Source organism: Carcharodon carcharias, chromosome 16 (assembly GCF_017639515.1).
Source record: "Carcharodon carcharias isolate sCarCar2 chromosome 16, sCarCar2.pri, whole genome shotgun sequence".
Classification (NCBI taxonomy): domain Eukaryota; kingdom Metazoa; phylum Chordata; class Chondrichthyes; order Lamniformes; family Lamnidae; genus Carcharodon; species Carcharodon carcharias.
The window spans coordinates 30,952,875-31,097,053 of NC_054482.1; the positions used below are offsets into that span (position 1 = coordinate 30,952,875).

Sequence of the window (144,179 nt, forward strand, 5' to 3'; positions counted from 1 at the left end):
CTTTCTTGAATAGTAGAGCTATGTTTGCTACTTTCTACTCCATGGGGATTGTTCTCAAACCTAGGGAACTCGGGAAGATCAAAACCCACAATTACCACTTTTAAAACCCTAGGACATAGGCCATCAGGTCCAGGGGATTTGTTGATTTTTAGTTCCATTAATTTCTCCAGTACTATTTATTTACTAATGCTAATTACTTTAAGCTCCTCAATCTCACTGGACACTTGTTTCCCCATTATTTCCAATCTGTTTTGTGCCTTCTATGATGAACAATACAAAGTATTTAAGATAAAAGCAAAATACTGCAGATGCTGGAAATCTGAAATAAAAACAGAAAATGCTGTAAGAACTCAGCAGGTCTGGCAGCATTTGTGGAGGAGAAAGAGTTAACATTTCAACTCTGTATGACTCTCCTTCAGAGCTCTGAAGAGTCATATGGACTCGAAACGGTAACTCTACTCTCGAAACGTTAACTCCGTTTCTCTCTCCACAGATGCTGCCAGACCTGCTGAGTTTTTCCAGCATTTTCTGTTTTTATTACAAAATATTTGTTTAATGTCTCTGCCATTTCCTTATTCCCCATTATAACTTCTCCTGTCTCCCCCTCTAAGGGACCCATGTTTACTTCTGCTAATCTCTTCCTTTATATGTACCTATTGAAATGTTTACTCCCTTCATTTTAACTCTTTAAGGGAAAGTATTATTGTTGTGAATTATGAATTATTTCTTTAAATGTTTCCCATTGCTTATCATATTGTCACAGCTCTTAATCTTAGCCAACTCCTGCCCTTATACTTACGCAGTTTGCTTTTTTCAGATTTAAGACCGTAGTTTCGAACTTAACTGAATCACTCTCAAATTCAAAATGAAATTCCATCATGTTAGGATCACTGTTCCCCAGAGGCTTGTTTACAATGAGGATATTAATCATGCATGTCACATTGCCCATTATTAGATCTAAAATAACCTGTTCCATGGTTGGTAACTTGACGTAGTGAACTAGAATACGCATTCCATGTACTCGTCTCCCAAACGCAAATTTGGTTTACCCCGTCTATGTGAAGATTAAAGTTATTATTGTTTTCCCCTTGTCTCTATTTTCTTGATTTATACTCTGTCCTACACTACAACTGTTGTTATGGGGTCTATAAACTACTATTACTATTATTTTCTGTCCCTTGTTGTTTCTTAGCTCCACCCAAATTGATTGTACACCTTGACCTTCTGAGTTAAGATCCTTTCTCACCATAATCTTTCTCTCATCCTTTATCAGGGCTATCCTTCTCATCTCCCCATCTCACCTCCCCAGCCCTCATTACCAACTCTTTTTCCATCTTACCTTATATCTTCAAAAAATCAAGTATCCTGGAACATTTAATTCCCAAGTGTGGCCAGTCTGCAACATGTCATTATAATAGCTATTCGATTAGGCACATCTACTTCCATCTGTGCTATTCAATTATGTTGTTGTGAATGGTCCATGGGTTCGGATATGGTGGAGATAAATTGGCAGGAAAGCTGGGACAGGGATTGCAATGGTCTATTAATCTGTCTTTCCTGACCCCTGATTTAAATGATAGTGGTGGGCAGCCCAGAGCCAAATGTGAGTGACTGCATGCGTCAGCTGAGGCCCAGGTTTATGCAAGCCTCACACCACTTGAAGTTAGCCTGCACTTCATAAAGCCAGCTTGCTCCTGTTAAATGCAAGTTGCATTCTAGCTGCTGCAGGGCTGGAACTGGTTACAGAAGGATCTTTGAGAGGAAATGGTGTAACAGGCCAGAGACCAGCGCCCCCCTCCCCCCCCACCCCCACCAGGTTCTCAGACGCAGCATGGCACGGGTAGGGTGCCTGGTGCAAGAGGTGGGCAGGAGAGGAGAGAGAGGTCCACTATCCACAGAGGGCCAGGAGGCCTTCCAGACTGAAACTGAAAAGACACTGGGAGAAGCTAACCATTGCAGTCAATGGCAACAGTGTAAACCCAAGGAGCTTGATGCAGTGCCGCATGAACCTAGTGAGCTCGCACTAGTGGTCAAGATCAGGGAGTTTACCTTCAAATGCAGTAACCTTACAAGTAAAGCACTAGCCCCGCACACTGCCTAATCCCCCATCATTCACTTGCCATCAGCTTCCATCAAGCAGAACTAAGCCTCACATTCATAATCTTGCCTCGCCCACACACACATTTAACCTTCTGCTCTGCTTGCTAATGTAGGTCAGTGAGCACAGAAGTGAGAGGTGAACAGGACTTGATGCGAGTTAGGATATGGGCAGCAGAGTAGGGTACAAGTTGGTGACTTCAGGAGAGGTGGGCAAGGGAGGGGAACAGCACTTACACCTCTGCCATTAATAGAGAATACCAGGGGAGTTCACAAGCTTCCTCACACAAGGACCAGCATTGCCCCTGGAAGGGACCCTAATTCACCATCACAGGTTAAAGCTCTTGGATTCTGCTGTGTGCTTGGACTCAACCAAAGGATTAGACATAAAAACAAAAAAAAAAACACCCTGACACCTCCTCCTCCCTCCCAGAAACATGATAGGGTCCCCCTTGTCCTCACTTATCACCCCACCAGCCTCCACATTCAAAGGATCATCCTACGCCATTTCTGCTAACTCCAGCATGATGCCACCACCAAACACATCTTCCCTTTACCCCGCCTGGCAGCATTCCATAGGGATCGTTCCCTCCGTGACACCCTGGTCCACTCCTCCATCACACCCTACTCCTCAACCTCCACCTACGGCACCTCCCCATGCATACACAAAATATGCAACACCTGCCCCTTCACTTCCTCTGTCCTCACCGTCCAAGGGCCCAAACACTTCTTTCAAGTGAAGCAGCATTTCACTTGCATTTCCCCCAACTTAGTCTACTGCATTCGTTGCTCCTAAAGCGGTCTCCTCTACATTGGAGAGACCAAACGTAAACTGGGCGACCGCTTTGCAGAACACCTTCGGTCTGTCCGCAAGAATGACCCAAACCTCCCTGTCACTTGCCATTTTAACACTCCACCCTGCTCTCTTACCCACATGTCTGTCCTTGGCTTGCTGCATTGTTCCAGTGAAGCTCAACACAAACTGGAGGAACAGTACCTCATCTTCCGACTAGGCACTTTACAGCCTTCTGTACTGAATATTGAATTCAACAACTTTAGATCTTGAACTCCCTCCTCCATCCCCATCCCCTTTCCGTTTCTTCCCCCTCCCTTTTGTTTTTTCCAATAATTTATATAGATTTTTCCATTATTTTTAAATCTATACCTTTTATGCCCTTTTAGTCTTATTTCACCCCGCCCCCACTAGAGCTATCTGTACCTTGCGTGTCCTGCCATACATTCTTAATTAGCACATTCTTTTAGATAATATCACCATCTTCAACACCTCTTTGTTCTTTTGTCTATGACATCTTTTGATTGTCTGCTCCTATCACTGCTTGCTTGTCCCTACAACCACCCCCATCCCTATTTCTCTCCCCCCACCGCCCCCCCCCACCTTAAACCAGCTTATATTTCACCCCTCTCCTATTTTTACTTAGTTCTGTTGAAGGATCATGAGGACTCGAAACATCAACTTTGTTCATCTCCGCCGATGCTGCCAGACCTGCTGAGTTTTTTCATGTATTTCTGTTTTTGCAAAGGATTAGGCAGTCGATGCCAGACCTGGTCAAAGTCCGTCAGTGTAGTGTGGAGTGCGCAACATCTGCTCTCCTCCTATCAATACAATACCATCAGGTCAGAAAGCTTCCTCTTAGTCATCTCTCCTGATTCCCCCCGTCTTTGGCTCAGTGTCAACTATTCTCTGATTAGTACCTGTGAAGGGTCTTAGGATGTTTCACTGCTATACAGGAGCTTTATGAGTAGTGTTTGTGTACCCAACTTAACAGGGAGTTCATTTGACCAGGAGTAAAAGCCCGCCATTTACAGAGTTTCCCCACCTGTTTCTGGCTATTTGAAATGCTGCAGCAAGCAAAGGGTTAACCATGAAATAAGTAACCGTGGCCTCTGCCAAGGACATCAGTGCCTGAAATGAAAGTTCCTCTGACAGCAGGTGAGGGTGGATTTGCAAAGCATCAGGACCCTTTAATCACCCTGGGCGAGATCGACAGTCAGCAGCTGGGGCCCAGGCAACACCCCCACCCCCCATCCCAACGTCCAGCCCCCCTCCCCGATCTCCTGAGACAGCAGGACAAGCTGTCAAGCCAGCTGGGTTCATTAGCATTGTAATGTAGCCGGAGGGGGGAAGGCTCAGAGTGACTGCATGGGATTAGCTGAGAGGCCTTTCACTGACACTCAAGCCTCTGACCCTGGGATGTTATCAGTGTCTCTTCACTCTCAGCACCTCGGGCTCCCACACATCTGTCACCTACTACCTTCCCTTGATGGGGTATCACAATATGTGGACCATGTTACCTTTAATTATAGAATAACATAGAATTAACAGTGCAGAACCAGACCATTAGCCCAATTCCATTCTGGTCTTTACAATGCACACGAGACTCCACCCACCCCGCTTCGTCTCATACCCTTCAATTCCTTTCTCCCTCAACTACCAATTTAGCTTCCTCTTAAATGCTATTCACCCCAACTGCTCTCTGTGGTCGTGAGTCCCACCTTCTGACCACTCTCTGAGTAAAGATGTTTCTTCTGAATTCCCTATTGGATTTATTAGTGGGCATCTTATATTTACTGTGCCTAGTTTTGGGCTCCCCACAAATAGGAGCACCTTCCCTACATCTACTCTATCGAACTGCATTATAATTTAAAAAAGATTCAATCTCATCTAGGCTCTTTTAATTCTTTCTAAATTTACACTATTTTCCAGAGATTCACAGCTTGCATGTTCCTGCGACTGTAGAGTCAAATCAGAGAATGTGTACATCCAGCCCGCATACTTTATATTCATTCTGTGGATGTGGGAATTTCTGGTATTTACAGCCCACGCCTAATTGCCATTGAGAAGGTGGTGGTGAGATGCCTTCTTGAACTGCTGCAGTCCTTGTGGTGTAGGTGCAGCCACAGTGCTGTTAGGAAGGGAGTTTGACCCAACGACAGTGAAGGAACAGCGATATATTTCCAAGTTGGGATGGTGAGTGGCTTGGAGGGGAATTTACAGGTGGTGGTGTTCCCATGTGTCTGTTGCCCTTGTCCTTCTAGATGGTAAGAGATCACAGGTTGGAAGGTGCTGCCTAAGGAGCCTTGGTGAATTGCTGCAGTGCATCTTGTAGTTGGTACACACTGCTGCTACTGTGCATCAGAGGTGGAGGGAGCGAATGTTTAAGATGATGGATTAGGTACAATACAAACAATGTTTTATTTCACTGTACGTACCTCTATTATCTGACATTGTGGTTTGAGAGATACTGCTGTAATTTTCCATTTGCTTGTCCGATTTGCTCTATAGTATATCCTGATTGTCTTACTGCTCAAACATTGTGTTATGTTTCAGAACATAGGGACAGGATTTGGCCATTCAGCCCCTTGGAGCCTGTTCTGCCATTCAATAAGATCGTGGCTGATCTGCAACCTAACTCTGTATACTCGCCTTTCCCCTGTATCCCTTAGTTAACAATCTCAGTTTCAAAATTAACAATCGACCCAACATCAATTGTCAGTTGTAGAAGCGAGTTCCAAACCTTCACCACACCTTGTGTGTCTCGGTGTTTCCTGATTACATTCATTTCACTAGCTCACACTACATTTCAGCATTGTCTTGACTTCAAAAATACTTCGCTGGCTGTAAAGCGCTTTGAGGTGCCCAGTGGTCATGAAAGCACCACATAAATGCAAATCTCTCTTTTACTCCTGGGAGACATGACTCAAATTCTTAGACTATGCTCCAAATCTCTCTGTCTGCCTCGTCATTTCCTCTTCCTATCTTGGAAACTTTGCACTAACTTGTGTAATCTCTTCTCAAACTTGTGTAATCTCTTCTCATAATTTAAACCTTGGAGTCCAGGTTATCATTATGGTACAACCTTCCTCACAAGGCCAATCTATCCTTCCTAAAGCATGGTGCCCAAAGATGAACACATGGCCTAAGCAGGGATTTGAATAATTGAATGCCCCCTTTTATACGCGCTTGTATTCCAGTTCTCGAGATATAAAAACAGAATTACCTGGAAAAACTCAGCAGGTCTGGCAGCATCGGCGGAGAAGAAAAGAGTTGACGTTTCGAGTCCTCATGACCCTTCGACAGAACTTGAGTTCGAGTCCAGGAAAGAGCTGAAATATAAGCTGGTTTAAGGTGTGTGTGTGGAGGGCGGAGAGATAGAGAGACAGAGAGGTGGAGGGGGTTGGTGTGGTTGTAGCGACAAACAAGCAGTGATAGAAGCAGATCATCAAAAGATGTCAACAACAATAGTACAATAGAACACATAGGTGTTAAAGTTAAAGTTGGTGATATTATCTAAACGAATGTGCTAATTAAGAATGGATGGTAGGGCACTCAAGGTATAGCTCTAGTGGGTTTTTTTTTTTATTTTATATAATGGAAATAGGTGGGAAAAGGAAAATCTTTATAATTTATTGGGAAAAAAAAAAGGGGGGAAACAGAAAGGGGGTGGGGATGGGGGAGGGGACTCACGACCTAAAGTTGTTGAATTCAATATTCAGTCCGGAAGGCTGTAAAGTCCCTAGTCGGAAGATGAGGTGTTGTTCCTCCAGTTTGCGTTGGGCTTCACTGGAACAATGCAGCAAGCCAAGGACAGACATGTGGGCAAGAGAGCAGGGTGGAGTGTTAAAATGGCAAGCGACAGGGAGGTTTGGGTCATTCTTGCGGACAGACCGCAGGTGTTCTGCAAAGCGGTCGCCCAGTTTACGTTTGGTCTCTCCAATGTAGAGGAGACCACATTGGGAGCAACGAATGCAGTAGACTAAGTTGGGGGAAATGCAAGTGAAATGCTGCTTCACTTGAAAGGAGTGTTTGGGTCCTTGGACGGTGAGGAGAGAGGAAGTGAAGGGGCAGGTGTTGCATCTTTTGCGTGGGCAAGGGGTTGTGCCATAGGAGGGGGTTGAGGAGTAGGGGGTGATGGAGGAGTGGACCAGGGTGTCCCGGAGGGAGCGATCCCTACGGAATGCCGATAAGGGGGGTGAAGGGAAGATGTGTTTGGTAGTGGCATCATGCTGGAGTTGGCGGAAATGGCGGAGGATGATCCTCCTCCGCCATTTCCGCCAACTCCAGCATGATGCCACTACCAAACACATCTTCCCTTCACCCCCCTTATCGGCATTCCGTAGGGATCGCTCCCTCCGGGACACCCTGGTCCACTCCTCCATCACCCCCTACTCCTCAACCCCCTCCTATGGCACAACCCCTTGCCCATGCAAAAGATGCAACACCTGCCCCTTCACTTCCTCTCTCCTCACTGTCCAAGGACCCAAACACTCCTTTCAAGTGAAGCAGCATTTCACTTGCATTTCCCCCAACTTAGTCTACTGCATTCGTTGCTCCCAATGTGGTCTCCTCTACATTGGAGAGACCAAACGTAAACTGGGCGACCGCTTTGCAGAACACCTGCGGTCTGTCCGCAAGAATGACCCAAACCTCCCTGTCGCTTGCCATTTTAACACTCCACCCTGCTCTCTTGCCCACATGTCTGTCCTTGGCTTGCTGCATTGTTCCAGTGAAGCCCAACGCAAACTGGAGGAACAACACCTCATCTTCCGACTAGGGACTTTACAGCCTTCCGGACTGAATATTGAATTCAACAACTTTAGGTCGTGAGTCCCCTCCCCCATCCCCACCCCCTTTCTGTTTCCCCCTTTTTTTTTTCCCAATAAATTATAAAGATTTTCCTTTTCCCACCTATTTCCATTATATAAAATAAAAAAAAAACCACTAGAGCTATACCTTGAGTGCCCTACCATCCATTCTTAATTAGCACATTCGTTTAGATAATATCACCAACTTTAACTTTAACACCTATGTGTTCTATTGTACTATTGTTGTTGACATCTTTTGATGATCTGCTTCTATCACTGCTTGTTTGTCGCTACAACCACACCAACCCCCTCCACCTCTCTGTCTCTCCATCTCTCCGCCCCCCACACACACACCTTAAACCAGCTTATATTTCAGCTCTTTCCTGGACTCGAACTCAAGTTCTGTCGAAGGGTCATGAGGACTCGAAACGTCAACTCTTTTCTTCTCCGCCGATGCTGCCAGACCTGCTGAGTTTTTCCAGGTAATTCTGTTTTTGTTTTGGATTTCCAGCATCCGCAGTTTTTTTGTTTTTTTCTCGAGATATAAAGACCAGTATGCCATTATCCTCTTTTATTGTTTTATGTGTATGTTCATAACATTTAAATAATCTATTTTAGGTTTTTTGTACTATTTTGAGAGTCCCCTAATCTATCCTTTTGAAGTCCACAGCGGATGACTTAATACTTGCCTACATCGAAATCCATTTGCCACAGATTTGTCCACTTAATCAACCTATCTACGTTTCTTTCCAATGTTATGCTTCCATCTACACTGTTTAAAATGCAGTGCATCTTTGTGACACCGGCAACCTTGAGCATACGGCTCTCTATCCCATCATCCAAGTTGTTAATCAATACAAGGAATAGTTGAGGCTCCAACATGACCCTTGCAGGACAGGCTTATGGGAATGATCAGGAGGTTGAGAGAGAGAGATTGGAGGCCGAGTCGAAGAAACGATTGCAAAGGGATTGAAGAGATTGGAAGGGGGTCCATGGAGTGGTCAGGAAGTTGAGGAAGAAATATGGGGCCCGAGGGAGAGATGAGGAGGGACTGGGGAGGCAAGGAATTGATTTGGCCAGGTGTGCAAGGGAGAGGTTGAGACGGGGGGTGGGCACAGGGAGGGCAGGCTAGTGGCAGTGTGAGGACCGGGTTAGACGAGAGATTGGGGCCAAGAGAGTCCTCGAGTGGGCTGAGAGAGAGATTGATGGGGTTAAGGGTGGTCTGAGTGAATGACCACCAGAGCTGTTTGAGAGAGTGATTGGGCTGCGGGCTAAGTGATGTGGATGATTGGGAGGGATGGTTGAGAAAGTGACTGGTTGCAGAGTCATACACCCCAGCTCTTCCCGTTTTCTCATTTAACTAAGCATTTTTGGAAAACTTACCTTGCTGACCACAGCCTGCTGCAGTCCCGCGAAAGACCTGGGACGGAGTTTTACAGCTGCGGTGCGAGCAGGACCGTAAAATGAAGCAAGTCGTTCAAAAGCCCGTTGACTTCAACGAGACTGTAAAATCCCACTGGCCTAAAATTCCGTTGGTTTTCTTGTAGATAGCCAGCCCTAAAACAATATTGTGTGAGCCACACAACCAGCTCAGATTGCGTGTGCAGGCTGCCCCTGCCACATTGGATGCTTTGGCATCAGTTTCACCTCAATGAATCGTCAAATTTCTACCGTATGTTTCCAAAAGTTCGCTTTTCTTATCCAATGGGAGTTGGGAGTCAGGCTGAGTGGGTGAGCTATGGAGACAGGGAGGGGCATCAGCATCCCCCCTCCCTAATCTGCAATAAGTTAAGCTTTTCACACGCAGATCAGATGGATTCACTTCAATGCTCCAAAACATTGCTATATATGTGAAAAGCTGGGGCCCAAGCACTGATCCCTGCGGTACCCCGCTAGTCATTGTCTGCCACTCCACAAAAGAGCTGTTTATTCCTACCCACTGTTTCCTGCCTGCTAACTAATTCTCAATCCATGCCAATATATTACCTCCAATCCCATGTGCTTTAATTTTACATACTAACCTCTCATGTGGGACTTTAGCAAAAGCTTTCTGAAAATCCAAATATATCAGATCTACTGGTTCTCCCTTACCTATTTTGCTAGTTACATCCTCAAAAAACTCCAGTGGGTTTGTCAAACATGAATTCCCTCTAACAAATTCACGTTGACTTTGTCTAATCCCGTTGATATTTTCGAATTGTCCTGTTATCACATTCTTTATAATGGACCCTAGCATTTTCCCTACTACCAACGTTAGGCTGACCAGCCTATAATTCGCTGTTTTCTCCCTCCCTCCTTTTTTAAATAGTGGGGTTACTTTTCTCACCCTCCAATCTGCCGGGTTGTTCCAGAATCTACAAAATTTTGGAAGATGACAACCAATCCATCCACTGTTTCCTTGGCCACCTCCTTTAGTACCCTGGGGTGTAGATTATCAGGCACTGGGGATTTATCGGCTTTCAGTCCCATTAATTTCCCCAGCGCTATTGTTTTCGTAATGTCCTTCAATTCCTCCTTCTCACTAGACCCTTGGTTCCCTAGTATTTTTGGGAAGTTATTTGTGTCTTCCTCCGTGAAGACAGAACTAAAGTAGTTGTTTAATTGCTCTGCCATTTCCTTGTTCTCTATTATAAATCCTCCCATTTCAGACTATAAGGGTTAGAAACATAGAAATATAGAAACTAGGAGCAGGAGTAGGCCATTCGGTCCTTCGAGCGTGCTCCGCCATTCATTATGATCATGGCTGATCATCCAACTAAATAGCCTGCTCCCGCTTTCTCCCCACACCCTTTGATCCCTTACGCCCCAAGAGCTTTATCTAACTCGTTCTTGAAAGCATACAATGTTTTGGTTTTAACTACTTTCTGTGGTAATGAATTCCACAGGCTCACCACTCTCTGGGTGAAGAAATTTCTCCTAAATGGTCTACCCCATATCCACAGACTGTGAGCTCTGGTTCTGGACTCCCCCACCATCGGGAACATCCTTCCTGCATCTACCCTGTCTAATCCTGTTAGAATTTTATAGGTTTCTATGAGATCCCCCTTCATTCTTCTGAACTCCAGCAAATATAATCCTAATCGACTCAATCTCTCCTCATTGACATTGACTGACATGTCCCGCCATCCCAGGAATCAGTCGGGTAAACCTTTGCTGCACTCCCTCTGTAGCAAGAACATCCTTCCTCAGATAAGGAGACCAAAACTGCACACACTATTCCTGGTGTGGTCTCACCAAGGCCCTGTACAATTGCAGCAAGACATCCCTGTTCCTGTACTCGAATCCTCTGGCTATGAAGGCCAACATACCATTTGCCTTCTTTACCGCCTGCTGCACCTGCATGCTTACCTTCAGCGACTGGTGTACGAGGACATCCAGGTCTCATTGCACATTCTCCTCTCAATTTATAGCCTTTCAGATAATAATCTGTCTTCCTGTTTTTGCTACCAAAATGGATAACTTCACATTTATCCACATTATACTGCATCTGCCATGCATTTGCCAACTCACTCAGCTTGTCCAAATCACACTGAAGTATCTCTGCATCCTCCTCACAGTTCACCCTCCCACCCAGCTTTGTGTCATCTGAAAATTTGGAGATATTATATTTAATTCCCTCATCTAAATCATAAATATATATTGTGAATAGCTGGGGTCCCAGCGCTGAATCCCTGCGGTAGCCCACTAGTCACTACCTGCCAATCGGAAAAAGACCTGTTTATTCCTACTGTTTGTTTCCTGTCAACCAACCAGTTTTCTATCCATCTCAATACACTGCCACCAATCCCATGCGCTTTAATTTTACACGCTAATCTTTTATGTGGGACTTTGTCAAAAGCCTTCTGAAAGTCCAAATAAACCACATCCACTGCCTCCCCCTCATCAACTCTACTGGTTACATCCTCGAAAAATTCCAGTAGATTTGTCAAGCGTGATTTCCCTTTCATAAATCCATACTGACTCTGTTTGATTCTGCCACTATTTTCCACATGCTCAGCTATTAAATCTTTTATAATAGACTCTAGAATTTTCCCCACTACCGACGTCAGGCTGACTGGTCTATAATTCCTTGTTTACTCTCTGCCTCCCTTTTGAAATAGGGTTAGGGTTAGGGTTAGGATCATATCCAGCCAATTGTCCTGCCACCCCCTCCTTTAACCACCCACCCACCACCACGCCCCCCACCCCACCGCGCCGCCCCCCCCCCCCCCCCCGCCCCCCCACTCGCCACATTGGTCACTCAGCATGTCCATCCTTGTGATGCAAATGATTTCTTTAAACCTTTAATGGATTTTCTCATGAGTTTTTGCTTACAACAATGTTCTGGAGATTAATTTTCAACTGCTTGAGACACCAGAACCCGTCCCCACGCCTGAGTGACAGTTCTAAATGGATGACCCCTTTGTCACTGACTCCTCCAACCAGAGGAAATAGCCCTTCCCTATTCACTTCACCGGAAGCCTCCATAACATTTAAACCTGCGTCAAATCTCCTCTTAACCTTCTCTGCTCCAGTCCCATTATCTCAAGCCTTCTTCCTCATAACTATAGTTTAATACTCCTGGCACAATCCTGGTATGCTCTCTGAGGCTTTAGTGAAACATCAAAAACTGGACACAATACTCTAATTTCTGCCTAACCCCACTGCGCCACAAAGTCAGTGTTACGTCTTGGTGGTGAAAAATTATTTTCCATTGGCTTCAATAGAATAGAGAATCAGGCAACAAAAAACAGTCTCACAGTTCCCTTTCACCAGTTCCACCCCTGGTACTCTATGGCCCATTTTCTAAAACACTGAACACTCTTGGTCTTTATTCACCAAGCTGTACTCAAACTGTCAATGGGTTGGGAACACCAGGTCTCTCTCTTCATCCATCCACTTCATCGATTTCCTCATCCCATTCCTTGTTCTTTTCTTCCCAAAATGCATTGCCTCACGCATTTTAAACTGCATTTGACACCTGTCTGCCCATTACCTGTCCGACTCCTCCTGAAGTCTTCTGCAGTGCTCCCCACTGCTTTTCAAATCTCCTACTCTTGTGTTGTTGACAGGTTTGGTTATTGTGTCTCATACGCCCATGTCTGAATTGTCTACATGTACCAAGAGTGCGGGGAATGCCTGACCTGCTGAGGATTTGCAGCATTTCCTGTTTTTATTTCAGGTTTCCAACATCTGCAGTATTTTACTGTTGTATAAATGCAACTCATTCTTTCCTGGCATTAAATAAGAGGCTGTCACCACTGGCGTTAAATAAATAGCAATTTTATTTCATGAGTGTTATATCTGTGATGGAGTTGTATTATATATTACTGGGAAGGATCAGGCAGTTTCGATAATGAAACCACTCCCAATTGTGGCTGCTGCTGGCATAAGGGAGCAAAGTTTGAAGGTAAATGTATGAAGATCTCTTACTGTATAATTTTCAAAAGGATAGTACAACGATGGTTCACCAGTAACTCGATGCCCTTTTCTGACAAGGCGAGAGCTCAGAGCCTTGGTCCGGCTGTCAGTCCCCAATTCGTTTAGTCGTTAGCGTTGAGTTTCCTGCAGTTTATGAGGAAGGTACAAATCCCGGTCCATTCTATGTTTGGGGTCCTCAGTACACTGGTTCATCAAACTCCTCAACGTCAGAACAACAGAAAGTGTGCTTGGGAAATAACAGGATCTGTCTGAACGGGGAGTAAAAAAGCCCCAGTTTCTACTGAATTACAAATCAATGTTCAATACTGAGAACTGTCCATCCAATTGGACATCGAGGAGGGCTCCAGCCAATCAGGGGTTAAAGAAAGGAGGTGCTTCAGTTGCCTGCGTAAATGAACTCAGTGCCACTGTGATTGGGTCGCAGTTGGAGGTTGGCTAACAAACAAAGTTGTACATGACAAGGACGCTCAACATCGATGCTACTCAGGGCCCTGGCCTTCGATATGGCACCCAGAATGGCAACTGTTACTGTCCCTTGCCCATGTTCCAGGTCTGAGAATTAATGCAAATAAATATTGGATTTAGAAGCACCATCGTGCCTGGCCTGGTTGGAGGTGATATTTACCCCAGGTGCATCTGAGTGTGGTAAACACTGAAAGTACTTTGAGTGAACAGCTTGCGGTGGCTGTGAATCTAAGCCATGGGCCGTGACTGTTAGTGTTCCTGCTGCCGGCTGGTTCCATTATGTCTTCTGATCCGAATGGACACCGTGCTGCCCTGTAGCATCAGACTGTTCACCTCATTGAAGCTGAGATCTTCAACACATTCCCCGTTGACCTCCAGAATTTCATCCCCCAGTTCCAGCAATCCAACGTACAGTTTCTCAGCATTCTGGTCTGCCATTTGGTGAATAAATAAACCTAGAAGCAGGGGGGAAAATAGTACACAAATTAACTTCATAAAAATGGTGCAGTCAAATGCCCAGATTTTTGCTGAGTCATGGTGATTCCATGGACCTTTAAAAACGGCAGGTGGGACCCGGATCCGGAGGTCCCAGCCCCATTTCTGATAGGTGCCATTTTCACCGTTAGTGGAAAGGAGGTTTCCCTCATATGTGACTCATATGGGCCATTTGAATTTAATGCTGAGTTCAAACAGACCTCATTTTCGCTGGAGCGAGGGGCTTATCCCAGAGCATGGGAGTTGTGAATTTATGGAGCAGACGTAAATACTCCTGAAGGGTGGATAAAATCTATAGAACTGTCAGGCTGTAAAGTTATTTAAATCCCCAGCCCTTTAAAAAAATTGTCAGTGACAGTTGAAAAAAAATCTGTTCCAGCAGTTAAAATAATTGTTTGTTGACATTACCCCAAAGGTTATCATTATGTCATTATTAATGCTTTGCTACTTTTCACATTATCTCTTTCATTATCTCAGTAGAGGATTCTAAGTTCACAGTTTGATTGACAGCTCAAAGTGGTTGTTAAAGGATTAACCGTATTTGATTTGGGATTGTGAATACAAGTCTGTTTGTTTTTGTAAAGAATTAAGTACTTGAGGGAAGTTAAATGTTTTGATTATTTTTAATATAGTAAAGGCTACAATAGATATTTAGAACTTTATTTTATTTCATCTCAAGGTCACCTGATGTCTGTCTACAGTGGACACTGAGTGAGTTGGCACGGGGGGGAGGGGGGGGTGCAGCTGAACAGCAAAGGATTGTGGGTGGATTGGCATGAGTTAGCATTACGTTGGTTATAAGGGGCTATGGGCTTGAGTGTGAGGCATGAATGGGTATGAAGGATATGAGGGGCCATTGAGGGTGGTTGGGGGCATGAGTTGGCATGGATGGGGCATAGGGAGTGGGTGGAAGGGTGAGGGGGTGTAGCAGGTGAGAGCTAGGGGACATAATATTTAACAAAATAGCTGTGAAGAAGACCCAGAGAACTGAGGCAGGCCTTTTAAGCAGCTCCCCTCAGCACTCAGAAACCTATATAGCCTCCTCTGATCTGCGTCCAGGGGCAGCAGGCCTGACTCCTTCCCGCCTCCTGCCCCTTCCCCCAGAGCAAAGGTCCCACTATTCGGGTGAGCTTTCCATCTTGGGAGCAAAGGTCCATGCCAATGTTTGTTTGTCACTCTGTGCCTGTATGAAGCCTGCAGTGGGTGTTATTTGGTATACATGTTTGTAGCGGAGATAGAAGACATAAAATAACCAGCAGTGTGGAGCGGAGAGGGTCTGGAGACATCAGCTCAGAATTTCATCAGCATGTTCTCTCTCAGAAACATGCTTACAATTTGAGTATGCATGTTCTAATTGAATGGCAGAACAGGCTTGAGGAGCTGAATGGCCTACTCCTGTGCCCCGTTCGTGCTTAAACAGGATTTCCACTGCACTTCCCGGTGAGATTACTGTGGTGAAATGACCAGTGCCTAGAAAACATCAGGCCATTCATAGCTTATAGCTGGTCCAAGAGCGAGGCAGTAAATGAAAGAAAACCTTAGATCCTTAACAGAGACCAAGCTCCACATCCAGTACTCACGTCCGCATGACCTAGAGATGAGAAATCCAAAAGGACCATGGGCCGGCTTGGACAGTTCAAGCATGAAGCTGGCATCAGCGAACGTCTGGGTCACCTGACCAATAACCCTTGGGTGATTGGGCGACCCAATGTCTTCCGTGCTGAAGGATGTGATTGGCCTACGACCAGAAGGCTTGGCCTTGCTGTCAACAATGAAAGGAAGACATTTGCACAAAACGTACACATCACAACACAACTCAAGCAAGCCCCCGGTGCCCTATGGTGACCCTCCTGACTGAATATTACCTTGTTGTTAGAGGGACCCACCCAAAGGTGCTGGTGCCTGTCACACGGACGTAGACCCACATTAGCACAGTTACATCATTTCCTCTCACACTTCAGACCTGCCTTTGGAATCCCAAGGGAACAATGTGGAAGAGCTGACGGATGACCAGCTTCTCCCTGTGCAATTCCCCAGTAACGCTAACGGACAGCGGCTGACCGAACAGATCAGCAGAAGGGCTGAGGATGGAAACCCAACTGTGAAGCCATGTCGCCCGTGGCTTCAGTTTCCTCTCCAAAGACTTGGGGGAGAATTTTTCCTATGGCGGGCGGGCTAAGTGGGAGCAGGCGAGGGAGGATCACCGCCCACGATCGGCTGCGCTCCCCCCTATTTTACACGGGCGGGCCAATTAAGGCCGGCCCAGCGTAATGCGTGGCTGGTAGCGTTCAGCGCTACCTGTGCGGGCAGGGGGAGGAGGGAGAATCGGGGCCTGCATTCTGTGGCCTGCACGGAGCTGCCTTGCGGAGACTGAATGGATTTGGAAACTTTTAAATAAATAGAGTAAAAATGTATTTGAACATGTCCCCTGTTACATGAGCTGGGCCATGTTTGTGAAGTTAGGAAAATTTATTTATTTACTTTATGAAAACCTTCAGGAAACCTCATCCCGCCCGTGGATGAGGTTTCCCGAAAAACGCGAAGGCCGCTTGGACTCTTCACCTGCCCGCCAGCGTTCTTAACAGCTTTATGTACTTTCTTAATGGCCTTAATGGGCCGTTGGCAGTTTGGCGGGCGTGCAGCTGCCTCAGGAGGGCCCCCATCGAACGGAATGTCGAAAGGATCCGCGATGACATCGGGACGCACGCCGGACATCATCCCACGTCACTCTACGTGTCGGTGTGTCGGGCCCAAACCCGCATGCCAACGGCAAAGTTCTGCCCTTGAGCATGTGACCCAGGTTGAGACTCCAGTGCAGTACTGCGGGAGTGCTGCATTGTCAGAGGTGCCACCTTTCAGGTTAAATGATGAAACAAGGATCCCTCTGGCCCCTCAGATGGATGTAAAATACCCACATATGAGCATACAAATTAGAGCAGGAGTACGGCACTCGGCCCCTCAAGTCTTCTCCACCGTTCAATAAGATCACGACTGATCTGATTTTAACCTCATATTCCTGCCTCCCTCTGATAACCTTTCACCCCCTTGCTCATCAAGAACCTACCTAACTCTGCCATAAAGATATCCCATGGCACTATTGGAGGAAATGCTGGGGACAAATATTCCCTGTCGAATATTTATCCCTCACTAACATCACTGAAAGATTACCTGGCCATTATTGCATTGTTGTTTATGGAAGCTTGCTGTGCATAAACTACCTGTCACATTTCCCATATCTTAAACCCCCCAATTAGATTGCCCTGCTCAATCTTCTAAACTGGTGGAAAAACATCTACGCAGCCTGTCTTTAGAGATTGTCTAAACCTGGTGATATTTTTAAAGCTTCATTCTTTGGGATGTAAGCATCGCTGGTATTTGTTGCCCGTTCTCTGAACCCCTGGAGGAGGTGGTGGTGGGTCTTTTGAACTGCTTGCATATCCAGAGGAATCAGCACTCTCAAGAGAGGAATTAAAAGAGAATAATAATTAAAATAAACACTCACAGTGAGCTTGATCAAGCCTATCATGCACCTCCCTTTCATTAAATAAGTAGATTTGTTAGGTACTAGTCCTAGTAGGGGAGGTCTCGTGGCGCAGTGGGTAGTGTCCCTGCCTCTTAGCTAGAAGCTCGGGTTCAAGTCCCACTCCAGTACTTCATGGCTAAGGATGGTGTGTTCATAACACAGCCAAGCAGGTTAATCCTTCCACTGGCAGCTGGTTAGAGTGGGAGAGGTTCCTGGTCAGCCATGTGATGCAAAGGAAGTTTGTGCATCTCCCATCACTATCTGTAGCTACAGGCTAAAAATGTATGTTGCCACAGCAACTTGGACCCCCTTGGGGTTGGAGAGGTGAATGGTTGCTATGGACCAGATTGGTGTCAACAGCATAGGGTTCAGCCCTGGCTGGGGTGGGATTTGGGAGCTGCTTCCTTGTCCTGCCCCTGGTGGAGGTCACAGGGCTGTGGGTCAGACCTGCCTTTTGGGTCGAGAACAGAAGTCCTAGCTGAGTTCAGTGGCTATTCTCAGTGACAGAATGGGAGGAAGCGCCCATTGTTTAAGGTTATGTAGAGACCAAACAGCAATGTGATAATGACCCGCTTTCCCCTGACGTTGTTTGAGGGTGGATCCTGGCTGGGTCACCCAGGAGACCTCCCCTTGCTCCTCTTCAGAGCTGTAACACAGGAGCTTTTACGTTCATGTGAGATATTTAACGCCTGTCAAGAAAAAACAGCACTACCAACGATGCAGCACTCCTGTGGTACTACACTGCAGCCTGGATTCTACAGTGTGGGAATGGAGCCTACAACCTTCTGACCAAGAGTGCTTTCGCTAAACCACACCAATACCACAGATGACTCGAAGAGGAAATATCAACCGACCAGAGCCAGGTGCAGGTGGAGGAAAGGCCCCCTCAGAAAATATTGACCTCATGGACAGATACAGCTGGGAAATCTCCCTCGGGAATATATTCTAGTCAGGTTCAAAAAAACTTCTCCAGCCATTGATAACTCTCGCCATCTTGACTCAAACCTGCAAGAGAGGCACCAGGTAAAACTGCAGCCCTTCACTGCCCCACTGGGGCTCTGAGAGGCAGTGAGCAGGGTGGGGGGGAAGCATTGGAATTGGTGGCAATGGGGTGATGCCAGGGGAGGGGTGGGAGGTGGGGGGAAGAACAGTAAAAGAAGTGATTGGTTGTTAAATTAAAGGTGTGTAAACAAGGCCAATGGAGGTGATTCCACCCCCCACCCTCCAGCCACCAAATCCAACCCCTTCGTATTGCAGCTTGGCTGGGTAATGCCAACTTTGTGGGTGTACCTACACCACACGGGCTGTTAGCGGTTCAAGAAGGTTCACCACCACCACCACCACCCTCTCAGGGCATTGAGGGATGGGCAACAAATGCCAGCAACACCTGCCTCTCTAGAATGGCACTTTTAAAATGCCACGAGGTTCAGGGAGCTAAATTATGAGGATCTGCATGGACTAGACTTGCTGTCCCTTGAGATTGGAAGGTTTGAGCACTGATTTCATTGAGGTATTAGAGATGATTAATGGATTGTGACGGGGGTTAGATGGAAAGACACTATTTCCTCTGGTTGAGGGAGTCCAGAACAAGGGGGCACGAAATTGAAATTAAAATTGGGGAAGTGGGAGAATTAGAGGAGGTCAGAGACCTCGGAGGGTTGTCAGGCTTTAGTGGGTCACAGAGACAGAGGCGTTTACAGAGGCCGTGGAGGGATTCGAAAAGTAGGTTGAAATCCTCCTCGGCTCCTATTTCATCCTTGACTCTCCCTCGCCCTCGCCATTACTGAACCTTGACTGCCATCACCAGCCTACCTGTGCCCCAGGCCAGTCTCTGTTGCCTCCCCCACCAAGTAAGAATTGTATCGACTCTTCTTCTGGGAGTGAAGGGATTGAAAAGACGCGGCTTTCCTCAACTGAACCAACGGGGACACCTAGTGGGAGATAACACAACTGCACTTATCCAACCACTCCGTGCATTTTCAATGTTGACATTAAAATTTACTTTTCAGCATCGGGCTCATTAATGCTAATTAACCATTCGTCAGTGAAACCTCCTCCAAGCCCCCAGTCCCAATGTCACTGGCAATGCTAATTCTGCAGAGCAAAGAAAAATTCAATGTTAAATTCAGGACAAGCTCTGGAAATTCTTTCCTAGCTCCTTGATGCCATCAAGCAAGACTCCTGGAGGCTGTAGTTACCCATTCCAGATCACAATAGGTACGTGAACTAACATCCCTCCCTCCCATCCCTGCCATAAATTCCCATTTTCTTTGGAATCAGGGACTGTACATTAATATTGAACAGTGTAGTCTATTGAAAATTACTTTGTCCATTCTGTCCACTTGAGGCTTCCATACACACATATGCCAGCGGTGTGAGTCTGCTAGGAAAAGATAATAAAGGATCGTGTTTAACAGTTCATGCGGTTCTAATGCTAAATGCCCCTGGCTGAATATATAACTGTTCCTGTCCCAAAGAACTTCACTGACATGATGATGTGATTTGTGCATGAGTGATATTAATCTGTAATTTTATTGGCTGATCAAACATTTATTGAACTGTTTACAAAGGACTTTTAAAAAACAAAGGCACTGACTTAGGATGGCTGCCACGAGTCACCTGATGTCAGGTATCACCAGTTGACCAGCTTTCTGTAAGGTTCCATTGTGGAATACAATTAAGACATGCCCCAAGATCCTCATGGAATTTCACACCTGCTGATGTCAAGAACCACTTCAAAAGATTTACTGAAATGACACTGGACCTCACATTTGCATTTCTATAAAGCTACCTGTCAACCAGAGACAGAAAGCCCACTAGGACAATAGATATATGGAAAGGTGTTTTTCCTATCTCATCATGATGGATAATGAATCATGCAGAAGTTAAAGGCTGGGAGATTATAGACCACAGGGCAATAGTCTCAGTCTGTTCAGACATCAGCTAAGCTAATACCTTCTGAAATAATTATGGGGAGAGTGGTCATGTGGCTAGAATAACAATTTTTGAAATCTGCCGCGAGATGCTAAAACAGTAGGAGCCTGGGAAAACCTGCCAAATTGCTGTAATACTCCCCCTTTTCCCCCACTCTCCCAAGTTAAGACCCTAACTCTGTTACAGTTTAATATCGAATTTCTACCGAGAGGAACCTCAAGTGCAAAAATCATTGACTCCTGGAAAAGCCAGATTACGTTTTTAAAAACAAATTGTCTCCAGCAATTGCTGTTTTACACGGGCTTCCACTCCTAGAATCTCAAGACCACCATGGATAAAAATGTACCACAGCTACAGATACCAGCAAAGGACTCAGAAACAGTGAACTCTCTATTTTTGGCCTCTTAGCATTTTAATTTGCCTAAGAATGCAATTACCTATTATATAACTTGTAATTTTGCAGGTATATGTGTGTTGTGAAGATCAGGCATGGATTTCCCTTCTTAAATATTTTGATGTTTTTACCTGGGTGGGTTTTTAACACAATAAAAACTAACCCCTTTTGTTTAAATTCAAGAAAGCCTGCCCAGCTAGTTTCTTTGTAATCAGCATGTAAATGGTTAAGCACAGACAGTAAGTAAGTACTTTCATCCTTACAAGTTCACAAAAAAAAACCCTGTCACGGTCAGACTTGGAGTGGGAGGACAGGGCAATCATTTTTTCCACTCCTCACAAGACCAAGTTGAACAATACCTCTAACCTCCCTCCAGTCTGAATTTGCTCCTGGTTAAACATCCCCAGCAACCCTTAGCCTTTCCACCTAGCTCCAGTGCCCAATTTTATTTGAACCATGGAACCGTATAGCACAGAAAGGGACCATTCGGCCCATTGTGCTTGTGCTGGCCCTTTGATCAACATTTCCGATTGGTCCTGTTCACTTTGCTCTGTCCCTGTAGCCCTGCAAAGTCTGTCTCTTCAAATATTTTCAAATTTCCATTTGGAAGTTATTATTCAATCTGCCTCTACCATCCTGTCAGGCAGCACCTTCAAAATCATAACAACTTGCAACCTAAACAAATTTTCATCTCCCTTCTGGTTCTTTTTACCAATTATGCTACATCAGTGTCCCTCTGGTTAGTGACCCTCCTCCTACTGAAAATAGTTTCTCCCTATTTACTCTTACCGAAATCACTCATAATTTGGAAAATTTCTATTAATTCTCCCTTAAGGAGATTCTTCCCTGCTGGAGGTTACACCTTCCAAATGAGATCTAGAATTACTTGGATAGCGCAATACAGAAATAGGACGTTCAGCCTAATTGGCCTGTTATCAGTGTTTATACACTACACTAGCCTCCTCTCCTTACAATGATCTCTTCCCACCCTGCTCCATGTACCCCTCTGTTCTCAGTCACGTTTGAATCAAGTCTTCCCTGAAGCAGCTCGATGGTATCTGCAAAAAACACTCTTTGTTTGATCGGCTACTCTTAATACTTACGCCCCCTTGTTCTGAACTCCTTCAAAAGTGGAAAGTTACTCCACACCTACCCTGCCAAAGCCCTTCATCATTTTAAAGGCCTCGATCAGACTTCTCAGCCTCCTCCTTTCTAGAAAGAACACCCCACCACCCTGTCCACTGTTCAATCTTTCCTGAGAGTCGCATTCACTTATTCTGGGATCGTCCTTGTCAAGTTTTTTTTCTGCCCTCTTTCCAACGCTTTTCCAATGTTGGGAAAGAGGGGATGTCCTTGAGCGGGTATGTTTTAAGCCCAATTAGAAAGGAGGCATTGCGAGATCTGGTGCTGGGAATGAGGTGGACCAAATGGGGCAATTGTCTGTGGGGGAGCATTTGGGTGAGAGTGATCATTGTATCATCAGGTTTGGATTAGTAATGGAGAAAAGCAAGGAACATTCTAATACAGACTGTTAAATTGGAAGGGAGCTCATTTCAATGCAATAAGGAGGGATCTATTCAGGGTAAAATGGAACCAGGGACTGACAGAAAAATAGTCAAGGATTAATGAGTGATCATTAAGGAAGGGATGCTTCAGGTACAGGCTAGGTACATTGCAACAAGGGCAAAAGGCAAGGGAGCCAAAAATTGGCTGCCTTGGATGATAAGGGAGATAGAGTTTATGAATAAATAAAAAAGGTGAATTCTTCAAGTGAAACCAGGTTAAATGCAATGTGTTAAGAGGGGATGTGAAGAGGAAAGTAAGACAGACAAAGAGAGAGTCTGAGAATAGAATGGCAGTCAGGGAATCCTCTACCAGCATGTAAATAGTATTTGGAGCTGCGGTGCATCCTATTCAGGACAAAGAGGGAAGCTGTATGCTTAGAGGCTTAGGGCAAGGCTGAAATACGTAATAAGTTCTTTGTATCAGTGTTTACTGAGGAAGACGGAGCTGACAAAATATCTGTAGAAGTGGAGATAGTGGAGGCAATGGATTGTGTGAAAATTGAAAAGGAGGTGGTACTGGAAAGGCTGTCTAAGCTTAGGATAGATAAGATGGTCTGGATGGCTTGCAACTCAAGTTACTAAAGGAAGTGGGGGTGGAGATAGCAGATGGGTTTGCCTTAATTGTTCAATCTTCCCTATATGAGCAGGTGCCAAAGGTTGGAGAGTGGCAAATCTGACATCCGTATTCAAGAAAGGGCATAAGGACAGTCCTAGCAACTGCAGGCCGGTCAGTTTAGCATCAGTGATGGGTAAGGTTTTGAAAACCATAATCGGGGGAAAAAAATCAACAGGCACTTGGAGAGGTTTAAGTTAATTAAGGAGAACCAACATGGATTTCTAAAAGGCAGACCATGCTTGACTAATCTAGTTGAATTTTTTGATAAAGTAACAGAGAATTGATTCAACTCCATAGCATAACTATGGATAATCATTGAGTGACATTTCTAAAATTGAAACCTAATTAATTAAGTAAAACACAATAAAGATGGTAGGACAGCTGTAGAATGTGGCAGCTGTAGAATGTGGGAGCTGGTGGGCACCAGTATGACCCACAGCGACCACGTCTGCAGTAAGTGCCTGCAGCTCGAGGAGCCTCGGCTCAGAGTTGATGAGCTGGAGTCCCAGCTTCGGTCACTGTGATGTATCAGAGAGGGGGTAGCTACCTGGACGCTTTGTTCCTGGAGGCAGTCACACCCCTTCGGCAAGGTACTTCAGATATGGTCAAGGGTCAGGGACAGGAGGTGAGACTAAGAGTGAGGCAGGTATGGTGACCCAGAAGGTTGCAATGGAGGATACGCAGCCCTTGCTATTTGAGTAACAGGTTTGATGTCCTTACGACTCTTAATGAATGAGAGCAGCGGCTTCAGGGAGGCTGAGCAAACTGACCATGGCACTGTGGTTCAGGGGGCCGGTCAAGTGGGAGGAGTAAAAAGAAATGTAGTTATAGTAGGGGACAGTATAGTTAGGGGGATCAATACTGATCTCTACGGCTGAGAGGGAGCCCTGAAGGCTGTGTTGCCTGCCCAGTGCCAGGTCTAAGGGCATCTCCTCAGGGTTGGAGAGGAACTTGGATTGGGAAAGGGAGGAATCAATTGTCATGGTCCACGTGGATACCAGTGTCATAGGTAGGACTGAGAAAGAGGTTCTATTGAGAGAATCTTAGCAGCTAGGAGCTTTATTAGAAGGCAGGGCCACAAAGGTAATAATCTCTGAGCCATGCACAAATTGGTGTAGGGTAAATAAGATTAGAGTGTTGGATGCTTGGATCATAAATTGGCGATAGATTGGTGTGGGAGAAATGGGTTTTGATTCGTTGGGCACTAGCACCAGTACTGAGGAAAGAGGGAGCTATACCACTGGGATGGTTTTCACCTGGACTGTGCTGGGATCAGTGTTCTGGTGAACCTTATAGCTGGGGATGTAGAGAAGGCTTTAAGTTAAATAGTTGGGGAGTGGGGGGGCGGGTGGGGATGGGGCAGTTCACATGAGGGGAGGTTTGGAAAGTTAAAGAGAAAGGACAGGGCAATAGTGCAGGATAATGACACAGTTAATGGTAACCAGAGTGTGACAGGTAGGGACAGAGTGTACAAACAGAAGAATGTACCAGAAAATAAAGTCAAAATAGGGAAAAATAGTAAAAAGAAAGCATTAAAGGCTCTTTACTTGAATGCGTGTAAGCATTCATAACAAGATGGATGAATTGATAGCTCAAATAGAAATAAATGTGTACAGCATGATAAACATTACAGAGTTGCGGTTGCAAGGTGACCATGGCCAGAACCTGAATATTCAAGGGTATTCGACATTTTGGAAAGAAAAGAAGAAAGAAAAAGGAGAAATGGTGGCTCTGTTAATTAGGGATGAGATCAGTTCAAGAGTGAGAAATGATCTTGGTTCAGAAAGGCAAGATGTAGAATCACTTTGAGTGGACATAAGAAATAACAAAGGAGTCACTGGTGGAAGTTGGTTTACAGCCCCCCCACCCTTCCAGCAGCTACACTGCATGACAGAGTGTATATCAAGAAATAATGGGGGCTTGCTAGAAAGGTATTGCAATAATTGTGGGAGATTTTAATCTTCATGTAAATTGAACAAATCAAATTGGTAAAGGTAGCCTGGAGGATGAGTTTATAGAGCATATTTGGGATATTTTCATAGAAAGTACATTCTGGAACCAACCAGGGAAACAGGAAATTTTAGCCTTGGCCATGTATAAGAAGACAGGATTAATTAATGACCTTATAGTAATGGATCAACTAGGCAAGAGTGATCATAACATGATGGAATTTCACATTCAATTTGAAAGTGAGAAATGTGGGTCTATCACCAATGTCTTAAACTTAAATAAAGGCAATTACAAAGGTATGAAGACAGATTTGGCTAAAGTGGAATAAGAAAATTGGTTTAAAGGTAAGACGGTAGAGAAGCAGTGACAGACATAAAGAGATATTTCATAACTCAAAGCTATATTCCATTGTTTAAAATAAACTACTAGAAGGATGTGCCATCTGTGGCTAGGTAAGGAAATTAAGGGTAGTATTAAATTGAAAGGAAGGGTGTATAATGCTGCAAAGTTTAGTGGTGGCCCAGAGGTTTGGGAAAACTTCAGAAACTAGCAAAGAATGATTAAGGAAATAATAAAGAGGGAGAAATTGTAGTATCAGAGAAAACTAGGAAGAAATATAAAAGCAGACAATCAAAGCTTTTACAAGTTTGGAGTAGCTAAAGTGAGCACTGGTCCCCTAGAGGGTGAGACTGGGGAATTAATGATGGGAGACAAGGAAATGGCAGAGATTTTGAACAAGTATTTTGTACCTGTCTTCACTGTAAAAAACACAAAAAGGATCCAAAGGATAGTAAAAAATCAAAAGGCTAAAGGGAGGGAGGAGCTTAAAACAATCACGATCATTCCAGAAAAATTACAGGGAAAACTAACAGGAATAGTATGCAGGAACAGACAGACCCGGGGGTTCATGTGCATTGGTCTTTGAAGGTGGCAGGACATATTGAGAGGGTGGGTAGCAAAGCACATGGGAGGGCTCCATAAATAGAAGTATTAGGTACATACACAGGGAAGTTATGCTGAACCTTTATAAAGCTCTGGTTAGGCCCTAACTAGAGCATTGCATCCAGTTCTGGTCACCACACTTTAGGAATGATGTGAGGGTCCTTGAGAGGGTGTGGAGGAGATTTACCGCAATGGTTCCAGGGATGAGGGGTTTTAGCTACAAGGTTAGGTTGGAGAATCTGGGGTTGTTCTCCTTGGAGCAAAGGAGGTCAAGGGGAGATTTGGTAGAAGTGCACAAGATTAGGACAGGTTTAGATAAGATAGCGAAGGAAAATCTCATCCCATTAGCTGATGGTAGAAGGTCTAGGGGATACAGATTCAAGGCTTTGGGCAAGCGGTACAGGAGGAATGCGAGTGAGCAGTAATGACCTGGAACTCAATCACTGCCCATGAGGGCAGCAGAAGTGGAGCCAATTAATGATTTCTGAAGGAGATTGGATGGGAACTTGAAGGAAATAAACTTGCAGGACTATGGGGACTGAGCAGGGGACTGACTGGATTGCTCCACAGAGGGCCAACATGGACTTGATGGGCCAAATGGCCTCCTTCTGTACCACGAATGACTCCATGAGTCCATGACTTCATTTCAACATAACCTCCCTGCTTTAAAGTGTCACCTGTTCCCTCTCAGATGAATGAAAACTGGGCACTATTTGAAGAAAAGTGGGCAATCTGCTCAGTGTCCTGGCCAACATTCCTCCCTCAATCAAATAAAAAAACTGCAAATGAACTGATCACTCATCCCACTCACTGTTTGTGGGACCTGGCCGTGTGCAATTGGGGGTTTTCCTACATAACAATAGCGACTTCACTCAAAAGTAAGCTGAGAAGTGTTGTAAGGATACAATGGGGTACTATATGAATGCAAGCTCTTTCTTCTCCAAAGGCAGGATGATTCCACCCGCCCTCCCCCCCACCCCCGCCCCACAACCCCCCGACCCACCCCCTGGTATGAGGTCTAGAATAGTACAGGATAGATTAGAGCTTAGTGTGTGTGTTACTGCCTGTCACCTGCTCTTATCCCTCGAATTCTGTCTCGGATAATCTCCCAAGGCACTTCACCGAGGCCTAGCAGAATAAAACAAGAACCCAGGCCAAGAAGGATATACAAGGCAATGAAAAGCTAGGACAGTAGCAAGTACGAGCATCTGAAAGGAGAGAGAGAAAGAGAGAGTTGGGGGAGGGGGTTGGAATTCCAGAATGTGAGTCCTAACAGAACACGGCCACCAATCGTGGACTGAATTGGGGGCCAGAGACAAGGGTTTGGGGGGGTTGTAGGCACACGGGTGCTCATAGAACCAAGACCATTTAAACACGAGGACGAGAATTTTAAAATGGACCCCAATGTCAGTCGGCGAGCACAAGGGGAACAGGATGTTAGGATATGGGAAGCAGAGCTCGGATGAGCTGAAGTTTATGTAGTTGGGAGATGGGTGGCACAGGAACATTGTTACCTAGAGGTAACGAGAGCATGGATGAGGGATTCAGCAGCAGCTGAGACTTAAATGGAGCTGGGTGAAGTTATGGAAATAGGCGGTTTGGGTGGTAGAGAGGGCTGCGTCCAAACTGACTCAGATTGGAGATGATTTCAAGCCAATCTAAGGGTTAACTGTTTCCTGCCCAATCCTAGATACCCTGGAGTCAACCACATAATGTGCAGGGTCACGTGTCGGTGAGCCGAAGGGCCTCTTCTGCCCTGTGTGATTCTGTGAGTAGGCAGGTAGGCACAGACTGGGCAGGGGAGGCAACTTCCCCTCCCTGAAGGAGCATTTGGATTTTTTTTTAACACTGATCCATCAGCCAACAATCATCAGATCACTGAATTGAGTGTTCCCAGTCCAGCGGCATAGCCACTACACGATCAAGGCTGCCTGACAGTAGACGACGTTACAACACAAGAGTGGGGCTTGGCCTAAATAGCCAAGTGGTTATGGTACTGGGCTTGTAACCCCAAGATCAGGAGTTCACATCTCACCATGGCAAACTATGAAACAATGTAACTTCATCTGAATAGGAACAGATGGAAACGTGTTTGTACTCAAAAGAGTTACAACACAAGAGTGCCTGTTCATTGGAAGTCCAGCAGGTGGAGCTCATGTGCTATTTATATTCAAAGTGACCAAATTAGCAGCACAGAAACTGGCCATTCAGCCCAGCTGGTCTCTGTCAGCATTTATGCTCCACATGAGCCTCCACATGAGCCTCCTCCCACCCTACTTCATCAGTATCAGAACATCCTTCTATTCCTTTCTCCCTCATGTGTTTGTCTCATTGCTCATTAAATGAACCAATGCTGTGTACCTTGTGGTAGCGAGTTCCGCATTCTCACTATTCACAGGAGATGTTTCTCCTTGAATTGGATTTATCAAAGATGGCCAGATGGATTTAAGTTACAGATCTTTCATGATCTAATTCAACGCTGGATCAGGCTCGAGGGGCTGAATGGCCTCCCCCTGTCCCTATGATCCTACTTATGTTTATGGCCCTCAGTTCTGGTCTCCACAGATGTGGAAACACCTTCTCTATGTCTATCAGCAGGTCACCTCTCAGCCTTCTCTTTCCCAAATCTCTAAACGTTCTGGATGGTTCTACACTCTCAGTATCACGCTTGCAAATCTTACTTTACCTTCTCCGGTGCTTCATTATCCTATTTATAATATGGAGAAGAGTTCACTGTATTCCAAGTGTGACGTACCTAGGATTCCACACAATTTTAACATAATGTCTCTGTTTTTTAATGCTACGTTTCTGTAAATACGAGTAACTCGGAATACCCACCAGCCGAAGGGATTGTAGGGAGGGAGTCTTCCTCAGCTTTGTTCGAATCTCCTCACACCTCAGTTCATCTGACGTATTGTCTGTTGACCGGCTGTTAATCTGTTCCAGACTGGATGACCGGAGTCTGTTCAACTTACTGACTGTGCTGTGTCCGATTGTGCAGAAGAAGGCTTTCAGGGAAGAGCTGGATTTCTGGTGGCTCTTTGGGCTGTGTTGAGCTCCAGAGCTGCTCCCAGCAATACTGCACAAGAAGGCACAGTGTCATTCACATGCTGCTCACACACAACCTCGTCAACACCTTACACAACAGACAAGAAAAGGGGTGGCTCCACAGTCCGGGCAGCTAGCAGGAGCAAGGGTCAGATGGTGGGATACACAGGGAGTGAGGGTCAAAAGGTGAGTTGCAAAGGGAGTGAGGGAAGGGAGAATGGGTCACACGGAGTGAGGGTTGGAGGGTGAGTTACACAGGGAGTGAGGGTTGGAGAGTGAGTTACACAGGGAGTGAGGGTTGGAGGGTGAGTTACACAGGGAGCGAGAGTTGGAGAATGAGTTACACAGGGAGTGAGGGTTGGAGAGTGAGTTACACAGGGAGTGAGGGTTGGAGGGTGAGTTACACAGGGAGTGAGGGCTGGAGGGTGGGTTACACAGGGAATGGGTTTCATAGGGTGGGTTACACAGGGAATGAGATTTGGAAGGTGAGTTACACAGGGAGAGAGGGTTGGAGGATGGGTCACACAGGGGTTAGGGTTGAAGGGTGGATTACAGGGAGTGAGGGTCGGAGAGTGTGTTACACATGGAGTGAGGGTCGGAGGCCGGGTTACACCACGATTAATATCAGTAAGACATATGATGTAGTCATGATCTCATTGCTGTCTGTGGGATCTTACTGTGTGCAAATTGGCTATCCTGATCCCTAACACTGCAACAGTGACCACACTTCAAAAGTAATTAATTGGTTGTGAATTAGCCTGGAACACGCTGAGGTCATGAAAGGCAGGATAGATAAACAAGTTCTTGCTTTTAATGTGAGCATGTGGTATTGATGCCACTGGACAATCCAGAGGACATGAGCTGGCTGTCTGTGAAGTTGAATTCTGTTTAAAAAATAGATGCGGAAATTTCAATCCAGGTTTAGTAAAGTGACCGTGAAGGTGTCAGCTTCTGGGAAAATCCCAAAGGAAATCTGCCATCGTTACCCACTCCAATGTGGTTGACTTGAGATTACCCTCTGAAGTGTCCTAGCAAGTCACTCATATCAAACTGTGACTGCAAGTTCAAAAAGGCACATCTCCATCTTCTCAGGAGCACCTAGAGAAGGGAAATAAATGTTGGATTTGCAAAGAGAATGGATTTTTGAAACACATTTTACCGCTTGGTGAATGTAAAGGATTTAAGGAATATTTCCTTTTGTGCAGGTCTGATACAGGAGAGAATGATGCACTGAGTCAGGACTCACATCAATTTTTAAAAATGTATTGTTTCACAGGATGTGGGCTTCGCTGGCTGGGTCAGCATTTATTGCCCATCCCTAATTGCCCCTTGAGAAGGTGGTGGTGAGCTGCCTTCCTGAACCGCTGCAGTCCATGTGGTGTAGATACACCCACAGTGCTGTTAGGGAGGGAATTCCAGGATTTTGACCCAGCAACAGTGAAGGAACAGCGATATATTTCCAAGTCAGGATGGTGAGTGGCTTGGAGGGAAACTTGCAGATGGTGGTGTCCCCATGTGTCTGCTGCCCTTGTCCTTCTAGTTGGTAGCGGTTGTGGGTTTGGATGGCGCTGTTGAAGGAGCCTTGGTGAATTCCTGCAGTGCATCTTGTAGATAGTATAAGCTGCTGCTACTGTGCATTGGGTGGTGGAGGGAGTGAATGTTTGTGGATTGGGTGCTGATCAAGTGGACTACTTTGTCCTGGATGGTGTCAAGCTTCTTGAGTGTTGTGGGAGCTGCACTCATCCAGGCAAGCGGAGAGTATTCCATCACACTCCTGACTTGTGCCTTGTAGATGGTGGACAGGCTTTGGGGAGTCAGGAGGTGAGTTACTCACCACAGAATTCCTAGCCTCTGGCCTGCTCTTGTAAATATACTGCAATGCAAATACACTGACACAAGAAGGCAGGTATCATTTTTTTATGTCTAGATTTTACCTCTGATCTCTCTGAGTTATTAGCAACATGACCACAACACAACCATGCCTATGAACTAATGGAGAAAGTGAGGAGAAGAAGATGTTTTATATATTGGAAGTGGGGATGTTCACTGATGATTGCACAATGTTCAGCACCATTTGCGGCTCCTCAGATACTGAAGCAGTCCCTGGCCAAATGCAGCATGACCTGGACAATATTCAGGCTTGGGCTGATAAGTGGTAAGCAACATTCACACCATGCAAGTGCCAGGCAATGACCATCTCCAACAAGAGAGAACCTAAACATCTTCTCTCGACATTCAATAGCATTACCATCACTGAATCCTCCACTATCAACATCCTGGGGGTTACAATTGACCAGAAACTGAACTAGAATAGCCATATAAATACTATGGCTACAAGAGCAGGTCAGAGACTAGGAATCCTGCAGCAAGTAACTCACCTCCTGACTCCCCAACAATACTCAAGAAGCTCGATAACATCCAGGATAAAACAGTCCATTTGATTGGAATCCCATGCATCACCTTAAACATTCACTCCCTCCACCACTGATGCACAGTAGCAGCAGTGTGTACCATCTACAACATGCACTGCAGGAACTCACCAAAACTCCTTCGACAGCACCTTCCAAACCTGTGACCTCCACCATCTAGAAGGACAAGGGCAATAGGTAGAGGGGAACACAGACACCTGGAAGTTCCTCTCCAAGTCACTCACCATCCTGACTTGGAAATATATCACCATTCCTTCACTGTCGCTGGATCAAAATCCTGGAACTCCTTCCCTAACAGCACTGTGGGTGCAGCTCTCCACTCCAGCCAAAACCTTGTGATCTCCTGGGGGAACCGAAAAACCAGATCAAAACCCAGGCTAACTTGGGGAAAAGAAATGCTTCCAACGGTCATCAGAACTAGTTCAGGAGATCACCCTGGCCCTCAGAATGTTATGCAGCAGTTTATACAAAGTGATCTCTGCTCCAGCCAGAAACAGCCCATCTCTCTCTTTTGAAAGATTTCAGTGAATGAGTGTCCACTGCACTAGCCGGCGTCCAGAGGGTCCGCTATTCTCTGGGGTAAGGACCGCCTCCTGAGATCTAACCTCGGTCTGACCTTACACAAATTAAAATTGTGACCCCGGTTCACCATAACATACAAACATATGAACTAGGGGCAGGAGTAGGCCATTCGGCCCCTTGCGCCTACTGCACCATTCAATAACATCACGGCTGATCTGATTGGGCCTCAACTTCACATTTCACCTAGCCCCTGATAACCTTTGACTCAAGAATCTATTTACCTCTTAAAAATATTCATTGACCCTGCCCCCACCTGTGGTAACCTGAGGTGCAATACATCATTAAGAGAATGTGAGCAGATTGACCACGTGACTGTATTACCCAATGGCTGTGTAGCACGGGCTACATTGTTAATCAGTAGTTTAGAATAGGGTCTGGTTGGAAAAGCACACATTGCGTTAATGCTCTGTTACTTGTGTTAATAACAACATGTGCTTCATCTTACATTGGTCTCTGTGTCTGCAGTATCTTGTTTACCAACTCACTCACCAGTAGATAGACATACAACTGTGTTCGCTGAGTAAAGCGACTCAATAGAAGGAATATAACAACTGGCGATGAGGCAAAACACAACTAGTCGATGACACCAAAGAAAGCCGCAGGAATTAAACAGAAGTAAATCTGCCGTAACTTGCAAAGCTATTATTAAATACAGTCTTTATCATAGTCGTCGAAGTTATCTCCCTCCAGTTTGTCACAGTTTGGCCGTATCCAACCATTTGATCAGACCACCGATGACTGGTCACATTATATTGAACACCTTGTGTTATTCTTTTTGGCCAATGACATATTGGGGGAGGAGAAGAGGCGAGCAGTCCTCTTATCAATGTGTGGCAGTAAACATGTGGCCTAATTTGTAGTCTAATGGCACCCAACGCCTCAGATTCCAAGAGCTTTGATGAGTTGGTAAATCTTGTGAAAAGCCACTTTCAGTTGAAACCCTCGGTAACAACGCAGCATTTTAAATTTAATTAGAGGCATGGCGCCCCTGGAGAGACAGTCGGTTGCTATATGGCAGCCTTAAAACAACTGACTGAGCACTGTGAGTTTGGGACGTCAATTAACGACATGTTAAGAGACTGATGTGGGATTAATGAAGATACCATTAAAAAAGGGTTGCTGTCAGAAATGAATTTAGGCTTCAGCAAGGTGCTGGAGTTGGTGCTCACAATGGAAAGCACAGTCAGGGATTCAGAAGCAATCAAGGGAGCACAAAATGGCTCCATCCTTCGCATTGGGATGGAGGCACCGGTTAGAAATGGCGTGGAAGTGCTGGGCTCCGCGGACAGGTAGGAAACAGCCACCATTAACAGACCAGCAAAGGCCAATGGTTTAACAGAGAAAACCCACAATAATAACAGCAGAAATGGAACCAGACAGCCTGCAAACAAATGACAACTTAAAAGAATCGAGTGTTTCTACTGCCGTCGTAATGGACACATTATGTGATGTTGTAAAGACAGATTAAGACAAAACTTTAAGCAAAAAGGTAGAAATCGTGAAATCCACATAATACAGGAACCAGAAGAAACAGAGTCAGATAATTACTCACTAAACAACTTAAAAAGGGGTAAACCAGAGCCAATCTACATGACAGTGAAAGTCAACGGGAAACCCACCCGAATACAGGGGAATCCACGACAGTTATAGGGGAACATACGTTCAAATATCTGAATGGAGGAGACCCCTCATTAAATTTGGAAAATTCAGATGCTAAATTAAAGACATATACTGGTGAAGACCATACGAGTGAGAGGTAAATGCAAGCTTCCAGTACAGTGTGGAAATCAGCCTGTTAATCTACCCCTAATAGTGATAGCAGGCAGAGGACTGAGTCTCCTCGGAAGGAACTGGTTAAGAGAGATTAATCCTGAGAGACGACTGAGATCTCAATCAGGAGCAGGAAATGTTACTGTTTGGAAAAAGGAGTTTGTAAAGACTCAACAAAAGGAACTTGTACAAGTGACATTTCAGGACAGAGTTTGAGTTGAAGCCAGTAACCTCCAAAAAGAAAAAGACAACCTGCTGAAGGACTTTCACATATTGCAAGATTCCCTCAGATCCCAATTTGTACCATTAAAAAGATATGAGGAAGAACAGAAAGAATTCAGCATATCTCTGGCTGAGATGAATAAATTAGCTGAGAAAATACAACAATGCTTAATTCTCCAGGAAACAACTAACAAATATAAAGAAGAAACGGAAGAGCTGAAGAACCTGCTAAATGGAAGCCAAGAAGCTTTAAAAATAGAGACTCCTGAGTTTTCAAAGGAGCTGACAGATGAGGAAATGCTGGAAGACTCAACCACTGAGTTCACTCAAGTTGAGCTCATACCTGAGCCTAGTCTGGCCAATAGGGAAATTGAAAAGTAGCCGAGATTAAAGTCAGCGCTGCCAAGAAAAAAACCCATCAAAAGAGACGTGTAGGAAGAAATTACTGACAAGGCCCTGAAATTTTTTTTACAACAGGAAGCTGATCAGATCATGTTGAATTTAACCTTGCCCAACAACCTGGTTTTGAGAACCTTCCTGAGAGTTGACATCCATATTATTGACCTTGAGGGGAAGGGGAGCTGTAGTGCATGTGATTGGGCCCAAAAGATGGTGAAAGCATTCCTGCTGGAGTCTACACCACATGTTGAAGGAACCCCACTTGGTTTGGAAGTGCCTCTAGGATCCGTTGAGCCTGAGAGAGTTGAAGAGCCTAGTGGACAGATGACTCCTGAGAGGGAGACCTCAGATAAACCATCTGAAGTCGTAGAATGATGGTGTTCGACATGTTTGAAGAAGCCTCCAGAGGGACTGAATTTGTAAATAGTTTATTTATGTAAATAGTTGACATACTGTAAAGATTGTAAATTGTACTTTCGAGTAAAGGGGGAGGGATGTGGTAATCTGAGGTGCAATACAACTTTAAGAGAATGTGAGCAGATTAACCATGTGACTGTATTACCCAATGGCTGTGTGGCGTGGGCTACAATGTTAATCAGTAGTTTGGAATAGGGTCTGGTTGGGGAAGCTAACATTGTGTTAATGCTTTGTTATTTGTGTTAGTAAACAGCATGTGCTTCATCTTACATTGGTCTCTGAGGCTGCAGTATATTGTTTATCAACTCACTCACCAGTAGATAGGTGTGTAACTGTGTTCTCTGAGCAAAGCGACCTGACAGGAGGAACATAACACCCCTACACCCTGAGGAAGAGTGTTCCAAAGACTCATGACCCTCTGAGAGAAAAAATTTCTTCTCATCCCCATCTTAAATGGCAGATCCCTTATTGTTAAACCGTGTCCCTAGTTCTAGTCTCTCCCACAAGGGGAAACATCCTTCCCGCATCCACCCTGCCAAGTCCCCTCAGAATCTTGTATGTTTCAATAAGATCACCTCTCAATCTTCTAAACTCCAGTGGTTCAACCTGTTCAACCTTTCTTCATAAGATAACCATGCTGCCCCCCCATCCCAGGAGTCAGTCAAGTGAACCTTGTCTGAACTGCTTCTAACACATTTATATTTCTATCCTATTTATCTGACAGGAACCTATTTAACTGGGGCAATCTTTTTACACCAATGCAACCTTAATCATCTTACACATCTCAAACAATCACAATTTACACTTCTTTAAAGTGTCCAATCCCAGTTTTCAGGTAACCGAGGGGTAATTAGGGATGGGTTGACAAACGCTGGCCTTATCAGTAAAGCCCACATTCTGTGAATGAATTTTAAAAAATGATCAAACAGCTCCACAATTTTGAACAGCTCCATTAAATCTCCCCCTTTGGCTTCTCTGCTCTAAGGAGAACAATCCCAGCCTCTCCGGCTCCTGTCCACATTAACAGAATGACATTTCAGGAAGACTGATGCTCCATATTCACCACCGCCCACTCCCACACTCACCCCCACCCCGCCACTGACTTGAAAACATAAAAAAGATAGAACTGGCATTTCTATAGTGCCTTTGACAACATCGGGATCCGTTTGATCTGTTGCCACTGCTGTAGGGAAAGTGACACAGCAAGATCCCACTAACAGCAATGAGCTATCTTTTGTCGTGACACTGGCTGGGGAATAAGCACTGGCCCCTGGAAGAACTCCATGCCTGCTCTCCAAAAATTGTAATGGGATCTTGGGCAGACCTCAGTTTGTCTCATCTGAAAGACGGCTCCTCTGACAGTGCTGCCCTCCCTCAATACCGCACTGGAGTCTCAGCCTGGATTACGTGCTCAAGTCTCTGGAGTGGGATTTGAGCCCACAACATTGTGACTCTGAGGGGAGGGTGCTACCCACTGAGGCATGGCTCACACCTACTGCCCCAACCTCCTGAGGGCACTCTCCAGTATCTCAGCCAAGTGTCCATCATCGCCTGTCAGCCCAGGCAGTGAGTGTCTATCTGACCACGAAAGGGCATCCCAGCCAAGCCTGCTTCAGCCCAGTTGGCATTCCGGCAGGGCTGCTGATCACAAACCCCCGCTGTGTTATACCCCATTCCCTTCACCCGGACTTCTGGTAAACCCAGGCCCAACCATCAGCCGCTTCTGAGGCCTTAGGATCCACCTGGGGTGGAAACTGAGGCCTGCTCAGGTGGACAGTGCGGGTAAATTCATAACGTGGGGCTGCGGAGAGTGAAGTGAACTGCGACTCACGCTGGCACCTGTTGGCCCTCTACAGGCCGGTTTGCTGGGTGGTGAGCGGACCCCTCTCCGCAGCTGCCTGTCCTGGTCTCTGGTTCGCCGGTACTGGTTCCTGGCTCAGGAGGCTGGGCCAAGGCCTGGTGCTCCCCTGGGTCTGGAGCTGGATCCTCCTGATTGGTGGTGGTGTCCAGGGACTGAGTCTTCACCATCATAGAACATCTTTCTGCTTAAAGGAAAGAGAGAGAGAGAGTGAGAGAGAATGTAACAAAATGTGACCAGGATCCCGTGGCTTTAATTTATAGACGATAGGAATATACTGTGAGCAAATGGAGAGCAGATTATTTAAAACCATGCTTCAATAATGCGCAATGCACAAAATAAACCTCTGGGCCACACTACATTTCTCTTACTCGGGTCCAGATCTCTGATTGGATATACTCCTGTGGGTTTCCTCAGAGAACTGGGACAAAATGACAGGAATATGGGGAAAGAATGGGATTGGCCTTTCAAAGAGCCAGCACAGTGACAATGGGCTGAATGGCCTCCTTCGGTGCTGGAAGAATCTATGATTCAACCACATCCTGCATCTAACTGCACAGCATTGGTGAGTGACAAATCCATCCTTGTGGCATCCCACCTGCTCATGGTCAGTCAGAAAGCTAACAGCCCCTTCATTACTGATGGGATAGGCCTCGGGTGTCAATCAAACAGCACCTTCTTACCAACCTCAATAATGAAGAAAAGTGTAAGGAAAAACCCCATGATTCTCTGTAAAGCCCGTATGATTTTCTAACAATCAAAATACGACTGATACCGGGAATCTGAAATAAAAGCAGAAAACGCTGGAAATATTCCACAGGGGCCTGACAGCCTCTGTGTGGAGAGAGAGAGAGAGAGACACAGAGTTAATGGCCTGGATTTGCAGCTCGGGCTTGCCAGCGAGTCAGGCCCTTCAGCAGCTTCAGGAACACACACCCGACTCGCTTCGGACCATGACCGGGATTTTCCCTTCTTCACGAAATGGCAAAGTGCAGTTCGTGAGCCACGGTACAATGTGGGAGGGGTATAGGAGCTGAGGCAGTCTAGTTAGGAGGCCTGGCTCGATCCTCGGAGACAACAGCCAACATCGTTCTTGTGGCCCCTGAGCCTCACCCGCACCCCCCACCTCCCTTCTGACCATCCACACACCCCATCATGCCTCCTCAATGCCCCCCTCATATCCAATGTCATTGCCCCCTCAAAACTCCATGCCACCTCCTTGTCAAATTAAAACAAGAGACAAACAAGTCTGAGACCAAAACATGCAAAGAAAAGGAAAGATAATCTTGTTTTAGCTTTTGGACGGCAATCGTTCATCATTCTGCCATTCGCTCCTCCTCTAGGCACATCTTTTATTTCTTTACTTGTCCTGTTCATGCTCCCTTTGGCTACTCCCACCGACTCTATTATCATTTATTGTCTCTGACCTTCCATCCCATCACAAACCTTCCCTTTGGTCCATTTTTCCCACCCTCCTCCCTTTCACCTCCTTAAAACCTGTTCCGTTTCTAACATGTTCCAATTCTGGTGAAAGGTCATCGACCCGAAACGTTAGCTGGGTTTTCCTCTCCACAGAAGCTGCCTGACTCGCTGGGTTTTTCCAGCATTCTCCATTTCCATTCCTTCTGATTTCCTGCTGCATTTCTTACAGCATGGACATGGAGACGGGCTCTTATTCCTGCAGACGATGAGGGCAGTCTTGGGAAGGTTCACGACCCTCATCAGCCAGACAGGTGCCAGCGTTTAAAACGGCGGATTACTGATAGCACAAGGATTCCTTTAAAGGGATCAATGAGGCAAAGTTACCATGGGGAGGCGGGTGGGAAAAGGAACCCTACCTCAGCCGGAGCCACATTGTGGGGAGAGGGTGATCGGGGTAGAGATCGAAGAGTCTGCCAGTAATTCATGCTTTGGATGGTTCGAAACATTGACTCTGTGAGTGAGCGGGCAGGCACTCCTCTCAAACACATCCCTGCATGAAATGAGCCACAGCTAATTAGTCAAAACTGGGCTACTTGCCAGTAATTTGTGCTGTGACTAGATCAGTACTAATTGCAACACATAATTTGTAATTTAGTGTAACATTAGCAAAATTCCCTCAGACAAGTCTCTAATGAAGATTACACCTGTCACATCAGTTCCTGCTCAATATGTGCTGCTCTGGTTTCCCAAGCTGGGGAACACACTTGAATACAGAATGAGATTGCTGATTGTCTTTTATTTTAAAGACATCATCACATTTTTACACACTAAGGTATAGACATTCAATGCCCCTGCAAAGTTCCTCAAAATCAACATCCTGGGGTTACGAATCACCAGAAACTGAACTGGACTAGCCATATAAATACTGTGGCTACAAGAGCAGGTCAGAGGCTTGGAATTCTGCAGTGAGTAACTCACCTCATGACTCCCCTAAGCCTGTCCACCATCTACAAGGCACAAGTCAGGAGTGTGATGGAATTCTCTCCACTTGCCTGGATGAGTGCAGCTCCTAGAACACTCAAGGATTTTGACACGGTCCAGGACAAAGCAGCCCCGCTCAATTGGCACCCCATCCACAAACATTCACTCCCTCCACCACCAACGCACAGTAGCAGCAGTGTGTGTACCCCTACAAGATGCACTGCAGAAACTCACCAAGGCTCCTTAGACAGTACCTTCCAAACTCATGACCACTACCACCTAGAAGGACAAGGACAGCAGATACATGGGAACACCACCACCTAGAAGTTCCCTCCAAGCCACTCAACATTCTAACTTGTAAATATATCGTTGTTTGCTTCACTGTCGCTGCGTCAAAATCCTGGAACTCCCTCCCTAACAGCACTGTGGGTGTACCTACACCACATGGACAGCAGCGGTTCAAGAAGGCAGCTCACAACCACCTTCCCAAGGGCAATTGGACATAGGCAATACAGCAATACAGGCTACCCAAGGATGGAAGAAGAAAATCAGAATCAAAAATCAGGTCATCTCTTAAACCAACGGCAAAGCCAGAACTCACACTAACCCTGGGTTTCACTGTAATTCAGCAATGACTCTGGGGTACACAATAATCTAGCACTGACTCAAGGGTTCACTGTAACGCTACACTGACTCTGGGTACACTATTCCAAGAGTGGCTCTGGGTACACTGTAATCCAACACTGACTCTGGGTACAATGCAATCCAACATTGACACTTGGAACACTGCAATCCAACACGAACACTGGGTACAATGCAATCCAACACTGATTCTGGGTACACTGTAATCCAACACTGACAATGGGTACACTGTAATCCAACACTGACTCTGTGTACACTGCAATCCAACATTGACTTTGGGTACACTGAAGTCCAACACTGACTCAGGGTGCACTGTAATACAACACTGACTTTGGGCACACGGTAATCCAACACTGAATCTGGGTGCACTGCAATCAAACACTGACTTTGGGTACACTGTAGACCAACACTGAATCTGGGTACACTGCAATCCAACACTGACTTTGGGTACATTGTAAAAGACACTGACACTGGGTACACTGCAATCCAACACTGACTCTGGGTACACTGGAATCCAACATTGACTCTGGGTACACTGCAATCCAACACTGACTCTGGGTACATAGTAATCCAGCACTGACTCTGGGTACACTATAATCCAACACTACATCTGGGTACACTGAAATCTAACACAGAATCTGGGTACACTGCAATCCAACACTGACTCTGGGTACATTGTAATCGACACTGACACTGGATACACTGTAATCCAACACTGACTCTGGGTACACTGTAATCCAACACTGACTCTGGGTACACTGTAATCCAACACTGACTCTGGGTACACTGTAATCCAACACTGACTCTGGGTGCACTGCAATCCAACATGGACACTGGGTACAATGCAATCCAACACTGACTCTGGATACACTGTAATCCAACACTGACTCTGGGTACACTGTAATCCAACAATTACTATGGGGACACTGAAATCCAACACTGACTCTGGGTATACTGAAATCCAACACTAAATCTGGGTACACTGCCATCCAACACTGACTCTGGGTACATTGTAATCCAGCGTTGACTCTGGGTACACTGTAATCCAACACCGACTCTGGGTACACTGCAATCCAACGTTGACTCTGGGTATACTGAAATCCAACACTGAATCTGGGTACACTGCAATCCAACACTGACTCTGGGTACAATGTAATCCAAGACTGACAATGGGTACACTGTAATCCAACACTGACTCTGGGAACACTGCAATCCAACATTGACTCTGGGTACACTGCAGTCCAACACTGACTCAGGGTAAACTGTAATCCAACACTGACTTTGGGCACACGGTAATCCAACACTGCATCTGGGTACACTGCAATCAAACACTGACTTTGGGTACACTGTAGACCAACACTGACTCGGGGTACACTGCAATCCAACACTGACTCTGGGTAGACTGTAATCCAACACTGACACTGGTTACACTGCAATCCAATACTGACTCTGGGTACATAGTAATCCAGCACTGATTTGGGTACACTGTAATCCAACAATACATCTGGGTACACTGTAATCAAACACTGACTCTGGGTACACTGCAATCCAACACTGACTCTGCGTACACAGTAATCCAGCACTGACTCTGGGTACACTATAATCCAACACTGACTCTGTGTACACTGCAATCCAACATTGACTTTGAGTACACTGCAGTCCAACACTGACTCGAGGTGCACTGTAATACAACACTGACTTTGGGCACACGGTAATCCAACACTGAATCTGGGTACACTGCAATCAAACACTGACTCTGGGTACACTGGAATCCAACACTGACTCTGGGTGCACTGCAATCCAACACTGACTCTGGGTACATTGCAATCGACACTGACACTGGGTACACTGTAATCCAACACTGACTCTGGGTACACTGTAATCCAACACTGACTCTGGGTGCACTGCAATCCAACACTGCATCTGGGTACACTGCAATCAAACACTGACTTTGGGTACACTGTAGACCAACACTGACTCTGGGTACACTGCAATCCAACACTGACTCTGGGTAGACTGTAATCCAACACTGACACTGGTTACACTGCAATCCAATACTGACTCTGGGTACATAGTAATCCAGCACTGATTTGGGTACACTGTAATCCAACAATACATCTGGGTACACTGTAATCAAACACTGACTCTGGGTACACTATAATCCAACACTGACTCTGTGTACACTGCAATCCAACATTGACTTTGAGTACACTGCAGTCCAACACTGACTCGGGGTGCACTGTAATACAACACTGACTTTGGGCACACGGTAATCCAACACTGAATCTGGGTACACTGCAATCAAACACTGACTTTGGGTACACTGTAAACCAACACTGACACTGGGTACACTGCAATCCAACACTGACTCTGGGTACACTGGAATCCAACAATGACTCTGGGTACACTGCAATCCAACACTGACTCTGGGTACACTGCAATCCAACACTGACTCTGGGTACATTGCAATCGACACTGACACTGGGTACACTGTAATCCAACACTGACTCTGGGTACACTGTAATCCAACACTGACTCTGGGTGCACTGCAATCCAACACGGACACTGGGTACAATGCAATCCAACACTGACTCTGGATACACTGTAATCCAACACTGACTCTGGGTGCACTGCAATCCAACACAGACACTGGGTACAATGCAATTCAACACTGATTCTGGATACACTGTAATCCAACACTGACTCTGGGTACACTGTAATCCAACAATTACTATGCGGACACTGCCATCCAACACTGACTCTGGGTACATTGTAATCCAACACCGACTCCGGGTACACCGTAATCCAACACCGACTCTGGGTACACTGTAATCCAACGTTGACTCTGGGTACACTGCAATCCAACATTGACTCTGGATACACTGTAATCCAACACTGACATTGGGCACACTGTAATCCAACACTGAATCAGGGTACACTGTGATCCAACACTGAATCTGGGTACACTGCAATCCAACACTGACTCTGGGTACACTGTAATCCAACACTGACACTGGGTACACTGCAATCCAACACTGACTCTGGGTACACTGGAATCCAACACTGACTCTGAGTACACTGCAATCCAACACTGACTCTGGGTACATTGTAATCGACACTGACACTGGGTACACTGTAATCCAACACTGACTCTGGGTACACTGTAATCCAACACTGACTCTGGGTGCACTGCAATCCAACACGGACACTGGGTACAATGCAATCCAACACTGACTCTGGATACACTGTAATCCAACACTGACTCTGGGTACACTGTAATCCAACAATTTCTATGGGGACACTGAAATCCAACACTGACTCTGGGTACACTGGTATCCAACACTAAATCTGGGTACACTGCCATCCAACACTGACTCTGGGTACATTGTAATCCACCGTTGACTCTGAGTACACAGTAATCCAACACTGACTCTGGGAACACTGCAATCCAACACTGACTCTGGGTACAATGTAATCCAAGACTGACAATGGGTACACTGTAATCCAACACTGACTCTGGGAACACTGCAATCCAACATTGACTCTGGGTACACTGCAGTCCAACACTGACTCAGGGTAAACTGTAATCCAACACTGACTTTGGGCACACGGTAATCCAACACTGCATCTGGGTACACTGCAATCAAACACTGACTTTGGGTACACTGTAGACCAACACTGACTCTGGGTACACTGTAATCCAACACTGACTCTGGGTACACTACAATCCAACACTGACTCTGGGCACACTGTAATCCAACACTGACTCTGGGTACACTGTAATCCAACACTGACTCTGGGTACACAGTAATCCTGCACCGACTCTGGGTACACTGCAATCCAACACTACATCTGGGTACACTGAAATCTAACACTGAATCTGGGTACACTGCAATCCAACACTGACTCTGGGTACATTATAATCGACACTGACACTGGGTACACTGTAATCCAACACTGACTCTGGGTACACTGTAATCCAACACTGACTCTGGGTACACTGTAATCCAACACTGACTCTGGGTACACTGTAATCCAACACTGGCTCTGGGTACACTGTAATCCAACACTGACTCTGGGTACACTGTAATCCAACACTGACTCTGGGTGCACTGCAATCCAACACAGACACTGGGAACAATGCAATTCAACACTGACTCTGGATACACTGTAATCCAACACTGACTCTGGGTACACTGTAATCCAACAATTACTATGGGGACACTGCCATCCAACACTGACTCTGGGTACATTGTAATCCAACACCGACTCTGGGTACACTGTAATCCAATGTTGACTCTGGGTACACTGCAATCCAACATTGACTCTGGGTACACTGTAATCCAACACTGACTCTGGGTACACTGTAATCCAACACTGACAATGGGTACACTGTAATCCAACACTGACTCTGTGTACACTGCAATCCAACATTGACTTTGGGTACACTGCAGTCCAACACTGACTCGGGGTGCACTGTAATACAACACTGACTTTGGGCACACGGTAATCCAACACTGAATCTGGGTGCACTGCAATCAAACACTGACTTTGGGTACACTGTAGACCAACACTGACTCTGGGTACACTGCAATCCAACACTGAATCTGGGTACATAGTAATCCAGCACTGATTCTGGGTACACTATAATCCAACAATACATCTGGGTACACTGTAATCAAACACTGACTCTGGGTACACTGCAATCCAACACTGACTCTGGGTACATAGTAATCCAGCACTGACTCTGGGTACACTATAATCCAACACTACATCTGGGTACATTGAAATCTAACACAGAATCTGGGTACACTGCAATCCAACGCTGACTCTGGGTACATTGTAATCGACACTGACACTGGGTACACTGTAATCCAACACTGACTCTGGGTACACTGTAATCCAACACTGACTCTGGGTACACTGTAATCCAACACTGACTCTGGGTGCACTGCAATCCAACATGGACACGGGGTACAATGCAATCCAACACTGACTCTGGATACACTGTAATCCAACACTGACTCTGGGTACACTGTAATCCAACAATTACTATGGGGACAGTGAAATCCAACACTTACTCTGGGTATACTGAAATCCAACACTAAATCTGGGTACACTGCCATCCAACACTGACTCTGGGTACATTGTAATCCAGCGTTGACTCTGGGTACACTGTAATCCAACACCGACTCTGGGTACACTGCAATCCAACGTTGACTCTGGGTATACTGAAATCCAACACTGAATCTGGGTACACTGCAATCCAACACTGACTCTGGGTACAATGTAATCCAAGACTGACAATGGGTACACTGTAATCCAACACTGACTCTGGGAACACTGCAATCCAACATTGACTCTGGGTACACTGCAGTCCAACACTGACTCAGGGTAAATTGTAATCCAACACTGACTTTGGGCACACGGTAATCCAACACTGCATCTGGGTACACTGCAATCAAACACTGACTTTGGGTACACTGTAGACCAACACTGACTCTGGGTAGACTGTAATCCAACACTGACTCTGGGTAGACTGTAATCCAACACTGACACTGGTTACACTGCAATCCAATACTGACTCTGGGTACATAGTAATCCAGCACTGATTTGGGTACACTATAATCCAACAATACATCTGGGTACACTGTAATCAAACACTGACTCTGGGTACACTGCAATCCAACATTGACTTTGAGTACACTGCAGTCCAACACTGACTCGGGGTGCACTGTAATACAACACTGACTTTGGGCACACGGTAATCCAACACTGAATCTGGGTACACTGCAATCAAACACTGACTTTGGGTACACTGTAAACCAACACTGACACTGGGTACACTGCAATCCAACACTGACTCTGGGTACACTGGAATCCAACAATGACTCTGGGTACACTGCAATCCAACACTGACTCTGGGTACACTGCAATCCAACACTGACTCTGGGTACATTGCAATCGACACTGACACTGGGTACACTGTAATCCAACACTGACTCTGGGTACACTGTAATCCAACACTGACTCTGGGTGCACTGCAATCCAACACGGACACTGGGTACAATGCAATCCAACACTGACTCTGGATACACTGTAATCCAACACTGACTCTGGGTGCACTGCAATCCAACACAGACACTGGGTACAATGCAATTCAACACTGATTCTGGATACACTGTAATCCAACACTGACTCTGGGTACACTGTAATCCAACAATTACTATGCGGACACTGCCATCTAACACTGACTCTGGGTACATTGTAATCCAACACCGACTCCGGGTACACCGTAATCCAACACCGACTCTGGGTACACTGTAATCCAACGTTGACTCTGGATACACTGTAATCCAACACTGACATTGGGCACACTGTAATCCAACACTGAATCAGGGTACACTGTGATCCAACACTGAATCTGGGTACACTGCAATCCAACACTGACTCTGGGTACACTGTAATCCAACACTGACACTGGGTACACTGCAATCCAACACTGACTCTGGGTACACTGGAATCCAACACTGACTCTGAGTACACTGCAATCCAACACTGACTCTGGGTACATTGTAATCGACACTGACACTGGGTACACTGTAATCCAACACTGACTCTGGGTACACTGTAATCCAACACTGACTCTGGGTGCACTGCAATCCAACACGGACACTGGGTACAATGCAATCCAACACTGACTCTGGATACACTGTAATCCAACACTGACTCTGGGTACACTGTAATCCAACAATTACTATGGGGACACTGAAATCCAACACTGACTCTGGGTACACTGGTATCCAACACTAAATCTGGGTACACTGCCATCCAACACTGACTCTGGGTACATTGTAATCCACCGTTGACTCTGAGTACACAGTAATCCAACACTGACTCTGGGAACACTGCAATCCAACACTGACTCTGGGTACAATGTAATCCAACACTGACTCTGGGTACACTGTAATCCAACACTGACTCTGGGTACACAGTAATCCTGCACCGACTCTGGGTACACTGCAATCCAACACTACATCTGGGTACACTGAAATCTAACACTGAATCTGGGTACACTGCAATCCAACACTGACTCTGGGTACATTATAATCGACACTGACACTGGGTACACTGTAATCCAACACTGACTCTGGGTACACTGTAATCCAACACTGACTCTGGGTACACTGTAATCCAACACTGACTCTGGGTACACTGTAATCCAACACTGGCTCTGGGTACACTGTAATCCAACACTGACTCTGGGTACACTGTAATCCAACACTGACTCTGGGTGCACTGCAATCCAACACAGACACTGGGAACAATGCAATTCAACACTGACTCTGGATACACTGTAATCCAACACTGACTCTGGGTACACTGTAATCCAACAATTACTATGGGGACACTGCCATCCAACACTGACTCTGGGTACATTGTAATCCAACACCGACTCTGGGTACACTGTAATCCAATGTTGACTCTGGGTACACTGCAATCCAACATTGACTCTGGGTACACTGTAATCCAACACTGACTCTGGGTACACTGTAATCCAACACTGACAATGGGTACACTGTAATCCAACACTGACTCTGTGTACACTGCAATCCAACATTGACTTTGGGTACACTGCAGTCCAACACTGACTCGGGGTGCACTGTAATACAACACTGACTTTGGGCACACGGTAATCCAACACTGAATCTGGGTGCACTGCAATCAAACACTGACTTTGGGTACACTGTAGACCAACACTGAATCTGGGTACACTGCAATCCAACACTGACTCTGGGTACATAGTAATCCAGCACTGATTCTGGGTACACTATAATCCAACAATACATCTGGGTACACTGTAATCAAACACTGACTCTGGGTACACTGCAATCCAACACTGACTCTGGGTACATAGTAATCCAGCACTGACTCTGGGTACACTATAATCCAACACTACATCTGGGTACATTGAAATCTAACACAGAATCTGGGTACACTGCAATTCAACGCTGACTCTGGGTACATTGTAATCGACACTGACACTGGGTACACTGTAATCCAACACTGACTCTGGGTACACTGTAATCCAACACTGACTCTGGGTACACTGTAATCCAACACTGACTCTGGGTGCACTGCAATCCAACATGGACACGGGGTACAATGCAATCCAACACTGACTCTGGATACACTGTAATCCAACACTGACTCTGGGTACACTGTAATCCAACAATTACTATGGGGACAGTGAAATCCAACACTGACTCTGGGTATACTGAAATCCAACACTAAATCTGGGTACACTGCCATCCAACACTGACTCTGGGTACATTGTAATCCAGCGTTGACTCTGGGTACACTGTAATCCAACACCGACTCTGGGTACACTGCAATCCAACGTTGACTCTGGGTATACTGAAATCCAACACTGAATCTGGGTACACTGCAATCCAACACTGACTCTGGGTACAATGTAATCCAAGACTGACAATGGGTACACTGTAATCCAACACTGACTCTGGGAACACTGCAATCCAACATTGACTCTGGGTACACTGCAGTCCAACACTGACTCAGGGTAAACTGTAATCCAACACTGACTTTGGGCACACGGTAATCCAACACTGCATCTGGGTACACTGCAATCAAACACTGACTTTGGGTACACTGTAGACCAACACTGACTCTGGGTACACTGCAATCCAACACTGACTCTGGGTAGACTGTAATCCAACACTGACACTGGTTACACTGCAATCCAATACTGACTCTGGGTACATAGTAATCCAGCACTGATTTGGGTACACTATAATCCAACAATACATCTGGGTACACTGTAATCAAACACTGACTCTGGGTACACTGCAATCCAACACTGACTCTGCGTACACAGTAATCCAGCACTGACTCTGGGTACACTATAATCCAACACTGACTCTGTGTACACTGCAATCCAACATTGACTTTGAGTACACTGCAGTCCAACACTGACTCGGGGTGCACTGTAATACAACACTGACTTTGGGCACACGGTAATCCAACACTGAATCTGGGTACACTGCAATCAAACACTGACTTTGGGTACACTGTAAACCAACACTGACACTGGGTACACTGCAATCCAACACTGACTCTGGGTACACTGGAATCCAACACTGACTCTGGGTACACTGCAATCCAACACTGACTCTGGGTACATTGTAATCGACACTGACACTGGGTACACTGTAATCCAACACTGATTCTGGGTACACTGTAATCCAACACTGACTCTGGGTGCACTGCAATCCAACACGGACACTGGGTACACTGCAATCCAACACTGACTCTGGATACACTGTAATCCAACACTGACTCTGGGTACACTGTAATCCAACAGTGACTCTGGGTGCACTGCAATCCAACACAGACACTGGGTACAATGCAATTCATTACTGACTCTGGATACACTGTAATCCAACACTGACTCTGGGTACACTGTAATCCAACAATTACTATGGGGACACTGCCATCCAACACTGACTCTGGGTACATTGTAATCCAACACCGACTCCGGGTACACCGTAATCCAACACCGACTCTGGGTACACTGTAATCCAACGTTGACTCTGGGTACACTGCAATCCAACATTGACTCTGGATACACTGTAATCCAACACTGACATTGGGCACACTGTAATCCAACACTGAATCAGGGTACACTGTGATCCAACACTGAAATTGGGTACACTGCAATCCAACACTGACTCTGGGTGCACTGCAATCCAACACTGACTCTGGGTACACAGTAATCCAACACTGATTCTGGGTACACTATAATCCAACAATACATCTGGGTACACTGTAATGAAACATTGACTCTGGGTACACAGCAATCCAACACTGACTCTGGGTACACAGTAATCCAGCACTGACTCTGGGTACACTATAATCCAATACTACATCTGGGTACACTGAAATCTAACACTGAATCTGGGTACACTGTAATCCAACACTGACTCTGGGTACACTGTAATCCAACACTGACTCTGGGTGCACTGCAATCCAACACGGACATTGGGTTCAATGCAATTTAACACTGACTCTGGGTACACTGTAATCCAACAACTACTATGGGGACACTGCCATCCAATGCTGACTCTGGGTACATTGTAATCCAACACCGACTCCGGGTACACTGTAATCCAACACCGACTCTGGGTACACTGTGATCCAACACTGAATCTGGGTACACTGCAATCCAACAATGAATCTGGGTACACTGTAATCCAACAATTACTCTGAGGACACTGTAATCCAACACTGAATCTGGGTACACTGCAATCCAACAATGACTCTGGGTACACTGTAATCCAACACTGACTCTGGGTACAGTGTAATCCAACAATTACTCTGAGGACACTGTAATCCAACACTGACACTGTGTGCACTGCAATCCAACACTGACTCTGGGTACACTGCAATCCAACACTGACTCTGGGTACACTGTAATCCAACACTGACTCTGGGTACAGTGTAATCCAACAATTACTCTGAGGACACTGTAATCCAACAATGACACTGTGTACACTGCAATCCAACACTGACTCTGGGTACACTGGAATCCAACACTGACTCTGGGTACACTGCAATCCAACACTGATTCTGGGTACACTATAATCCAACAATACATCTGGGTACAATGTAATCAAACACTGACTCTGAGTACACTGCAATCCAAAACTGACTCTGGGTACACAGTAATCCAGCACTGACTCTGGGTACACTATAATCCAACACTACATCTGGGTACACTGAAATCCAACACTGAATCTGGGTACACTGCAATCCAACACTGACTCTGGGTACATTGTAATCGACACTGACTCTGGGTACACTGTAATCCAACACTGGCTCTGGGTACACTGCAATCCAACACTGACTCTGGGTACACTGTAATCCAACACTGACACTGGGTACACTGCAATCCAACACTGACTCTGGGTACACTGGAATCCAACACTGACTCTGAGTACACTGCAATCCAACACTGACTCTGGGTACATTGTAATCGACACTGACACTGGGTACACTGTAATCCAACACTGACTCTGGGTACACTGTAATCCAACACTGACTCTGGGTGCACTGCAATCCAACACGGACACTGGGTACAATGCAATCCAACACTGACTCTGGATACACTGTAATCCAACACTGACTCTGGGTACACTGTAATCCAACAATTACTCTGGGGACACTGAAATCCAACACTGACTCTGGGTACACTGGTATCCAACACTAAATCTGGGTACACTGCCATCCAACACTGACTCTGGGTACATTGTAATCCACCGTTGACTCTGAGTACACAGTAATCCAACACTGACTCTGGGAACACTGCAATCCAACATTGACTCTGGGTACACTGCAGTCCAACACTGACTCAGGGTAAACTGTAATCCAACACTGACTTTGGGCACACGGTAATCCAACACTGCATCTGGGTACACTGCAATCAAACACTGACTTTGGGTACACTGTAGACCAACACTGACTCTGGGTACACTGTAATCCAACACTGACTCTGGGTACACTACAATCCAACACTGACTCTGGGCACACTGTAATCCAACACTGACTCTGGGTACACTGTAATCCAACACTGACTCTGGGTACACAGTAATCCTGCACCGACTCTGGGTACACTGCAATCCAACACTACATCTGGGTACACTGAAATCTAACACTGAATCTGGGTACACTGCAATCCAACACTGACTCTGGGTACATTATAATCGACACTGACACTGGGTACACTGTAATCCAACACTGACTCTGGGTACACTGTAATCCAACACTGACTCTGGGTACACTGTAATCCAACACTGACTCTGGGTACACTGTAATCCAACACTGGCTCTGGGTACACTGTAATCCAACACTGACTCTGGGTACACTGTAATCCAACACTGACTCTGGGTGCACTGCAATCCAACACTGACTCTGGGTGCACTGCAATCCAACACCGACTCTGGGTACTCTGCAATTCAACACTGACTGTGAGTACTCTGCAATCCAACACTGACTCTGGGGACACTGTAATCCAACACTGGCTCTTGGTACACTGTAATCCAGCATTGACTCTGGGTACACTGGAATCCAACACTGACTCTGGGTACACTGTAATCCAGCACTGACTCTGGGTACACTGTAATCCAGCACTGACTCTGGGTACACTGAAATCCAACACTGACTCTGGGTACACTGGTATCCAGCACTGACTCTGGGTACACTGGTATCCAACACTGACTCTGGGTGCACTGCAATCCAACACGGACATTGGGTACAATGCAATTTAACACTGACTCTGGGTACACTGGAATCCAACACTGACTCTGGGTACACTGCAATCCAACACTGATTCTGGGTACACTATAATCCAACAATACATCTGGGTACACTGTAATCAAACACTGACTCTGGGTACATTGTAATCGACACTGACTCTGGGTACACTGTAATCCAACACTGGCTCTGGGTACACTGTAATCCAACACTGACTCTGGGTGCACTGCAATCCAACACGGACACTGGGTACAATGCAATCCAACACTGACTCTGGATACACTGTAATCCAACACTGACTCTGGGTACACTGTAATCCAACAATTACTATTGGGACACTGCAATCCAACACTGACTCTGGGTACACTGTAATCCAACACTGACTCTGGGTACACTGCCATCCAACACTGACTCTGGGTACACTGCAATCCAACGTTGACTCTGGGTATACTGAAATCCAACACTGAATCTGGGTACACTGCAATCCAACACTGACTCTGGGTACAATGTAATCCAAGCCTGACAATGGGTACACTGTAATCCAACACTGACTCTGGGTACAATGTAGTCCAAGCCTGACAATGGGTACACTGTAATCCAACACTGACTCTGGGTACACTGCAATCCAACATTGACTCTGGGCACACTGCAGTCCAACACTGACTCAGGGTATACTATAATACAACACTGACTTTGGGCACACGGTAATCCAACACTGAATCTGGGTACATTGCAATCAAACACTGACTTTGGGTATGCTGCAATCCAACACTGACTCTTGGTACTCTGCAATCCAACACTGACTCTGGGGACACTGTAATCCAACACTGACTCTTGGTACTCTGCAATCCAACACTGACTCTGGGGACACTGTAATCCAACACTGACTCTTGGTACACTGAAATCCATCACTGACTCTGGGTAAACTGTAATCCAACACTAAATCTGGGTACATTGTAATCCAACACTGACTCTGGGTATACTGCAATCCAGCACTGATTCTGGGTATACTGTAATCCAGAACTGACTCTGGGTGCACTGCAATCCAACACTGACTCTGGGTGCACTGCAATCCAACACCGACTCTGGGTACTCTGCAATTCAACACTGACTGTGTGTACTCTGCAATCCAACACTGACTCTGGGTACACAGTAATCCAGCACTGACTCTGGGTACACTATAATCCAACAATACATCTGGGTACACTGAAATCCAACACTGAATCTGGGTACACTGCAATCCAACACTGACTCTGGGTACATTGTAATCGACACTGACTCTGGGTAGACTGTAATCCAACACTGGCTCTGGGTACACTGTAATCCAACACTGACTCTGGGTGCACTGCAATCCAACACGGACACTGGGTACAATGCAATCCAACACTGACTCTGGATACATTGTAATCCAACACTGACTCTGGGCACACTGTAATCCAACAATTACTATGGGGACACTGCAATCCAACACTGACTCTGGGTACACTGTAATCCAACACTGACTCTGGGTACACTGCCATCCAACACTGACTCTGGGTACACTGCAATCCAACGTTGACTCTGGGTATACTGAAATTCAACACTGAATCTGGGTACACTGCAATCCAACACTGACTCTGGGTACAATGTAATCCAAGCCTGACAATGGGTACACTGTAATCCAACACTGACTCTGGGTACAATGTAGTCCAAGCCTGACAATGGGTACACTGTAATCCAACACTGACTCTGGGTACACTGCAATCCAACATTGACTCTGGGCACACTGCAGTCCAACACTGACTCAGGGTATACTATAATACAACACTGACTTTGGGCACACGGTAATCCAACACTGAATCTGGGTACATTGCAATCAAACACTGACTTTGGGTACGCTGCAATCCAACACTGACTCTGGGTATACTGCAATCCAGCATTGATTCTGGGTATACTGTAATCCAGAACTGACTCTGGGTACGCTGCAATCCAACACTGACTCTGGGTACACTGTAATCCAACACTTACTCTTGGTACACTGAATTCCATCACTGACTCTGGGTAAACTGTAATCCAACACTAAATCTGGGTACATTGTAATCCAACACTGACTCTGGGTATACTGCAATCCAGCACTGATTCTGGGTATACTGTAATCCAGAACTGACTCTGGGTGCACTGCAATCCAACACTGTCTCTGGGTGCACTGCAATCCAACACCGACTCTGGGTACTCTGCAATTCAACACTGACTGTGGGTACTCTGCAATCCAACACTGACTCTGGGGACACTGTAATCCAACACTGGCTCTTGGTACACTGTAATCCAGCATTGACTCTGGGTACACTGGAATCCAACACTGACTCTGGGAACAATGGAATCCAACACTGACTCTGGGAACACTGTAATCCAGCACTGACTCTGGGTACACTGTAATCCAGCACTGACTCTGGGTACACTGTAATCCAACACTGACTCTGGGTACACTGGTATCCAGCACTGACTCTGGGTACACTGGTATCCAACACTGACTCTGGGTGCACTGCAATCCAACACGGACATTGGGTACAATGCAATTTAACACTGACTCTGGGTACACTGTAATCCAACAACTACTATGGGGACACTGCCATCCAATGCTGACTCTGGGTACATTGTAATCCAACACCGACTCCGGGTACACTGTAATCCAACACCGACTCTGGGTACAGTGTAATCCAACAATTACTCTGAGGACACTGTAATCCAACACTGACACTGTGTGCACTGCAATCCAACACTGACTCTGGGTACACTGGAATCCAACACTGACTCTGGGTACACTGCAATCCAACACTGATTCTGGGTACACTATAATCCAACAATACATCTGGGTACACTGTAATCAAACACTGACTCTGGGTACACTGCAATCCAACACTGACTCTGGGTACACTGTAATCCAACACTGACTCTGGGTACAGTGTAATCCAACAATTACTCTGAGGACACTGTAATCCAACACTGACACTGTGTACACTGCAATCCAACACTGACTCTGGGTACACTGGAATCCAACACTGACTCTGGGTACACTGCAATCCAACACTGATTCTGGGTACACTATAATCCAACAATACATCTGGGTACAATGTAATCAAACACTGACTCTGAGTACACTGCAATCCAAAACTGACTCTGGGTACACAGTAATCCAGCACTGACTCTGGGTACACTATAATCCAACACTACATCTGGGTACACTGAAATCCAACACTGAATCTGGGTACACTGCAATCCAACACTGACTCTGGGTACATTGTAATCGACACTGACTCTGGGTACACTGTAATCCAACACTGGCTCTGGGTATACTGCAATCCAACACTGATTCTGGGTGCACTGCAATCCAACATGGACACTGGGTACAATGCAATCCAACACTGACTCTGGATACACTGTAATCCAACACTGATTCTGGGTACACTGTAATCCAACAATTAATATGGGGACACTGCAATCCAACACTGACTCTGGGTACACTGCAATCCAACGTTGACTCTGGGTATACTGAAATCCAACACTGAATCTGGGTACACTGCAATCCAACACTGACTCTGGGTACATTGTAATCGACACTGACTCTGGGTACACTGGAATCCAACACTGACTCTGGGTACACTGCAATCCAACACTGATTCTGGGTACACTATAATCCAACAATACATCTGGGTACACTGTAATCAAACACTGACTCTGAGTACACTGCAATCCAACACTGACTCTGGGTACACAGTAATCCAGCACTGACTCTGGGCACACCATAATCCAACAATACATCTGGGTGCACTGAAATCCAACACTGAATCTGGGTACACTGCAATCCAACACTGACTCTGGGTACATTGTAATCGACACTGACTCTGGGTACACAGTAATCCAACACTGGCTCTGGGTACACTGTAATCCAACACTGACTCTGGGTGCACTGCAATCCAACACGGACACTGGGTACAATGCAATCCAATACTGACTCTGGATACACTGTAATCCAACACTGACTCTGGGTACACTGTAATCCAACAATTACTATGGGGACACTGCAATCCAACACTGACTCTGGGTACACTGTAATCCAACACTGACTCTGGGTACACTGCAATCCAACACTGATTCTGGGTACACTGCAATCCAAAGTTGACTCTGGGTATACTGAAATTCAACACTGAATCTGGGTACACTGCAATCCAACACTGACTCTGGGTACAATGTAATCCAAGCCTGACAATGGGTACACTGTAATCCAACACTGACTCTGGGTACAATGTAGTCCAAGCCTGACAATGGGTACACTGTAATACAACACTGACTCTGGGTACACTGCCATCCAACATTGACTCTGGGTACACTGCAATCCAACGTTGACTCTGGGTATACTGAAATCCAACACTGAATCTGGGTACACTGCAATCCAACACTGACTCTGGGTACATTGTAATCGACACTGACTCTGGGTACACTGGAATCCAACACTGACTCTGGGTACACTGCAATCCAACACTGATTCTGGGTACACTATAATCCAACAATACATCTGGGTACACTGTAATCAAACACTGACTCTGAGTACACTGCAAATCAACACTAACTCTGGGTACACAGTAATCCAGCACTGACTCTGGGTACACTATAATCCAACAATACATCTGGGTACACTGAAATCCAACACTGAATCTGGGTACACTGTAATCCAACACTGACTCTGGGTATATTGTAATCGACACTGACTCTGGGTACACTGTAATCCAACACTGGCTCTGGGTACACTGTAATCCAACACTGACTCTGGGTGCACTGCAATCCAACACGGACACTGGGTACAATGCAATCCAACACTGACTCTGGATACACTGTAATCCAACACTGACTCTGGGTACACTGTAATCCAACAATTACTATGGGGACACTGCAATCCAACACTGACTCTGGGTACACTGTAATCCAACACTGACTCTGGGTACACTGCCATCCAACACTGACTCTGGGTACACTGCAATCCAACGTTGACTCTGGGTATACTGAAATTCAACACTGAATCTGGGTACACTGCAATCCAACACTGACTCTGGGTACAATGTAATCCAAGCCTGACAATGGGTACACTGTAATCCAACACTGACTCTGGGTACAATGTAGTCCAAGCCTGACAATGGGTACACTGTAATCCAACACTGACTCTGGGTACACTGCAATCCATCATTGACTCTGGGCACACTGCAGTCCAACACTGACTCAGGGTATACTATAATACAACACTGACTTTGGGCACACGGTAATCCAACACTGAATCTGGGTACATTGCAATCAAACACTGACTTTGGGTACGCTGCAATCCAACACTGACTCTGGGTATACTGCAATCCAGCACTGACTCTGGGTATACTGTAATCCAGAACTGACTCTGGGGACACAGTAATCCAACACAGACTCTTGGTACTCTGCAATCCAACACTGACTCTGGGTACACTGTAATCCAACACTGGCTCTGGGTACACTGTAATCCAACACTGACTCAGGGTGCACTGCAATCCAACACGGACACTGGGTACAATGCAATCCAACACTGACTCTGGGTACACTGTAATCCAACAATTACTATTAGGACACTGCAATCCAACACTGACTCTGGGTACACTGTAATCCAACACTGACTCTGGGTACACTGCCATCCAACACTGACTCTGGGTACACTGCAATCCAACGTTGACTCTGGGTATACTGAAATCCAACACTGAATCTGGGTACACTGCAATCCAACACTGACTCTGGGTACAATGTAATCCAAGCCTGACAATGGGTACACTGTAATCCAACACTGACACTGGGCACACTGCAGTCCAACACTGACTCAGGGTATACTATAATACAACACTGACTTTGGGCACACGGTAATCCAACACTGAATCTGGGTACATTGCAATCAAACACTGACTTTGGGTATGCTGCAATCCAACACTGACTCTTGGTACTCTGCAATCCAACACTGACTCTGGGGACACTGTAATCCAACACTGACTCTTGGTACTCTGCAATCCAACACTGACTCTGGGGACACTGTAATCCAACACTGACTCTTGGTACACTGAAATCCATCACTGACTCTGGGTAAACTGTAATCCAACACTAAATCTGGGTACATTGTAATCCAACACTGACTCTGGGTATACTGCAATCCAGCACTGATTCTGGGTATACTGTAATCCAGAACTGACTCTGGGTGCACTGCAATCCAACACTGACTCTGGGTGCACTGCAATCCAACACCGACTCTGGGTACTCTGCAATTCAACACTGACTGTGGGTACTCTGCAATCCAACACTGACTCTGGGGACACTGTAATCCAACACTGGCTCTTGGTACACTGTAATCCAGCACTGACTCTGGGTACACTGTAATCCAACACTGACTCTGGGTACACTGGTATCCAGCACTGACTCTGGGTACACTGGTATCCAACACTGACTCTGGGTGCACTGCAATCCAACACGGACATTGGGTACAATGCAATTTAACACTGACTCTGGGTACACTGTAATCCAACAACTACTATGGGGACACTGCCATCCAATGCTGACTCTGGGTACATTGTAATCCAACACCGACTCTGGGTGCACTGTAATCCAACGTTGACTCTGGGTATACTGCAATCCAACATTGACTCTGGATGCATTGTAATCCAACACTGACATTGGGCACACTGTAATCCAACACTGAATCAGGGTACACTGTGATCCAACACTGAATCTGGGTACACTGCAATCCAACACTGACTCTGGGTACACTGTAATCCAACACTGACTCTGGGTACAGTGTAATCCAACAATTACTCTGAGGACACTGTAATCCAACACTGACACTGTGTGCACTGCAATCCAACACTGACTCTGGGTACACTGGAATCCAACACTGACTCTGGGTACACTGCAATCCAACACTGATTCTGGGTACACTATAATCCAACAATACATCTGGGTACACTGTAATCAAACACTGACTCTGGGTACACTGCAATCCAACACTGACTCTGGGTACACTGTAATCCAACACTGACTCTGGGTACAGTGTAATCCAACAATTACTCTGAGGACACTGTAATCCAACAATGACACTGTGTACACTGCAATCCAACACTGACTCTGGGTACACTGGAATCCAACACTGACTCTGGGTACACTGCAATCCAACACTGATTCTGGGTACACTATAATCCAACAATACATCTGGGTACAATGTAATCAAACACTGACTCTGAGTACACTGCAATCCAAAACTGACTCTGGGTACACAGTAATCCAGCACTGACTCTGGGTACACTATAATCCAACACTACATCTGGGTACACTGAAATCCAACACTGAATCTGGGTACACTGCAATCCAACACTGACTCTGGGTACATTGTAATCGACACTGACTCTGGGTACACTGTAATCCAACACTGGCTCTGGGTACACTGCAATCCAACACTGACTCTGGGTACACTGTAATCCAACACTGACACTGGGTACACTGCAATCCAACACTGACTCTGGGTACACTGGAATCCAACACTGACTCTGAGTACACTGCAATCCAACACTGACTCTGGGTACATTGTAATCGACACTGACACTGGGTACACTGTAATCCAACACTGACTCTGGGTACACTGTAATCCAACACTGACTCTGGGTGCACTGCAATCCAACACGGACACTGGGTACAATGCAATCCAACACTGACTCTGGATACACTGTAATCCAACACTGACTCTGGGTACACTGTAATCCAACAATTACTCTGGGGACACTGAAATCCAACACTGACTCTGGGTACACTGGTATCCAACACTAAATCTGGGTACACTGCCATCCAACACTGACTCTGGGTACATTGTAATCCACCGTTGACTCTGAGTACACAGTAATCCAACACTGACTCTGGGAACACTGCAATCCAACATTGACTCTGGGTACACTGCAGTCCAACACTGACTCAGGGTAAACTGTAATCCAACACTGACTTTGGGCACACGGTAATCCAACACTGCATCTGGGTACACTGCAATCAAACACTGACTTTGGGTACACTGTAGACCAACACTGACTCTGGGTACACTGTAATCCAACACTGACTCTGGGTACACTACAATCCAACACTGACTCTGGGCACACTGTAATCCAACACTGACTCTGGGTACACTGTAATCCAACACTGACTCTGGGTACACAGTAATCCTGCACCGACTCTGGGTACACTGCAATCCAACACTACATCTGGGTACACTGAAATCTAACACTGAATCTGGGTACACTGCAATCCAACACTGACTCTGGGTACATTATAATCGACACTGACACTGGGTACACTGTAATCCAACACTGACTCTGGGTACACTGTAATCCAACACTGACTCTGGGTACACTGTAATCCAACACTGACTCTGGGTACACTGTAATCCAACACTGGCTCTGGGTACACTGTAATCCAACACTGACTCTGGGTGCACTGCAATCCAACACTGACTCTGGGTGCACTGCAATCCAACACCGACTCTGGGTACTCTGCAATTCAGCACTGACTGTGAGTACTCTGCAATCCAACACTGACTCTGGGGACACTGTAATCCAACACTGGCTCTTGGTACACTGTAATCCAGCATTGACTCTGGGTACACTGGAATCCAACACTGACTCTGGGTACACTGTAATCCAGCACTGACTCTGGGTACACTGTAATCCAGCACTGACTCTGGGTACACTGAAATCCAACACTGACTCTGGGTACACTGGTATCCAGCACTGACTCTGGGTACACTGGTATCCAACACTGACTCTGGGTGCACTGCAATCCAACACGGACATTGGGTACAATGCAATTTAACACTGACTCTGTGTACACTGGAATCCAACACTGACTCTGGGTACACTGCAATCCAACACTGATTCTGGGTACACTATAATCCAACAATACATCTGGGTACACTGTAATCAAACACTGACTCTGGGTACATTGTAATCGACACTGACTCTGGGTACACTGTAATCCAACACTGGCTCTGGGTACACTGTAATCCAACACTGACTCTGGGTGCACTGCAATCCAACACGGACACTGGGTACAATGCAATCCAACACTGACTCTGGATACACTGTAATCCAACACTGACTCTGGGTACACTGTAATCCAACAATTACTATTGGGACACTGCAATCCAACACTGACTCTGGGTACACTGTAATCCAACACTGACTCTGGGTACACTGCCATCCAACACTGACTCTGGGTACACTGCAATCCAACGTTGACTCTGGGTATACTGAAATCCAACAATGAATCTGGGTACACTGCAATCCAACACTGACTCTGGGTACAATGTAATCCAAGCCTGACAATGGGTACACTGTAATCCAACACTGACTCTGGGTACAATGTAGTCCAAGCCTGACAATGGGTACACTGTAATCCAACACTGACTCTGGGTACACTGCAATCCAACATTGACTCTGGGCACACTGCAGTCCAACACTGACTCAGGGTATACTATAATACAACACTGACTTTGGGCACACGGTAATCCAACACTGAATCTGGGTACATTGCAATCAAACACTGACTTTGGGTATGCTGCAATCCAACACTGACTCTTGGTACTCTGCAATCCAACACTGACTCTGGGGACACTGTAATCCAACACTGACTCTTGGTACTCTGCAATCCAACACTGACTCTGGGGACACTGTAATCCAACACTGACTCTTGGTACACTGAAATCCATCACTGACTCTGGGTAAACTGTAATCCAACACTAAATCTGGGTACATTGTAATCCAACACTGACTCTGGGTATACTGCAATCCAGCACTGATTCTGGGTATACTGTAATCCAGAACTGACTCTGGGTGCACTGCAATCCAACACTGACTCTGGGTGCACTGCAATCCAACACCGACTCTGGGTACTCTGCAATTCAACACTGACTGTGTGTACTCTGCAATCCAACACTGACTCTGGGTACACAGTAATCCAGCACTGACTCTGGGTACACTATAATCCAACAATACATCTGGGTACACTGAAATCCAACACTGAATCTGGGTACACTGCAATCCAACACTGACTCTGGGTACATTGTAATCGACACTGACTCTGGGTAGACTGTAATCCAACACTGGCTCTGGGTACACTGTAATCCAACACTGACTCTGGGTGCACTGCAATCCAACACGGACACTGGGTACAATGCAATCCAACACTGACTCTGGATACATTGTAATCCAACACTGACTCTGGGCACACTGTAATCCAACAATTACTATGGGGACACTGCAATCCAACACTGACTCTGGGTACACTGTAATCCAACACTGACTCTGGGTACACTGCCATCCAACACTGACTCTGGGTACACTGCAATCCAACGTTGACTCTGGGTATACTGAAATTCAACACTGAATCTGGGTACACTGCAATCCAACACTGACTCTGGGTACAATGTAATCCAAGCCTGACAATGGGTACACTGTAATCCAACACTGACTCTGGGTACAATGTAGTCCAAGCCTGACAATGGGTACACTGTAATCCAACACTGACTCTGGGTACACTGCAATCCAACATTGACTCTGGGCACACTGCAGTCCAACACTGACTCAGGGTATACTATAATACAACACTGACTTTGGGCACACGGTAATCCAACACTGAATCTGGGTACATTGCAATCAAACACTGACTTTGGGTACGCTGCAATCCAACACTGACTCTGGGTATACTGCAATCCAGCATTGATTCTGGGTATACTGTAATCCAGAACTGACTCTGGGTACGCTGCAATCCAACACTGACTCTGGGTACACTGTAATCCAACACTTACTCTTGGTACACTGAATTCCATCACTGACTCTGGGTAAACTGTAATCCAACACTAAATCTGGGTACATTGTAATCCAACACTGACTCTGGGTATACTGCAATCCAGCACTGATTCTGGGTATACTGTAATCCAGAACTGACTCTGGGTGCACTGCAATCCAACACTGTCTCTGGGTGCACTGCAATCCAACACCGACTCTGGGTACTCTGCAATTCAACACTGACTGTGGGTACTCTGCAATCCAACACTGACTCTGGGGACACTGTAATCCAACACTGGCTCTTGGTACACTGTAATCCAGCATTGACTCTGGGTACACTGGAATCCAACACTGACTCTGGGAACAATGGAATCCAACACTGACTCTGGGTACACTGTAATCCAGCACTGACTCTGGGTACACTGTAATCCAGCACTGACTCTGGGTACACTGTAATCCAACACTGACTCTGGGTACACTGGTATCCAGCACTGACTCTGGGTACACTGGTATCCAACACTGACTCTGGGTGCACTGCAATCCAACACGGACATTGGGTACAATGCAATTTAACACTGACTCTGGGTACACTGTAATCCAACAACTACTATGGGGACACTGCCATCCAATGCTGACTCTGGGTACATTGTAATCCAACACCGACTCCGGGTACACTGTAATCCAACACCGACTCTGGGTACAGTGTAATCCAACAATTACTCTGAGGACACTGTAATCCAACACTGACACTGTGTGCACTGCAATCCAACACTGACTCTGGGTACACTGGAATCCAACACTGACTCTGGGTACACTGCAATCCAACACTGATTCTGGGTACACTATAATCCAACAATACATCTGGGTACACTGTAATCAAACACTGACTCTGGGTACACTGCAATCCAACACTGACTCTAGGTACACTGTAATCCAACACTGACTCTGGGTACAGTGTAATCCAACAATTACTCTGAGGACACTGTAATCCAACACTGACACTGTGTACACTGCAATCCAACACTGACTCTGGGTACACTGGAATCCAACACTGACTCTGGGTACACTGCAATCCAACACTGATTCTGGGTACACTATAATCCAACAATACATCTGGGTACAATGTAATCAAACACTGACTCTGAGTACACTGCAATCCAAAACTGACTCTGGGTACACAGTAATCCAGCACTGACTCTGGGTACACTATAATCCAACACTACATCTGGGTACACTGAAATCCAACACTGAATCTGGGTACACTGCAATCCAACACTGACTCTGGGTACATTGTAATCGACACTGACTCTGGGTACACTGTAATCCAACACTGGCTCTGGGTATACTGCAATCCAACACTGATTCTGGGTGCACTGCAATCCAACATGGACACTGGGTACAATGCAATCCAACACTGACTCTGGATACACTGTAATCCAACACTGATTCTGGGTACACTGTAATCCAACAATTAATATGGGGACACTGCAATCCAACACTGACTCTGGGTACACTGCAATCCAACGTTGACTCTGGGTATACTGAAATCCAACACTGAATCTGGGTACACTGCAATCCAACACTGACTCTGGGTACATTGTAATCGACACTGACTCTGGGTACACTGGAATCCAACACTGACTCTGGGTACACTGCAATCCAACACTGATTCTGGGTACACTATAATCCAACAATACATCTGGGTACACTGTAATCAAACACTGACTCTGAGTACACTGCAATCCAACACTGACTCTGGGTACACAGTAATCCAGCACTGACTCTGGGCACACCATAATCCAACAATACATCTGGGTGCACTGAAATCCAACACTGAATCTGGGTACACTGCAATCCAACACTGACTCTGGGTACATTGTAATCGACACTGACTCTGGGTACACAGTAATCCAACACTGGCTCTGGGTACACTGTAATCCAACACTGACTCTGGGTGCACTGCAATCCAACACGGACACTGGGTACAATGCAATCCAATACTGACTCTGGATACACTGTAATCCAACACTGACTCTGGGTACACTGTAATCCAACAATTACTATGGGGACACTGCAATCCAACACTGACTCTGGGTACACTGTAATCCAACACTGACTCTGGGTACACTGCAATCCAACACTGATTCTGGGTACACTGCAATCCAAAGTTGACTCTGGGTATACTGAAATTCAACACTGAATCTGGGTACACTGCAATCCAACACTGACTCTGGGTACAATGTAATCCAAGCCTGACAATGGGTACACTGTAATCCAACACTGACTCTGGGTACAATGTAGTCCAAGCCTGACAATGGGTACACTGTAATACAACACTGACTCTGGGTACACTGCCATCCAACATTGACTCTGGGTACACTGCAATCCAACGTTGACTCTGGGTATACTGAAATCCAACACTGAATCTGGGTACACTGCAATCCAACACTGACTCTGGGTACATTGTAATCGACACTGACTCTGGGTACACTGGAATCCAACACTGACTCTGGGTACACTGCAATCCAACACTGATTCTGGGTACACTATAATCCAACAATACATCTGGGTACACTGTAATCAAACACTGACTCTGAGTACACTGCAAATCAACACTAACTCTGGGTACACAGTAATCCAGCACTGACTCTGGGTACACTATAATCCAACAATACATCTGGGTACACTGAAATCCAACACTGAATCTGGGTACACTGCAATCCAACACTGACTCTGGGTATATTGTAATCGACACTGACTCTGGGTACACTGTAATCCAACACTGGCTCTGGGTACACTGTAATCCAACACTGACTCTGGGTGCACTGCAATCCAACACGGACACTGGGTACAATGCAATCCAACACTGACTCTGGATACACTGTAATCCAACACTGACTCTGGGTACACTGTAATCCAACAATTACTATGGGGACACTGCAATCCAACACTGACTCTGGGTACACTGTAATCCAACACTGACTCTGGGTACACTGCCATCCAACACTGACTCTGGGTACACTGCAATCCAACGTTGACTCTGGGTATACTGAAATTCAACACTGAATCTGGGTACACTGCAATCCAACACTGACTCTGGGTACAATGTAATCCAAGCCTGACAATGGGTACACTGTAATCCAACACTGACTCTGGGTACAATGTAGTCCAAGCCTGACAATGGGTACACTGTAATCCAACACTGACTCTGGGTACACTGCAATCCATCATTGACTCTGGGCACACTGCAGTCCAACACTGACTCAGGGTATACTATAATACAACACTGACTTTGGGCACACGGTAATCCAACACTGAATCTGGGTACATTGCAATCAAACACTGACTTTGGGTACGCTGCAATCCAACACTGACTCTGGGTATACTGCAATCCAGCACTGACTCTGGGTATACTGTAATCCAGAACTGACTCTGGGGACACAGTAATCCAACACAGACTCTTGGTACTCTGCAATCCAACACTGACTCTGGGGACACTGTAATCCAACACTGACTCTTGGTACACTGAAATCCATCACTGACTCTGGGTACACTGTAATCCAACACTAAATCTGGGTACATTGTAATCCAACACTGACTCTGGGTATACTGCAATCCAGCACTGATTCTGGGTATACTGTAATCCAGAACTGACTCTGGGTGCACTGCAATCCAACACTGACTCTGGGTGCACTGCAATCCAACACCGACTCTGGGTACTCTGCAATTCAACACTGACTGTGTGTACTCTGCAATCCAACACTGACTCTGGGGACACTGTAATCCAACACTGGCTCTTGGTACACTGTAATCCAGCACTGACTCTGGGTACACTGAAATCCAACACTGACTCTGGGTACACTGGTATCCAGCACTGACTCTGGGTACACTGGTATCCAACACTGACTCTGGGTGCACTGCAATCCAACACGGACATTGGGTACAATGCAATTTAACACTGACTCTGGGTACACTGGAATCCAACACTGACTCTGGGTACACTGCAATCCAACACTGACTCTGGGGACACTGTAATCCAACACTGGCCCTTGGTACACTGTAATCCAGCATTGACTCTGGGTACACTGGAATCCAACACTGACTCTGGGTACACTGGAATCCAACACTGACTCTGGGTACACTGTAATCCAGCACTGACTCTGGGTACACTGTAATCCAGCACTGACTCTGGGTACACTGTAATCCAACACTGACTCTGGGTACACTGGAATCCAACACTGACTCTGGGTACACTGCAATCCAACACTGATTCTGGGTACACTATAATCCAACAATACATCTGGGTACACTGTAATCAAACACTGACTCTGGGTACATTGTAATCGACACTGACACTGGGTACACTGTAATCCAACACTGGCTCTGGGTACACTGTAATCCAACACTGACTCAGGGTGCACTGCAATCCAACACGGACACTGGGTACAATGCAATCCAACACTGACTCTGGGTACACTGTAATCCAACAATTACTATTAGGACACTGCAATCCAACACTGACTCTGGGTACACTGTAATCCAACACTGACTCTGGGTACACTGCCATCCAACACTGACTCTGGGTACACTGCAATCCAACGTTGACTCTGGGTATACTGAAATCCAACACTGAATCTGGGTACACTGCAATCCAACACTGACTCTGGGTACACTGGAATCCAACACTGACTCTGGGTACACTGCAATCCAACACTGATTCTGGGTACACTATAATCCAACAATACATCTGGGTACACTGTAATCAAACACTGACTCTGGGTACATTGTAATCGACACTGACACTGGGTACACTGTAATCCAACACTGGCTCTGGGTACACTGTAATCCAACACTGACTCAGGGTGCACTGCAATCCAACACTGACACTGGGTACAATGCAATCCAACACTGACTCTGGGTACACTGTAATCCAACAATTACTATTAGGACACTGCAATCCAACACTGACTCTGGGTACACTGTAATCCAACACTGACTCTGGGTACACTGCCATCCAACACTGACTCTGGGTACACTGCAATCCAACGTTGACTCTGGGTATACTGAAATCCAACACTGAATCTGGGTACACTGCAATCCAACACTGACTCTGGGTACAATGTAATCCAAGCCTGACAATGGGTACACTGTAATCCAACACTGACACTGGGCACACTGCAGTCCAACACTGACTCAGGGTATACTATAATACAACACTGACTTTGGGCACACGGTAATCCAACACTGAATCTGGGTACATTGCAATCAAACACTGACTTTGGGTATGCTGCAATCCAACACTGACTCTTGGTACTCTGCAATCCAACACTGACTCTGGGGACACTGTAATCCAACACTGACTCTTGGTACTCTGCAATCCAACACTGACTCTGGGGACACTGTAATCCAACACTGACTCTTGGTACACTGAAATCCATCACTGACTCTGGGTAAACTGTAATCCAACACTAAATCTGGGTACATTGTAATCCAACACTGACTCTGGGTATACTGCAATCCAGCACTGATTCTGGGTATACTGTAATCCAGAACTGACTCTGGGTGCACTGCAATCCAACACTGACTCTGGGTGCACTGCAATCCAACACCGACTCTGGGTACTCTGCAATTCAACACTGACTGTGGGTACTCTGCGATCCAACACTGACTCTGGGGACATTGTAATCCAACACTGGCTCTTGGTACACTGTAATCCAGCATTGACTCTGGGTACACTGGAATCCAACACTGACTCTGGGTACACTGTAATCCAGCACTGACTCTGGGTACACTGTAATCCAGCACTGACTCTGGGTACACTGTAATCCAGCACTGACTCTGGGTACGCTGTAATCCAACACTGACTCTGGGTACACTGGTATCCAGCACTGACTCTGGGTACACTGGTATCCAACACTGACTCTGGGTGCACTGCAATCCAACACGGACATTGGGTACAATGCAATTTAACACTGACTCTGGGTACACTGTAATCCAACAACTACTATGGGGACACTGCCATCCAATGCTGACTCTGGGTACATTGTAATCCAACACCGACTCCGGGTACACTGTAATCCAACACCGACTCTGGGTACACTGTGATCCAACACTGAATCTGGGTACACTGCAATCCAACAATGAATCTGGGTACACTGTAATCCAACAATTACTCTGAGGACACTGTAATCCAACACTGAATCTGGGTACACTGCAATCCAACAATGACTCTGGGTACACTGTAATCCAACACTGACTCTGGGTACAGTGTAATCCAACAATTACTCTGAGGACACTGTAATCCAACACTGACACTGTGTGCACTGCAATCCAACACTGACTCTGGGTACACTGCAATCCAACACTGACTCTGGGTACACTGTAATCCAACACTGACTCTGGGTACAGTGTAATCCAACAATTACTCTGAGGACACTGTAATCCAACAATGACACTGTGTACACTGCAATCCAACACTGACTCTGGGTACACTGGAATCCAACACTGACTCTGGGTACACTGCAATCCAACACTGATTCTGGGTACACTATAATCCAACAATACATCTGGGTACAATGTAATCAAACACTGACTCTGGGTACACTGCAATCCAACACTGACTCTGGGTATACTGCAATCCAACATTGACTCTGGATGCATTGTAATCCAACACTGACATTGGGCACACTGTAATCCAACACTGAATCAGGGTACACTGTGATCCAACACTGAATCTGGGTACACTGCAATCCAACACTGACTCTGGGTACACTGTAATCCAACACTGACTCTGGGTACAGTGTAATCCAACACTGATTCTGGGTACACTATAATCCAACAATACATCTGGGTACACTGTAATCAAACACTGACTCTGGGTACACTGCAATCCAACACTGACTCTGGGTACACTGTAATCCAACACTGACTCTGGGTACACTGCCATCCAACACTGACTCTGGGTACACTGCAATCCAACGTTGACTCTGGGTATACTGAAATTCAACACTGAATCTGGGTACACTGCAATCCAACACTGACTCTGGGTACAATGTAATCCAAGCCTGACAATGGGTACACTGTAATCCAACACTGACTCTGGGTACAATGTAGTCCAAGCCTGACAATGGGTACACTGTAATCCAACACTGACTCTGGGTACACTGCAATCCATCATTGACTCTGGGCACACTGCAGTCCAACACTGACTCAGGGTATACTATAATACAACACTGACTTTGGGCACACGGTAATCCAACACTGAATCTGGGTACATTGCAATCAAACACTGACTTTGGGTACGCTGCAATCCAACACTGACTCTGGGTATACTGCAATCCAGCACTGACTCTGGGTATACTGTAATCCAGAACTGACTCTGGGGACACAGTAATCCAACACAGACTCTTGGTACTCTGCAATCCAACACTGACTCTGGGGACACTGTAATCCAACACTGACTCTTGGTACACTGAAATCCATCACTGACTCTGGGTACACTGTAATCCAACACTAAATCTGGGTACATTGTAATCCAACACTGACTCTGGGTATACTGCAATCCAGCACTGATTCTGGGTATACTGTAATCCAGAACTGACTCTGGGTGCACTGCAATCCAACACTGACTCTGGGTGCACTGCAATCCAACACCGACTCTGGGTACTCTGCAATTCAACACTGACTGTGTGTACTCTGCAATCCAACACTGACTCTGGGGACACTGTAATCCAACACTGGCTCTTGGTACACTGTAATCCAGCACTGACTCTGGGTACACTGAAATCCAACACTGACTCTGGGTACACTGGTATCCAGCACTGACTCTGGGTACACTGGTATCCAACACTGACTCTGGGTGCACTGCAATCCAACACGGACATTGGGTACAATGCAATTTAACACTGACTCTGGGTACACTGGAATCCAACACTGACTCTGGGTACACTGCAATCCAACACTGACTCTGGGGACACTGTAATCCAACACTGGCCCTTGGTACACTGTAATCCAGCATTGACTCTGGGTACACTGGAATCCAACACTGACTCTGGGTACACTGGAATCCAACACTGACTCTGGGTACACTGTAATCCAGCACTGACTCTGGGTACACTGTAATCCAGCACTGACTCTGGGTACACTGTAATCCAACACTGACTCTGGGTACACTGGAATCCAACACTGACTCTGGGTACACTGCAATCCAACACTGATTCTGGGTACACTATAATCCAACAATACATCTGGGTACACTGTAATCAAACACTGACTCTGGGTACATTGTAATCGACACTGACACTGGGTACACTGTAATCCAACACTGGCTCTGGGTACACTGTAATCCAACACTGACTCAGGGTGCACTGCAATCCAACACGGACACTGGGTACAATGCAATCCAACACTGACTCTGGGTACACTGTAATCCAACAATTACTATTAGGACACTGCAATCCAACACTGACTCTGGGTACACTGTAATCCAACACTGACTCTGGGTACACTGCCATCCAACACTGACTCTGGGTACACTGCAATCCAACGTTGACTCTGGGTATACTGAAATCCAACACTGAATCTGGGTACACTGCAATCCAACACTGACTCTGGGTACAATGTAATCCAAGCCTGACAATGGGTACACTGTAATCCAACACTGACACTGGGCACACTGCAGTCCAACACTGACTCAGGGTATACTATAATACAACACTGACTTTGGGCACACGGTAATCCAACACTGAATCTGGGTACATTGCAATCAAACACTGACTTTGGGTATGCTGCAATCCAACACTGACTCTTGGTACTCTGCAATCCAACACTGACTCTGGGGACACTGTAATCCAACACTGACTCTTGGTACTCTGCAATCCAACACTGACTCTGGGGACACTGTAATCCAACACTGACTCTTGGTACACTGAAATCCATCACTGACTCTGGGTAAACTGTAATCCAACACTAAATCTGGGTACATTGTAATCCAACACTGACTCTGGGTATACTGCAATCCAGCACTGATTCTGGGTATACTGTAATCCAGAACTGACTCTGGGTGCACTGCAATCCAACACTGACTCTGGGTGCACTGCAATCCAACACCGACTCTGGGTACTCTGCAATTCAACACTGACTGTGGGTACTCTGCAATCCAACACTGACTCTGGGGACATTGTAATCCAACACTGGCTCTTGGTACACTGTAATCCAGCATTGACTCTGGGTACACTGGAATCCAACACTGACTCTGGGTACACTGTAATCCAGCACTGACTCTGGGTACACTGTAATCCAGCACTGACTCTGGGTACACTGTAATCCAGCACTGACTCTGGGTACGCTGTAATCCAACACTGACTCTGGGTACACTGGTATCCAGCACTGACTCTGGGTACACTGGTATCCAACACTGACTCTGGGTGCACTGCAATCCAACACGGACATTGGGTACAATGCAATTTAACACTGACTCTGGGTACACTGTAATCCAACAACTACTATGGGGACACTGCCATCCAATGCTGACTCTGGGTACATTGTAATCCAACACCGACTCCGGGTACACTGTAATCCAACACCGACTCTGGGTGCACTGTAATCCAACGTTGACTCTGGGTATACTGCAATCCAACATTGACTCTGGATGCATTGTAATCCAACACTGACATTGGGCACACTGTAATCCAACACTGAATCAGGGTACACTGTGATCCAACACTGAATCTGGGTACACTGCAATCCAACACTGACTCTGGGTACACTGGAATCCAACACTGACTCTGGGTACAGTGTAATCCAACACTGATTCTGGGTACACTATAATCCAACAATACATCTGGGTACACTGTAATCAAACACTGACTCTGGGTACACTGCAATCCAACACTGACTCTGGGTACACTGTAATCCAACACTGACTCTGGGTACAGTGTAATCCAACAATTACTCTGAGGACACTGTAATCCAACACTGACACTGTGTACACTGCAATCCAACACTGACTCTGGGTACATTGGAATCCAACACTGACTCTGGGTACACTGCATTCCAACACTGATTCTGGGTACACTATAATCCAACAATACATCTGGGTACACTGTAATCAAACACTGACTCTGAGTACACTGCAATCCAACACTGACTCTGGGTACACAGTAATCCAGCACTGACTCTGGGTACACTATAATCCAACACTACATCTGGGTACACTGAAATCCAACACTGAATCTGGGTACACTGCAATCCAACACTGACTCTGGGTACATTGTAATCGACACTGACTCTGGGTACACTGTAATCCAACACTGGCTCTGGGTACACTGTAATCCAACACTGACTCTGGGTGCACTGCAATCCAACACGGACACTGGGTACAATGCAATCCAACACTGACTCTGGATACACTGTAATCCAACACTGACTCTGGGTACACTGTAATCCAACAATTACTATGGGGACACTGCAATCCAACACTGAATCTGGGTACACTGTAATCCAACACTGACTCTGTTTACAATGTAATCCAAGCCTGACAATGGGTACACTGTAATCCAACACTGACTCTGGGTACAATGTAATCCAAGCCTGACAATGGGTACACTGTAATCCAACACTGACTCTGGGTACACTGCAATCCATCATTGACTCTGGGCAAACTGCAGTCCAACACTGACTCAGGGTATACTATAATACAACACTGACTTTGGGCACACGGTAATCCAACACTGAATCTGGGTACATTGCAATCAAACACTGACTTTGGGTACGCTGCAATCCAACACTGACTCTGGGTATACTGCAATCCAGCACTGACTCTGGGTATACTGTAATCCAGAACTGACTCTGGGTACGCTGCAATCCAACACTGACTCTGGGTACTCTGCAATCCAACACTGACTGTGGGTACTCTGCAATCCAACACTGACTCTGGGGACACTGTAATCCAACACAGGCTCTTGGTACACTGTAATCCAGCATTGACTCTGGGTACACTGGAATCCAACACTGACTCTGGGTACACTGTAATCCAGCACTGACTCTGGGTACACTGAAATCCAGCACTGACTCTGGGTACACTGGTATCCAGCACTGACTCTGGGTACACTGGAATCCAACACTGACTCTGGGTACACTGGTATCCAGCACTGACTCTGGGTACACTGAAATCCAACACTGACTCTGAGTACACTGGTATCCAGCACTGACTCTGGGTACACTGGTATCCAGCACTGACTCTAGGTATACTGAAATCCAACACTGACTCTGGGTACACTGGTATCCAACACTGACTCTGGGTACACTGGTATCCAGCACTGACTCTGGGTACACTGAAATCCAACACTGACTCTGGGTACACTGTAATCCAGCACTGACTCTGGGTACACTGAAATCCAACACTGACTCTGGGTACACTGGTATCCAGCACTGACTCTGGGTACACTGGAATCCAACATTGACTCTGGGTACACTGCAATCCAACATTGACTCTGGGTACACTGGAATCCAACATTGACTCTGGGTACACTGCAATCCAACGTTGACTCTGGGTACACTGCAATCCAACGTTGACTCTGGGTATACTGAAATCCAACACTGAATCTGGGTACACTGCAATCCAACACTGACTCTGGGTACAATGTAATCCAAGCCTGACAATGGGTACACTGTAATCCAACACTGACTCTGGGTACAATGTAGTCCAAGCCTGACAATGGGTACACTGTAATCCAACACTGACTCTGGGTACACTGCAATCCAACATTGACTCTGGGCACACTGCAGTCCAACACTGACTCAGGGTATACTATAATACAACACTGACTTTGGGCACACGGTAATCCAACACTGAATCTGGGTACATTGCAATCAAACACTGACTTTGGGTATGCTGCAATCCAACACTGACTCTTGGTACTCTGCAATCCAACACTGACTCTGGGGACACTGTAATCCAACACTGACTCTTGGTACTCTGCAATCCAACACTGACTCTGGGGACACTGTAATCCAACACTGACTCTTGGTACACTGAAATCCATCACTGACTCTGGGTAAACTGTAATCCAACACTAAATCTGGGTACATTGTAATCCAACACTGACTCTGGGTACACTGTAATCCAACAACTACTATGGGGACACTGCCATCCAATGCTGACTCTGGGTACATTGTAATCCAACACCGACTCCGGGTACACTGTAATCCAACACCGACTCTGGGTGCACTGTAATCCAACGTTGACTCTGGGTATACTGCAATCCAACATTGACTCTGGATGCATTGTAATCCAACACTGACATTGGCCACACTGTAATCCAACACTGAATCAGGGTACACTGTGATCCAACACTGAATCTGGGTACACTGCAATCCAACACTGACTCTGGGTACACTGTAATCCAACACTGACTCTGGGTACAGTGTAATCCAACAATTACTCTGAGGACACTGTAATCCAACACTGACACTGTGTACACTGCAATCCAACACTGACTCTGGGTACATTGGAATCCAACACTGACTCTGGGTACACTGCATTCCAACACTGATTCTGGGTACACTATAATCCAACAATACATCTGGGTACACTGTAATCAAACACTGACTCTGAGTACACTGCAATCCAACACTGACTCTGGGTACACAGTAATCCAGCACTGACTCTGGGTACACTATAATCCAACACTACATCTGGGTACACTGAAATCCAACACTGAATCTGGGTACACTGCAATCCAACACTGACTCTGGGTACATTGTAATCGACACTGACTCTGGGTACACTGTAATTCAACACTGGCTCTGGGTACACTGTAATCCAACACTGACTCTGGGTGCACTGCAATCCAACACGGACACTGGGTACAATGCAATCCAACACTGACTCTGGATACACTGTAATCCAACACTGACTCTGGGTACACTGTAATCCAACAATTACTATGGGGACACTGCAATCCAACACTGAATCTGGGTACACTGTAATCCAACACTGACTCTGGGTACAATGTAATCCAAGCCTGACAATGGGTACACTGTAATCCAACACTGACTCTGGGTACAATGTAATCCAAGCCTGACAATGGGTACACTGTAATCCAACACTGACTCTGGGTACACTGCAATCCAACATTGACTCTGGGCACACTGCAGTCCAACACTGACTCAGGGTATACTATAATACAACACTGACTTTGGGCACACGGTAATCCAACACTGAATCTGGGTACATTGCAATCAAACACTGACTTTGGGTACGCTGCAATCCAACACTGACTCTGGGTATACTGCAATCCAGCACTGATTCTGGGTATACTGTAATCCAGAACTGACTCTGGGTACGCTGCAATCCAACACTGACTCTGGGTACTCTGCAATCCAACACTGACTGTGGGTACTCTGCAATCCAACACTGACTCTGGGGACACTGTAATCCAACACTGGCTCTTGGTACACTGTAATCCAGCATTGACTCTGGGTACACTGGAATCCAACACTGACTCTGGGTACACTGGAATCCAACACTGACTCTGGGTACACTGTAATCCAGCACTGACTCTGGGTACACTGAAATCCAGCACTGACTCTGGGTACACTGGTATCCAGCACTGACTCTGGGTACACTGGAATCCAGCACTGACTCTGGGTACACTGGTATCCAGCACTGACTCTGGGTACACTGGAATCCAACACTGACTCTGGGTACACTGGTATCCAATACTGACTCTGGGTACACTGAAATCCAACACTGACTCTGAGTACACTGGTATCCAGCACTGACTCTGGGTACACTGGTATCCAGCACTGACTCTAGGTATACTGAAATCCAACACTGACTCTGGGTACACTGGTATCCAGCACTGACTCTGGGTACACTGGAATCCAACACTGACTCTGGGTACACTGTAATCCAGCACTGACTCTGGGTACACTGAAATCCAACACTGACTCTGGGTACACTGGTATCCAGCACTGACTCTGGGTACACTGGAATCCAACATTGACTCTGGGTACACTGCAATCCAACATTGACTCTGGGTACACTGGAATCCAACATTGACTCTGGGTACACTGCAATCCAACATTGACTCTGGGTACACTGAAATCCAACGTTGACTCTGGGTATACTGAAATCCAACACTGAATCTGGGTACACTGCAATCCAACACTGACTCTGGGTACAATGTAATCCAAGCCTGACAATGGGTACACTGTAATCCAACACTGACTCTGGGTACAATGTAGTCCAAGCCTGACAATGGGTACACTGTAATCCAACACTGACTCTGGGTACACTGCAATCCATCATTGACTCTGGGTACACTGTAATCCAGCACTGACTCTGGGTACGCTGTAATCCAACACTGACTCTGGGTACAATGTAATCCAAGCCTGACAATGGGTACACTGTAATCCAACACTGACACTGGGCACACTGCAGTCCAACACTGACTCTGGGTATACTATAATACAACACTGACTTTGGGCACACGGTAATCCAACACTGAATCTGGGTACATTGCAATCAAACACTGACTTTGGGTATGCTGCAATCCAACACTGACTCTTGGTACTCTGCAATCCAACACTGACTCTGGGGACACTGTAATCCAACACTGACTCTTGGTACTCTGCAATCCAACACTGACTCTGGGGACACTGTAATCCAACACTGACTCTTGGTACACTGAAATCCATCACTGACTCTGGGTAAACTGTAATCCAACACTAAATCTGGGTACATTGTAATCCAACACTGACTCTGGGTATACTGCAATCCAGCACTGATTCTGGGTATACTGTAATCCAGAACTGACTCTGGGTGCACTGCAATCCAACACTGACTCTGGGTGCACTGCAATCCAACACCGACTCTGGGTACTCTGCAATTCAACACTGACTGTGGGTACTCTGCAATCCAACACTGACTCTGGGGACACTGTAATCCAACACTGGCTCTTGGTACACTGTAATCCAGCACTGACTCTGGGTACACTGTAATCCAACACTGACTCTGGGTACACTGGTATCCAGCACTGACTCTGGGTACACTGGTATCCAACACTGACTCTGGGTGCACTGCAATCCAACACGGACATTGGGTACAATGCAATTTAACACTGACTCTGGGTACACTGTAATCCAACAACTACTATGGGGACACTGCCATCCAATGCTGACTCTGGGTACATTGTAATCCAACACCGACTCTGGGTGCACTGTAATCCAACGTTGACTCTGGGTATACTGCAATCCAACATTGACTCTGGATGCATTGTAATCCAACACTGACATTGGGCACACTGTAATCCAACACTGAATCAGGGTACACTGTGATCCAACACTGAATCTGGGTACACTGCAATCCAACACTGACTCTGGGTACACTGTAATCCAACACTGACTCTGGGTACAGTGTAATCCAACAATTACTCTGAGGACACTGTAATCCAACACTGACACTGTGTGCACTGCAATCCAACACTGACTCTGGGTACACTGGAATCCAACACTGACTCTGGGTACACTGCAATCCAACACTGATTCTGGGTACACTATAATCCAACAATACATCTGGGTACACTGTAATCAAACACTGACTCTGGGTACACTGCAATCCAACACTGACTCTGGGTACACTGTAATCCAACACTGACTCTGGGTACAGTGTAATCCAACAATTACTCTGAGGACACTGTAATCCAACACTGACACTGTGTACACTGCAATCCAACACTGACTCTGGGTACATTGGAATCCAACACTGACTCTGGGTACACTGCATTCCAACACTGATTCTGGGTACACTATAATCCAACAATACATCTGGGTACACTGTAATCAAACACTGACTCTGAGTACACTGCAATCCAACACTGACTCTGGGTACACAGTAATCCAGCACTGACTCTGGGTACACTATAATCCAACACTACATCTGGGTACACTGAAATCCAACACTGAATCTGGGTACACTGCAATCCAACACTGACTCTGGGTACATTGTAATCGACACTGACTCTGGGTACACTGTAATCCAACACTGGCTCTGGGTACACTGTAATCCAACACTGACTCTGGGTGCACTGCAATCCAACACGGACACTGGGTACAATGCAATCCAACACTGACTCTGGATACACTGTAATCCAACACTGACTCTGGGTACACTGTAATCCAACAATTACTATGGGGACACTGCAATCCAACACTGAATCTGGGTACACTGTAATCCAACACTGACTCTGTTTACAATGTAATCCAAGCCTGACAATGGGTACACTGTAATCCAACACTGACTCTGGGTACACTGTAATCCAACAATTACTATGGGGACACTGCAATCCAACACTGAATCTGGGTACACTGTAATCCAACACTGACTCTGGGTACAATGTAATCCAAGCCTGACAATGGGTACACTGTAATCCAACACTGACTCTGGGTACAATGTAATCCAAGCCTGACAATGGGTACACTGTAATCCAACACTGACTCTGGGTACACTGCAATCCAACATTGACTCTGGGCACACTGCAGTCCAACACTGACTCAGGGTATACTATAATACAACACTGACTTTGGGCACACGGTAATCCAACACTGAATCTGGGTACATTGCAATCAAACACTGACTTTGGGTACGCTGCAATCCAACACTGACTCTGGGTATACTGCAATCCAGCACTGATTCTGGGTATACTGTAATCCAGAACTGACTCTGGGTACGCTGCAATCCAACACTGACTCTGGGTACTCTGCAATCCAACACTGACTGTGGGTACTCTGCAATCCAACACTGACTCTGGGGACACTGTAATCCAACACTGGCTCTTGGTACACTGTAATCCAGCATTGACTCTGGGTACACTGGAATCCAACACTGACTCTGGGTACACTGGAATCCAACCTTGACTCTGGGTACACTGTAATCCAGCACTGACTCTGGGTACACTGAAATCCAGCACTGACTCTGGGTACACTGGTATCCAGCACTGACTCTGGGTACACTGGAATCCAGCACTGACTCTGGGTACACTGGTATCCAGCACTGACTCTGGGTACACTGGAATCCAACACTGACTCTGGGTACACTGGTATCCAATACTGACTCTGGGTACACTGAAATCCAACACTGACTCTGAGTACACTGGTATCCAGCACTGACTCTGGGTACACTGGTATCCAGCACTGACTCTAGGTATACTGAAATCCAACACTGACTCTGGGTACACTGGTATCCAGCACTGACTCTGGGTACACTGGAATCCAACACTGACTCTGGGTACACTGTAATCCAGCACTGACTCTGGGTACACTGAAATCCAACACTGACTCTGGGTACACTGGTATCCAGCACTGACTCTGGGTACACTGGAATCCAACATTGACTCTGGGTACACTGCAATCCAACATTGACTCTGGGTACACTGGAATCCAACATTGACTCTGGGTACACTGCAATCCAACATTGACTCTGGGTACACTGAAATCCAACGTTGACTCTGGGTATACTGAAATCCAACACTGAATCTGGGTACACTGCAATCCAACACTGACTCTGGGTACAATGTAATCCAAGCCTGACAATGGGTACACTGTAATCCAACACTGACTCTGGGTACAATGTAGTCCAAGCCTGACAATGGGTACACTGTAATCCAGCACTGACTCTGGGTACGCTGTAATCCAACACTGACTCTGGGTACAATGTAATCCAAGCCTGACAATGGGTACACTGTAATCCAACACTGACACTGGGCACACTGCAGTCCAACACTGACTCTGGGTATACTATAATACAACACTGACTTTGGGCACACGGTAATCCAACACTGAATCTGGGTACATTGCAATCAAACACTGACTTTGGGTATGCTGCAATCCAACACTGACTCTTGGTACTCTGCAATCCAACACTGACTCTGGGGACACTGTAATCCAACACTGACTCTTGGTACTCTGCAATCCAACACTGACTCTGGGGACACTGTAATCCAACACTGACTCTTGGTACACTGAAATCCATCACTGACTCTGGGTAAACTGTAATCCAACACTAAATCTGGGTACATTGTAATCCAACACTGACTCTGGGTATACTGCAATCCAGCACTGATTCTGGGTATACTGTAATCCAGAACTGACTCTGGGTGCACTGCAATCCAACACTGACTCTGGGTGCACTGCAATCCAACACCGACTCTGGGTACTCTGCAATTCAACAGTGACTGTGTGTACTCTGCAATCCAACACTGACTCTGGGGACACTGTAATCCAACACTGGCTCTTGGTACACTGTAATCCAGCACTGACTCTGGGTACACTGTAATCCAACACTGACTCTGGGTACACTGGTATCCAGCACTGACTCTGGGTACACTGGTATCCAACACTGACTCTGGGTGCACTGCAATCCAACACGGACATTGGGTACAATGCAATTTAACACTGACTCTGGGTACACTGTAATCCAACAACTACTATGGGGACACTGCCATCCAATGCTGACTCTGGGTACATTGTAATCCAACACCGACTCTGGGTGCACTGTAATCCAACGTTGACTCTGGGTATACTGCAATCCAACATTGACTCTGGATGCATTGTAATCCAACACTGACATTGGGCACACTGTAATCCAACACTGAATCAGGGTACACTGTGATCCAACACTGAATCTGGGTACACTGCAATCCAACACTGACTCTGGGTACACTGTAATCCAACACTGACTCTGGGTACAGTGTAATCCAACAATTACTCTGAGGACACTGTAATCCAACACTGACACTGTGTGCACTGCAATCCAACACTGACTCTGGGTACACTGGAATCCAACACTGACTCTGGGTACACTGCAATCCAACACTGATTCTGGGTACACTATAATCCAACAATACATCTGGGTACACTGTAATCAAACACTGACTCTGGGTACACTGCAATCCAACACTGACTCTGGGTACACTGTAATCCAACACTGACTCTGGGTACAGTGTAATCCAACAATTACTCTGAGGACACTGTAATCCAACACTGACACTGTGTACACTGCAATCCAACACTGACTCTGGGTACATTGGAATCCAACACTGACTCTGGGTACACTGCATTCCAACACTGATTCTGGGTACACTATAATCCAACAATACATCTGGGTACACTGTAATCAAACACTGACTCTGAGTACACTGCAATCCAACACTGACTCTGGGTACACAGTAATCCAGCACTGACTCTGGGTACACTATAATCCAACACTACATCTGGGTACACTGAAATCCAACACTGAATCTGGGTACACTGCAATCCAACACTGACTCTGGGTACATTGTAATCGACACTGACTCTGGGTACACTGTAATCCAACACTGGCTCTGGGTACACTGTAATCCAACACTGACTCTGGGTGCACTGCAATCCAACACGGACACTGGGTACAATGCAATCCAACACTGACTCTGGATACACTGTAATCCAACACTGACTCTGGGTACACTGTAATCCAACAATTACTATGGGGACACTGCAATCCAACACTGAATCTGGGTACACTGTAATCCAACACTGACTCTGGGTACAATGTAATCCAAGCCTGACAATGGGTACACTGTAATCCAACACTGACTCTGGGTACAATGTAATCCAAGCCTGACAATGGGTACACTGTAATCCAACACTGACTCTGGGTACACTGCAATCCAACATTGACTCTGGGCACACTGCAGTCCAACACTGACTCAGGGTATACTATAATACAACACTGACTTTGGGCACACGGTAATCCAACACTGAATCTGGGTACATTGCAATCAAACACTGACTTTGGGTACGCTGCAATCCAACACTGACTCTGGGTATACTGCAATCCAGCACTGATTCTGGGTATACTGTAATCCAGAACTGACTCTGGGTACGCTGCAATCCAACACTGACTCTGGGTACTCTGCAATCCAACACTGACTGTGGGTACTCTGCAATCCAACACTGACTCTGGGTACACTGGAATCCAACACTGACTCTGGGTACACTGGAATCCAACACTGACTCTGGGTACACTGTAATCCAGCACTGACTCTGGGTACACTGAAATCCAGCACTGACTCTGGGTACACTGGTATCCAGCACTGACTCTGGGTACACTGGAATCCAACACTGACTCTGGGTACACTGGTATCCAGCACTGACTCTGGGTACACTGAAATCCAACACTGACTCTGAGTACACTGGTATCCAGCACTGACTCTGGGTACACTGGTATCCAGCACTGACTCTAGGTATACTGAAATCCAACACTGACTCTGGGTACACTGGTATCCAGCACTGACTCTGGGTACACTGGAATCCAACACTGACTCTGGGTACACTGTAATCCAGCACTGACTCTGGGTACACTGAAATCCAACACTGACTCTGGGTACACTGGTATCCAGCACTGACTCTGGGTACACTGGAATCCAACATTGACTCTGGGTACACTGCAATCCAACATTGACTCTGGGTACACTGGAATCCAACATTGACTCTGGGTACACTGCAATCCAACATTGACTCTGGGTACACTGGAATCCAGCACTGACTCTGGGTACACTGGAATCCAACACTGACTCTGGGTACATTGTAATCCAGCACTGACTCTGAGGAACACTCTTTTGAATTTTATGGGAATACCAAGAGTTATGGCTGTATCTACACATACATTTGAATTTGTCATGACAAGGGGAGCAGCCAATTAAAAACTGTGTATCGAATCTCTGGGTCGGAAGTTTACAGCAGAGGATTTTATGATACCGTCAAATCCAGTGACATCCTTACTGCGATGCTGCCATAAAATTCTGCCCATGGCTCTATTAAAAGCAAGGAGGCTAATGAGAAACCTTCAGAAAACAGTAGAGTGATTCTGGGCACCGCAGGAAGGCCTTGGAGATGAAGGGGAGATTTACCAGAATGGCACAAAGGATGAGGGTCTACAATTACGTTGGGGAACTGGAGGAGCTGGTGTTGTTCTGTTTGAACCATAGAACCATAGAAAAATTACAGCACAGAAGAAGGCCATTCGGCCAATCTTGTCCATGCCAGCCCGAGGACACCCAGGTGCCCTTTCTAATCCCACCTTCCTGCACCCGGACCATAGCCCTGCAGATTCAGGAAGGCATTTGGATGGAAGGGAGCATGAAGGCCAAGGTTGTCGCCTTAGTTTTTTGACCATAGTTTGCATCATGGCGACTCAATGTTGCAGACAGGGCCCCAAACAGGGGCTAGGCCCATTATTTACATATTCGTAGATCCTACCGTCTGTTTTGGGCACTGGGAATAGACACTGGTGTATACACCAATATGGTGTGAAAGCCAATTCCTACCCACCATCTTGGAGATGGAGGACGTCAAACAACACCCAAAAATCAGGTCGTATCCCATTGAATTTCTAGGCCATGAGCTTCATTCTACCATTGCTCTGCCCTTTCAGCAGATACCGTATGGAGTGTCCACTTACCTGTTTTGTTATTTGTTTCAGCACTCTGTTCAGCACTGGCACTGGTAAGACAGTTTCTGTTCTTGGTGGGCTCGACAGGGTCATGGTGTTCAGGGCGCAACAGCCCTCCACTTGCATCAGTGAATTGATTGGCTACCTGCGAACTTCTCATCCCGACCTCTGACCTGTAGTTCCCTAAACTTTGACTGCTGCAGCCAACGGTCACTGTGTCCCTTGGCAGCCGAATGGCAGAATTGGACAGACAGTGAGCTGAAGGGTCTGAAGTGTGCAAAGCAAGAATGTGGTCATTTGGCATTGGTTGCTGAGGTTGGAGAGAAGAAGTTTCCAGAACAGCTTGGGAATCAGGCAGGCTTCCATCATTACCAGGCAGATCTAAATGAACGAGCCTATACTGAGGAGATGAGTAGGTAGTAAGGTGCGTTGCAGGCTGGCTCTTCAGGATTAGGGGCATGCCGCTCTGCTGGGAAGTGGATGGGATTGTCAGGTTAGCTCTGCTGATCAGTGGCCTTTTGAGAAGAGGATGTTGACAGGAAGTCTTATTCGTAAACTGTGGGGGAAGCGTTGGGTCGGTTGGGTGTGAGTTGAGCACCCTGGATCTGTTTTGGGAATGGAGAGGGGGCGGAATCTTCTTGACCTGACCACTTCCGAGCGACCTTGTGCCCCTTTTCCGAGGGACAGGTGAGCCGTGTACGGTTACTCGTGCCCTACTCTGCTTGGAGCTTTGGTCTGACTTTGGAGATGGGGACTGCGGAGTAGGCTGCAGCAGTTCAGGAGAGGTCTCTGTATCCTGCTCTGAGCTTAGGCTTGCTACATGACTGTCCTTTGACATACAAACACTGATCACTGGTTTGGGATCAGCAGAGATCCTTAGCTCCTGACTGCTGTTGACAGGCTCCTTACTTTGGCACTGAACTTGCTGGGTGCAGTCTCCCCTTCCATGCAAGGTTTTCCTCCTAGACTTTGAATTGCAGTCGGCTGTAGCACTTGCAGGTTCAAAGGTGACACTGTTCTCCCCAGTGCCTCTCCTTGGCCAATCTATGTCTTTGGCATTCAGCTTCAAACCATCTGTAGTCCTCATGTTGCTGCCCGATACAATGGCATAGCAGTAGGCCGAGACCGTGGTGCCTTCCCTATCGTTCACCTCAGCAGCATTGTCTTGGCAAGAAACAGCCACCTCCTCCCCATCAACCACAGAGATGTCATCAATGGAAGTCACATCTCCAATGTACGTTTCCCTGATGGGCTCAATTCTGATCCTGTGCTCTGATGGAAGAACCCAGCAGGGCACAGCACTGGTGGACAGCGACCCAACATCTTCAGCCTCCACAGCCAAGTTGGTCTTTACCCCTGTTGCAGTATCCAGGGGAAGTTCGTGCCATTTGTGCAGATAGAGTTCCTTTCCTTGGGGGACAGTCCTAATATCTGGAAATGTATAAGAAGGAGGTGCAAAGCTACCAGCTTTGGAATCCGAAATGATGTGAGACCCACAGGAACTGCACTTTCCATCGATGCAGATTGCTGTGTTGATATGAGAAATGTTTGTCTTGTCGGTGGGTTTTTCTCCATTGGTTATCGGATTGCCACCGCTTCTCCAGGCCCCCCGGCCCTGCGCATTTTTACAGTAAGTTTTGCTGCCATCTCCTGAGCTAGCCTTCGGCAAGCCCTCCTTCCCGGGCAGCCCATAGGCCGGAAGGCCGGGCCTTGGCATCAACCCCTTCGGACCACGGTGGGCCGAGTACTCGGTGCCACACTTCCTCCGCAGCTGGTAGCGGACTTCGGCCTCCTGCGTGGACTCGTCCTCGAACCTCACGCGGCTCGGGGACTGGCTCCGCTTCTTCCGCAGCCCGCAGTGCGACTCGCCACTGGAGGAGTCGCTGAGGTAGCCGCTGTTACGGGCGTTTGAAGAGGGTCCATCTCTGGAGAATGGGCCTCTCTTTGGTGAAGAGGTGCCGTCTGTACTGGCTTCCCTGCCAAGTGAGCAGAAATAAGTGGTTATTTTACCAGGCTGGGCCTTTACTGAACCAAGAGTCCGACTCAGTGGAATAGCAAGGCAGCTCAGTGGCATAATGTGGGTATTTATCAATGCATAGTGCCACAAAGTGGCAATACATTGCTTCTCATGGACACCCCTACACTCTCTTGGGCAGTCATGGGAGCAACTGAGACTCAACATTTCTCTAATGAGAAAGAAAATGGAAAGAATATTGTTGTCCATGACAGACATGTCTCCGTGGTACCATGGTATCCTCTGAGTTCGAAGGTCATGACATCATGTACTCACTCCAGAGACTCGCGCACAGAAGTCAGCCTTAAGTTGTCAGTGCAGCACTGAGAGAGTGCTACATTGTCAGAGGTGTCGTCTCCTGAATGAAACATTAAACCGAGGCCCCATCTGCCCTCCCAGGAGGACATCAAGATCCCAAGGCGCTATTTCAGAGAAGAATGAGTTTGAAAGTAAGACCTTCTTTTTGCCAGTGTCACCATTTTCATTTAGTTTTTCACAGTGTCAGGGAACGACACTGACAACCTGAACAGAAATATGAAGGTGATTAGGTTAAAACAGCAGCTCTGATCCTGACAGGAATGCGCCCATTCTCATTTCAACTATCCCATTTCCAAATCCATCCATGCAAACATTAACATCCTTCTCTGTTTTTCTGCCCATCCTAGGAACACATTTCCCTGTACAGAGCTAGCTGCTTACATCTCTGATTCTCGCTGCCTAACCAGAAACGTTTTGTTCACATGAGGGAGATGGTGGCATAGGGGTAATGTCACTGAACTAATAATCCAAAGGCCTAGGCTGCCTGGGGACACAGGTTCAAATCCCATCATAGCAGTTGGTGGAATTTAAATTCAGTTAATAAAAATCTGGAATTTGAAGCCAAAAAACTATCATTGATCATGAGGGGAAAACCCATCTGCCTCACTAATGCCCTTTAGTGAAGGAAATCTGCCATCCTTACTTGATTAACCCTACATATGACTGCAAACCCACAGCAATGTGGCTGACTTTTAACTGTCCTCTGCAATGGCCTAGCAAGCATGCAGCTCAAGGGCAACAAACATTGGCCTTGTCAGTGACACCCACTTCCCATGAAAGAATTTAAAAAAATCACCATAATGCACCACAATCAAACCCCCTAAGGTATTACTGTAATGTGGGAGCTAGCTTTTAGCACTGGGATTAATTGTAGAGCCCACCCTCACAGTGTGGAGATGGTGGTGGGGGTGAAGAAGGAGTGGGGCTTACATGTGGCTCTCTCAACTCTGCTCCCATCGAGGGAGGCTCAGCAGGGTGAGATGGCCTCCTCCTGTTCCCAAGTGAATAGAGATTGTTCAGTTTAAGCTTGTAGTTAACTATAGATCGACTGATGTTAGTGATCTTACTGGGGCCCTGCTAAATTTCGCGTCTGTTCCTGTCTTGCAGGTTCGTTGAGATTGAAGACAGCTAAGAGTGACACTTACAGAGGGTTCCTCTCTATGGGCAGAATGCTGTGGTCGGCTTTGAGAGGGCTGGCTCGGGCCTTCATCCGAGCTCTCTCTAGCAGTCTCTTCGCCTGCTCGTGTCTGCGACTCAGTGGCAGCTGGCTGGACGACACAAAGGCTCTGTCAGGTAGATTAGGAACACACAGTGATTATCAGAGTTAACAAAGCTACAAGGCAGCACACACACACACTCACGCAGGCACACATACACACACACACAGGCACACACACACACACACACGCAGGCACACACACACACGCAGGCACACACACACAGACACAGACACACACACACACGCAGGCACACACACACACACACACACACGCAGGCACACACACACACACACACACACACACGCAGGCACACACACACAGACACAGACACACACACACGCAGGCACACACACACACAGACACAGACAGACACACACACACACACACACACACACAGACACACACACACAATGACACACACACACACACAGACACACACATACATGCAGACACACAGACACACACACAATGACACACACATACACATACAAACACAGACACATGCACAAACAGACACATGCACACAGACACAGACATAGACACATACACACACACACACACACAATGACACACACATACACATACAAACACAGACACACACATATACACAGACACACATACAAACACACAAACACAGACACACACGTAAACAAATATACACACAAATATAGACACACAGACACAGACACACACACACACACACACAGACACACGCACACATACAGACAAACCTTTGTGTACAGGCGCAAGAGTGCTGAAGAAAGAGCCAAGGGGGCTGGAATTTGGAGAAACTGGAGGACGATTTAATTGGGGATAACAGTCACTTATCCAAATAAAGAAAACCAGCAGCTCAAAGAAAAGCAAGCCGATGGGCAGAGGACACACACTGGTCCAGAGCTCAGGCTGCAGGAGAGCTTTATCACACTGGCTGCTATCTATTGGCCAGCCCGGTAACAAGCCCAGCACTCAAACTCCATCTGAATTCTCAGGTCTGGATTTATAATTGGAGGCATGTGGGAGTTAGCCTAAACCTCACGAACCCATCTACGCCCAGAGAGCTAACAGGCATTGCAATAGAAAATAAACCCCACAGGGAGACTCCTTCTGAAGTCAGCATTCACACATTTCAAGGCACCGTAACACCCGGTCCTGGATTAGCTAGTGTAAACTCACACTCAGTCCTGGATTAGACTGTGTACACTCACAACCAGTCTTGGATTAGACTGTTTAAACTGACAGTCAGTCCTGGATTAGACTGAGCAAACTCACACTCAGTCCTGGATTAGATTGTGTACACTGACAGTCAGTCCTGGATTAGACTGTGGGCACTGACAATCAGACCTGGGTTAGATTGTGGACACTGACAGTCAGTCCTGGATTAGACTGTGGACACTGACAGTCAGACCTGCTTTAGACTGTGTAAACTCACACTCAGCCCTGGATAAGACTGTGGACGCTGACAGTCAGCCCTGGATTAGACTGTGGGCACTGACAATCAGCCCTGGGTTAGATTGTGGACACTGACAGTCAGTCCTGGATTAGACTGTGGACACTGACAGTCAGACCTGCTTTAGACTGTGTAAACTCACACTCAGCCCTGGATTAGACTGTGGACACTGACAGCCTTCCTGGATTAGATTGTGTACACTGACAGCCAGTCCTGGATTAGATTGCGTAAACTGACACTCAATCCTGTATTAGACTGTGTACACTGACAGTCAGTCCTGGACTAGACTGTGTACTCTGACACCCAGTCCTGGATTAACCTGTGTACACTGATAGCTAGTCCTGGGTTAGACTGTGTTCACTGACAGTCAGACCTGGATTAGACTGTGTACGCTGACAGTCAGCCACATATTAGACTGTGTACACTGACAGTCAGACCTGGATTAGGCTGTGTACACTTACACTCATTCCTGGATTAGACTGTGTCAATTTACACTCAGTCCTGGTTTAGAGTGCCTACACTTACAGCCCGTCCTGGTTTAGACTGTGTACACTGACACTCAATCCTGGATTAGACTGTGTACACTAACATTCAGCCCTGGATTAAACTGTCTACACTGGCAGGCAGTCCTGAATTAAACTGTGTACACTGACAGTCAGTCCTGGATTAGACTGTGTACATTGACAGCCAGTCCTGGATTAAGATGTGTACACTGACAGTCAGTCTTGGATTAGACTGTGTATACCGACAGCGAATCCAGGATTAGACTGTGTACACTGACAGCCAGTCCAGGATTAGATTGTGGACTCTGACAGCCAGTCCTGGATTAGACTGTGCACACTGACAGTCAGTCCTGAATTAGACTGTGCACACTGACAGTCAGTCCTGGATTAGACTATGTACACTCACACCCAGTCCTGGATTAGACTGTTGGATTAGACTGTGTACACTGACAGCCAGTCCTGAATTAGACTGTGTACACTGACAGTCAGTCCTGGACTAGATTGTGGACACTGACAATGAGTCCTGGATTAGACTGTGTACACTGACAGCCAGTCCAGGATTAGATTGTGGACTCTGACAGCCAGACCTGGATTAGACTGTGCACACTGACAGACAATCCTGGATTAGACTGTGTACACTGACAGTCAGTCCTGGATTAGACTGTGTACACTCACACCCAGTCCTGGATTAGACTGTGTACACTCACACCCAGTCCTGGATTAGACTGTGTACACTCACACCCAATCCTGGATTAGACTGTGTACATTCACATCCAGTCTTGGATTAGACTGTATACACTGGATTAGATTAGATTGGGCTGTGTTCACTAACAGTCAGTCCTGGATTAGACTGTGTACACTGACACTCAGTCCTGGAATGGAGTGTGTACACTGACAGCCAGACCTGGAATGGACTGTGTACACTGACAGCCAGTCCTGGAATGGACTGTGTACACTGACAGCCAATCCTGGAATGGACTGTGTACACTGACAGTCAATCCTGGAATGGACTGTGTACACTGACAGTCAATCCTGGAATGGACTGTGTACACTGCCAGCCAGTCCTGGAATGGACAGTGTGCACTGACAGCCAATCCTGGAATGGACTGTGTACACTGACAGCCAATCTTGGAATGGACTGTGTACACTGACAGCCAATCCTGGAATGGACTATGTACACTGACAGCCAATCCTGGAATGGACTATGTACACTGACAGCCAATCCTGGAATGGACTGTGTACACTGACAGCCATTCCTGGAATGAACCGTGTACACTGACAGCCAGTCCTGGAATGGACTGTGTACACTGACAGCCAATCCTGGAATAGACTGTACACTGACAGCCATTCCTGGAATGGACTGTGTACACTGACAGCCAGTCCTGGCATGGACTGTGTACACTGACAGTCAATCCTGGAATGGACTGTGTACACTGACAGCCAATCCTGGAATGGACTGTGTACACTGACAGCCAATCCTGGAATGGACTGTGTACACTGACAGCCAGACCTGGAATGGACTTGTGCACTGACAGCCAGTCCTGGCATGGACTGTGTACACTGACAGCCAGACCTGGAATGGACTGTGTGCACTGACAGCCTTTGAAGGATGTTTTAGCAGCTTTCACTTTGCAAAATATCTCATGACCCTTAACAGTAGCATTAAATAGTTAAATCACAAATATGATAAGTAAAAAATAAGCTGAGGAGTTTGATCCCAAACCGCAGCAGAAGGTATCTGGACTGATGTCCAAACTTGTGATGAAAGAAATCAAATTTGGGGAGCATCTTGACAGAGGTGAAAGAGTTCGGGAGGCAGAGAGGGGCAAGGATGGAATTCCAGAGTTTTGAGCCATGGCAGATGTGAACAAAGCCATTATTTGTGGACCAATAAAATGAGGAATGTTCCCAAGACCAGAATCTGAGGAGCAGCAAGATCTCAAAGGCATGGAGGACAGAGGGAGATTACAGAGATCACGAGGGGCTGAGATTTGAAAGTGAGAGTGAGGATTTGATAAATTGTGCTGTTGTCAGACCAGGAGCTGGTGTTGGTCAACAGGCACTGAATTAGAACCATAGAAAAGTTACAGCACAGAAAGAGGCCATTCAGCCCATCATGTCTGCACCAGCCAAGAAAGAAAAATTAAAAAGAAACTAGCTGCTCATTTTGTTCCCACTTTCCAGCTCCTGGTCCGTAGCTTTGCAGGTTCCAGCACTTCAGGTCCAGGTCCAGGTTCCTTTTAAATGAGTCGAGGGTTTCAGCCTCAACCACCAAACCAGGCAGTGAATTTCAGACACCCACCACCCTCTGTGTGAACAAGTTTTTCCTCATGTCCCCTCTAATCCTTCTCCCAATCCCCTTAAATCTGTGCCTCCTGGTAACTGACCCCTCAGCTAGGGGAAACAGGTCTTTCCTGTTTGTTTATTCATTCACAGGATGTGGGCTTCACTGATTAGGCCAGCATTTATTGCCTATCCCTAGCTGCCCTTGAGAAGGTGGTGGTGAACTGCCTTTTCTAGGCCCCTCATCATTTTGTACACCTCAATCAGGGCACCTCTCAGCCTCCTCTGTTCTAAGGAAAACAACCCCAGCCTATCCAATCTCTCCGCATAGCTGCAATTTTCCAGCCCTGGCAACATTCTTGTAAATCTCCTCTGCATTCTCTCCAGAGAAATTTTGTCCTTCCTGTAATGTGGTGACCAGAGCTGTACACAAAATTCCAGCTGTAGCCTAATCTGCATTTTATACAGTTCCAGCATTACATCCCTGCTTTTGTATTCAATACTTCGTCTAATAAAGGAAAACATTCCATATGTTTTCTTTACCACCTCATCCACCTGTCCTGCCACCTTCAGGGGCCTGTGGACATGCACTCCAAGGTCTCTCACTTCCTCTACCCCTCTCAATAACTTCCCATTTATCGAGTATTCCTTGCTTTGTTTGCCCTCCCCAAATGTACCACCTCACACTTTTCCGGATGGAATTCCATTTGCCACATTTCCACCCATTCAACCAAACCATTGATATCATTTTGGAGTCAACAGCTATCCTCTTCATTGTCAACCATATGGCCAATTTTTGTGTGACCTGCAAATTGATGGGTAAATGAGACTTGGCATGATTTAAGATACAGGCAACAGAGTGTTGGAAAAGCTGATGTTTTGTGGGGGCTGGAAGAGCAGCGGAAAGCAGTGCAATAGTCCGCTTGGAGGTGACAAAAGTGTAGATGAGGGTTGCAGGAGCAGGTGGGTTGAGGCAGGGGATGAGTCATGCAATATTGGTCAGTAATGAGCCTCATCCTCTACTGCTTTCAGGTCCAGGAGGATTGAAAGGAGTTTTAATTCGGTGGGGGGAGGGGGCGTTCAGAGGAGAGTGAAGGGGGCCATCGCAGTTCTTGATTTACAAGCTATGAGAGATCTTTCCAGAACTGAATCGAGTAAAGACGGAAAGAGAGCATAACCCAGTTTTTAAAATGATTACATGACTGTTTGAAATTGTTGGTTGCCTTGTTTCGAATTTGAGGAGATGGATGAATCTCATATTTGTGTGTATCTTAAAACATACCACATAAAATAAAGTATAGTCACTGTTGCAATGTAGGCAATGCAGGGGAGAACCAAGGTGAACATGGAGAGTATGGACAGAGCTAAAAAAAGGAAATAAGTAGCAACAAAATAAAAATAAGTCTTCACTCTAACGACAGAGAATTGACTTCCTAACTGAGATCATCCCCTACTGTCTATTGAATAACCCTGCCAGGCTCACATGTGGAGAACAGAGCAGTTGGGATCAGACCCTGAGGACACCAGTGATAAAAACATATGAATTAGGAGCAGGAGTAGACCACTTGGCCCCTCAAGCCTGCTGCAACATTCAATAAGATAATGGCTGATCTTATTGTAATCTCAACTCTACATTTCCACCTACCCCCTCAATAACATATCACCCCCTTGTTAATCAAGAATCTATCCACCTCCTCCTTAAAAACATTCAAAGACTCTGCTTCCACCGCCTTTTAAGGAAAAGAGTTCCAAAGACTCAGAAACCCCGACAGAAAAACATTTCTCCTCATCTCTGTCTTAAATGGGCGACCCCTTATTTTTAAACAGTGACCCCTAGTACTAGATTCTCCCACAAGAGGAAACATCCTCTCCACATCCACCCTGTCAAGACCCCTCAGGGTCTTAAAGGTTTCAATTAAGTCACCTCTTACTCTTCTAAGATAGAAGACTCACCTGTCTAACCTTTCCTCATGAGACAACCCACCCATCCCAGGGGAAGAATTTTCCCCCCATTGGGGGTGAAGTGCAGGAGCGGGCGCATGCAGGTGTGCCTCCGATCGGTGCCCTCAATCGGGGGGGGGAGACCGCCATTTTACGTAGGGGGGCCAATTAAGGCCCGCCCAGCATGACGTCCACCAGGAAGCGCTATGCACTCCCTGTGCAGGGGGTGGTGGTGGGGGGGGGAGGATTCCCTCAGCCGAGAGTGTCCTCTTTTACACATTCGTGCAAAAAAGCGCACTCACCTCCCTGAGGCTAAGTGCTGCCTCAGGGGGATCGGCACCAAATTTAAAAATGGTCAGTGTACAAAAACAAAATTCCCCTGACATGTCCCATGTGACACTACCATATGTGCTGGGACATGTCCACCACTTTTAATCATACTTTTATTAAATAATTAAAAACCCTCATGAAATCTCATCCTGCCTGTGGATGAGGTTTCATGCTTTCTCTGAAGCCCGCCAGGGCTCCTGGCCTGTCCGCCAACCTTAAGGCTGGACAGGCAGGTCCATTAATTACTTTTTTAAATAGCCTCATGTGGCCATTGACTGGTCGGCGGGCACACAGCTGACTTAACCGTGCCCCCGCTGACCTGAAAATTGAAATGAGGTGGGGTGACGTCGGGAGTTCGGTCTGACATCATCGATCGTCATTTTACGCATCGGCAAGCAGGCCCCACCCCACCCGCTCGCTGACCTAAATATCCTGGCCCAGGTATTATTGTGCTAAACCTTCTCTGAACTGCTTCGAACACATCTACGTCCTTCATTAAATAAGGAGACCAATACTGTACACAGTACTATGTACAAAGTGATGGAGAACCTGTACCCCTCATATGAGAAGGACATCTTTATAATGGGAGAGGGGTAAACCGCTGGACAGAGGGTGGTATATTTAATAAAATGCTTACTACACAATATGACATATGAAAACATAGGCTCCCCTAGTGGACAGGAGGTATAAGCATTATATTGCATTATATGGCGTCATCTAACTGTGATGTTGACATAGACATTAACTGAGTGTGCCAAGAACTATTTGGACATTTTGTTTTCTTTTAGTTTATGTGAAAAAAAAGTGACAGCGCAAAGATCAGAAATATGTGCGAGGTGGGGGTTTAGGCGATTATTACATTCACTTCTAAAACAGCTATAAGAAAGAATTATACGCAAGGTTGAGGGGTGATTTAATTGAATTGAAATGATTAAAATGAATAAAGGATTGATAGGAACTATTTTCTCTGGTGGGAAGGTACAGAACGAGGCAATGCAACCTTAAGTTTAGAGCTAGGCTGTTCAGAGGTGAAATCCGAAAGCACTTCTTCACACAAAGGCTAGTAGAAATCTGGAACTCTCTCCCTCACCATGTTCAATCTCCCAAGACAGGTTATTAGATATTGTTGGGTAAGGATATAAAGATAAATGGATAGAAAGTGGGTAAACAGTCTTGAGGAACAGGCTTGAGAAGCTGAATGATTTGCTCCTTTTACTATAGGTGGTCCCATTAAAAAGAGTTCAACATCTGGCACAGCAGTGTGTACCCTCAGTCACCAAACCCTGGAAACAATATGAACAGATCGACAGCAATATGCTCCATACCTCATTCCACGATCAGACTCCTGCAGTGAAATCCCCGAGTCCCAGTCACTGTCACTCTGCACTGTCCCGCAGCCTGGGGAAAGAAAGAATGGTTCAAATCAATGGTGTGGACTCGGCATTGGGGAGCACAGTGTCAGAAACTGCTCCATTGAAAAAGGCAGGGTGTAGCTTCAGAAAACAAAGAAGCAGGGCAATGGAATACTCCAAGAGGACAAAGGCAGTCTGGAGAGGGGGCAAGCTGGTGGCAGCTATAAGTTCATGAGGGTAAGTCTACACTTTGGGAATGAAATTGAGGAATGGAAGATTACACTCAATGTAAAGGGGTGTGTGAATGAGCACAGAGACCTGAGGACTCAAATGCAGAGAGGTAGAAATTAGTGTGTATCGCAACCATTTATTAAACGTGAAATGGACAATGTGGGGTCACAGGCCTTCATCCCACTGCTGAATATGTCAGGCCCAATTTTTAGTCGCCCTATATGTTTAGCTACCTAGGCCGGCCTAAATTCTGGAAATTAAACCTCTTCACCTCTCTCTCTCTCGTTCACTTCCTTTAAGATACTCCATTCAGTAAATGCCAGCCCCACCATCTTATAACTCACGGGACAAACTCTTAAAAGTCAAGAGATTTGATCTAAACGTCACGAGTGTCTTTTTTTTTCAAACATAAATTGATTTATGTTGACAGTTAGCTTATAAACCTCATTAGTGGCTTACTTAATCACTTTACAAAAAACTAAATACATACATACGAATTAGGAGGAGTAGACCACTCAGCCCCTCAAGCCTACTCTGTCATTCAATAAAATCATGGCTGATCTGAATTTAACCTCAACCCCACATTTCTGCCTACCCCCAATAACCTTTCAACCCCTTGTTTATCAAGAATCTATCGAGCTCTGCCTTAAAAATATTCTAAGACTCTGCTTCCACCACCTTATGAGGAAGAGAGTCCCAAAGACTCACAACCCTCTGAGAGAAAAAATTTCTCCCCATCTCGGCCTTAAATGAACGACCCCTTCTTTTTAAACTGTGACCCCTAGTTCTAGATTCTCCCACAAGAGGCAACATCCTCTCCACATCCACCCTGTCAAGACCCCTCAGGATCTTATATGTTTCAGTCAAGTGGCCTCTTACTCTTCTAAACTCCAGCGAATACAAAACTAACCTGTCCAACCTTTCCTCATAAGACAACTCTTCCATTCTTGGTATTAGCCCAGTAAACCTTCTCTGAACTGCTTCTAATGCATTTGCATCTTTCCTTAAATAAGGAAACCAATACTGTACACAGTACTCTAAATGTGGTCTCACTTGTGCCCTGCACAACTGAAGCATAACCTCCCTACTTTTGTATTCAAATCTCTTGCAATAAATGATAACATTCTATTAGCTTTCCTAATTACTTGCTGTGTCTGTATTCTAGCCTTTTGTAATCCATGCACTAGGACACCCAGATCCCTCTGAATTTGGATAATTTGGTCACTTTGTAGCCTCCTTACTTCCTCTTTACATTACTCTTCATGTTACTGCATCTGAAAATACATTATGAAAAACGTTTTAAAAATCCAACTTGTTATCCTCCCACACATGAAAGAAGGATCCATTCTCCCAGCACAGCCACTATTGGCTGAAACAACTGTGCCCTTATAGGTTGAAACCTAACCCACATGACCCATTTTAATGCATTAACACATCAAAAACACATTCATCTATGTTGGAGTAACTTTTAACACCTATAAATTTGAATTATTCAAAAATGATAGCGACAGTTAAGTCAGTACACAAATATATGGATAATAACTAACAGTTTATCTAGCATGTCCCACGCAATAATGTTACCTTGTGTATCACCATGCTCGCCACCATAAAATGTAAAAATGTCAATTATTGGTTTCCATGATGAGTTTTAATCATTATTTTCATTTTCAATGTCTTCAAGTAATTTAATGCAACAAATGCCTGGATGAGTGAAGCTCCATCAACACTCAAGAAGCTCAACACCATCCAGGGCAAAGTAATCCACTTGACTGGCACCCCATCCACCACCTTAAACATTCACTCCCTCCACCATCAATGCACACTGGCAAAAGTGTGTACCACATGCAAGATGCGCTGCAGTAACTCACTGAGACTCCTTCAACAGCATTTTCCAAACCCATGACCACTACCGTCTAGAAGGACAAGGGCAGCAGATACATGGGAACACCACCACCTGGAAGATCCCCTCCAAGTCACTCACCATCCTGACCTGGAAATATATCGTCGTTCCTTCACTGTCGCTGGGTCAAAATCCTGGAACTCCCTCCCTAACAGCACTGTGGGTGTACCTACACCACATGGACTGCAGCGGTTCAAGAAGGTAACTCACCACCACCTTCTCAAGGGCAACTAGGGATGGGCAATAAATGCTGGCCTAGCCAGCAGCTCCCAATTCCTGTGAACAAATAAATAAATAGACAAGGCTATGTCAAGCAGGGAGGCAAGAGGAGGAATGGGGAGGGGTAAGAGGGAAGGAAGAGTAGGATGGAGGGGAAGAGAGGGCAGGGAGGAGTGCAGCAGAGTGGAGTGGGAATGACAGGAGGGGAAGTGAAGGGGAGTGAGAGGCAGGGGCAAGTGAGGGGAGGGAGAGGGAAGGGGGAAGGGAAGGAGAGGGGATGGAGTGAGAAAGGGCAGGGAAGGGAGAAGGAGAGAATGGGGAAGGGGAGGAGAAAGGGGAAGAGGAAGTGTAGGAGAGAGGGAGGGGCAGGAGAAAGGGTAGGAGGGGAGTAGGAAGGGTAGGAGAGGAAGGAGAGGGGAGGGAAGGGTAAGCGGAGGAGGGAGGGGAAGGGCAAGGAGGGGGGAGGGGAATGGGAAAGAGGAGAGGAGGAAGAAAGGGATGAGGAAGGGAGGGGAGGGAAGAGGAGGAAGGGAGGAGGCATTAGGGGTAGGGAGGAAGAGGGGACCAGAAAGTGAAGGATCAATTGAAGGGAGGGAAGGGGAGGGGGAGGAAGGGGTGCTGATTGGCTGGCACATCGACTCTGATTGGCTGAAGTGTGGCCATGGGGAATGCAATGGGGAATGCATAACATGGCTCATTTATACTTGCTAGAAGCGACATACATTCATACACAGGGACCCGTTCTCTGCAAATAAAAGGAATATGTTCAAGCCATGCATCTTTTTTGAATTACCCGAAAACTTGGGGAGCCTATAATTCCCTATTGCTTTCTCTATGGTAATGCCTTGGCCAATCAGAGTCAACTTCCTAACCAATTTGGCACCCTTTGCTCCTGTCACATAAATTGTGGTGATTGTTTGAAATTTTGTATTCTTGTGTTTGTCCTGATGAGTACAAGACGAAAAGCTTCAATAACATGTCTCTTTTTTCTGCAATATTCAAGTTTTGATAAAGTAAATTTATTTAATCTTTTATGAGATGCAGGCATTGCTGCCAGCATTCATTGCCCATCCCTATTTCCCAAGTAGCTTGTCACACCAATTCAGAGGGTGAGAACCAACTACTTTTCTGTGGGTCTGGAGTCACATGTAGGCTAGGCTGGGAGATTTCCTTTCTTTAAGGGCATTAGTGAACCAGACAAGTTTTTCCAACAATGGTTTCACAGTCACCATTACTGAGAGTAGCTTTCAATTCCAGATTTATACATTGAATTTAAATTCCACCAGCTACTAGGGGTGGATTGGAGCCCATGGACCCAGAGCATTAGCCTGGGCTTCTAGGTTGCTAGTCCAGTGACATTACCACTACACCACTGTCTGCATTGTCTCTACTCAATAACTGGAGGATATGGGCTAATTAGCAAAAACGAGGCGTGATGAGAATTTTCTTTTTACACAGTGAGTTATTATGATCTGGACTGCTGTGCAGGTAAGTGGGGGGGAGGCGGGGGGTGGGTGGGGGGGTGCGCAGAGCGGGGTGGGGGTTGGTCGTGGAAGCAGATTCAATATTGAATAAATACTTGAGGGGCAATGCTTCAGTTGAATGCTGCATCCAGAAGACCAGCGAGTGCAGTTTCACATGCACACCCAGGTGGAGAGTGACCTCCCTCCAGTCCCTTACCCCACTGTTGGAGATCACAGCTGCCAATGGGGCAGTCACCATAATGATGCTCATGTGCAGATGGTAGTGCAATGCAAAGATAAACAACTCAGTGTATGACAACGGTGGCTGAGTGTCTGTACAGCTCTCGCCTCTCAGTCAAGTGACTTGAGTCAATGACTCAAGTTTCACTCTACAGACTTGAGCGCATCATCCAGAGTAACACCCTGGTGCCATACTGAGGGAGTGCTACATTGTCGGAGGTGCCATCTTCCAGCTGAGTCATCAAACCGAGGCTCGGCCTGCCCTCTCAGGTTATTGTAAAAAAAAAAGACACGGTTCTATCTTGAAGAAGAGCAGGGGAGCTCTCTCCAGCGTCATAATCAATATTTATCCCACAACTGATTTCAGTCATGTCACTAACTCAGTGCTGTCTGTGGGATCTTGCTGTTCACATTGGCTGCTGCCTCTCCCGCCTTACAACAATTTAAAAGCACTTTGTTGGCTGTGAAGCACTTTGGGATATCCTGAGGTTGTAAAAGGCACTATAGGAATACAAATCTTTCTTTCAAACGAGGGAAGACTTCTGGGGAGCTGAATGAATGGGTTCAGTGACACGCTGATTTTTAAAAATTCTTTTCACAGTATGTGGGCTTCGCTGGCTGGGCCAGCATTTATTGCCCATCCCTAATTGCCCTTGAGAAGGTGGTGGTGAGCTGCCTTCTTGAACCGCTGCAGTCCATGTGGTGTAGGTACACCCACAGTGCTGTTAGGAGGGGAGTTCCAGGATTTTGACCCAGTGACAGTGAAGGAACGGCGATATATTTTCAAGTCAGGATGGTGAGTGATCTTTAGGGGAACTTCCAGGTTCCCATGTATCTGCTGCCCTTGACCTTCTAGAGGGTAGTGATTGTGAGTTTGGAAGGTGCTGTTGAAGGATGCTTGCTGAGTTGCTACAGTGCATCTTGTAGATGGTACACACACTGCTGTCACTGTGTGTTGGTGGTGGAGGGAGTGAATGCTTGTGGATGGGGGGGGCTGCTCTGTCCTTGATGGTGTCAAGCTTCTCAGAGCTGATGGAGCTGCACTCATTCAGGCAAGTGGAGAATATTCCGCTAATCACTGAAATACAAGAGCAAAATCTGAACAAACTTATCACTTTGTAAGGTTAGATTTTCACCTTGTATGATAGCAGCTTTGTGGTTTGAACATGATGTAGAACCTGCCCCATTTTAATTTCCATAATCAGCACTATGGTGGACTCTCTCCCAAAGGCCACTGAAAGGCAGCAGCAATTTCCATACTGAGTCAAAGGCAGAACATTACAGTAATGGGCCTTCAGTGATGGTATTAGGTAGGGAATCCCAGGATCCAGACACACACAAAGGTAATGAAATGACTGCTTGGAAGCACTAGAGTGAAAGTACTGTGCAAAAACACAGCTAATCCATTGAGGGAGGATTGAATGCTCCAGGCACTGTCAAGCACCATGTAGGAAAGACTTTACCTTGCTTAATACATGCCTTCCCTGGTAAGATGTCATCCAGCAGGTTGGGTTGGAATTGGCAGTCAGGTGCTGTGAGTTTCTCCTGGGGCAGGCTTTCAACACCAGGCCCTGGCTGGAGGTGAGCAGGCCTCAGTGTCCGCTTGAGGATGGAGCGGTTCAGCTCCACCCTTTCTGTCAGAGATAACAAACTGGCATTACTGCTGACGCTCTCCCAGCTGTCTGTCCTCCAGAGGCCCTCCAGATGGCCAGGTTTGTGCGCATTCCATTTCTCTGCAGTCCACTCTCCATATCTGAGTGTGGAGATGTCAAAGCTTTCAGCCCCCGGCAACTCCTCTGACGGACCCCTTTGCCCAGGCCCATTGCCATAGTCGGTATTGGGATGCTCTGAGTCGTTGGCATTCCAAGTTTCCTTCTGGAGAATTTCATTGTCAAAAGTATCCGCCCTATCATGCAATGCTACACTTTCCGTCCCAAGAACTTTCCAGAACCCTTTCGGAGGACTCCAATTCTTTGCATTTGATTTTTGAGGCTTCTCCCCAATTAGCCAAGGAGAGTTTTCCACATTGGCCAATCCCGCTGCCCCTCTCGACATACCCTGTTTGGTATACTTTCTTAAGGTGCCTTTGCCTCCATCAAGTGGACCCTCCTCACAGTTAAGGATCCTGTCTGTTAAGTAGGTGCGTTTCTGTAAACAGGGATGCAGCTCTCCCTCCTGCCTCCTGTCCCTCTGGCCATCTCCTGAAGGGGGACACTCTTCTGAAGGGGTGCACTCTCCTGGTTTGCCCGGTTCAGGGCAGCCTCGGATCTCCGGCTGTCGGACAGCAGCTCTGCCCGCTGACATGTTCGCTCTCCGGACCCGCTGATTGGGCTGGAGGACCGAGACGTTTGGACCTGGCATCCACTGACAGAGTGCAGGGTAGTTCTTGGAGAACTCTAAGGACACGTTTGTCTCGGGCTCACTGGCAGCATTCACCGCTCTCTTCCCTTTGCGAGGAGCGGAGCCAACGGTGCCTCTTTGGTCATGTGACCTTGGAAGCTGCCCATTGGGCGAGACACCACTGTCTGCCATCTTGATATCCCACGGTTTCTGATAATGATGTCTTGCAACAACTCAAATGTATCTGGAAAGAAAACAGACAGAATATCAGCTACAAGTAAAGAAATATGTTTCTTGTTTTATGGGTGCTGGATTTCATGGTCCCTACTTGCAATACTCATTAAATATTGAGAACTATAAAACTAGAGGGCCCAGCCTGTGATTGAAAGGAGGTAAATTCAAAACAAACCTGTGAAAACAACAATAAAAATAGAAACCATAGGAAATATTCAACTGGTCAGGCAGCAGCTGGAGGGAGAAACAGAATTCAGATCAGCAGCTTATCATTGGAGCTTTCCTGATGAAAGATCATTAACCTAAAACATCTCCCTCTCCACCGATGCTGCCAGACCTGCGGAGTATTTCCAGCATTTTCTGTGGTATTTCTGATTTTCAGCATTCCCAGCATTTTGCTCTGCATAAGCTACATTTCAGTGAGCGAGTGAAACAGGCTTCCAGGTGGAGGCAGTTAATATTGATTCATCCAAATAGTTATTGGATAGAAAGGCCTTCTGAAAATAATATTTTGGAATAAAGCGTATGAGAGATTCCAGACACATCTTGTGGTAAGTGCTGGGGCTCAAGGGAGAGGTGACTTTGGACTCCCATGTTTTCCAGAATTCCCAAGACTGTGAGCTCTCCTGGTCTTTCGTCTCTTGGAGGCGGATGCTAAGATTAGGTAACAGCCCCAATATTGTTGTATTGTGCAATTATAAGGGTGGGTGCAAATGAACTAGACCGGCCTTGGTCTTTTACCCACTAGCAATTCCTATGCAGTCCATGTTCAAATACAGCAAGGCTTGGATAACATCCAGGCTTAGGCTGCTAAGTGGCAAGTAACATTCGTGCCACACAAGTGCCAGGCAATGACCATCTCCAACAAGAGAGAATCTAACCATCGCACCTTGACATTCAATGGCATCGCTGATTCCCCCGCTATCGACATCCTGGGGGTTACCATTGACCAGAAACTGAACTGGACTAGCCATATAAATACTGTGGCTACAAGAACAGGTCAGAGGCTGGGAATCCTGCGACGAGTAACTCACCTCCTAACTCCCCAAAGCCTGTCCACCACCACAAGGCACAAGTCAGGAGCATGATAAATACCCACCACTTGCCTGGATGAGTGCAACTCTAAAACACTTAAGAAGGTTGACACCATCAAGGACAAAGCAAAAGCAGCCCACTTGATCGGCACCACATCCACAAACTTTCACTCCCTCCACCACCAACATACAGTAGCAGCACTGTGTACCATCTACATGATGCACTGCAGAAACTCAGCCAAGGCTCCTTAGGCAGCACCTTCCAAACCCACTATCATCTAGAAGGACAAGGGCAGCAGATAGATGGGAACACCACCTGGAAGTTCCCCTCCAAGTCATTCACCATCCTGATTTGGAAATATATCGCCGTTCCTTCACTGTCGCTGGGTCAAAATCCTGGAACTCCTCCCTAACAGCACTGTGGGTGTACCTACACCACATGGACTGCAGCGGTTCAAGAAGGCAGCTCACCACCACCTTTTCTGTAAATGAATTTTTTAACAATCAAATTTAATGTTGGATTCCCACTGCTCTGCCGAGAGAAAGCTTAGTGTTGGTTTCATTACAACAGCACGTGAAAATAAAGAAGCATTTTCTCAATGTTCTGAAGCTGTAAGCCTCAACTCGACAAGTGTATTTTGGGTTCTGCCATACATGGCACATGAAGTAATTATTCCCTTTGATATGAGAGTTGTGTGTCAATGGGCAGAATTCTCACCACAGAATCTGAAAGTTGTGAGTTTAAGCCAAACTCCAGAGACTCAACCACATAATCTATGCTAAAGCTCACAGTGTCGCACCGAGGGACTGCTGCACTGTAGGAGGTACCAACTTTCTACTTGTGAGACCTTGTTGAGAGCAAATTACAGTAGTGTCTATCCTTGAAAAATATTTGACTGTAAAGTGCTTTGGAACTTCCTGTAGTTGTGAAAGGCGCTATATAAATGCAAGCGCTTTCTTTATACTGAACTGTGCACTCTGAATCCCATAAAAACTACAGCATAACCTTTTATTCCATGTCACAGATTAGTGACACTTGCCTTCCACACCATTCTACCTCACTGCTCCCAGTCAATGACAATGGTTACTCAACAACCAGTTTGAATCAGGTCGATAGGCTAGGCCCGATGCCTGCACTGATTGATGACCCACACAGGCCAAAGGCTCCGAAATTCAATCTCAGGCAACACTGCAATGCATTGTTTTGACCCGGGGCCATTGGTCCAGGTGCCAGCTAGGTATCCTTTGCCAGGCTGATACGTGACTCCAGTCCTGCATTTACACAGTTTATAGGGGAGAAAGTAGCATAGTAGCAATCTCACTAGACTAGTAATCCAGAGGTCCAAACTAATGCTCTGGGGACGTGGTTTCAAATCCCACCAGAAGAAATGGTGGAATTTAAATTGAATTAATAAAAATCTGGAATATAAAGCTAATCTCAGTAATGGTGACCATTGGTTGTTATAAAAACCCATCTGGTTCACTAATGTCCTTTAAAGGAGGAAATGTACTGTCTTTACCCGGTCTGGTCTACATGTGACTCCAGACTCACAGCAATGTGGCTGACTCTTAAGTATCCTCTGAAATGGCCTAGCAAAAGCCAGTCAGTTCAAGAGCAAATAGTAGTGGGCAATAAATGCTGACCTTGCCTGCAATGCCCACATGAAAGAGCAAAAGGGAAAAAAAACCTCTTTACTGACCTCTGAAGTGGTTGAAGACAGTGGCCCATCACCACCTTTACAGGGCATCTCGGGGTGGACAGTAAATGCCAGCCATATGATGAGATTGAATGAAAGCAAAAGTGGTTGAAAACAGCAGAAGAGAAAATGGGTGAAAAATCAAACAATCAGGTAAGAGGATGTTTGGACAATTATACACAGTCAGTGTTTACTCAGCTAGCTTACTGCCAAGACAAGTCATTTCCTGACATCTGGAGTCAGAAAGCCTGATGACTCAGTAATGACCCAAGAAAGCCTAATATAACTGATTGGGTTAGTGACTAGAACAGCTGGCAGCTAAAAACCGTGCATTGGTTGTGTCCTTACAATGATCTCCTGCACAAAGATCAAGGAAATTCTGGCAGAAATGACTCGTGCTCTGTATTTGCACTACACCAGAATTTCCTCAATTCTGGGAAATTTCAGCAGCCACTATTCATCAGTGTAGATCCACGTCCCCGATAAAAGTGCAGCTACCGGCAAATCTCCTGAATTTATGCCAGTTCGGAACAACCTATCAACTTGTATTTAAAATGTAGGCCTCACTTCTGGTGCCTTCTAGTGATTTATGCATTTTTTTTTTGGATTTCCCCTTGCTAATGATGCATTTTCTACAGTTTTATTGCCTCAAAATCGGCTACATTAAAAATGGCCATGATCATATTTCCCCTGGCCGCTGTGCCTCATGAGTGCCCCAGTTCGATGACTTCTTTTGGGCACTGATGGCTTGGAATGATTTTCATTTGTGCTGCATTGGTGTTTTTTTAGGACATGCTAATGAGATTCTCAAGATGGGGTCCAAATTTTGTGCCTGCCTCAGAACTCATGATTTCAATGATTGACCTCAAACCTCTACCTTTTTCTATTTGGACATTTACTGAAATGCAACTTAAATGTTGACTCGTGCTCTGTATGTTGAGACTGTTACAACCGCCCCCTCCCCGGGCAAGGTCCCCCAAATTGGTAACTCCCTGAACAGGATCCCAATTTTGTCACGCTCCCTGGTGAAGAGGAATGAGCTGGCTCCCCTTCATTATTCAACACCAATGGTTGGTTAATTTAAAAGGGATCCCTTGCAGGTACCTTTTCCCAGCCCAAATATATTTACTTTTTTTAAAAGGACCCAGGCTTTCTTGAGTCAAAGAAAGAGTAAGTTTATTAATTACTAAAACCAGAGAAAAATAATAAAAATGCGACACACATGCACACAGGTCAGAAATGAGAATGTAAGAGTCCAAATAAAGAAAATTTAAAAATGAATCAGCCTACAGCCAGTCTGTGAGGCGTAGGTGGTGGTATGTTGCAGCCGATAAGTTGGGTGATTCCGGTAGAGATGACTTTGGCAGTTTTGCAATGAGTTTGGAGACACTTGGTTCTGCAGGGTAGCTGAAGAGGCTATTTCCTGTTTGATTGCGGCTTCTGCCTCCAGCAGTAGAGAGAGAGAGAGAGAGAGAGAGACTTCCACCTGCAATTGTAGGGGTGATTAGTTGGTCTTCTTGTGTTGTCACTCTCACAGCACACCAGCTTTTTAACCCTTTTGCCCCTCTGTGTATTCCAGGAGAGGAAATAGTCATCTTACATTCATATCAGAACTATTTACACATTCTGATATATAAATCAACAGGAGATGGATTTTTGGGTGACTGCTGAGACGTGCAAATCAGTCTTTTGTCTCCACAACCACAGGAGGTTAAAGTTCAGTCTTCTGCATCTTCCCTATCTCCCTTTCAAGTGTCTCTGCTTGAAAAAGGCCATGACAACTTTTCAGTTGCGACATTCCATGTTCTCTCAGGACAGGTCTGTCAATATAATCCGCATAGAAATTTTCCAGAAGGTGGTCACCTTACATTATCAGCCATCTGTGGCTCAGTGTCTTTGTTCGTATTTCTTTAAAAACACACAAGTCTTTCTTAAAAAGTTCAGTGTACCCGTAAGTAATTCGTGGCTGCAATTGGCTTTTCATAACAAGACCCAGGGTTTTTGGGAGGAAATATTTGCCTTTACACAGTAGTTTATCAGTGTTGAAAGCTCTCAAAAAGGAGTTAATTTTAAATTTTAACACCAAATGGACAGTGATATAATCTCCATGTGGAAACCATAAACCAAAGCAACCAAATTTACTGAAGGGCCCTCAAGTGCGGAAATTACCAATAAGATTTCACCTTTTGCAACTTTTACTTTAACACAAACCAGAACCAAAGCAAATTAAACATGAATTAACAAGCAAATGATATTTCAAATAAAAAAGTAAATTTCACTTTAAATAGTTGATACAACAAAGGCCATCTTACACAACGGCAAGCACCTGCATCGGTCCCGTAGGCATCTAATACCACGTGCAGTTCCAAGGTTCTCTAATTTGGCCTCTGGTACGGAGGATCTCTCACTTTCCCACTCAATTGATTCGGCCCTCAAGTCGCACTCACTGGCAAACGTATTCCATCCAAGTTTCCTGGATGTGGCTGTCACCTGAACAGCACATTTCCACAGAATGTCCTTAGCCAGGTTCACAGCAGCCTTGATAACATAGATTACCCAGAGACTCTTTTATCCCATCCCCTTCATACATCCGGTTAAATGGTCTGGGCGGCTCTGGCAAAACTAAAGCAGCAGCAGCAAAATTGTCCAATTGACAATCCCTTCTCTAACCCTTTCTTCGGCTTCTGCCCTATTTAACTGTATTACACACACACACACACACACACACACAAGCTCCTTGTAAATGTGCTTTCCCTGTTCTCCTCTCCTCATCTGTCTACAGCCTTCCTTTATGTCTGGCTGCACAGCTTTTGGTCTTAACTTCCTTTCAGTTGGTGCTGCTTCCAGGACAAGGATCACCAGGTCACTGGACTAGTTTTTCTTATTATCCAGCAGAATTACAACTGATCCCTTTAAAGTTGATGCAAACTCTTAAAAATCCTTTTCAAACATTCTTAAAACCAATTACAGATTACCAATACATTTTAAAGAAATTAAATATTGTCCTTACTGTACTATTCGCATCAAAGGTTGTCACGACAGTGAGTGTTTGAGGTTAGGTAGCCCATTATAGCCCAATAAATGTATGCTTCCTTTGACTTCAACAAAATAATGCACTTTTACCACTAGGCTTGAATTTGAGCCTCAGTTCTCATTAAAATCAAAGGTGCAGATTAGCGGGGCCTGTAGGTTCTCCACAGTCAATTTGCCCAGTTTGAAGAAAAGAATTTCAAGCCAGCTGCCTCACCAAGGTTAGGTCCTGGGAAGGACCCTCCTGGCTCCACAGCTGGGGTTTACTTACCTCCTGGTGATGGTCACCGAGCAACCATTTATAAATCCCAAGCAGAGCAGGTCATGTCAAATATCAGCATGTGGGCCTGAAAGCCGGGGCTAGGCCCCTCAATTAGGTCTCCACCAACAAAGCCTGAAAAACGGGCTGACCCAGTAACGGATCAGGCCATACAACAAGGCCTAATTTCCATCTCAAATGTTTCCATCAAACTCTAGCTTTGTAATTCTGACATTTGAACTCATCCACCCCCACCGGCACCCACAGCCTTGCCTCCCTCTGTCTCTGTGACCTCCTCGAACTGAGATCAATAAATTTCTATATATTACAAACAGCAAGGGATATGGGGATAGCGCAGGAACATGGTATTGAAGTAGAAGATCAGCCATGATCTCATGGAACGGCGGAGCAGGCTCGAATGGCTGAATGGCTCCTATTTCTTATGTAACCCTACAACCTCCCACCACTGCCTTGAGCAGTCTTCTTACTCTCCTGTGCATCTTCTCCCAGCCTTCACTCCACCAATGGCTGCTGAACTTTCAGCTAGGATTCTCTCCCTAAAACCCATCCTCTTTCCTTTGTTCCTTTAAGAGCTTCCTTGCAAAGCCACCTCTTTGACCAATCCGTCCACCCAGCCACTCCATCCCCAACTCGGCAATGCACTTCACATCTCGTTCAACTTGCCAGGAGCTCCTCCGGACATATTTCGATATTAGAGATATGGTGGGCACATGTCTCGGTTTTGCCAAGACAGTCCCGCTCGTTCATTAAGTATCCCAGTGTCCTGACATTTCCCTAAAATAAAAAAGCTCAAATGTCCCGGTTTTCAGATATAAACTGGGCCTGGGAAGGAAGAAAATCTGTGTGAAGTTTTGTCCTTCTTCCAGTAAACACCCATCACATCACATTGCTGTGCACGCAGTGGACCTTATCCCTCCCCCCCGCCACCCACTTGACATCTCCAAGGAAGTTGCCGCTACCTTTTTGGCACCGAGGGTTCTGCTGCTGGTGACACCTTTTAAATGATCTACTGAATAGCGTTGCCAACTCTGACCGGACATATTCCAGGACATGTCATCACATGACCTCCCACCTTCCGCTGCCCCTCCCCCAGACTCCCACCATTGGTCACCCACCATGTTGCTCATCACAGACTCCCGCCTTCCCATGGATTTTCGTTGTTGTTCTGGTTTTGATTTTTGAAAACCTGGTCGCCCTATTTAAAATTGATTTATAAATGTTGCTGAGGCTATATTAGACACACTATGATCAAAGAGGTACAAGGTTCAACTACACATATTACATACAAATACTTTTGTTAAAAAGCAGCCACACAAGCTCATAACCTGAGCCTTCTGTTGATTCAGTGAGTATTAGCGACTGCTAGGAGCCATTCAGCCATTTGACTGCAGACTCCTTATCCTGAGTAAGTTCTGATTAACAGCCAAGTCAAAGTCTGGATCCCCTCACACAAGCTGCAGTTTGTAACCTCATTACTGTCACTCTAGCCATTTCATTTTGCAGGTTTTCTCTGCATGTTCTGCATGCGTACACACCTGAGTAAAATCCATCCCACCTTCAGCTCCTGTGCACGGCCATCTTTAAGTGGATCTCGACATTACCGACAGTCCTTTCTTTTTAATAAAACTTTTCTTCCAGTGGCCTGCAGGCACACAATGCGTGCATGTGTATGTGTGTGTGTGTGTGTATATGTGCGTGTGAGAGAGTAGCTGTATTAGTTCAAATTGCATACCAGCGCACCCAACTAATACCCAAAGGGGAAAAAAAAGACTGACTATAAAAGGCAAAAATGTGTGTAAATCTAACTGGTCTCCATGGCGACAGGCAAAACTGACAGGGGCAGACGATTGGAGGCAGCCCAGAGTCAGCCTGAAGAGTTCGGCTGCCAACTAGTTCATTTCCTGAGACTGCTGAGGTTCAGTTTAAGGAGTGGTGTTGTTGTAATTCTATACCTGCAGACTGAGTTTGTTGCTGGAAAAGAATCTAAAATGAACTACACTTGGAGATTGATAAGAAGATTAATCCTGCCTTTGCCAACAAACCTCACTGGGTTTCGCAGTTGAGGCTTTGACATGTTTCACGCTCTCTTTCCTAATTGCTGCTCGGCCCTGTAGAAAAGGTCAGCAGGATAGGCCCCGAGCCTGCAGGGATAAAGATTAATCTCTCAGATAGCCCCACAGGCCGAATGAAAACACAGGGAGAGAAAACTTGCTGGGACAGGGATAGCAATAAAGTGCTTATTTTAATATATTTGTAGGCTCCCGTTCATCGGTTATAAAAATATCAGGGAAGAGAGAAAAAAGCTGATCGGCCAGGTGGAGTGGCTAGAGGTCATGTGATTAAAAACCTCCAGAAATATGGCCAATCAAAGTTGGCAACCCTCGGTGCAAACCAGTGAACATCTCAGCCTTGTGCCTTTCAAATGCTGATTACTCTTAGCAAGTATTTATCAGTGTTTATGTACTGATCATAGACAGTATAGGCAACCCATGCATACAGGAATCCTGCTTAAAATTTGGTCAGCTCAAGGATAGACCCCCCTTTGGGCCTCAAGTGTTCTATTGTTGCATGCGTTTCAGTATGTGCTGCATGGCTCACAAGCCTTTGTTTATCAGTTAACTTAATAACTAGTGAGGGATCCTTCATTACTGATTTCATACATTTGCTGTACCAAAGTGCCAACTATGGCTCAGTTGAGCAGAACTCTCACCCCCTGAGTCAAAAGTAGAAGGCTCAAGCCACATTCCAGAAACCACAGCCCAGAATCCAGGCTGATACTCCCAGTGCGCTACTGAGAGAGTGCTGCACCACACCAGGCACTGTCCTCTGGATGAGACATTAAACTGAGGTCTCATCTGCTCCCTCAGATGAATGCAAAAGATCCTAGAACACCATTCCAAAGAAAAGTACATGCACTCTCGCCCATGTCCTGTCCAATATTTGTCACTCAGAAAGATTATCTGGTGATACTCCCATCGCTGGTTGTGGGAGTTGCTGTTTTGCTCAGTATGGCTGAGGTATTAAAAAAATACTTTGCATCTGTCTTGACCAAAGAAGATGCTACCTTGGCCACGGTGAAAGATAAGGTAATTAATGCACTAGAAGGATTAGAGGAGGAGGTATCAGATAGTCTGTGTATACTTAAAGTTGATAAGGCACTGGGACTGGATGAGGTGCATCCAAGGATACTGAAGGAAGTGAGAGTAGAAATTGCAGAGGCACCGGCCATAATCCCTAGACTCAGGCGGTGGTGCCAGAGGACTGGAGAATGGCAAACATTACACTCTTATTCAAAAACGAGTTTAAAGATAAGCCCGGCAACTACAGGCCAGACTGTTTAACTTCAGTGGTGGGGAAGCTTCTAGAAACAATAGATTGGGACAAAATTAATAGTCACATTACCAAAGGCGAGTTAATTAAGGAAAGCCAGCATGGATTTGGTAAGGGAAAATCATGTTTAACTGACTTGCTGCAGTTTTTTGAAGGGGTAACAGAGAGAGTAGATGAGGGTAATGCTGTTGATGTGCTGTACATGGACTTCCAAAAGACATTTGATATAGACCTGTGAACAAAGTTATAGCTCATAGAATAAAAGGGACAGCAGCAACATGGATGCGAAACAGGAATCAGAGGGTAAAGGTTAATAAATGGTTTTTGGGCTGGAGTATGTTTGCAGTGGAGTTCCCCAGGGATCAGTATTGGGGCCCTTGCTTTTCCTGACACATATTAATGACTTAATTAATAATCTGTGGTGCACAGGGCACAATTTCAACATTTGCAGGTGATACAAAACTTGTAACATTGTGACCTATGAGGAGGACAGTGCAGAACTTCAAAAGGACATAGACAAGCTGGTGGAATGGACGGATAGGTGACAGGTGAAATTCAATGTGGAGAAACGTGAAGTGATTCATTTTGGTAGGAAGAACATGGGAGAGACAATATAAAATCAGGGTTACAATTCTAAAGGATGTTCAGGAGCAGAGGGACCTGGGTGTACATGTGCATCAGTCATTGAAGGTAGCAGGACATGTTGAGAGTGTGGTTAATAAAGCATTCAGTATCCTAGGCTTTATTAATAGGGACATGGAGTACAAGAGCAAGGAGGCTATGTTAAACTTATAGAAGTCACTAGTTCGGTCTCAGCTGGAGTATTGTGTCCAGACCTGGGTTCCGCACTTTAGGAATGATGTGAAGGCATTGGAGCTGGTGCAGAAAAGATTCACAAGAATGGTTCCAGGGGTGAGGAACTTCAGTTAAGAAGATAGATTGGAAAATTTGGAACTATTCTCCTTGGAGAAGAGAAGACTGAGAGGAAATTTGATAGAGGTATTCAAAATGAGAAGGGGTCTGGGCAGAGTGGATAGGGAGAAACTGTTCCCATTACTGGAAGAATCGAGAACAAGGGGGCACAGAGTTAAGATAATTGGCAAAGGAAGCAATGGCGATATGAGGAAGAATATGTTCACACAGCGAGTGGTTAAGATCTGGAATGTACTGCCTGAGAGTGTGGTGGAGGCAGGTCCATTCGAAGCATTCAAAAGGGAATCAGACTGTTATTTGAAAAGGAAGAATGTGACACTTTAGCATATCCTGAGATTGTTACAGGTGCTGTGCAAGTGCAATTAAGATTTTTCTTTCCTTTGTTTCTGAAGATGTTTGATATCTGTTGGGATCCATTGTCTGGCCTTGCAGACCTCCATAGACCATCTGCGGGTGGATCCTCTAGCCAGTTCTGTGCCAACATGGTAGCTGCAGCATTCGATAGGAAAAGGGAGAACGGAAGTTTCAGGAAGATCTACAATCTGGGTTTCCCATGGCTGCATCAAACTCTCAAGAGTTTTGCTGCTGTATTCAGCGCCTTTGATAGCGTCGCGCTGCTTTGATCCTGAAGGCAAAAGCAAAAAACTGCGGATGCTGGAAATCCAAAATAAAAACAAAAATACCTGGGAAAACTCAGCAAGTCTGGCAGCATCTGTGGAGAGGAGCACAGTTAACGTTTTGAGTCCGAATGACTCTTCAACAGAACTAAGGAAAAATAGAAAAGGGGTGAAATATAAGCTGGTTTAAAGGGGCGGGGGGGCGGTGGTGGTGGTGGGACAAGCAGAGCTGGATAGAGGGCCAGTGATAGGTGGAGATAACCAAAAGATGTCACAGACAAAAGGACAAAGAGGTGTTGAAGGTGGTGATATTATCTAAAGGAATGTGCTAATTAACGGTAGAAAGCAGGACAAGCAAGGTACAGATAGCGCTAGTGGGGGTGGGGTGGGGCGGGGTGAAGGAATCGAGAAAGGCTAAAAGGTAGAGATAAAACAATGGATGGAAATACAGTTAAAAATAATGGAAATAGGTGAGAAAAGAAGAATCTATAAAATTTATTGGAAAAAACAAAAAGGAGGAGGAAAATCAGAAAGGGGGTGGGGATGGAGGAGGGAGTTCATGATCTAAAATTGTTGAACTCAATATTCCATCCGGAAGGCTGTAAAGTGCCTAGTCGGAAGATGAGGTGCTGTTCCCCCAGTTTGCGTTGAGCTTCACTGGAACAATGCAGCAGGCCAAGGACGGATATGTGGGCAAGAGAGCAGGGTGGAGTGTTGAAATGGCAAGCGACAGGGAGGTCTGGGTAATGCTTGCGGACAGACCGAAGGTGTTCTGCAAAGCGGTCACCCAGTCTGAGTTTCAACACTCCACCCTGCTCTCATGCCCACATGTCCATCCTTGGCTTGCTGCATTGTTTCAGTGAAGCTGGAACATTGTTTTATCTCTACCTTTTAGCCTTTCTCGATTCCTTCACCCCACCCCATTCCCACTAGCGCTATCTGTACCTTGCTTGTCCTGCTTTCCACCCTTAATTAGCACATTCCTTTAGATAATATCACCACCTTCAACACCTCTTTGTCCTTTTGTCTGTGACATCTTTTGGCTATCTCCACCTATCACTGGCCCTCTATCCAGCTCTACTTGTCCCACCACCACCACCACCCGCCTTAAACCAGCTTATAATTCACCCCTTTTCTATTTTTCCTTAGTTCTGTTGAAGAGTCATTCAGACTCGAAATGTTAACTGTGTTCCTCGCCACAGATGCTGCCAGACTTGCTGAGTTTTCCAGGTATTTTTGTTTTTGTTTTTGATTCTGAAGGATTTGGTTTGCAAACACTTCTAAAGAGACACCAGTGCACTGAGCTGTCAGATTCCTGCAGAGTTCCCACACAATGAGTCACCAGTTTCACCAAATCACCCAGGATGATGTCAAAAAGGGGTCAGGGGCATCCTATGGGGCAGGTTGTGATCTGCAGGAGCTGTCCGCACAAGTTTACCAGTCACAAGGAGCACTGACAGAGGGTTGGGTGCAAGTCAACCTTGACCCTACACTTACTTTCTTTGGCAAGCTGATATCACTTGGGGAGATAGGAAGAAACGCAAAAAAATCAGAATCTAGTCTGCTGGTCTACTCGAGCAAAACTAGCAATGAGTGACACTAAATACCAGTCTATTATCTCCGGACTGCAAGGATGTTTATCTACTGTAAACAGACAGTGAATCCCATGGATTCAGCACAGAGTGACCTTACATCTTCTGTGACGACTGTCACAGGGAATGACACTATGCTATGCCCGTGGGCTAGTAATCCAGCTATTTTGAGTTCAAATTCCAGCATGGCCTTTTGTGAACTTTAAATCCAATTCATTGCAGAAATAAAAATCTGGTGCCAGTAAAAGTGACCCTGAAACTGTCAGATTATTGTTAAAAACCCAACTGGTTCACTAAAGTACCTTAAGGGTAAAGAAACCTGTTCAGACCTTTACAGGACTGTAGTTTCACACCCATGTGGTTGACTCCTAACTACCCCCTGAAGAGGCCGAGTGAGCCATTGGGTTAGATCAAGCTGCTGCAGTTCAAGAGCACCTTCTTATTCATTCACAGGATGTGGGTGTCACTGGCTGGTCCAGCATTTATTGCCCATCCCTAATTGCCCTTGAGGAGGTGATGGTGAGCTGCCTTCTTGAACCACTGCAGTCCATGTGATGTAGGTACACCCACAGTGCTGTTGGGGAAGGAGTTCCAGGATTTTGACCTAGTGACAGTGAAGAAGCAGTGAGATATTTCCAAGTCAAGTTGGTGAGTGGCTTGGAGGGGAACTTCCAGGTGGTGGTGATGTTCCCATCTATCTGCTGCCCTTGTCCTTCTAGATGGTAGTGGTCGCAGGTTTGGAAGGCTCTGTCTAAGGAGCCTTGGTGAGTTGCTACAATGCATCTTGTAGATGGTACACACTGCTGCTACTGTGCATTGCTGGTGGAGGGAGTGGATGTTGAAGGTGGTGGATGGGATGCCAATCAAGCGGGCTGCTTTGTCTAGAATGGTGTCAAACTTCTTGAGTGTTGTGAGGTCTGCACTCAACCAGGAAAGTGGAGAATTTTCCATCACATTCCTGACTTGTGCCTTGTAGAGGGTGGACAGGCATTGGGGAGTCAGGAGATGAGTTACTCGCCACAGCCTTCCCAGCCTCTGACCTGCTCTTGTAACTATAGTATTTACATGGCTGGTCCAGTTCAGTTCCTGGTCAATGGTAACTCCCAGGATATTGATAGTGGAGGATTCAGTGATGATTGAATGTCAAGAGGAGATGGTTGGATTATCACTTGTTGGAGATGGTCATTGCCTGGCACTTGTGTGGCATGAATGTGACTTGCCACTTGTCAGCCCAAGCCTTGAGGTTATCGAGGTCTTGCTGCATTTGGACATGGACTGCTTCACTCTCTAAGGAGTCATGAATGGTGCTGAACATTGTGCAATCATCAGCAAACATCCCCACTTCTGACCTAATGATGGAAGGAGAGAACCATCTTCCTTTGTGCTAGGTATGACTCCAACCTGTGGAGAGTTTTTCCCATCATTGACTCCAGTTTTGCTAGGGCTCCTCGGTCAAATGTGGCCTAGATGTCCAGGGGAGTCACCCTCACCTCACCTCTGGAGTTCAGCTTTTGTCTATGTTTGAACCAAGGCTGTAATGAGGTCAGGAGCTGAGTGGCCCTGGCAGAACCCAAACTGGGTATTGGTGAGCAGGTTATTGCTAAGCAATTGCCGCTTGATAGCACTGTTGTCAACCCCTTCCATCACTTTACTGATGATTGAGAGTAGACTGATGGGGCGGTAATTGGCCAGGTTGGATTTGTCCTGCTTTTTGTGTACAGGACATACCTGGGCAATTTTCCACATTGTCAGGTAGATGCCAGTATTGTAGCTGTACTGGAACAGCTTGGCTAGGGGCGCAGCAAGTTCTAGAGCACAAGTCTTCAGTACCATTGCCGGAATATTGTCAGGGCCCATAGCCTTTGCAGTATCCAGTGCCTTTAGCTGTTTCTTGATATCACGTGAAGTGAGCCAAATTGGCTGAAGACTGGCATCTATGATGCTGGGGACCTCTGGAGGAGGCCGAGATGGATCACCCCTCAGCACTTCTGGCTGAAGATTGTAGCAAATTCTTCAGCCTTATCTTTTGCATTGATGTGCTGGGCTCCTCAATGGGGATATTTGTGGAGTCTCCTCTTCCAGTGAGTTGTTTATTTGTCCACCACCATTCACGACTGGATGCGGTAGGACTGCAGGGCTTAGACCTAATCCATTGGTTGTGGGATCACTTATCTGTCTATCACTTGCCGTTTATGCTGTTTGGCACACAAGTAGTCCTGCATTGTAGCTCCACCAGGTTGACACCTCATTTTTAGGTATGCCTGGTGCTGCTCCTGGCATGCCCTCCTGCACTCTTCATTGAACTAGGCTGATCCCCTGGCTTGATGGTAATGGTGGAGTGGTTGATATGCCGGGCCATGAGGTTACAGGTTGTGTTTGAGTACAATTCTGCTGCTGCTGATGGCCCACAGCGCCTCATGGATGCCCAGTCTTGAGTTGCTGGATCTGTTCAAAATCTATCCATTTAGCACGGTGGTAGTGTCACAGAACACGATGGAGGGTATCCTCAATGTGAAGGCGGGACTTCATCTCCACCAGGACTATGCGGTGGTCACTCTTACCGATACTGTCATGGACAGATGCATCTGCGGCAGGCAGGTTGGTGAGGATGAGGTCAGGTATGTTTTTCCCTCTTGTTGGTTCCCTCACCACCTGCCACAGACCCAGTCTAGCAGCTATGTCCTTTAGGACTTGGCCAGCTCAGTCAGTAGTGGTGCTACCGAGCCAGTCTTTGTGATGGATATTGAAGTCCCCCACCCAGAGTACATTATTTGCTCTTGCCACCCTCAGTACTTCCTCCAACTGATGTTCAACATGGAGGACCATTGTTTTATCAGCTGAGGGAGGGCAGTACGTGGCAATCAGCAGGAGGTTTCCTTGCTCACGTTTGACCTGATGCCGTGAGACTTCATGGGGTCTGGAGTCGATGTTGAGAACTCCCAGGGCAGCTGCCTCCCGACTGTATATGCCTGTGCCACCGCTTCTGCTGGGTCTGACCTGCCAGTGGGACAGGCAAGATAATGCCCACACCCTGAAAATGATTAAGAAAAGAATGAATAGCTTTTCTTCTCGAGCTTGGAAAAAATTAACACTGACTTGAGATACTGCCATAACTATATTGTCCTCTGTGGGGCAATGTTGATCTCTGACTGAGTTGGGTGCAGGCATTAATAAAGAGCTGCTTTGGAATTCCACATATTGCTTTAAGGCAACTAATCAGGGCCAAGTCTAACTAATTAACAACGATTCTACATTTGTGCTTTTATAAATTGTTTTTTTCATAAGTGGCGGATTCACTAGCTCTGAAATCTTCAGATTAATCCATATAATCTTTTTACCAATTAACTCACACGGTGTCAGTTGCTCAGTGGTAGCAGGCTTGACCCTGACTCCAAAGGCCCAGGGCTCAATGACCTGACTACAAAATCCAGGCTGCCAATCCCAGTGCGATACTGAGGGAGTGCTGCACTATCCAAGTTGCCACCTATTGGATGGGACATAAAACCAATATGGATGTTAGAGATCCCAATCCACTATTTCAAAGAAGAGCAGGGGAGTTTCCTGGCCAATATTAATTCCCCAACCATCATTACTAAAACAGATTAACTGATCATGTATCTCATTGCTGTTTCTGGAATCTTGCTGTGTGCAGACTGGCTGCTGCAGTTTCCTACATCCCGACAGTGACTCTACTCCAAAAGTACTTCATTGGCTGTAAAGTATCTTGAGAAGTCCTGCCTCATGGACGATGACATATAAATGCTTGTTGTTTTGCTTTGGGTCTTCCTCTGTTGGTTTCCTTCCTTTCCACTTTCCGCTTGATGAAGGGTATATAACCCAAAACACCAATGTGTCTTGAACATAGAAGTGAAACATTGCAGGTGTTGACCATTGAAGCAGAAACCGGCAGAGATATTTGATCTGTGAGACTGCACTTGCTGAGAGTGCTTTGTTATTCTCTACCCCAGAGGGTTGTGGATGCTCCATTGTTGAATACACTTAAGGCTGAGATAGACAGAATTTTGGTCTTTCAGGGAAGTAAGCGATATGGGAAGTGGGCAGGAAAGTGGAGTTGGAGCCCAAGACCAGCCACGATCATATTGAACAGCGGAGCAGGCTCGATGAGCCTGGTGGTCTACTCCTGCTCCTATTTCTTATGTGTTTGTAAGGGCAAGGTGAGGAGAGACCCTTCCTCATAACTGGAAGACATTACCGATGAATGGGACTTAAATATGGGCAAAATGAGGGGACAGGGCAGGGGAGGGTGTTGGGAGATGGGACCAAACAATGGCCACTGTACAATGCTGAGGTAGAGAAGAAGAGATGGTTAAATGACAGGATTGACCTCCACAGGAGGAGATAACAGAAGACACAACCGCTGGTAAGTTTGAATTTAGACAAAAGTATAAAGCAGGTGACATTGATTCAGATGGCCATTATACATCTTAACTGCTTTCATTTCTTTTGACTTCAGTTCGGCATGATGTACAACACGCAACCAAATCAATATCATTTCATTCTTTCGTTCAGAATCAAAATGACTCTGAGCCAGAGAAACCAATGAGCTAAAAAGACATATACAGGACACAGAAAGTAGTACTACTGTCCCACAGGGGAGGTGGAAGAGAGGGCGAGCATAAAACCCACTCCCAATAAATTTTGGGACGAGAGGGCAGGAATAGTTAAAGGTGGGTCAGTGCTTGGTATTTTTGAAATTCATTCTGGCAGTGTGAGTGTGACTGACAAGGCCAGCATTTATTGCCCATTCTTAATTGCCCTTGAGTAGTTGTTGATGAACCACCTTCTTCAACACAACAGATAGGCAATTTCAGAAGGCACTCAAGGATCACATATAGACCAGATCAAGTAAGGACAACAGATTTCCACCCTCAATGGGCATTAGTGAACCAGATGGGATTGTAGCAGCAATCTGGTAGTTCTATGGCCACCATTACTGAAACTAGCTTTTTAATTCCAAATTCATTGAATTAAATGAATTTAAATTCCTCAGCTTTTAAGGAAGGATTTGAACTCATATGTCCAGATCATTATGGCCAGGCATCTGGATTACTGGTTCAGTAATATAACCACTATTCTACAACGCCATCCCTCCCCCCCAACCCCAATGTCCCCACATGGGATGAAGTAGCCCAGGTGTAAGTGGAAGTGTGGTAGGATGAAGCAGGTGTAGACTAAGAGTGAAAACTCTCCTGTTAGCGTGGTGTTCTGTTACAAAGGGACTGGCAGTCTCCAACACGTGGACCACTCTAATTTCCTCCGCTCCAGCAATGTTCCACCATGAATAATTTTTTGTGATACTTTCACAGGATGTGAGCATTGCTAGCTAGGCCAGAATTTATTGCCCATCCCTTAACTGCCCTTGAGAAGGCGGTAGTGAGCTGCTTCTTGAACCGCTGCAGTCCATGTGGTGTAGGTACACCCACAGTGCTGTTAGGGAGGGAGCTCCAGGATTTTGACACAGCGGCAGTGAAGGAATGGTGATATATTTCCAAGTCAGGATGGTGTGTGGCTTGGAGGGGAAATTCCAGGCTGTGATAGTGTTCCCATCTATCTGCTGCCCTTGTCCTTCTAGATGGTAGTGGCCACAGGTTTGGAAGGAGCTGCTGAAGGTTCTCTGTTTACAACCAGGTATGGCTCTTCTAATCTCTGCCTTGCAAGTCGGGGAGTGGCGGCTAACTGCAACTTTTAAAACTCTTCACTGTGATTTGTGGGACCTTACTGTACACAACATGGTTACCACTTTATCTCACAAAACTGCACCAAATAATTACTATACAAGGTGTTTTGAGGCCTTTGAAAGATACAAGCAAGTGCTGATTAGGTGAAAGTCTATTTTGTAGTTAGGAAGCATCAGGAACAGGGAAAACCATAGGGATTAATGACCTTTTCATTTCACACCTTCTGTCATGCTAAAAATCTTCAAAGGACGGCACTGACTGACCAGCTGAGTGCAAAAGCTGCAAAATTACTTCAGATTCATGTGGTAAACTCACGGAGGTGAAAAATGTCGCATCGGTGAAATGATTGCTAATTGCAATTTTTTTAAACCTGATCCCATTTAGTGCATTCAATAAACTTTGAGATATGTGACTGTCCATGTGAGGCACTTTTACTTTTTGGTGCCATTTAAACCCAATGTTTTTACACATGTGCAGCTTTATGTAGCTTTTTCCAGTGTCAGAAGATTAATTCTGTTAACCTTTTATGAAAGAATAACTAGGAATCCTGTATTTAAACATGTCCTGTTACAATAAAAACTACTTGTAATAGCACCCTCTTGAGGCCATCTGTGTATGTATGTATACATAGTCAAACTGGGATATACTAGTTTTTCACTTGGATACTTTGAACTCCATATGCTGTACACTGTATCTTTTCTATCCCGCGAAGATATCACAGCCTGACAACAAGGTTGGATTGTGAATGTCACTAGCCAAACAAATTTGAATTGGAGAAACTTCCAGCAAGCCAGCTGAGAAATAATTTTAAAAATCCAGTCTTAGAGAAAAGGTTGATTGTACAAGTGGATGGGCTGCACTTCGAAGGTGGCTGCATCAATAGGTATTGTTGGGTGACTGGGAGACTATAGCCATGACTGAGAGTTTTTCAGTGCATATGTGGAGTGGCCAGAGATGTATTTCATAATAATAATATCCTTAATGTTCTTGATAATCCGGCTGTTAATCAGTGGAAAAGGTAAAGGGTGATATTTCTGACTGAAACAGGCCCAAGTGTGTATGAAACAGTCAAGAATTTGGTCGTCCCTGCTAAGTCAAAAGACACAATGTAACATGTGTAAGCTCGAGCAGCACTACAGTCCCAAGCCTAGCTAAAAGCTATCATTTTGGAACCAGTAAGGACGTTGTAATTTTGGAGAGTTTCAAGAGAACGCATTATGGGACAGATTTGTAAATGGTTTAAAAAGTGAAGACATTCACAGGAAGTTGCTGACAATGCCAAAGTTAAGTTTTGACCTGGTGTCCCAAACAGCCTTGTCTATGGATAGGGCAGGACATGACTTGAGAGAAGGCAGAGTTAACAACTGCCAGTCGTCAGCTGAAGTAAATAAGCTGCTGCTGAGTAAGCAGAAGGCCGTAACAGCATCAGTTAATAGTAGCAGTAGTAGAAATAAAAAGGCCTGTTCCCGGTGCTTAGGCCAACAATGGACACAGAATTGCCCATTTGTAAAGGAAGAGTGCTACAGCTGCAAGAATAAGGGTCATCTTGGCAAGGTATGTCAAAAGAATGTAAATGGAAGAAACGCAGGCCGGAGGAAATGCATACAGTTGTTGAAAAGCACCAGGCTGATGATGGGTCAGTTGAGACCCATAGGATCCAAAGCACAAAGATGTCCAGTGGAAAGTCATAGGTTATCGTGGTCCAATTCGCGTTGGATGGAGATCTGGTAAATAAATAGGTCAGCATAGGGGCATCAGCCAATATGATTCCTGAATTGCTATACCCTCAAACATTGAGTCAGCATCAGCTGGAAAAATCATCAAAATACGAATTAGGAACAGGAGTAGGCCATTCAGCCCCTCGGGCCTGCTCCGTCATTCAATAAGATTACCGCTGATCTGATTGTGGCCTCAACTCTGCATTCCGCCTACCTCCATAATCTTTGACTCCCTTGTTAGTCAAGAATATATCTACCTCTGCCTTAAAAGTATTCATTGAATCTGCCTCCACCACTCTCTGGGGAAGACAGCTCCAAAGATTAATGACCCTCTGAGAGAAAAAAATTCTTCTCACCCCTGTCTTAGTTGGGATGATCTCCGCGTCAAGTCAGGCATGAAATTACAAAGTTATGGAGGAGAGAAAATCCCCGTAATGAGGAATGTATTGGTTCCAGTCACATACAAGGAGCAATTGCCCAACTTTGTAGTGAAGGGTGAAAAACCAGCCTTTTTAAGAAGGAACTGGTTTACAATGCTGAAGTTAAACTGGAAGGAGCTTTTGCATAGGAAAAAATTCAAAAAGCAAGATGATGTGATCGCTAAGTACCCTCAGCGACTGGCAAACTGATTCAAGGTTATAAGACCAACCTTCGGGGCCAGAGGAACACTTGACCAGTTTATTGCAGGCTATGTCCAGTACATTATGCTCTAAAAGAGAAAGCCGAGCAAGAGCTGAAAAGACTTGAGATCGAGAACATTATCTCTAAAGTAGAACAGAGTAATTTGGGTTATTCCCATTGTTTTAGTACCAAAGTTAGATGGTAGTGCAAGAGTACGTGGGAATTATAAAGTAACTGTAAAGCAGGTACTGGAATGTAATCCACCTGATACTTTGCAAACAAATCCCCCACATTTGGCAATGTTATCAGAAAGCCAGATTTTTTTCCAAGTTAAATCTGACAAACGCCTATCTGCAACTTGAGTTGGATGACGAGACTTGGTCATATTTGACTATTAATACACACATGGGTCTATTTCAGTTTCATACGCTGCCGCTTGATGTTTCTGCAGACCCTGAAATTTTTCAAGGGGTAATGAACCAAATCTGCAAAGAATTCAGGGAGTATGGTGTGCCATTTGGATGATATATTTATTTCAGTTCCAAAGAGGCAGACTCATGATGACAGGCTGAATAAGGTGCTCCAATATTTGGAAAAGCATGGAGTTCGGGCAAAGGCACAGAAAAATGTGAAATGCTTCAAAACACTGAAGATTATTTGGGACACAAGGTAGACAAAGGTGGGTTATATCCCACCAAGAGGAATGTTCAAGCAATTAAGAAATACGTCACACCCTCAGAATATCTCTGAGCTCAGATCTTTTTTGGGCTTAGTGAATTATTCCAGTAAATTCATACCTTATTGCATCCATTGAAGGAATTAGACAAAGGTGTGTTACAAAGCATTTCCGGTGTGTAAAAGTACATTGGGAGATCCTACAATGCTTGTACATTACCTTGTGTGTCCAAAAAGATTAAGCTAGCATGTGATGCCTCTCCATATGGAGTAGATGTTGTGATCTCACATGTTAGATAATGCTCAGGAGAGACCTTTACCACATGGACTGCAGCAGTTCAAGAAGGCAGCTCACCGCAACTTTCTCAAGGGCAACTAGGGATGGGCAATAAATGTTGGCCCAGCCAGCAACACCCACATCCCATGGATGAATGAAAAACAACACACTCTCAGTGCCTGTGAGCAGAATTATGCTTAAATAGAACATGAAGCATTGTCTTTGATTTTTTGCGTAAGAAGATTTCATAGATACTTGTATAGCTGTAATTTCACGATCAAACTGATCATAAGTCACTGACAGCTATTTTAAATCCAAAGTCTCCAGTGCCCACTTTAGCTGCAGCCTGATTACAGAATTGGGCTTTGATATTGTCTGCTTTTCAGCGTGGCATTACATCCATTAATCAGAAGATCATCGTAATACCGATGCAATGTCTAGATTACCATCCCCCTCAGAGGTAAAGCTCAACAGGGACGGTTTATTTTTCTTTTCACACATCGACTAGTTGCCAGTCACAGCAGATTACATGGGAGAACAACCCTAGGAACCTTGTATAAGCAAGGGTGTACGATGTATTGCAAATGGTTGTCCAACACAGATACTAACCCCCTTTCTGTTTCCCCCTTCCTTTTGTTTTTTTCCAATAAATTATATAGATTTTTCTTTTCCCACCTATTTCCATTATTTTTAAATATTTCAAATCTTTTATGCTCTCCCCACCCCCACTAGAGCTATACCTTGAGTGCCCTACCATCCATTCTTAATTAGCACATTCGTTTAGATAATATCACCAACTTTAACACCTATGTGTTCTTTTGTCCTGTTGTTTGTGACATCTTTTGATGATCTGCTTCTATCACTGCTTTTGCCTACAACCACACCACCCCCCTCCACTTCTCTCTCTCTCTCCCCCCACCCCATGCCCCCCCCCCCCACCCAAACACCTTAAACCAGCTTATATTTCAACTCTTTCTTGGACTCGAACTCAAGTTCTGTCGAAGGGTCATGAGGACTCGAAACGTCAACTCTTTTCTTCTCCGCTGATGCTGCCAGACCTGCTGAGTTTTTCCAGGTAATTCTGTTTTTGTACTGGAATTAGAAGTCAGGCCAGTTTTTGTGTGTAAGAATGAGTCATCTGTTGGTAAAGGTTATCTTATGTGAGGAGCCAGAGTTGTAATCCCTGAAAGGTACAGATCACAGTTACTATGTGATCAACACAATCCACACTTAGGGATGAGCTTGTCAAAGAGTCTAGTGAAGAGCTATCTTTGGCAGTCAAGCTTAGATAAAGATAAAAGCAAAAAACTGCAGATGCTGGAAATCCAAAACAAAAACAAAAATGCCTGGAAAAACTCAGCAGGTCTGGCAGCATCTGCGGAGAGGAGCACAGTTAACGTTTCGAGAGAAGTGAAATACAAGCTGGTTTAAGGGGGGGGTGGGACAAGTAGAGCCAGTGATAGGTGGAGATAACCAAAAGATGTCACAGATAAAAGGACAAAGAGGTGTTGAAGGTGGTGATATTATCTAAAGAATGTGCTAATTAAGGGTAGAAAGAATGACAAGCAAGGTACAAATAGCCCTAGTGGGGGTGGAGTGGGGTGAAGGAAGTAAACACCTGCCAAACACCAGGAGAGAAATGGAAAGCAATGAAGGTGAACAAGGCAAAAGAGAGATTCGAAAATCCTGTCGGAGAGAAGAGCAATACTTCTTCAAGGTAGGCATCCCTTGAAGAGAAGTGGCAGTCAATTAAACACTAAGATAAAAGCAAAAAACTGCAGATATTGGAAATCCAAAAGAAAAACAAAAATACCTGGAAAAACTCAGCAGGTCTGGCAGCATCTGCGGAGAGGGACACAGTTGACATTTTGAGTCCGAATGACCCTTCAACAGAACTAAGTAAAAATAGAAGAGAGGTGAAATATAAGCTGGTTTAAGGGGAGGGTGGGACAAGTAGAGCTGGATAGAGGGCCAGTGATAGGTGGAGATAACCAAAAGATGTCACAGACAAAAGGACAAAGAGGTGTTGAAGGTGGTAATATTATCTAAAGAATATGCTAATTAAGGTTAGAAAGAAATTTAGATAAAGACATGGAATACACAGTGAAACTGTGCAGAGTTTGTCAAGCAGCAGAAAAGAAGATGCCATCAGTACCCTTGCAATCATGAAACTGGTCAACCAGAATGTTGCAGAAGCTGCACATAGATTTTGCAGAATTTGAAGAGCAACAGCTATTCATTGTGATAGACATTTGAAGTGGGTTGAGGGTATCCTGATGAATTGAATAACAACTACCAAAAATCTAGATATATTGAGTGGTTTGTTTGCTACTAATAAACTCATGGAGGAATTAGTGTCTGACAGCAGACCTCAGTTTTATTCAGAAGTGTTTGTAAAATTTATGAGAATGAACAGGGTAAAACACTCTAGAATTTCACCGTATCATCCTGCTTCAAATGGAGCAGCAGAGCACACAGTACAAATTGTTAAACATGCTCTTGTTAAACAAGTGCTGGATAGAAATTGGAAGAAATGTCAGTTCTCATTGAATCACAAACTGGTAATTTTTTTGTTTATTTATTGTATACACCTCACATTACATACAGCTGGCAGAATGGCAGCTGAATTGTTTCTTAGAAGACAGCCTTGAACAAGATTTTCATTGTTAAATGTGCCTTCAACAGTCAGTGGAAGAGAAATAATCCAGGCAGAAAGAGAGCCATGATATGGGGTAGAGTGAGAGAAAGAAGTCTGACGTTGAACCAGAAGGTTAAGGTGAAAGAATATCATATAAGTGGATGAAGTGGCTACCAAGAAGATTAGTGAAAATACGTGGTCCTCGTACATATCTGGTCAAGATGTTTGGTTGTGGAAAGGTTAGGTTTGTACATATAGATCATGTTTTACCTTCAGAGATTCATGAATAAGAAGGAAGTTGGGAAGAATCAAATGAGTCTGATGAATTGGATAGTTGGGATCTGAATAGAGTACCAATAGTTACTCCAACACAAATTGTGCCTGAAACCAGTTAAGATTCGATGCAGAGTTAGACAGATGTGCCTGATGAAGTGGAAAATTCAACTGAAGTTCAAGGGCCAAATCATTCTTTGTTGGAGAAGGCTTCTCCACAGACTCAAACCCAAATGGGTCAAGGTCCTTCCCCAAGCTCTGAAAGTTTGGATCAAGAAAGAAGGTATCCTCTTAAGAGTTGGAAACCAGTGGTTAAGTTGTATTTGTAAATAAATGAAAAACATTTAAGTTGTACTGAAGACGAATTTTTGTGTACCTTTTTCATTAAGAAGGGGGAATGCAATAGCACCCTCTTGTGGCCATTTGTGTATATATGTATATATAGTCAAACTAGATTAAACAAGTCTTTCATTTGGGTACTTTGAACTCTATGTGCTGCACACAGTCTTTTTTCTGACCTGCAAAATTATCACGCTACTTTGATCGCTAATTTCTTTTGCCAGTCTCTGCTGTGACACACACAGAGGCATGTGTGACACATGGAAGACAGGAGCCTGTGATGGACATGCAGCTGCCAATGTTTGTTGATGGTGTGTGGTGTGGTGATTGGTGTTGATGGAGCAAAAGAACAGCAGAAGATAAGGGGAGTCCAACAGTTACCCTAGCTGGAAAGATTCGGGGGAGGGGGGATGGCGGGGAGGGGGGGGGGGGGTGGGTGAAGAGATGGCATGGGAGGGATGGTAGGTGCTGGTAGTGGTGGCAGCAGGGTTGGGGGGGATATACGGCTAGTGGAGACTAAAACAGCAGGTAATGGGAGCCCACCAACAAAGCTACCCTGGCTGGAGGGCTTGGGGGAATAGAGGAATGTCATAGGAGGGTAGGGACGGTATGTGGGGGGTGGGTGTGGGGAGGACTGTATTCACTACCCATGTGGTCTCCTCCACAGTGGGGAGACTAAACATAGATTGGGTGACTGCTTTGCGGAACATCCCCATACACTCCATTCAAACTTCTGGTCACTTGTCATTTTAATTCTCAGCTCCACTCCCATTCTGACCTCCCTGTCCTCAGTCTGCTACACTGTTCCAATGAAGCTCAATAAACAACACTTCATCTTTCAATTTGGTACATTACAATGTTGCAGACTCAACATTGCACAATTTCAGACCACGGTCTCTGCCCCCATTTATGTTTTATGCTTTTGGGCAGCAGCTATTGGTGATGATTCTGATTTTCCCAGATACACCTCCTCCAGACACATCTTTCATTTCTTTACTTGTGCCACCATCACCGCCTTTTTGCCTTGCACCATTGTTCCTTTTGACATTTATAGTCTCTTCTGTCTTCTGCCCTATCACAGTCCTGGGCCCTGATTTTCCCGGAGGTAGCAGGAATCAGGAGTGGGGGGTTCAATTCCAGGTCATGGACCCGCCCCCGGTGCGAAACAGGAAGTGGCTGCTATTTTGACTGAGTTAGGGAGCCAATTGGCTAAGGGACAGGTTTGCCATCCAATGAGCCAGCAAGAGCCCAGTAACAGAGGCATTGCCGTGGCAGCCAATTAAAAGTTGCATCAAAGTGGTGGCAACTCACAGGGAGTAGAGTTAAAATATGTTTTAGCTGTCTCTCGTGTCTGTACTCTGAAGGGAACAACCTCAAGAGAGTCCCCTCTCTTAATGGCAGAAGAATTCAAAGAGAAAACAGTGTAGGAATCCGCGGGCAGAGTGGGAGTTGGACCGAGAATTAAAATGACAGAAGTTTGGGGTCACGCTTGCAGGCTGAATGGAGGTGTCAGGAATGTGGAAACATAGAAGCAGGAGTAGGCCATTCAGTCCATCGAGCCTGCTCCACCATTCAATATGATCATGGCTGATCATCCACTTCAATTCCTTTTTCCCCACACTATCCTTATATCCCTTTTTATCATTGATATTTAGAAATCTGTAAATATCTGCTTCAAACATACCCAATGACTGAGCTTCCACGGCCCTCTGGGGTAGAGAATTCCAAAGATTCACAACCCTCTGCGTAAAAAAAAATTTCTCCTCCCTCCCCTAAGTGGCTACCCCATTATTTTGAAATTGTGTCCCCTGATTCTAGGCTCCCCAACCAGGGGAAACATCTTACCTGCATCTACCCTCTCTATCCCTTTCATTATTTTGTAGTTTCAATGAGGTCACCTCTCAGTCTTCGAAACTCTAGAGATTACAGGCCCAGTTTCCCCAATCTCTCTTCATAGGACAGTCCTGCCATCTCGGGAACATGTCCGCAAAGCAGGCACCCAACTTACCTGCAGTCTCCCCACTGTGGATGTGATCACATTGCGAGCAATAAATACAGTATAATAAGCTGAAAGGCGTACAAGGAAGTCGATGTTACAGCTGGAAGGAGTGTTTTGGGCCTTGGACAATGAGAAAGGAGGAGATGTTGCATTTCTTGAGCTTGCAGGGAAAGGTGCCGTGGGAAGCGTCGGGGGTGGGGGGCGGGGGTGATGTGTTGGAGTTGTGGCAGTGGGATCTGTCCCTGAGAGGGGAGGAGAGGGAAGGTGTGTTTGGGAGTGACATCACACTGGTGGTGGTATAAATGGCAGAAGATAATCTGTTAAAAACTGTGCGAACCGGGGGGCCCTATCATGGAAGGGAGGTGAGGGGAAGGGGTGCAAATACATGTGCGGGAAATAGAACAGACACAATCGTGGGCCCTTTCAAATCAGCTGAAAGAAATCCCCATTGAAGACAAAGTAGATTCTTCTGATGTGCTGGCTAACGAATCACTATAACAAATTATCTGCTCATTAGCACATTGCTCTATGTGGGATTGTGCTGTGTTCCCTACATTAAACAGTGAATACACTTCAAAAGTATTTCACTGGCTGTGAAGTGCTTTGGAACATCTGGATGACATGAAAGGCCCATTCTTTCATTCAGATTATTGTAACTATTTCTGTATTCTGAAAGAAACCATAGAAATTGTGTTATATCAAAGGTTATAGCAGAGTGGCAGGAAACATTTGATGCAGTACAAATTAATTTATATTGTGCCGGAGGGCATACAGTATATTAATGGGAAATATACCGAGTCAAATTTATGGGACAGGCAATGATGAATGTATTTTCCTTCGTGCGCTGAATAACCCATCACACAAGAAGCCATTTCATTTTAACAGCTGCACGTGCGATCATTTATCTTCCAGTCTGATATATGTTTGAAATTTCCCTGCAGCCAGTGAATACAATGCTCCCCTCTCAGGGACAGATCCCACTGCCACAACTCCAACACATCACCCCCCGCTGTTCTGGCGGTTTTCTCTCTATCCCGGTCTGCTTCCTGGATCTTGCTGTGTGGCAGTGGCACCCTCCTTGGCCTGGGGAGCTGGAGCTGCTGGAGTCACAGGAAGAGGGGAATCAGGTGGGCCGGACAATCCTGGAGTCACCTGGGTGGATGGCCCCGGGCTGTGCACCTGCTGATCCTCCTCCCTATGTATGTCCAAGGGCCCCTGGCTGACTCCTTGAGAGGAAGGGTCAGCTGGAGTGAGTTCAAGATGCCCAGCCCTCTCTCGAGTTGACACTGATGGATGCCAGCAAGTGCCTCAGAGATGGGATGTAGCTCCTGCAGCAGTGCAGGAGAGATGTCCTGGACCAAGGGCTCCATGGGGGTTCACCATCCCAACAGTGCTGACCTTCGTGCATCGGCATGCCAGCACTATCACCTCATCCTGAAGGTGGGCGGACTCCTCCATCGTGCATCTGAGGAGTGCAGCGGACATCCTTCCTAACATTACTGAGTTTGTCTTTGCAGCTCCAGGAACTGTGACATGACCGAGTCCAGAGGCTTGTCATCTGACGGACTCAGCAGATTTCTGGCCTCCAGCAGTCGTCCGAGGGCCAGGCACCTGTGAAGTCCCTGCCTCCGCCTGCTGTGGATCAGACAGTGCGATGTGCGCACCAGATTGTGACCCCGAGGCTACTCCAGAACTAAGTCCCACTGAGGTGTGTGTCTCTGTGCTGGTGGAAGGTGTGGGTGAGGCTGTGACGGGTCTTCAATGTAGAGGTCTGTGGATTCCTACTCTGAGGTGTCCTTGGGGCTGGAGTTGAGGACCTGGTTCGTGGATCTTCTCAGCTGCTTCCCACATGTGCCTGTGGAAGCAAGGAGAGATAACTAGTGCATAGCAGTGGCCTGCAAAACGGGACACATCACTCACGGCTTGGTTGTCTGATGGATGTTAAGCTGCTGGACCCTCAGTTGGTTGAGCAGCGCTGACCTCACCGTCAGCACAGGAACAGTCCAAATCCTCACCGGCCAGGTGGATGGCTCTATTTTCAAAGCCTGTTAGGACTTTGAGGCCGGGCATTTCCTCCAGCGGTCTGCGAACTCTGTCTTTTGTTGTTTGCCAGTTTGTCTTGCGTGAATAGAGATGGGGAGAGTGTAAGCAGGATGCCTGCCAGATCAAAGATGAGGATGTCTGGCATATGTGGTGGTGAGTGATGCCATGGATGGGATGAGGACATGATCCTCAGGGCAGATGAAAACCTGTTTGGTAGAGTGAATGGTGATATCCCTTGAACTGTCAGTGAGTGAGATCCCTGTGGATGTGTGATGGGTTTGTGAGTGTGTGAGTTGAGAGTGATGAGAAGAATGACTTACCCTGGCAGAATGGAGGAGATCATTCATCCTCTTTTGGGACTGGGTTGCTGTCCTTTTTTGGAGGGCTTTGGTGCTGACCATTGATGCCACCGCCTCCCACGTTGGATTGGTGACCTTGCTTGCTGGTCTTTTCCCAGGGCGGGGATATAGGACATCACAGTGGGCCTCTACTATGTACAGTATGCACTTGAGGGAAGCATCGCTAAATCTGGGGGCAGCATGTTTCCTCCCTTTGGCAGCCATCAGTTCCCAGCAGCTTCCTATCACTTGAAGAGCGCGAGCTCTGTGCAGGGACAGCCTTTAAATATGTCAGCTGGATTACTGAAGCTCTGATGTCACAGTGGGGTGGATGAATCCAAGGCCAGCGATTCCAACGTAAAATTCGTGCCGCTGTTTTTTTAAAATGTTCCACATAGTATGGGGGTGAAATTCCGCCATTGCCATCAGCGGGTCAAACGACGATTTCACCACCCAATGTCGGACTTTGCTGATTCAGGGAAAATCCCGGCCAATGTCTTTATTGCTGAATCCCAAAATCCCATAGACTTTGCTAACCACTCTCGCAGTGTATCCTGCCGCCTTCAAAGATTGATGCACATCCATCCCCAGGCCCCTCTGTTCTTGCACACTCGTTAGAGTTTTACCTTTATGTCTATATTGCCTCCTTCTATCCTTCATCCAAAATGCATGACCTCAGACTTCTCTGCATTAAATTCCATCTGCTACTTGTCCGCTTATTCTGCTGGCCTAACTATCTCCTGGGCTGGATATTAGTATCAGCCTCACTGTTTGCCATTCCTCCAATTGGTATCATTGGCAAAATTGTGAAATTTCAGCCAATATTCCAATATTCAAGTTATTTATATATATAACAAAAAAAACAGGGGTCCTAGCACTGACCTTTGGGAAACATCACTGTCTACCATCCTCCAGTCTGAATAACAACTATTTACCATGAATCACTCTCCTCTGTCCTAAGCTAATTCCTTTTTAATCAGTTGACACTGACTCTCCTAGTTCATGGGCCTCAATATTTTACCCAGTCTTTATGTAGTACCTTGTCAAACATTCTCTTAAAATCCATATAGACAACATCCACTACATTCCTTTCATCTCCTCTCTGTTGCCTCATCAAATAAATCAGTAGACTAGTCAAGCATGATCTGCCTTTTACAAATCCAGGCTGACTCTCCTGAATTAACTCACACTTCTTCCAGTGCCTGTCGAGTTTTTTTCCTCCTGATTATGGATTCTAAAACCTTACCCAGCACAGATGTTAAACTGAGCAGGCTGTAACTGGTAGGAATGCCCTTACACCATTTCTTGAATTAGGGTGTCATATTTGCCACTCGCCAATCACCTGGGCACGTTCCCTGTATCTAGGGGAAGATCGGAAGTTTATGGCATGGCCTTCCACTGTCTCCACCCACACTTCCTTTAGCAACCTGGGATGCAAGGCATCCGGACCAAGTGACTTATCCAGTCTTGTCCAGCCTTTCCAGCACCTCCTGCCTCTCAATTTTCACCCAATCCATTTTCTCTGCTATCTCCACTTTTACTGATATTTTGTCAGATTCTCTTCCTTAGTAAACACTGAGTTGAAAGCTACTGTCAGTGATGGTGACCATGAAACTAACATCAATTGTTGTAAAATCCCATCTGGTTCACTAGTGTCCTTGAGGGAAGGAAATCTGCCATCCTTGCCTGGTCTGGCCTACATGTGACTCCAGACCCACAGCAATTTGACTGACTCTTATAACTGCCCTCTGAAATGGTATAGCAAGCCACTCAGTTCAAGGGTAATTAGGGGTGGGCAACAAATGCTGGCCTTGCCAGTGACACACACATCCCATGAGAGAATAAATAAGAAAAAAGTACTCACTAAGTATTCAAGCCTTGCCTGTGTCACTAAGCACATATCACCCTCTTTGTCCCAATAGGACCAACTCTGCGTCATACTATTTTTAAAAATTATTTCATGGGGTGTGAGTATTGCTGGTTAGACAGCATTTGTTGTCCCTCCTTAATTGCCATTCAATTGAGTGGCTTGCTAAGCCATTTCAGAGGGCAGTTAATAGCCAACCGCATTGCTATGGGTCTGGAGTCACATGTAGGCCAGACCAGGTAAGGACAGCAGATTTCCTTCCCTAAAGGACATAGTGAACCAGATGGGTTTTTACAACAATCAACGATAGTTACATGGTCACCAGCATTGAGACTGGCTTTATGTTCCAGATTTTATTAATTGAATTTAAATTCCACCAGCTGCCATAGTGGGACTTGAACCCACATTTCCTTGAGCATTAGCCTGGGCTTCTGGATTACTAGACTAATAACATTAACACTGTGCCACCACCTTCCCCTATTATTTGCACATCTGTTTCTGATTTTTGGATTCCCTTTTTTATGTTGACTGCCATTCTAGTCTCATATTCTGTCTTTACCAATCTTCATTTCCTCTTCACTTCCCCTCTCAGCCTTTCAGGTGAATTTTATCAGAAGCGCGCAGCTCCCAGTGAACATCACTTCCACTCACCTGTGGGGGGGCCACAATTATGATTCAAACAGTAAGTGTGTCTGGCAGGCACGTGTCCCATGTGGAATTATGCAGCAGGAGCGGGCAGGAAGTGTCTGCCCCCGTCAATTTCAGGTCGGGGTGGGCTATAAAAGGCCCAACTCAGAAAGCATCCAGTCTTTGCAGGCAGGGAGAATTAGTGCCAACTTTGATTTACAGGTCCTCCACCATCAAATAAACCCTGTGACTCCCACCTTTACATCTGGCGAAACATCCCCTTGGACCCCCATCAGATTGTCCTTCACACCCACCCCCTCGCCATTCAGCAACACGTCCGCATAGTGTCATGATGAGAAGGCATGATGAGAAAAAATATATATATCTCTATATCATCCTGGCTACTTAATCAACTTATTACTTTTAAAACAAATGGATAAATGGCTAGACTGATAAAATGGTCGTCGCTCACAATATAATGATGGTTCTGGAAGTTTCTGAGCAGTTTAAAAATGGACAAAGGCTAACAAATCAAACCTTTGGAATGAAGCAAATCCTTGCATTGTATAAACCTTGCAGCCACGCCAACACAGAGGATAGTAAATGAGATGTCTGCACCAGCCAGTTATGGGCAAAGGCAGAGCTATTTGTGACTCCTCATCCCCAACATTGTGCCAATGGTTCTATAGTTACCTGCTCAAAACATGATGGGTTTTACCAAGGGGCCTCATTAGCTGAATAGCTCGACCTGAAACCACCCTGTCACATCCCCAAGACTTGAGCTGTTTGAATTGGTTTAATTATACAGCTTTTGTGTTTAATCATCATGTGTGGTTTAACGTCGGGAAAGAACTGGACTCCAGGTAAACAGCCTGCCTCTGTCTACCATTTATCATCTAACAGGTAGCAACAAAGATCTCTGCCCAGGCTTTAAGTTGCCTGGTCCTCATCTACACTGTGTTCAACTGGAACATCTGTACCTGTGCCTACAAGACCAATTCATCTCAACATGCCTTCTCCCATCAGGGAGGTCATCCCTTCTGGAAAAATGGACCAGCCTGAAACAATTTCAGCCTGCTAACTTCTGAAGGAATGCACCATTGGACATTTTGATTCTGGATTCTGGGCTTGTGGGAAACCATAACTCTTTTTTATGTCTGTGGTCTTGCCTTGTGCCTCTGCCTTTCCCTTATCCCTCTTTTATTGTATGAATGCAAGAGTGGAGGGCTTTGCGAACCCTTTTCCTGCATTCTGAATGTGTGTGAAATAAATTAGCTCTTTGTTTTCACCTTATCTCGTCTTTGCTGTGGGGTTATTAATGGAGGACTGAATTATCCCAAAGCTGAAAGGTTGGGGAAATATGACATCACTTATAAAGTGGGGAAATCAAAAATCAAAAACCACATTTCTGTTTACAGACGGGTGGTGAGAGGAGAATTCAGGGCTGTATAAGTTAAACCCCCTTCTGTCCGTAATGATAGGCAAGAAGAGGCCACACAGTTTAGCAGTGCCTCCCTGCAGGTTCTCATCTGATGGTGGGGGAGGAGGAGGTAGAGGCGCTGCTCTTCCCCAGGGATAGCAACAGGGAACCCTCTCACTTGACCAAGGTAGCCTGGACGGAGAGCACAGAGGAGGTGAACAACCATGGGGTCCGGCCATGAACTTGGATGCAGTGCTGCAAAGAGGCCAGACTTGGGTGGCAGCTATGCATGAAAAGGCAATGGGGTATCAATTAGAATGTGTGGCCAGTCTGTGGCACAGGGGGTGCACAGGGACAAGGGAGTTAGGTGTCTCTTGTCATGCCAATAACTCTCCATTTTGTCGTTTAGGAGAAGGAGACCTTCCATGAAAAGGAGAGGGCCAAGAACTGAAGAGGAGTGTCCAGACTGAAGGTTCTAATGCCATGTGAGGAGGAAGACTTAGAACTTGCTGGAGAACATGGAGGTCATTCCATTGCAGATGGCGAGGCTGGACCAGCAGAGTGAGAATGCCTCCAGCTTGATGTTGAGACATGGGCACATTAGAGACATGCGTGAAACTATGGTTTCCTAATAGACTGAGCTTCTCCGTAATGTCTTTCTTGTTCTCCACTGGCAGGATGTGGTCATAGACAAAGAAGACCAAAAGCCATACTGGAAACCAACGGCACCGCCCCTATTGGACACCGAGAACACCCAGAGGATGCACCATCCCCTGCCTCTCCCAGGCAGCCTGGGGGATAACCTGCCGGGAGGCATCGTGGGGCAGCTCTTCATATGCGTGCGTGTGTGTGTGCGTTTGTGTGTGATTGTGTGTGTGATCACTTCACAGACAGATCCAGCAGCTGAGGGAGGCTATGTTAGAACACTGGTGGTATGGGGGATTGGGATCCTGTAAAGTGATGCACATGTGTATATATATTTCACATTATAGTCTGCTCACTTGATTATTGTGTCCACCATGTGCATTTTTGAAACACTCTTATTCAGAGGGCATATTGTTCATGATTGGCCTTCATTGTTGAATGAAGGGGAGTGAGGGACCTCTCATCTATGAAGGCAACAATGGGGTGATGTATTAGAGGGCAGTCTTTATTGGGTAGTAATGTGTCCGGTGTGATTTGTATTCTCAAGGCAGCACGACTTGGTTGAACATATGCTGGCCTGCCCACAAATGATGAGCTAAGGAGATTGGCTGAGGTTACATATGAGCATGAGAATTGATATGTTGCTCATGCAGTCATGGCTCTGTCAATGTGGGCAAGAAGCAGAAGGATGGCTCATAATAGCTTGAGAGACCTAGCCTTGAGTATCAGTGCAAAACCTATATCCCGAGGGGCAGTCGTCTCTTTTCATCCTGTGCGATAAAGGTCCACTTCCCTCAGCCTTATAGAAGGGTTGAGGATGTGGGTAGTGAGGTGGGGCTGGAAGGAGGCTGGTAGATTGTCTCACATTCACAGCAGGCAAATGTACTCAGGCGAGGTACTGATGGCCATGAAGGTGCTTCCCTGGGCAAAACGATTGTAGATGATGTTGTCTCTGAACAGCCCTGGCACGTCTCTCCATGGCCCTGGCATCTTGGAGAGGTGTTGCGATACCTCTGTCCCCTTCCTCATATTCCTGTCTACCATTGTCTTCTGATAAAGTTAGCAGCTCCTCCATGCCCTCGAGCGGCATTTCCTCTGCCCTTTGTATTACAACGATGTGCAATGTACAGCAGACCATGGCAATCCTGGACACCCTTTATGGAACGTGGTGCAATGCCTAGTATTTAGTCAGCTAGTTTCTTTCCAAAATAAGTCACTGTCTTACATCTGGAGCCAGGAAGTCTGTTGAGTCAGGCCTGCAAGAAAGACAAATAGAACTGATTGGTTTAGCAACTCCAGAGTCCAGCAGTGCACCAAGATGGTCAACTCTTGACTGTCCTCTGAAGCAGGACACACCCACAAGCACAAATACACATAGTCCACACATATATCACAGACAGTCCACCACCCCCACCCCCTCGCGCGCATGCGTGCGCGCGCACACACACACACACACACACACAGACACACACACACACACACACACACAAAACCACACATATACACAACCATTCTTGTTGGAAATGGCCATTGCCTGTCATTTATGTGGTGAGAATGTTACTTGACAGTTATCAGCACAAGCATGATGTTTAATGGTATTACCATCATTGAATCACCCACTATCAAAATCCTGAAGTTGCCATTGACCAGAAACTGAACTGGACCAGCCATACAAATACTGTGGATACAAGAGCAGGTTAGAGACTGAGAATTCTGTGGCGAGGAACTCACCTCCTGACTCCCCAAATCCAGGTCTTGCTGTACGCTGGAATAGACTGCTTCAGTATCTGAAGCATTGCAAATGGAACTGAACCCTGTGCAATCATTAGATAGACATCCCAGTCTGCAATCAGTGACCTTATGATGGCCAGAAAGTCATTGATGAAGCAACTGAAGATCGTTGGGGTGAGGACACTACCTGGAGGAACTCCTGCAGTGATGTCCTGGAGCTGAGATGACTGACCTCCAAGAACCACAACCATCTTCTTTTGTGCTAAGTATGACTCCAACCAGTGAAGAGCTTTCCCCCGATTCCATTAACTCCAGTTTTGCTAGGGCTCCTTGATGCCACACTCGGTCAAATGCTGTCTTGATGTCAAGCGCAGTCACTCTCACCTCACCTCTTGAGTCCAGCTCTTTTGTTCATGTTTAGACTGAGGCTGTAATGAGGCCAGGAGCTGAGTGGCCCTGGTGGAACCCAAACTGAGCGTCAGTGAGCAGGTTATTGTTAAGCAAGTGCTGCTTGATAGCACCGTTGATGACCCTTTCCATTACTTTACTGATGACTGAGCATAGACTGATAGGGAGGTAATTGCTTTTTGTAGGTAGGATCAACCTTGCCTTGAGAATGTGGTGATGGCCCTTGTTCTTGAACTACTAAAGTCTGATACAATGGAAAGACGTGATAGGTCACATCAGGAGGCAGTCAAGAATCAGTCACAATGGTGTGGGACTGAAGTAGGCCAGACATGTAAGCCAGACCAGGAAAGGACAGTACTAAATCAGTTGGGTTTGTAAACAAAATTCAAATGCTTCATTGTCACTTTTACTAATTCCAAAATTTTTGAATGGAATTGGAATCATCAAATCGCCAATGTGGGATTTGAATTCATAGGCCGGAATTTTCCGGCCTGATTGGCGTTGGGGGTCATGGCGGGCAGGGGGAGGACAATACAGCGCGATGGCCAAAAATCGACTTTACGCCATCATGAAACCAGATTGCGACTGTCTGCTTCGCTGTCAATGGTGGATAGTGAAGGTAATGCCATTGAATGACAAGGAGAAATGGTTAGATTTTCTCTTGTTTCAAGCTTGGGCTGATAATTGTCAGGTAACATTCACACTACACAAGCGCTGGACATCATTTTAACACATTTGCACCTAATCATAAGCCCTGCTCGGAGAATCATTCCCCCACAACAAATTTACTGCCCACATCGGCGTGACTTTGGAACAACGTGCTTCACGACCGACTTTAAAAGGTGTGCACCTGGCAAACCTGAACTTCGAGGGGAACATGGAGGCGAGTGCGCACAACTTAGAGCAGCGCTCATGAGCATCACCCATGGGGCATCAAGGATGAGGTGCTACGCGCACAGGTACAGGCACGTCGTTTTTTTCCCGACTGACTTTCAGTGCGGTGCCAGGGCAAGGGCTCTACTGCGGGTCAGACCAAGTGGAGGGTTGTGAGGGACAAGGTAGTACAGGCTGAAGGAAATACTCAAGCACATGTCAGAGGGATGGGGAATCGAGAAGAGGGGTGGGGAGCAGTGAGGGAAGCGGCCACGCACTTGGATCAGACAGTGCAATGTGCTCACCAGATTGTGACTGACGCTATTCTAGAACTAAGTCCCACTGAGGTGTGGGTGGAAAGTGACAGGAATTCAATTAGTGTGTCCTCTGAGGTTGAAGACCTGGCTGGTGGACCCCCTCGGCTGCTTCCCAGATGTGCCTGCAAAAGCAAAGAGAGTTAATTAGTGCATGGGCAGGGGACAGTGGAACAGAGGAACTCACTCATGGCATGCTTGATTGATGGGTGTTGTACTGCTGGATCCTCACTTGGTTGAGCACCACTGACCTCACTGTCAGCACAGGAAGGGTCCAGATCCTCGCCGGCCAGCTGGATGGCTCTGTTTTCAAAGTCAGCAAGGACCTTGATTCCTCCACCAGTCTGTGACCTCTCCCTCTTGTTGTGTGCCAGCTTGTCCTAAATGAATAGAGATGGAGAGAGTGTAAGCCTGTCAAGCCAAAGATAAGGATGTCCGGCATGCGTGGGTGAAGGGTGCCATAGACGGGATGAGGATACGATCTGCAGGGCAGATGAATTTGTGTGTGAGAGAGAGAGTGAATGGTGATGTCCCTTGAACTGGCAGTGAGTGAGATCCCTGTGGATGTGTGATGGGTTTGTGAGTGTGTGAGTTGAGACTGATTTACCCTGGCGGAAGGGGAAAGATATTCACCCTCTTTTGGCACTGGGTGGCTGTCCTTTTTCAAGGGCATTGGCGCTGACCACTTCTGCCACCTCCTCTCATGCTGGATTGGCGACCTTGCTCGCTGGTCTTCGCCCGGAGTGGGGGCAGAGGACCTCACAGTGGACCTCCACGGTGTCCAGTAGGTGCCCGAAGGGTGCGTCGCCAAATTTGGGAGCAGCACGTTACCTCCCTTTGGCAGCCATGAATTTCCAGCAGCTTCTGATGCCTGAGAGAGAGCTAGCTTTGTGCAGGGGCGCCCTTTAACTATGGTGCCCGGGTTGCAGAAGATCTGAGGGCGAGCGAATCAGAGGCCGACCTGCCAGCAACCCGGCTTGTTTCCCAGGAATGCATTATTAATGAGGCTGGACGCGCTGGAAATGGGATGATATGGCGCAAAAAGCCGACATTGTGGCCGGCAGGTAAAACGTCCTTCTTATCACCCACTGCCGCACTTTAGGCAAGTCCCTGGATGATTCCCCCCTTACTCTCTGGATTATTATCCCAGGGCTTTCAATATACTGGTCTAGTAGCACAACAACCACATTATTATAGCTTCAACAGGATAGGAAAGAGTTTTACAGATTGGAGAAGAATCAATGAGGAGTAAACAGGGAAATGTTAAAGAGGAGCAGGAAAAAAGTCGTGGAGTAAAAAATGGACAGAGTGGGAAAGTCAGACAGAGGGAGAAAATACAACAGTTCTTCCAGGGAAGCCCTTGACCAAGCGTTGCATTTTGGGCATATCCAGGCCAGATCCAGTAGCAATGAAATCTATGCTGATCCCTGCACGTTCAGTGTGCAGACATTCGTAATCAGCACCAGACTGACCGACAGCACAACACTGAACACCTTTTGCATTTGTCCAATATAAATCTCCCATACAGTGCACAGCACAACATTAGAGGATTTAATATAGAGTTCATAGTGATTAACAGCATGGAAAGAGGCCCTTCGGCCCATCATGGCCATGCCGGTCATCAAGCCCCTATCTACTCTAATCCCATTTTCCATATGCCTTGCAGTAACTTCTACTTTCAATCTGAAGCAGCCATGGCCTACTTCAATATCACCAGTCATTACACAACAGATTATTATTTTAGGTTTATCATATTTTTAACAAACCTCTACCAGAAAACAGCACTTCAGTTTTAAACTTCTCATCATATCTCTCCATGGCCTCACCCTTACTTATATCTGTAATCTCCTCAAGTCTTACAGCTCTCTGAGATATGTGGTCTTTAGCACATCCTCCATTTCCTTGGTTGGGCCATTGGTGGCTGGGCCTTCAACTATCTTGGCCCGGAGTTCTAGAAATCCTCTCTAAACCTCATCATTTTTAAGAAGATCCTTAGAGCCCACCTCTTTGACCAAGTTTTTGGTCACTTGTCCTAATATCTCCTTCTCTGGATCAATGTCAAATTTTGTCTGAAACCACTACTGTTGAAGCACCTTGGAACATGTTATTATATTAAAGATGGTCTGTAAGTATAAGTCAAGTTTCTAGAATACTGCCTGTTAATCTGTATAAACATGCATGCTTGAGAAAAAAATAAAATTTCCCTCATGTCATGTAAATCATTCTTAGTGCATACTTTTATTTTTACTCTGTGCTGTTTACAGTGCTTGGAGGATGCTCACTTATTTTGTTGTTTTGAGTCCACATTAAACTCATTTAAGTTAGGCTCTATTGCTGTACTGTCAGTATCTGTAAGCCTCTGTATGCAGCATGGTATCACCAAGGGAAGACCTAAGATTAACCTGTCCTAATCTTGGTCTCTGGTGTCAGGAGGATATGGCTGGTGAAATCTAGGCATTTTCCTATTGGGATTAGAGGGTTGGATATTTAAGATCGAGTCCCTTACAATTCCTAGCAAACAGCTTGAATATTCCTGGGAAACAGCCGTGGAAGTTGGAAAGAAGAATGAACTTGCATTTCTATAGAACCTTCCACATCCTCAAGGCACGCTAAAGCTTCACAGCCAATGCAGTCATTGTTGTAGTGTATGAAGTGTGACAGCCAAATTGTGCACAGCAAGATCCCACAAACAGCATTTTGATAACGGCTAAATAATCTGTTGGTTGCGGGGTAAATGTTGACTGGGACACTGGACAGAACTCTCCTGCTTTTTGTGGCCCATACGCTTTTATGGTTGGCGGACGGGCCAATCGGCCAGGCAGTCTTTATATTTTTGCTCAAACCTCGATCCAGGGCGGGATGAAATCTCCGTGAGGAAATAAAATAAAGGGAGATCTCTGGGGACTGGTATGTTTAAGAGGTTTACTTTCAGGTACTTAATTGTGCTGCACGGACAGATTTTGCAGCATTTTTGTTGTTTTGTTTATTCTGTGGAGGTCTGCAGCTCCCCGATGCAGCTGTCTGCCTTCAGGGAGCTCAGTGAAAAGCGCTCAGCAGCTCCCGCAGTGACGTCAGCACCTGGTCCTCTTCATGACCCCACCGGCAGTGCTGAGCCTCTCTCCGCGCATGGTTCATGCTGGCTGACAGTTAATTGGCCAGCAAGCATGTAATTGCGGTCAGGGGGCCGATCGCTGTCGGGGGTCCATTTCCCGTCTTTTCCCGGGCCCACCGATTGCGTACACCCAACGAGCAAAAAAATTAGGCTCTGGTTTTAACGTCTCCTTGGAAAGAGCATTTTACTCACACCCAGCAGCCTTATGTGCTCCTGTCACTGGTGGGATATGTGATAGACACTCAAGATTAGGCAGCTGAATGCATTAGTCCCTCAGTGTGACTAAGGGAAAGCACAATGGATCGAAACCCCCGATGTGTTCTGCATGAGGTGAAGACACTGTAGACAAAGCCATGTTTATGAAGAGCTTTGAAGATGTAGGACAGTTGGTGCAGTGGATTGAAGGGGTAAACAGGAGAAGAACAATAAGAACCTGCTGTAGGACACCAGCATCTGCTACCATTGGCTTTGTAGCTGCAATTTTGGCCTACTCTGTTGTGCCAACATCCTCTCATGGCTGCAATTCACTGCCTTCCTCTCCTGGGTACCCCCTGGTAATAATATCGACCGCAGCTCAATGGTGTCATTGCTGCCTTTTCGTCAGCACATTGTCCGTTCCACTCCAGAGCACGTGATCCAGATTGGCACTCCAGCGAGGGAGCTCTCTACAGTCAAAATCTGCCCTGTCAATTGAGCTTCCAATGTAAACATTGAGTAAAACCTATCACGTTTCAGGCAAGAACCTGAGCAACTATTCCAGCCATCACACAGCAGCCAGAACACAGTAGGGGCTGAAGTAGTCTCATTGTAAGAAAGCCGGGTTATTTGTAGAGAAAATAGGATCCTGGTTTTCGGATTCTTTGAGCCCCTGGAATGGATGTCATCTGATAGATGGAATTTAAATTCAGTTAGAATAAAATCAGGAATTGAAAGCCAATCTCAGTAATGGTGACCATGAAACTATCAACAATTGTTGTAAAAACCCATCTGGTTCGCTAATGCCCTTTAGGGAAGAAAATCTGCTGTCCTTACCCAATCTGGTCTATGTGTGAACCCAGACCCACAGCAAATGTGGTTGCCTCTTACCTGCCCTCTGAAATGGCCTAGCAAGCCACTCAGTTCAAGGGCAATTAGGGATGGGCGACAAATGCTGGCCTTGCCACATCCCATGAAAGAATAAATTATTTTCCCGTGAAGTTCCTATCTCTTTCTGATGTGAGTTTCCTGCACCAAACATTCAGCCCATTGGAAAAGCAGGTCATGGACAAGGAACAAGCACAAGTGATCTCTGCTATTATTTCATTCTATTTCAAGGGCTCAGAGAATCCAGAAACCTATTATTTCTACAAATAACCCAGCTTTTTCACAACGAGGCTACTTCAGACCCCATTGTGTTCTGGCTGCTGTGTGATGACTGGAAAAGTCGTTCAGGTATTGTTTAAGTGAGCTTCACAATGGTAAATGATTGACTAACATGCCCTTATGGTTCAGGAGGCAAGATCTGCCATCATCAGAAAGCTTTTATCCAGCGATTTATTGCAAAGTACATCTAACAAAACTGT

The 144,179-nt window shown here is 45.9% G+C and overlaps 1 protein-coding gene across 2 annotated transcripts; it reads right to left on the reverse strand.

Moving 5' to 3' along the window:
* Nucleotides 1-12,947: 12,947 nt before the first annotated feature.
* LOC121288881 (uncharacterized protein KIAA1614-like) lies at nucleotides 12,948-109,566 on the reverse strand. 2 transcript variants are annotated; one of them, XM_041207688.1, is made up of 11 exons: nucleotides 109,488-109,566; nucleotides 101,377-102,497; nucleotides 97,333-97,365; nucleotides 95,834-95,906; nucleotides 87,930-88,070; nucleotides 84,462-86,428; nucleotides 36,705-36,915; nucleotides 28,845-29,085; nucleotides 19,418-19,536; nucleotides 15,663-15,844; nucleotides 12,948-14,042 (listed from the first exon to the last, which is right to left on the reverse strand). In XM_041207688.1, the coding sequence occupies exons 4-11, from the start codon at nucleotides 95,836-95,838 to the stop codon at nucleotides 13,837-13,839; spliced, it is 3,072 nt and encodes a 1,023-aa protein (XP_041063622.1). In that variant the 5' UTR covers nucleotides 95,839-95,906; nucleotides 97,333-97,365; nucleotides 101,377-102,497; nucleotides 109,488-109,566; the 3' UTR covers nucleotides 12,948-13,836. The 2 variants fall into 2 exon arrangements, with proteins under 2 accessions (XP_041063622.1, XP_041063621.1); XM_041207687.1 differs by having other exon boundaries at nucleotides 36,705-36,918.
* Nucleotides 109,567-144,179: the final 34,613 nt, after the last annotated feature.

Coding starts and splice junctions, on each gene's coding strand:
- LOC121288881 (XM_041207687.1), bottom strand. Junction 86,429..87,929: donor CCCATAGAGAGGAACCCTCT/GTAAGTGTCACT, acceptor CTCACTTGGCAG/GGAAGCCAGTACAGACGGCA. Junction 15,845..19,417: donor GAGACTGGCCTGGGGCACAG/GTAGGCTGGTGA, acceptor CATTGTTGACAG/CAAGGCCAAGCCTTCTGGTC.